Source organism: Mauremys mutica, chromosome 14, assembly GCF_020497125.1.
Source record: "Mauremys mutica isolate MM-2020 ecotype Southern chromosome 14, ASM2049712v1, whole genome shotgun sequence".
Classification (NCBI taxonomy): Eukaryota; Metazoa; Chordata; order Testudines; family Geoemydidae; genus Mauremys; species Mauremys mutica.
Window position 1 is genome coordinate 23826123 of NC_059085.1, and position 144179 is coordinate 23970301.

General features: G+C 41.8%; 1 protein-coding gene and 4 long non-coding RNA genes across 8 annotated transcripts; 3 read left to right on the plus strand and 2 right to left on the minus strand.

Annotated features, from left to right (window-relative positions):
• Positions 1–16883: 16883 nt before the first annotated feature.
• Positions 16884–50291, minus strand: LOC123349237. Of its 3 annotated transcripts, none has more exons than XR_006573430.1 (5): positions 50199–50291; positions 43315–43376; positions 38925–39086; positions 37571–37708; positions 16884–16935 (listed from the first exon to the last, which is right to left on the minus strand). It is a non-coding gene; the product is annotated as an uncharacterized LOC123349237 (long non-coding RNA). The 3 variants fall into 3 exon arrangements; XR_006573429.1 differs by lacking the exon at positions 16884–16935 and adding an exon at positions 37032–37429 and having other exon boundaries at positions 37571–37705; XR_006573428.1 differs by lacking the exon at positions 16884–16935 and adding an exon at positions 37032–37429.
• On the plus strand, positions 20993–31588 carry LOC123349239. Its single transcript, XR_006573432.1, has 3 exons — positions 20993–21145; positions 29276–29455; positions 31172–31588. It is a non-coding gene; the product is annotated as an uncharacterized LOC123349239 (long non-coding RNA).
• LOC123349240 lies at positions 49306–71340 on the plus strand. Its single transcript, XR_006573433.1, has 3 exons — positions 49306–49536; positions 64516–64633; positions 71062–71340. It is a non-coding gene; the product is annotated as an uncharacterized LOC123349240 (long non-coding RNA).
• A 5148-nt stretch (positions 71341–76488) lies between these two features.
• Positions 76489–80102, minus strand: LOC123349235 (cytochrome b-c1 complex subunit Rieske, mitochondrial). Its single transcript, XM_044987132.1, has 2 exons — positions 79811–80102; positions 76489–77267 (listed from the first exon to the last, which is right to left on the minus strand). Exons 1-2 carry the CDS (start codon positions 80019–80021, stop codon positions 76657–76659), a joined length of 822 nt encoding a protein of 273 aa, XP_044843067.1. The 5' UTR covers positions 80022–80102; the 3' UTR covers positions 76489–76656.
• A 1623-nt stretch (positions 80103–81725) lies between these two features.
• LOC123349228 lies at positions 81726–117405 on the plus strand. 2 transcript variants are annotated; one of them, XR_006573422.1, is made up of 5 exons: positions 81726–81838; positions 82307–82506; positions 84880–84951; positions 85456–85617; positions 116821–117405. It is a non-coding gene; the product is annotated as an uncharacterized LOC123349228 (long non-coding RNA). The 2 variants fall into 2 exon arrangements; XR_006573421.1 differs by lacking the exon at positions 116821–117405 and having other exon boundaries at positions 85456–86104.
• The last annotated feature ends 26774 nt before the right edge of the window (positions 117406–144179 follow it).

Sequence of the window (144179 nt, forward strand, 5' to 3'; positions counted from 1 at the left end):
TGACAACTACCTAAATTATTAACATATTATATCTGTGCAGAAACGAACATAGATATAAATATTTAATGTCAAGTAAAGCGTTCACTTCTGTTGTCTAAGTATATAAATCAGGGTATCAAATATACCAAATTCAGTTTAGAAATAAAGGAATATAACTATGCAAATTTTAGTCTTATAAATGCAGCTGAAAATGACTTAAAAACGTTTTCCACCAAAATAGCAGTTTAACCTGTAAGCCTTCGTGTGATTCAAAAGTCTCTTAGTCCATGCATCAATGGTGAGCCCCTGGTGTAATTTACCTATAAGGCTCAGTTGTATGATTTCTGATTAGAACTGAAAAAATGCTACAGAAATGTTTCACTACTTCATTTTTTCCCCACTTGATTGTCAGGGATTTCACTCTTTGCTCCTCTCTTTCTTCCCCTCTCCCTCCCCAATATAATTTTCTGCTGTTCATTTTCTGAGTTATTTTTATGTACTCACCTAACACAGATGAGAATAAAATACTGACTTTTCATCGTTCTGCTCAGCCCGTCTTTGTTTTCACTCCAAGTATTTGCATATGAAAACTGAGCTTTTCACAAGTCTGATCCATGAATAGTATATATCCAGTTGTACCAACTTGGTTTAATGTATGTTGGGTCATATTGAAGGCCATGGGGTTTCATAGATTTAAATGAGGGAAGAATCTAATCCCTTGTTAAGAAAACACTATTTTTACTCAGTTATGGGCTTATGTGAAATATTGCAATAATGCCAATGAGTAAAATGCAGATGTCTTAAGTAGCACCTCATGATGTTTAACATACAAACTACCTAAAGTCCCCACCTTTTAAATCATTAAGGATGGAAGAAAATCAAGCACAGTTACTTCACTTCTTCTGGGCGGCTATTGGAATGACAGAAAAATAATCAGTAACTAACAATGGTCATAAGTAAAACACAGGATAGCCCAAACATTCAGGATTTAAACCTCAAAGCCCTGTGATATAGGTAAGTGTTGTTATCCCCATTTTATAGATAAGGACATTGAGGTATGGAAAGGTTATGAGAAATGACCCCAAATCACTTAATAGGGCAGTGGCAGAAGTGGGACTAGAATCTAGGGGTACGTCCAGACTACCCGCCCTATCGGCGGGTAGCAATCGATTTATCGGGGATCGATATATCGCGTCTCATCTAGACATGATATATCGATCCCCGAACGCGCTCCCCATCGACTCCGGAACTCCACCAGAGCGAGCGGTGGTAGCGGAGTCAACGGGGGAGCCGCAGACATCGATCCCGCGCTGTGAGGACCTGAGGTAAATCGATCTAAGATACTTCGATTTCAGCTACGCTATTCACGTAGCTGAAGTTGCGTATCTTAGCTCGACACCAATGTAATGTCTGAACCTCTCAAATGCCAGATTCATCCACACCTGTTTTGTTGAAGTAGTTGTATTATATGGATAGTATTATAAAAATCCTAATTTTAAAAAAAATATTAAGGTTGCAAAATCAAGCACTCAAAACCTAGGAAATGCCAGAATTGAGGTTGTAATTTTAATTCAGTCCCCTTGTCGTATGCATTGTATTTCATTACAGGATCACACACTGTTTGTCCAGTCCTATTTCATACTGTTGTTTTTATTTTTGCTCCTGTCCCAGCTGCCAGACTCTACTGGGCATGTGTAAACTGGGGGTTTTTGGAAGCTCAGAACTTGACCAGATTTAGGAGAATTTTCATGAAGATGGCAAAAGGCACTTCCCTGACACCAGGGCAATTCCTCTGCTAAATTTTAAGTCTCTGCTCAAAAGCTTGGAGAAATTAGAGCTTCTCAACAAAATGGTTTATGAATTTTTTAACAGGCAAAACAAAGGGTTTTTTCTAGGGTTGCCAGGTGTCCATTTTTTTTTACTGGAATGCCTGGTTGAAAGGGACCTTGGCAGCTCCAGTCAGTGCAGCTGACCGGGCCACTAAAATTTCGGTTGGCTGCAGCAGAGCAGGCAGGCTCCATGCCTGGCTCTGCGTGGCTCCCGGGAAGTGGCCGGCATGTCTCTCCAGCTCCTAAGTGGCGGGGTGGTCGGGGGGGGGAGGGCTCCGCGTGCTGCCCCTGCCAACAGGAGCCTCCCTGAGTGCCAGCTCCGCAGCTCCCATTGGCCAGGAACCAATGGGAACTGTGGGGGTGGTGCCTGCAGTTGGGGGCAGTGTGCAGAGCCCCTTTGCTATACCTCCACCTAGGAGCTGGAGTGACATGCTGCCACTCCCTGGGAGCCGCATGGACTTCCTCCGTCCCCAGGAAATGCCATGGCCACCTGAGGTCAGCGCCTCCTGGAGCCAGCACCTCACACCCTTATCTCTGGCCCCACCCCAGAGCCTGCACCCCCAGATGGAGCCCTCACTTCCCCACACCACCAACCCCCTGTCCCTGTCCAGAGTCCCCTTGCACACTCCAAACCCCTCAGCCCCATCCCAGAGCCTCCTCCTGCACCTCAAACCCCTCATCCCCTCCCATAACCCAATCCCCTGCTACAGCCCAGAGCCCCCTCCTGTACCCTGAACCCCTCATTTCTGGTCTCTGGAGCCTGCACCCCCTGCCCCGAGCCATACCCGCCCCCCAACACTCCAAGCCGCTGCCCCAGCCCGGAGCCCGAGTTTCAACCTGAATAGTTAGTTTTGCAAAGTTATAAGCAACCAAAAACAGGATCAGATGATGGAAAGTGTTGGGCAATCTTAAGTATAGGTGGTACTGCCTGCCACCCCCACCTGTATTTAGTATGAAATATATTTCTGCTCTGCAAACAAAAGATCTAGTTATATAAAATATTTACACATATGTTTTCAGCAACAACACAGCTCTAAGGTCGAGGCCATTTAATTTTTCAAATACACCATGTCTGGATGACAGTTAGAAGCTTCAGATGCCAACCTGTGGGAGATACTTTCCTAACAAAGGCATCTGGCTCATTTGCAGATTCCTCAGGCAGTTATGTTGGCAGCTTGGATTTGCCTCCAGGTTATTAATGTGGCTAGGTTGCTAATAGACTTTCTGGGCTGTCTTAGTCTCCTGGCACCATTTTTAGCACGTTTTGGACTCTGAAGAACCTGTTTGTTTTAATTTTGTTTGTGTATGAGGTCTTGCATAAATTCCCCGATGAGACTTCTACATAAATCTTCTTCTGGATTTAAAAACACTATTTTCTGTTGTTTCTGAGATATCTTTTCAGAGTACTGATACATGGTCAGATACTCCTCTTAAAGTCCCCCATGTTCAAAGTCATTGCATTTATCTTTGACCCCAAAGAAATGAGCATAGACAGAGCTCTTCATTTCAAATGGTACATTTTTATACGAGTCATCCACTAGTCAAAAAGGTCCTAAAGATGTAAACATCATACAATAGTATATGAAAATATATTTAGTATCTTTTTCCTTTATCCCCTTTTTATACTTTTCCCTTTATTGTTTAGCTCTCTTAGTTGTCAACAGCCCAGTTCTCTACTTTATAGTTGGGGAGCTCAGTTTTTAAGCTTCTATGTACAAATCATGTTCTGTAGATATTTTACTTGTCATTTAAAGAGCAGATTCTACACAGGAATTCTGGGGAAATATTATAGATTTGCCAGGTGTTTAAGTGCTTCGAGATCTTTCCTCTGAATCCTCCTCATTTTTATCCTCCTTCCCATCTCCATAATGGCAACTTTATTATTTGATGAAAAGGATGTTCACCTTGCATCATCAAGAGGGAGACTTCAAGTACAAAAGCACGGTCCTGTACCATTTGAGTTAAAGAAGCACCTCAGCTAGCAGCAGTATTAGATTCTTCCTCTGTAAGTGGACCAACCACTAGAGGGGGACTTGACAGACACTGCCTGAGTGTTATACTTGCACTGTCACAGACCTTCATGTCATTACAATGAAGCTGCTTAGTAGCACCTCCTCCAGCTGTCTTCAATGTCCACGGAAAAGCTGTAAAACCAGCTCTGTTCTAGTTTAATAATTTTAATTAAATTCAGTAAGCACTACTTGAAAATGCTGCCTAGGAAGGCTTGTCAGATGACTGCCGTATAAATAAAATTTAGGATTATTATTCCACAAGCAATCAATTACTTTAATATGTGCAAGCTGTACTGTATAGTGTGTGTGTGTGTGATAATTACTTCCATGTTAAGTCATTCTGTAGTATTTCAAAACTTGATGCAAAATGATTTCTCCGTTTCAGACATCATTGTTTCTTGGTTTAATTACAGGATGTATAATAATCAGTTCTAAAATGACTAACACTCATATTATTGCTAATGTGAAGGGGTGAGTATTGGTTTGAGATAAAGGATTTGCACTTGGAGATCTAGGTCTTATTATTAGCTCTGCCTTTATGTGCCTCAATTTACCTTTCTTTTCAGAGATGTTGGGAGCAAGGGTTCAGAGATGTTTTTCCATCAGAACGGGTGTTTTTGTTCTGAAACAAAAACAAATGTTTGAAATGTCAGAATTTCCCATGGAATGGCAGCACCTCTGGTTGGAGGCTTAATTCATTAATTTTTATGAAAGCACTTTGGGCTTCTCAGATGGAAGGAGCTGAGTAAATGTAAAATATTATTAATTATTATTATAATACAGGGATTATTAGAATCTTAGTAGGTTTTTCACCACTTAGTATATACTCTGCACACCTACCACCTTGGTTCATACAAAGAAGCACAATCTACCCTAACTACCCCAATTCCCCTTCCAATGAGCTCTGCTTTACCAGGTCGATCCTGTGCCAGGTCTATCCCAGTGGAATGAAATCATGAACCTTCTTAACTGAAATAAATATGCTTTTATTTACAATAAATGTTCTTAAGGACAGATGCTAATTGTAATAGGGACAACCTATCCTCAATGCTCAGTTACTGAGGCACAATCTACACTCATTCCTATATTTGCTTTCCACAACCAACTCTCTGTACAACTTTTCATGAGTGATGTACCCAAGTATTTGGATTCTAATATCTAAACTGTATCGTTAAATTTATTTACCTAAATTTGGGTTGTTGTATGCACTAATGTATCTTATGACTTTTAAACCAGATTTTGTTCTTTTGGATAATCTAAGCACTACATCCAGATGTACAGACACTTTTTGCTTAACCTGTGTATTATATAATTTTTAACATTAGCTTTGAGCAAACGAGGAATCAAGGAGGCATGACTGAGCTGCCCCAACAGCATGCAAATATAGAATAACCAGATAAAAAGCATAAATAACAATGAAAAATTACATCATTAGGACTATTTTCTCCAATAAATCATGAATATTCATAAGTCTGCATGAACTATGGGCTCAGCATCCATGCTGGGACACTAAAAAACCTGACGTTATTTACCACCTGCTTCGCTTTTGTGGTAATATTAAAGGAGTTTTATCTTAAATATCTGAAGTGTAATTTTGCTTCCTCATGCATATGCTAATGAGTTATGTATTGTACACCTGTTGGAACAGACTTTTACCTGTTGATATGTGAGATTACAAAATGTTTCATACAGTCCAGTGACTATGAGCCAGCCATTATACCTTTCATAGCACTCCCACACAAATACTATCTGCGACAGTGGTCAGCCATTATATGGCTTAACTTTTGAAAAGTTCCAAAACATTTTTTGTGGCACTATAATTTGCCAAATATAGTGTTTTGCCTCCTACTCGGTCTAGGTTAGGGATTACAATTATAATAAATCTTCTAGTTCTGTACAATTAAACATTTCAGATTTTTTAGACTAGGTTACGTGTCACTTCTGCACATGGAATTCCTATTGACATCAATAGGATTTTGTCTGCATGCCACTACCTGATCAGGCCTCTAAGGTACAAACTGTGCTCCCTTTACAGCATCCTTTATGGAATCCTTTACAGCCTCCAGGCAGTTTCCTGGAACTAGTACATCTCTGTAAAAGTGTTAGCAGAAATGGTTGATATGATAGTGGTCAGAACCCTCCCAATTAAAATGTGAAGGTGTCACCAGTGAGGTGTGAGAAATCTGTAATCCTGACAAACATCTGCCCCAAAGACAGGTCTGCCCTTACATATGAAGCAGAAGCTAAAGTCACAGAGGAACATGATCACTTGTATGATGATTCTGTTTGTTTATTTTTAATCTGCGGTGCCCAGATTTTGGGTTGTTTTTTGTCTATCTGGTCACCAGAATATTCCAGTTGTCTGAATCCACCCAAATGCAAGCAGGGATAACACATCTGAGCAGAATCCAATGCACAGGGTGGTGATGATGAAGTGTAACTGCACTTGCTGAATCAACAGCAGACCAGAAAAAGTAGGTTTAAAAAGTAGCATTTGGAAAAGCAGTTTCCACTTTAGACAAACTAAATGTGTGTTAAGACACATGTTCAGCAACACCTGAAAGTGCTAACTGCCAAGCTGCGGTCTGCTTGCGCTTCCAGATCCATTTGAAAAATGTAGTGCAAACTAACACACATGGAAGATGATGGGTGCAAATTAACAAAATAGCACCTGCTATCTTGGAAAGGGGGGAGAAGACCCTGATGAATTTAGCCTTGCTGCACATGCGTGTTTGATTGTTGCAAAGTTACAGAGCTCCAGTAATGTAACAGTTCAAGTGGGTACACCAACAAAGGGAATGTAAGACAATTTGCATACTCAGTACATCCCTTCTCCTCCCGCTAGTCATTACAGCAGTGCATATTTTTCACATAATTGTCCATATAAAATCTACTTTTATTCTGTGGTGTCAAAAGCAAAGACATTTTTATAGAAACTCTGTCATTACAGCCTGAATTGTAATAAGTCATATGGATCTAGTCATTAAAGTTGCTGTAAACTACCCAACTTTGTTGTATCATGCTCAGTTTCTTGTTCCTAGGAAAAGTTACTGTGGTGATTTGTTCACATGATTGCTGTGTGGAGCCATACTCTTGGGTGATATCGTCCCTCCGTACATGAGTTCAGAACTTTCCAGCTAAGAGTGTCTGTTTCTATCTAAGATATTCATATGTCCCCCGGTATCATAAGATCAAAGCACCCCACAGTCTTTAATGTGTTTCTCCTTACAACAGCCATCCAAGGTAGAAAAATGCTCTTATCCCTATTTCACAGCTGGAGGACTGAGGCACAGTTCTAAGCTTAGTGCCCTAATCATTGGCCCATCATTAATCTTTATGGTCTGTTGATTGTACTCAGAAGTTGACTTAAAACACTGGCATTACAAAGCTCACTTGGCTGCCTTTATTTTTCATGATTGGGAAATATGAGAATATTCTAAAACACAAATCTGTCAGGTCTTGAGTTGTAAGCCCACACCATAACGTGAAAGAGGTTATCTCCAGGCTCAGATAAATCCAACATTGAGACACTAGAGATGTCTAGACTAGCTTGTCTACCATTCTAAACTTCCAGCTTCTGACCATGCAAAAAAAAAAAAAAAGTCTTGCTCTTACTGTAATTACCCATTGAAATGTATTAAGGATCCAGTATCTGTTAGTATCATGCTATATCCAGCAAAGGATGTTTCTCCAGAGAATCAGACATTTAAAACAATCATCAGCTTGACACTTTTCCTTTACTTTGGCACCGTTATTGTAATTATTTTGGGGGGAATTAATGCAAACAGAGATTTAAAGTTACTCTTAAAAAAAGCCCCAACGTTATTTGATCTACAGCTCAAATATTCTGTTCCAGGGGTCGGCAACCTTTCAGAAGTGGTGTGCCGAGTCTTCATTTATTCACTCTGATTTAAGGTTTCGCGTGCCAGTCATACATGTCAACGTTTTTAGAAGGTCTCTTTCTATCAGAGCCGGCTCCAGGCCCCAGCACGCCAAGCACGTGTTGGGGCGGCATGCCGCGGGAGGCGCTCTGCTGGTCACCGGGAGTGCGGCAGGCAGCTCCGGTGGACCTCCCGCAGGTGTGCCTGCGGAGGGTCTGCTGGTCCCGCAGCTCCGGTGGACCTCCCGCAGGCATGCCCCAGGAGGTCCACCAAAGCCGTGGGACCAGCGGACCCTCTGCAGGCACGTCTGCAGGAGGTCCACCGGAGCCGCGGGACCAGCAACTGCCAGAGCGCCCCCCGCGGTGTGCCGCCGTGCTTGGGGCGGCGAAATTGCTAGAGCCACCCCTGCTTTCTAAAAGTCTATAATATATAACTAAACTATTGTTGTATGTAAGTAAATAAGGTTTTTAAAATGTTTAAGAAGCTTCATTTAAAATTAAATTAAAATGCAGAGCCCCCAGGACCGGTGGCTAGGACCCGGGTGTGTGAGTGCCTCTGAAAATCAGCTCGTGTGCCGCCTTCGGCACTTGTGCCATAGGTTGCCTACCCCTGCTCTGTTCTGATGGAAACAGGAAGCAAAGAACGGTGGGGGAAAAGGTGGTGCTGAAAAAGAAGAGTGCTTAAGTAAAGGGAACACAATAACTTTTTCTCACTCTACCAGCAACTCCTATCCCTCCTTTACAATGTGACTTGAATATGATATAGCTATAGTGGACTCTCCATTCTTAAAGTGGTGTTTTCCAATTTGATGCTGAAGTACTTTCACTATGGATATATTAAAATAACATGAGGTGCTGTAGTGTGAAAGCCATGTATACGGAACAACGTAGGAGAAACCTGATTTTTGCTCTTGACTCTGTCCTTGTATGAGGAAGAGATGAGGAGAAAGGCTATTTGGATTTGTATGCTTGTATAGTGATCCAGTAGATGGTATATGTGAAGTCTGAATTTCATACGCATATGGGGTTTGATTTTGTACTCATGTGCACCACTATAAGTCTAGAATAATTCGATGGAGTTCAGTGGAACTATATCAGGGTAGAACAGAGTCAGGTGCACTGAAGTCAGTCTGGAGGGTCTCATTGTATTTGGCAGTGTACATTAGTAGATTTACATTGTTGATTTGTTTGTGTGTTAATAAATGTCAAGCCAGGGCCAAATAATGGTATGAGTTTGTTTCAGGTTGCTTTCTTTCTTTGGATATGTCCACCATTAATCCCATGCAGCTTCCAGTGTTACTGTCTTTCTTCTCACTGTCTCCATCAGTTTTCTCTCTCCTTTTCTGGACTGGTTATGATGATAGTCCAGTGGATCAGACATCAACCTGTTTTGAAATATTTGTACCAAAGGAAGAGACATTATTGGTTAATTAGTCAAATCATGCCATGGTAGTTCCATGTTTAATCCAGTTTGCATTTTAAAAGCTGTCTTATCTAATTGCAATTATATGAATTATTGGTTTGAGTTAGCTTCAGAGATTGGCTGGTCATGGATATTTTTACCCCTTATAATTAGAATGGGGCTTAAAGCAAAACCTCAGTCCCACTCTGTAGGTAACAGTTCTGAAGAGCTTATTGATTCCTCAACTAAAGAGCAGTCTACAACCATATGATCTGATCTGAATCTGACCATGTGTACTCATTGTTCACGATCATTCCCTTCCCAGCAGTCCTGGTGATTGAGTAGTTCTCTCAGAATGCCATCTTACTCCTGAAGAATATTGGGGGCTCAGATGTTGCTGTCTCTTTTCTTGCTCCCCCCAAAATTGTTATGAGTCCAAGACAAATAGGTATCATGCAGCTAATTAGAACTAAAACTTTGCAGCAGATGGTACCACAGGTCAAATAGTAGTCCAAAAAGTCTGCTACTCAACTGTGGAGAAGTGAATATAACTACATGTTTATTCCAAGCTGGAAGAGAAGGGTAATGCAAGTGTAACATCTTTGAAGCATCCATTAGCTCTATTGTACAGGATTAATCATTAATATTTTATTATTCTATGTATTATTAGTGTTGGTAGACATGGACAATTCTCTTTCAAGAGAATATTAATAGATATCCCAAAAATCTGTTTGCTATCTGATTAGACACTTTCCTGCCAGACTGTTGTAGTGGGATTTGTTCCAGGGCTGATCTATATTGAACACAGCTCATGCTAATCAACACAGAGGGCTGGGAAGCGGATCCTTAGCAGGAAAATAATTGTCTTATAACTTTGCCTTTTGTTCTCTCCTATCTCTGTTCCGCTCCATTATTTTTCACATTTACCTTTTGTCTATTGCAAATGTATTTTGAGAGCCCTTTGCTGTTATCTGAAATAATCTCTATATATTTACTTGTTTAGTTTTTCACTTCTCTATATCTGAACAACTTGGCTCTGCATACGGTTGCAGTGTTGAAATCCTCGTCCTTATTAGATTGCTTTAATATTTATGTATTTTTAATTTTTGCTTTCTCTGTTGCTTATAATATTCTTTAGGGGGTGAAATTCACCCATGGCAGAAGCCCAAGGCCTGTGTACTATTAAATCCTGAAAATAGGGCTTTTTTAGCCATCTCTCTACATAGAAGAGAATTTCAACATGCACTTTTACTTTGCCAAGTGGGCCTTAAACTGACATCCTTAGTCTGACTTTACTGATTTAAATTTTTCCTTCAAACTTACTAATCGTTTCTTAAATATGTTATTTTCTGGTTTCCTTAAAGTGATTTCCCACATGCTACAAAATTCCAGCCAAGCTGCCTGAGGTGTTTTTTGCGTTCCTCAAAGTCCGATTGCCTAAAGTCAAAAACTTTTGCATGGCTTCCTGTAGTACTTACCCTCATAAGTATATGAGATCAAATAATATTATGCTTAGTGGACGATGTATTCTCCTTAACTTTAACACTACCACCTGATAACAGCCAGTTCCATGACCAGTTGTGGTTGCTGCTCCTGATTGGCTAGAAACTGTGCACACAGCTAGTTTGTGCTGAACCATCTTATTATTTTTGCCACTTCCCCACCCCCTCCAATGCCCCGTTCACTTATTTGTTTTAGCCCCCTTGTACATCCTGTCTTTTAGCTGTTAAGCTCTTGGGGCATGGACAGTCTCTGATTATGTTTGTACAGTGCCTAGCACAATGGGTCCCAATCTGATGGGGCTCTCCAGGCACTACCACTCTAAACAGATTTAAAACGATCGGATGTTCCTAGACACGGTTCTTTCCTCAAATTTAAAGTAAAAAAAAATTAATTTGCCTGTTAAAATCTGGAAACATGTTCTACAATTACAGTCAGATTGTTACTGTGGATTAGGATTTAAAACAATAGACTTTACTGCTTCTTGCAGTTCATGCTTTTATAAAACTCAGTAATACCCATAGGACTAGGTCACACCCAGTTGTTTAACACCTGTGTAGTTTTGAAAATCATTGTCATTCTGCCTCTAAAGTCTAGCCTTTCAATATGTTGCAGCGTTTTCCTCTGCAGCATCTTTTCTGTGTTAGCCTTCAGCAAATGGCAGATACTGCTAGGGGTAGTGCTGAATTTTAATTACTTCGCTGGTCAGTGATGATTTGCTGGCTTTGCTAAATAGCCTCAAAAGGGTAGACTGCTCAGTGGGCCATATATCACAGAGATGAAAGTCTGAGGAAAAACTTGAAACCATTTTGTCTCTTGCCTTTGGCTTAGGATTTTACTACCTCTCCTTGTGAATGGACTAAGCCAGGATAGAAATCTGTTCTCTCATATTCAAGTCACATTCCCCTTTTCTGTAAAAGAGACCATTGGGATATGTTGAAAAAATTATCTGGTTTAACTAGGATTAACCTGAATAAACCATTTTCCTCATTTTGATTTACCACTGAGATTTTGTCAGACTGATTATTTCATGTAAATTATGATCAGTGCTCCTGTACAGTCTTGTATTTAATTAATTAACATGGTTTGTCTATAATTGCTGTCTGTAACCTAGACAGTTAGCCAGTATTTAAGGCACCATGGATCTGATTCTCAAAAGGCTTTGCAAGTGCCACAAAAGAGTCCAAGGCCTGTTCTTGAAAAAATTTACAGAACTTTGGCATTCTCCATAGAATTCTACAAGAATTGTGATGAACAACTGCATTGTAATTGGTTATCAATTATGGAAACAAAAAGTGGATTTCAGAGAGAGACATTTAAATGTGATTTTGTTTTGCTGTTTGAAACAAATATTTTTATACATAATAATCCCTTAGCAAGTATCCCTACTCTCTGGGTTCTATTCTTGATGTGAAACAAATTTTGAAGGACCATATTCCCAGGCCAAAAAACAAACAAAAACTGGATTAAGTCTATCACTTCAGCTCAAAATCTCTTCAGAAAACTGTGCAGTTTTCTCCATCTTAACTTCACTGCCTTCCCCGTCCATCTGGGTTCAATGGAGTTGCAGAGGGATTAATTCGTTTCTGAATCTTAACTTTATCCATCCGTCACACAGGGGCTGCATGTTGGAAAGGCCATGATTTCTAATGTCTTTGTTTTTTGAGAGCCTGTCATTGTGGTCTGAACAGTTCATTGGTTGGAGTGAGTGATAGATGTTTCCAGCTTTAACTCCAGGATTAAGCTGATTTTAGCGGAGGAATCTCCTTACATTTGAGGGGGGGAAAAAAGTGTAAGAATTGCTCAGCTGCAGGGCCTTGCAAGTCACACAGAGATGGACAACATTTGTCCTCAAACTGTAACTTCCTCTGCCATTCTCTATACCAGATCTCTTGTCATCTCACTCCAGGTAGCTTTCCCATTTCTGCACCTTCCAGACTGAACCTACCTGCCCCAATGAACCCCTGTGGTACTCTGTCACCTGTTGCCTGCACTTGGTTATCTGCATCTGGGCTATGTCTATATTACAATGTGTTTCTGACCCCATGAACACTTGACAAAGCATACATCAAAATGGAATTTGCATAGAATGTATACATCCAAATAGTATTTGTAAATAATACAGATGTATGCTGGTAAGTGCATACTAACCATTTTGGTTAATTACTTGATTAAAAAAAAACTTTTAATATCTAAATCACTTCTAGATGCACTGCCTAAAAACTGGTGAGAAGCACTTCTACTTGTTAAATTATTCAGGAGAAGAGAAGTTCAGAGTTTACACATAAGCTTGTTTTAGAGAGTTGAGAAGCAAAAAAACCCCAACAAAACAAAACAGAAATCTTTGAAAATTAAACAAGATTTTTTGGAAATCTCAGATCTCTGCATTCCTTGGAGTGATTTGCCTCAAACCTTCCAGGACAACTTTACCTTGGAATGAGATGTGGCATGTAAAGTTTAAGGCATGTTGGTTTGGTTTTGACCAATTTAGGAAATGGGGTAGAAAATGTGGTTTAGAATGGGAAAACTAGCTTCAGACTTAATTCCTGAGAAAGTAGTACCCCTGCATAATTACACAGTTGGTAATTGTTGCATCCTTCCTTGCTGAATGTCTCTAAAGGTTTTCAAGAAGTAGTTATTTGTTATAAATGACTAGTACAGGATCCTGAGATCTTCAGAGGGATTCAGTCTCTCCAAACTGACCTTATTCGGAGCCTGATGCAAAATCCAAAATGGCAATACTGCAAAAGAGGAGAGAGAGAGAGCTACACACTCTCAATTCACTTCTTTCTGGGAACATTAGAAAGTGAAATGCAGACACTTATCTCAAAGAAAAGGGTGATTCTTCAAGCTTGCAGGGCCACAGACATGAGGGAGTGCTGCTGACCCATTCAACTTCCTTGAAATCTGACAGGAGGAAAAAAACCAGCAATAAAACCTGCAGGAAAATCAGTCTGAAAAGCTGATTGTCTTCTGAGTTTCCTGCCTCCCTATTTACCAAGCTAGATGTTCAAAACTGGCCCCTTGGGAATAAGGTCCGTGAGTCCGATCAAAATGTTCTATATCAGTTGAACCTGGAATCACCGCCAAACTTGCATGCTTCAGTCTCTGACATGTACATTTATATTACTTGAATACTCGGGAGCATTTTACAACATTATTCACAACAGGCCCTGCAGTCATGCTACGCTGCAGTATATTCTGAAGTGTTTCCAGGGAAACATATTTTTCTAGCTGAATTACTGGGTCAGGAAAGATGGAAAATTGCTGTTTTAAACGACACAAAAATAAAATTTAATGGTGGAAGAAATATGGTGTTTTGAAAATGTGAAAATAAACATCCTGCAAACTCTGGATATGAAGTTGCTGAGAGCAGTTTATGAAAGCAGCTTTGTCAGTGAATAAGAAGTAAAGCCTAATAATTTTTAATAAGACCGTAAATTCCCTTGTGATATTCAGCAACTGTAAACACTTTTTTCCATATTTTTCCAAGTATTTATGTAGTGTCGTTAAATGTGATTAAGGAGAGATGATTTTATTGATAACTCTCTCACTCTGAAGGAGTTGCCAACTCACTCTCACCAGAGGCTGGGGGGCAGGGGGAATAAACTTCTGAGAAAAAGCATAGAGAAGCCTTTGAGGAATGTTAAGTAATTTTTGTGAAGACCAAGGATAACCCACCCAAGTCATATGCATTAGTTCATGACTGCATGGGAGGAATTCAGGGCGTACAGAGAGGGGGGAAGTGAAAGAGAGCCAGATCCTCTGATTATGTTTGTACAGATCCTCAGCTAGTTTTAAATCGGCTTAAGTCTGTTGAAGTCAATGGACCTATGCCAGTTTCCACTAGCTGGAGATATGGCCCACATCTTCCAAAAGTACTTTATAAAACAAAGTAATTGTCATGGACTAGATGTGTGTTAACAGACTCAAGCATGGTTACAGACTCAGCATTCCTTGGGCTACCAGAATGTTGAAAGCCCAAGGGTATATGAGATGTATCCGTTTCAGAGAGAATGAAAAGTCACTAGTGCTGCTCCAGTTAGGCATAAGAAACGAAGGTGCTTAGGATGGAGGGGTTTGTTTAATTGCTGAACTGTTGCAGATGTGCAAAACTGTAACAATGGCCCTGTGGGAGGAAGAAGAACAAGGAGGAAGAGGATGTTAAGATCTACAACACTATGGAAGGTGGGAGGGAGAAATCTCACTAACAGGAAACTCACTAAACCCAAAGATGTGTGTGCTGAGGTGCTGCCTCAGGCCTGATCCAAGGCCCATTGAAATTAATAGAAAGACTCCCATTTACTTCATCAGGCCTTGGATTGGGCCCTAAAAGCTGTTTCAAAGGGATAGTAATATACAGAAATGAGGCTTTAAGCTCCAGAAACTATAGGAAGTATCAAAAACTGTAGAAAAGTAATTAAGCATTAAAAATCCCATTTTTGTCAGCTCTTTTCACCATTTTGGAGAGTTAATCCCAGCTCAATTAATTTCTTTTTGTTTTCTGAGAATAACCAGGCTCACAAAATCTACCTTCTGTGATGAAAGAGCTAAAATAGAAAGTGTTTGCTCCTGCATGCAGGATGTCATTGTTATTGTCCCAAGCTTTGATTGTAACCGCATTCACAAAGCTGTACAGGGATTCAAGACTGAGGCAGAAAATGTCTATATGCTTTGCTGCACTAACATGGGCAGAATCTTGGGAGCAGGATGGGGAATAGAATGAGATGAGGGGAGCAGCATTGATTCCGCTGCATTCTCCCCTTCCTCGAATCTGACAGGAGTCTTATGTCTGGAGGCGTGAGGCTACATGCATTGGGAAGGGTGAGGCTAAGGAAGGAGCTATTCTCCTTGGCATGCTCCCCTCTGGGCTAGGCACTATGCATGCAGGGATGTCTCATAAGAGCAGAGTTTCTGGTGACTTTTGCACAGCTGCTTGTCTTCAGTTGTGGAAGGAGAGCATTTGGGAGTATTTCCATTTCCTTGTCTTGATCCAGCTGAAACCTAGTAGCACAGAGAGCATGAAAATATAGCAAAACCAACTAAACAAAGTTTGCTGTTGGGTTTTTTCCCAACTCTTAAATCAGGGTTGAGTTTGGTGCAATTTAATGGATGTGGATATGTTTAGATTAGGTCTTATATTATCCAAACTCCTCTGTCTCTCTTTAACAATAGTCTGTACTTTACACTCTGCTATTGAACTAAGAGATGCAAGTGGGTCAAAAATGCTTATGGAACTTAGGTTTGTAGCAGAGATGGCACTGATCTAGAACACAAACGGTGGGCTTACCAAAGATGTAATTTGCATGAAATGCATTCTCTCTTAGGGATTTTCTGGTAATGATCTAATGGGAATACCGGTTATAAGCAAGGAATTCTTTTTTATACCTGTAGAAAGAATCAGACAGTGCATGTTTTGGGGCCTGAACAATGCTGGTTCTAAGGTTAGTTTAAATTTCATGGACTTTAGAGATGGATAGAAAACAAGGAATGCGGAAATTTACAACAGAAAACAAGCTCTTTAGGGAGTAGTAGAAAATGGTTAAAATAGTAAAGGGATTTTTCTAATTGTGTAGGAGACAGTTGTTCTAGTTTCATCCGTTTGAAAAAGCAAATTGTTGTTGCTTTGGTTATTTATTAGGAGGCATTGTGACCAAAAAGTCTGGACCAGACAGAGCCTGGGCTTGAATCACATTTGTGTATTAATTCCTTCAATTATTTTATTATTTTTAAATCTAAAGATTAATATTAATCACAAATTTTGTAGAGTAACATCTTTATTCTTCATGATCCCACAGTGCTTTGCAAACAATATAAGTAATTGGGCTACATCCCATAGAAATGCAGCTGTCACTTGCTGGGGAGGGTGACCACCAGGTGGAAAATTGGCCAAAAACACACTGTACCTTGAGATGGGGCCAAGAGCCACGGGATAAACCTTTACTCTTGCAAAAAGCATCAAGTATAGGGCCAAGTTACTGGCAGCTAAATTATCTCTGCAGAAATCGAGAACTGAAATGTTGCTCACATAATACCTGCATTTGTCTGGCATCTGCATTTACAGCCAGGAACTCTAACATTCATCCAGATTTGGGTGTGAGCATGTCCATGCCCACTGGGTGGCTTTAGAATGTGCGAGTGAGGGTGAAATTAGCCCCTATGTACAAGGCCTTTAGTGGGGCTTAAATTATGACATTGCTTTGAGCCTGCCCTTCTGCATAAGGGTGAATTTCACACACATTTTTGTAGGCACCGTTTAGTCACCATTACCTGAATATTTGGCCCTCTGTGTCCATGCAGGACAAGGATTTTCATGTTCATCTGAAAGAAATTCTGAAATCAAAAACAGGGGCATAAATTACATTCTGAGCTTCTGTTAGCAAACTCATGACTTACGTTAAGATAACTAAAGCCATATGCAAACCTTGAATTATACTGTACATGTTCCTTTCTCTTCAGGTTGTTAACGGAAACAATTAATCAGATCAATTGGAGAAGCTTATGGTGGAGAAAAGTGGAGATTAGTCTTATTCCATTAAATGGAGTTCCAGTCCTCCCTTGCCAACTTAAGAAAAGAGCTGTGAATGGTAAGTGAATTTTATATGCACTTTTTGAGGGAAAATGGCATTAATGTTGCAAAAGTTATTTACACACTTCCTGAACAACTTATAATTGTAGATGAGCCTCTTGCTGCTGAAATGTTTGGAACTAAACATAAATAGCAGGAGACAAGTGCCACTCACATGAGAACTTTAAACACAAATTGTGATTCGGACAAGAAGGGATCTAGGACAAGATTTCGAAAATCTAAATTAATAACAATAATAATGGCAAACATTTTAGTTTAAAAAACCAACTGAGTGGCTTTCTCTGTGGAAAATAAAATAACTAGTATATTTGGGTACAAACCAAAGCCCAAAGTAGTAGCAACCTCACATTTGGGGTGTATTTGAAATGCAAAGCAAGAACCAGTCTTCTAAATGTTGCTATCTTTACATCCAAAACCCCAGGAGTGAAATTCTGGCCCTAGCACTGGGGTGTTCAAAATCTAGATCTAAATGTTGCAGCTTAGTCCATCTCTGAAAATTGTTTGCAAATGTAGCTATTTTCATAGTTTCAGAAATAGAATTTTAAAATACAGTCCATGGTCATTTATCCAAATAACCTAGGGACCATCCAAAAGTTCTGGATAATGGGGCATTTGGATAAACCAAATTGCTAACCCAGGACTGAAATGAGAGGGACACTGTGTATTTGGATAACTAGGATTTTCAGATAAAGGGAATTCAGATAACTAGAATTTTACTGTATCTAAACCCAAACAAATCTCAGTGTGGAAGAGAATCTAATCCTATATATGAAAATCAGGCTCTTTATCATTTATACAGCAAATCTCCCTTAAATGTAATAATGTATTAAAATGTATCTACTTTACCCTGCCACACATGGCGTAAGTCACATAAACTCTGTTTTTAAACCGTTGCCAAATTTACTACTGTCTGTCTATCTTTATATATCATGTCCAACACCATTCTCTGTTGCAGTTTTACTTGGCCATCAGGGGTACAGTGAAAGCACTACACTCCTGAGAAATCAGCTGCACCTGTATCACTTCTCACACATACAATCACCACTCATTAAAGAAGTAAGCTTTGTAAAGATGATAGAGCTGTTCAGGAAAAAGAAAACCCATCCTTAAAACGAAAATCAGTCCTCTCAGCAAGTTCTGGCCTGAATGAAAAATTCCCTTTTTGTCTTTTACATAGCTGCTTTTACCAGCCAGGCCTGCTTTTCAACTAACCAAATCCAAACGTGTGCCTCAGCCTGCAGGTACGGGGAGCTTAAGGACCACAATGAATTTCTGCTTGTTACATCACTGGTCCCTACTTCTCAAAGCATTGCTCGAGGTGGGAGCCAGGAGGTGCTGCTGAGGTCAGTGTGTCACACTGCTAGGCATTATAGACTGCTTTGACCCATGACTTAGTCTTGGTGTTTATAGTCACTAAATACAGTGGAGGGGAAGAAGATAGGCCCCCACTCCTAGTCAGTGGGAGTACTAGCCTTAGGGTACCCACCTCATTTATCACACATGCTAGAACAAACAAATTCCAAACCCCTGCCCATTGTGTTGGTTTATGACTTGGCTACGTAGCTACATATTACATTCTTTAGGCTGCTGCATAGCACAGCTGTTGTACTGTACATTGTGCATTCTCTTCTCTAAGAATTGCTTTTTTCACTGTTGTTCCCCGCCCCTCGCCCCCAACAAGTAGCCCAGAAATGAAAGTAGCAGCATTTTCTAACACTGAGGAGATCCTGCTCCTGCTGAAGCCAATGGCAAATCTTTAGTTAGTGACTTCAATGGGTCCTAGTGGAGCCCATTATTCAAATTGCGTGACAATTCTGCCACCTTTACTCACATTGCTCAGCACGTCTCTTGATTTGGTGGGAGGGGAGATATGAGGGAATTTGATTTTTTGTTGTTGTTTTTTAATATTTTGAGCTTTTTTGCATTTCCAATCTGATTTGCTTCCGGTTTGGTAAAATATCGCAAAATATACTAACTCTGCACACTAATATGGCAGCTGCAAGATTTCTGCAGAACAACCATTTCAGTTGAATTTGAAAGCCTAATAATTATTAAAAGACATACTGGCCCTTAATTAGATCTACACTGGAGGGTTTTGATAGAATTAATGATATACCTAAAAATGTCAGTAATGAATAAGGAATCAACAGTTTGCTACTGAGTGGTGCTGAAACGGAAGGCAAACCAAACAGGGAAAGCACCAGGAGTTGAGTACACAGCATTTCACAGGATCATTTCCTATGTCAGAGTATGGCCCTATAGCTTTCTAGAGAAATAGGAACTCTTAGATCACATTTTGTCTCATCTTTTACTGTCCTTAGTGTCATTACTGATCTAATTTAAAAAAAAGTTGCATTTGAAGGATGTAGCAACCCACATATGGGTAATCTTAACTCTTAGACCAACAGCTCAAACCAATAACAAATGGACAGTCAATGACATTTTGAAAGAAAACTGATAACAGGAAACACTTTAGTACACAGTTAGCCTGTGGATGCCATTGCTACATAGCTGAAGGCAAGAGTGTAGTACAATCCACAAGGGGATTACATATCTGTGAACATTACCAGAATATCCAGAGTTGTAATAGTAAATATTAAAACTACCCAACACAATTGAGCTTGATATAAACCCTCATGCTTCAGGGTTTGAGCCAGCCTCTCTAACTACAGAAGGTTAGAGACAAATTTTCCCTGGGGGCACATTATCCTACAGCTTTCCACTGCAGGGCTTCTTGTACCATCCTCTAAAGGTAGAAATGGCTATTATAGAAGACAGGATAATAGACTACATGGACAACTGGTCTGATCCAGTATGACAATCCCTACATTTCCTATGTAAAAGATCTTTGGTAAGTACAATAAGCCATTTTGAATAATTCTAGCACAGGGATCAGCAACCTTTCAGAAGTGGTGTGCCGAGTCTTCATTTATTCACTCTAATTTAAGGCTTTGCATGCCAGTAATACATTTTAATGTTTTTAGAAGGTCTCTTTCTAGAAGTCTATAATATTTAACTAAACTATTGTTGCATGTAAAGTAAATAAGGTTTTTAAAACATTTAAGAAGCTTCATTTAAAATTAAATTAAAATGCAGAGCCCCCCGGACTGGTGGCCAGCACCCGGGCAGTGTGAGTGCCACTGAAAATCAGCTATCATGCCGCCTTTGGCATGCGTGCCATAGGTTGCCTACCCCTGTTCTAGCAGATTGTGCTATTTGATTTTTTGTTGCTTTATTTTCTTCTGAAATTCATTTCAGCCACAAATACACTGGTAAACAGATGAAAATTAATTGAGTTATCTAAGGAAGCTCTGGGGCTGCATCTATCATAGTAAATGTAAAAACAAGCTTCATGCAAATGCCTTACTATATCAGAGAGGATTATCTACTTATTGTCAACCTTCCTGAAGAGTCTGTTTACTTACAGCTGATACTTACAGTATCATGGCTCATTATTATAGGGAAGAATCAGTTTATTAACTTTTTAGGCTGTGGCTTGGAGCAATATAATATTTACTTTGTATGCTGTGTAAAACTCTTATTTAAAGCTGCCTTATGCAAATACTTAGCAGGTTAAAAGTTTTTTTTTTTAGATCTTTATTACAAAATATGTTGATACTTTAACATAAAGGCAAATTAGAAACCTAGAGTAAATATTATATGAATGCACTAAATTAATTTGCCTTCTATGCATGATAATGACCAGGGTTGCAGTTTTTCAACATTCTAGTTAATATATTTGTCACATCAGAACCTGTGTATATCTGTTTTCCAGATTAGCTAATCAGTTTTACACACCAGTCCAAAGAAGTAGAGATGATACGATGAACATGATCCAATATTACCTCACTTTCACCTCCCTGCACCAGCTTCACATCTATTTGTGACCAGGAAGGCTGGCAAAATGTTATCCTGCGGCACCCCAGTTCCCAGGCAAGAAAACCTTGAAGGCGGGTGAGTAATCACCATCTTTTTAGTCTTCTAAGCAAGACAGTAAATGAAATGAGGAAACTATGTGGACAGCACCTTGTGTATAACAATAGCAAAGGCAGCAAAGAGATCTAAAAGATACAGAATGAACACTTTGGTCCTTACTGACTATGCAAGAGAAGTCACTGACACTCTAGTCTCTGAACTGTATCAAGACTGAGGTCAAGGAAATCTGAGAGTGCTGGATATTGGCAAGGTTAATTAGACACCACCTTCTCTGTTATAACCTTCCCTAAAAGGAAGGTTACAGACCAAACAGTAATTGGCAAGACCATTAATAACTTTTCTTAAGCTTAATGACCACTCATTTTCACCTAATAGGAGGAGCATGGGTCAAGCTCATGGTGACCTGAAGCACCTCCCAGATTCCCCACATCTTTAGTGAATGTCACCGGCATAAACTCATAGAGAGGCCACTCTGTAGTTATCCCCTCCAGAACTGGCCATGGAAACCAAGAGCTGCTCCTCACGTTCTTCAACCTTCATCAGGCTAGACTGGGCATCAATTTAGCCTTAGCCCAGGGCCTCAGAAGTGGTTAATCTACCTCTGGTTGGGAGTGCTAAATAGGGGGGAAATGCATGGATTCAGTCAACTAATAATTATATTTGCCTTCCCCATATTTTAGGAAGCCTTCTCTTACCACAGTCTCATAAACAGAAGGCTGAAAACACCATATAGATAAGTTAACACCTTATGCTTCCCTCTGATACAAATAGTGCAACATACTGTCAAAAAGTAGGGTAGCTCCTGCAGCCAGAAGAGAATTTAAGCTAGGAAACTTGGCATTTGAAACTCCATGTCAGAGGAAGCTCGGATTCAGAAATGGACAGAGCAGCAAATGAGAGAAACAATAGTTGAGGTAATATCATTTATTGGACCAACTTCTGCAGGTGGAATGCACAAATGAGTGACCTGAAAAGAGCTCTGTGTAGTTCAAAAGCTCCTGGAAGTAACACGTCTACAAAACACCATAAACAGCTATGGAAGAGTAGCAAATGGCAGTGTAGAGTGCACAGACTGCTAGAGACAGCTATATGCTAGGGTGGGAGACGCGGTCTTGCTTGGGAGAAAGATTTAGATAGCGGGGAAGCATTCACTATACCGGAGAAAGCTGGATTGAGAAAAAGTGTGTGTTAGTGACTGAACTTTTGGTGGATACATGCTCAACTTAGTCTTTATTCCATCCTGCCTCCAGAGTTGAAAAATGCCTAGTTAGTGCAATTAATACTGCTGTGTCTTCCAACAAGCCTTTTAATATAATCATACTGCTTTTAGCTGGAAAGGAATGACAAGAAAAATGAAGTAACATCAAAATACTCAACTTCACACAGTGAAGTCTTTTCATATGTACTTGTGGCGTGCCCAATACAACAAGGCTTTTGGGCACTACCAAACTACAAATAATAATTAACAATAATATAATAACCAATAATTAAAGGGATACTAAATAAAAACTTACAATAAATTAAACAGAAATTAAACAAGAAATTAAAAGGTACAGTGACTAGAGTGAAATCCCTGCAAGCTGCAAGGACGCTTTTCAAAGACACCATAATAGAGGCCCAACTTAAATGTATACCCCAAATTAAAAAACACAGTAAAAGAACTAAAAAAGAGCCACCGTGGCTTAACAACCATGTAAAATAAACAGTGAGAGATAAAAAGGCATCTTTTAAAAAGTGGAAGTCAAATCCTAGCGAGGTAAATAGAAAGGAGCATAAACACTGCCAAATTAAGTGTAAAAATGTAATAAGAAAAGCCAAAAAGGAGTTTGAAGAACAGCTAACCAAAAACTCAGAAGGTAATAACAAAATGTTTTTTAAGTACATCAGAAGCAGGAAGCCTGCTAAACAACCAGTGGGGCCCCTGGACGATCAAGATACAAAAGGAGCACTTAAAGACGATAAAGTAATTGCAGAGAAACTAAATGAATTCTTTGCTTCAGTCTTCACAACTGAGGATGTTAGGGAGATTCCCAAACCTGAGCCGTCCTTTGTAGGTGACAAATCTGAGGAATTGTCACATACTGAAGTGTCACTAGAGGAGGTTTTGGAATTAATTGATAAACTTAACTGTAACAAGTCACGGGGACCAGATGGCATTCACCCAAGAGTTCTGAAAGAACTCAAATGTGAAATTGCGGAACTATTAACTATGGTTTGTAACCTGTCCTCAGGGGCGGCTCTAGGATTTCCGCCGCCCCAAGCAGGGCAGCATGCCGCGGGGGGCGCTCTAGCGGTCGCCGGTCCCGCGGCTCCGGTGGACCTCCCACAGACGTGCCTGTGGAGGGTCTGCTGGCCCCGTGGCTCTGGTGAACCTCCCGCAGGCATGCCTGCAGATGCTCCACCGGAGCCGCGGGACCAGCGGCCCCTCCGCAGGCATGCCTGCGGGAGGTCCGCCGGAGCCGCCTGCCGCCCTCCCGCTGGGATGCCGCCCCAAGCGTGCGCTTGGCGCGCTGGGGTCTGGAGCCAGCCCTGCCTGTCCTTTAAATCAGCTTCTGTACCCAATGACTGGAAGATAGCTAATGTAATGCCAGTATTTAAAAAGGTCTCTAGAGGTGATCCCGGAAATTACAGACCGGTAAGTCTAACGTCAGTACTGAGCAAATTAGTTGAAACAACAGTAAAGAATAAAATTGTCAGACACACAGAAGAATATAAATTGTTGAGCAATAGTCAACCTGGTTTCTGTAAAGGGAAATCATGTCTTACTAATCTATTAGAGTTCTTTGAAGGGGTCAACAAACATGTGGACAAGGGGGATTCAATGGACATAGTGTACTTAGATTTCCAGAAAGCCTTTGACAAGGTCCCTCACCAAAGGCTTTCACGTAAATTAAGTTGTCATGGAATAAGAGGGAAGATCCTTTCATGGATTGAGAACTGGTTAAAAAAGACAGGGAACAAAGAGTAGGAATTAATAGTAAATTCTCAGAATGGAGAGGGGTAACTAGTGGTGTTCCCCAAGGGTCAGTCCTAGGACCAATTCCATACAACTCATTCATAAATGATCTGGAGAAAGGGGTAAACGGTGAGGTGGCAAAGTTTGCAAATGATACTAAACTGCTCAAGATAGTTAAGACCAAAGCAGACTGTGAAGAGCTACAAAAAGATCTCACAAAACTAAGTGATTGGGCAACAAAATGGCAAATGCAATTTAATGTGGATAAATGTAAAGTAATGGACATTGGAAAAAATAACCCCAACTATACATACAATATGATGGGGGCTAATGTAGCTACAACTAATCAGGAAAGAGATCTTGGAGTCATCGTAGATAATTCTCTGAAGACGTCCACGCAGTGTGCAGCAGCAGTCAAAAAAGCAAAAAGAACAGGAGTTCTTGTGGCACCGTAGAGACTAACAAATTTATTTAAGCATAAGCTTTCGTGGGCTACAGCCCACTTCATCAGATGCATGCAGTGGAAAATATAGTAGGAATATATATATATATATATACACACGCAGAGAACATGAAACAATGGGTGTTACCATACACACACTAATGAGAATGATCAATTAAGATGAGCTATTACCAGCAGGAGAGAAAAATCTTTTTCTAGTGGTAATCAAAATGGTCCATTTGGTCTGACCCAGTATGGCCATTCTTATGTTAAGCCATTCTCTTTGGGATCAAGTCTGCAAGCTGAGAGAGAGCGCATGTGACTTTCTCTCTTTGAACCCTTTAGGCCAGAGGTGGACAAACTACATCTGGCCTGCGGGACCCTCCTGCCCGGCCCCTGAGCTCCTAGCCCAGGAGGCTACCCCCAGCCGCTCCTCTGCTGTTCCCCCTCCCCCGCAGCCTCAGCTCACTGCACCACCGACGCAATGCTCTGGGCAGCAGGGCTGCGAGCTCTTGCTGGGCAGTGCAGCTGCATAGCCGTGGCCTGTCCTGGTGCTCTGTGCTGGGCGGTGGTGTGGCTGGCTCCAGCCGGGCTGCGCGGCTGCCTGTCCTGGTGCTCTGAGCGGTATGGCTGTAGTGCCACCAGCCACCAGTGCTCCAGGCAGTGTGGTAAGGGGGCAGAGAGCAGGGGGGTTGGATAGAGGGCAGGGGAGTTTGGGGTGGTGGTCAGGGGGCAGGGGTATGGATAGGGGTCAGGGCGGTCAGAGGGTGGGGAACAGTGGGGTTGAATGGGGGCAGGGGTTCCAAGGGGGCAGTCAGAAATGAGAGGAGGGGTTGGATGGGGTGGTGGAGGGCAGTCAGGGGACAGGGAGGAGTGGCTGGGGCAGGGGTCCCGGGGGGCCGTCAGGGGACAGGGAATGGAGGGGTTGGATGGGGCAGGAGTCCTGGGGGGGGCTGTCAGGGGTGAGAAGCAGGGGGAGTCAGCTAGGGGCAGGGACCGGGCCACATCTGGCTGTTTGGGGAGGCACAGCCTCCCCTATCCAGCCCTCATACAATTTTGGAAACCCGATGTGGCCCTCAGGCCAAAAAGTTTGCCCACCCCTGCTTTAGGCCTATGTTTCCTGTTTAAGTGAGTTTGTCTGTTTCACTAGTTTAAAATAGAAGGATCCTCCCTTTCCATGCTGGGTGCATTTTAATTAGATTTGGAAGCATTTTCTCCACTCTTGCTGAGAATCCAAAAACCTCCTTTGTTTGCAAACTGCATTGTGAGCTCTTCAGTAAATCAATCTCCATTATTATCATTACTTACTTATTATATTTACTGCAGTGGCACCCAAAGGATCTAATCAGGATCCCATTGTGTTAGGCACTGTGCAAACATATAGAAATTCAGAGTGCTTGCCTTAAACAACTTAAATTTTGTGCTAATCTGAGGCTTGGTCTACACTTGAAAGTTTTGCCAGCGCAGCTATATCAGTTATGAGTGTGAAAAAAACCCCCACATAGATCTTGAGGGAAAAGTCCTGGTGTAAGCACAGTTATACTGACAAAGTCCTTTTGCCAGTATAGCTTACTGCATTCAGTTAACTGGTATAAGCCAAAAGTACTTGTCTTGCTTATCTATTTTAGACACCACAAATCCTGCATCTTGGCAGGGGGTTAAACTAGATGATTTGTGGTCCCTTCTATCCCTGTGGTTCTATGATTCTATGGGATAAGCAGTGTCTTCATAAGGAGGATTTGCCTGTATATTTACACCAGCAAACCCTTGCTACTTGCAGATGATACCCGACTTTCATGCCAATTGTCTGAATTTAAATAGTTCACATGCCAAGATTTGAACCATTATACCTCAGTCAGTCAGAGCTTAACCCATCCTTTCAAGTTTTCCAAACTCAAAAGGATTACTTTTATGCAAAATATTTGCAGAGAAATCTTAGATACTGATCCTGCAATAAGCTCTGAGCACGAGCAGGCAGAAAAATCAGGGTAATCTAATGGTGCTCTCCCGGAGCCTAGGGCGTTCTCCTGCATGGTGCTTATTGCTGGATCAGGCCCTTGTTCTGTCACTCCATTCTGTGTTCAGTGACTGTTTAAGAGGCGCATTACTGGTCATGAACAGTGCGACTTCCTACACTCCTTTATTACACATGTTTTGGTGGAGGTTGGCTTCACCTGCACTGACCTGTACCGCCACTTGGAACTTTTTTCTCAAATCAATTTTCCATTTTTGATTTTTTTCATGAAATTGTGTTGATTGCAACAAAATTTCCTATGGAAAAAAATTGAAATGATATATCATATAAAAACAAAACTCAATAAACTAATATACAATTTGACTGCTATGTCATAATATGACACATCAATAGTAGTATTAATGCATAGTATGACTTACCACGATGATGGGATATCATATTATGCACTAGCACTGAGATGTCATAACTTGATGTAAAAATAATATACAATGAAAAGAACAGAATAAAATACATTTCAAAACAAAAGTTATGTTTTGAAATGAAATGTCATTTTTTCTGAAACAATATTTTCAAAATATTTTGTTTTGAATTTCCATTTTTCAGGAGATTTTAAAAAATATTTGTTTTTGACATGTCAAAATTTTTCACAAAATGAAAATTCCAATTTTTGACCAACTTTATTGATTGGTACAAAATGGGGAGAATGCAGCCTGTAAGAGCCAAATGTCTTTTAGTACTTCAGAGATACAAATTATGTGAGGTAATACCTTTTATGGGACCAATTTTTTGCTGGTGAGAGATACAAACTTTTGAGCTTACACAGATATTACCTCACTCGCTTGTCTCTCTAATATCCTGGGACCAACACTGCATACATTTATGTCCTTCAGTCATTAACATCAATCTTTGTTCATCCCAACTATTCATGCTGTAATAGAGAAGCAAACCCAGTTCTGTAATATCTTTTTGTATAATTTAGGCCAGTATAAGGCATTAAGTAATTTTTAGCTCATTGATTGATATGCAAACAGGTAAAATTCTTTCTGAAGCTGACATCAAAGGTAAAGCTAGATCAAAAATGTTTAAAGGAAAAAACCCACAGATAAGCTACTAAAAAATGCAACAAAGTGGCCAGTAAGTGGTTGAGAAAGTTAAAGGATAGATAACATTGGTATGCTAATGTAAAGTTGTTTACTTGAGGAAATACAAACACATCAAATTGTCTGAAGATGCTATTAAAGCTCATGAATTCCTTTCTCAGATGAGAAACAGATTTCTATTGGAATGTAAATATATATTCATGAGAGGACTCAGTTTGTGAGAAGAATTTTGCCATTAATAACATTGTTTGCATTCGAGATATAATAGGCTGGCACCCCTACAATGAAATAAAGGTTGGTTTCCATCATGTGAGGAGGTGAATATTCATAGCTCTCTTTTCAGAGGTATATTTATCTTAACAGTTCAACAAAGACATTCCTTATCTCTGTCTGTTTGTAAAAAATCAGAGATGTTCCATAATCCATTTTTGTCTTTCCTTGGAGCCAAGAACAAAGAGCATCTCAATTATTATTTTCTATCGGCATAGATTTCATCTGCGGTTGGAGGCAAAGGAAAGTTTTCACAAAACTAAGATACATAGTATTTATCTAACACCTAAAGAGTTGAAAAAACATTTTTTCAGGAAAAGAAAAGTGGGGGCTCTGGGCACAGGCTTCCTGCAGAGAATAATGTCTCATGTGAACAGAGTATCAGGTATGAAAAGGAACATCATGTCCTGAGCTGCCTAAAGAGAACTCTGGCTCCCTTATTTTAATTTTTAATAAGTTTTGGAATACCAGTGAATATTAGACAATATTCAAAAAGGGCATGCAAAGTGACTCAGGTAACTACATGCCAGTTAGCCTAACATCAGTTCTGGGCAAAATAATGGAAATTCTCATATGGGATTCAATTGATAACAAATTCATTAACATAGAACATTATAAAACATTAAATAGATTAAGAAGTCGACTACTTTTGGGGGTCTGTCAGATAGCAACAATCAGGAATCATCATCAAATGGGAATGTTTCTAGTGGGGTTTCAGAGGGATTGTTATGGGTTTTTAGGCCTGGCATTATTCAATGTTTTCACCAGTAATCTGAAAGTAAATATAAAATCACTGCTGATAAAATTTTCAAATGACACAAATATTGCTGGAGTGGTAAATAACGATGATGACAGGGCATTCAGACAGAGCGATGTGGATCTCTTGGTAGCCTGGGCCCATTCATACAGGATGTGTTTTGATACAGACAAATGCAAAGTTGTACATACAGGAACAAGGAAGGCAGGCCATACCTACAGAATGGGGGGCTGTGTCCTGGACACCAGTGACTCTGAAAAAGATTTAAGGGTCATAGCAAATCAGCAACTCAACATAAACTCCCAATGCGATGCTGTGGCAAAGAGGTTAAAGAAATCCTGGGATGTATAAACAAAGGAGTAGTGAGTTGGAATAGGGAGGTTATTTTATCTTTGTAGATGGTACTGGTGAGAGTAATATTGGAATACTGTTTACAATTCTGGTGTTCATGTTTTTAAAAAGATGTTAGAAATTGGGAAGGGTGTAGAAAAGAGCCACAAAAATGATTCAAGGGCTGAATAACATGCCTTGCAGTGAGAGATTTAAAGAGCGTAATCTGTTCAGTTTATCAAAAAGTAGAGTAACGGGTGACTTGATTACTGTTCCCTGGGGAGAGAATACTGGGTACTAAAGGGCTCTTTGTTTTAGCAGAGAAAAGCGTAACAAGAACTAAGGGCTGAAAGCTGAAGCCAGACAAATTCAAATTAGAAATTAGACAACACATTTCTAACAGTGAGGATGATTAACCATTGGAACAAACAACCAAGGGAACTGTGGATTTTCCATTTCCTGATGTCTTCAAATCAAGCCTGGATCCCCATGTTTAAGGTAAGCTTTTGTCAAACACAAGTCATTGGGCTCAGTATAGAGATAATGGGGTAAAATTGAATGCCCTGTGATATACTTTAGGTCAGAATAAATTAGGTAAACTCTGTGAACCTATGAAGATGATGACACTTTGTGATGAGGTGTCCACCCCACATTGGCCAGTGACAGATTAGTAGAGCCCTTGGGAGCCTACATGAAAAGCAGCCAATAGGAGAGAGGCTGTGAGGAGCAGCCAGTCAGGGCCCAGCAGGCCCATATAAGAAGTGCCTCAGATTAGAGCAGGGTCAGTAGCTGCCTGGAGCTTGAGGATGGAGGGTTGTGCCTGGAGTTGGCTGCAACCCTGTAGCACCTTGGACAGGGCAGCGTAGGCAGGAACATGGAGAGAAAAGGAGCTCCGGACAGGCTGCTGAGACTGAGGAGGGTGTTGTGGCCATGGGGAAGTGGCCCGGGGAAATGCAGAGATAGTAGAGGCAAAGGAGCGCAATAAGTGACTGTGGTTTGGAGGGTGCCTAGGCCAGGACCCAGAGTAGTGAGCAGGCCTGCATCCCTCCCCCACCACTTGTCACTGGGGAAGTAGCAGGAGTAGGAGCTAAACTCCCCTGGAAGGGGGGAACACAGATAGTGACACGGCTGGAGGGCTGAGCCACGAAGAAGACACTGGTTCCTGACACTATGAGAGTGGTTGCAGTTGGACTGTGGATAAGGAGTGATGGGGTGCAGACCACAGTCAGAGGGTGTCAGCCTCAAGCTAATCCCCAGAACTGCCAGAAGGAGGCACAAGTTTGGCAGTGAATGACATGCTCTGTTACACATTTCTGTTGATGGGAGAACTTGAAGCATGCATTAAATAATATGGGGTGAAGTAAATAAGCATTCATGTAACTGCTAAATATTTTCCTGGATTGGGAAATCTGAAATATATCACTTGATGGAATTGTTTTTGAAAATGGAATGACATAAGCAAAATGTCTGCTAAAGAAAGGATGGCTGTTTCTTGTAGATAGCAATTATCATGGTCTATTATCTGACAAATGGAAAAATGGTATCAACTTTGGGCATGCCCAGTTATCACACTGCTGACTGACATGGCCATCAGTCCATGCAGGTGAAGGTTCTGCCTTTAGGGCACTCAGACCCACTGGAGGTGGTATGGAGAGGCTGGAGCCCCATTAGCCAAAATTCCTCCTGGGTGCTCCACAGTTGCTCGTACTGGAGTGGTAAAACCAGAGGTGCTGACTTTCTAATGCGCCGGGGAGTTGCTTGATCCCCACTGTGTCCCAGCCCCCGCACACTCCACCCCTTCCCCCAAGGCCCCGGCCCTGCCCCGCCTCTTCCTGCTTCATTCTGCCCCCTCCCCTGTGCATGCTGCACTCTTGCTCCTCCCCAGCACCTCCTGCACACTGCGGAACAGCTGATTGTGGCGGGTGGGAGGTGCTGGGAGGGAGGTGCTGATTGGCTGGGCCCTCCAGCAGGAGGGAGGCGTTGGGCGGGGGAAGGGAGACCTGATGGGGCGCTGCTGGTGGGTGCTCAACACCCACCATTTTTTCCTGTGGGTGCTCCAGCCCCAGAGTCAGCACCTATAGGCAGAACTGTTAGTTTGGGGGATGGTGGAGCTTGATCCTTGTTTTGTACCCAGCCAGTTCTGTGGGCCAATGTATGTGGAGGTGTGATAAACAGAACCAGCACTATGCACTCACCTTGCTTCTCCCTTGCCAGATAGCCGATACCCAGAGGAGTGCTAGGAGGAGGGCCAAGGGGATTTTGGTCGGCCCCAGTGAGGTGAGTGCCTTGCTCTTTTCTTTCTCTCAACTCCATGGCAAAAGCCAACTAGCATCTAGCCAAGGTCTCTATTACAGACACAATTATAAAACTACTTCTGCCCCAATACAATTCCTGTAGAATTGAAAAAGAACTAGAAACCAATACTACAGGAGTGGGTAATAGATATCCAGTGAGAGAGCAGAGCAATTTCCTCTGATCAGACAGAAAGAGAAACTAGATGAATACTTTTGAAACTAAATATTGTGCACAGATTTCACTGGACTCGCTCCAGGCTTTTCAATAAGAGACTGCTGCCGAATGACCAATGTTCAGGCTACACCGTAGAAGGAGCAGCAGGACAATATGCACATGTATGGTCCTGTAACAAGTTTGCTAACTTTTAGCAGTAAATGTCTTAATAGTGTCTGATATTCTGAGGCAGAATATGGCATGAGCATTACAGATAGCAATTTGAATGATTTGGCGGGGAGAATGGCTGCCTCCAATCCCAATTCTAAATAGCTAATTAATTACTGTGCTGCAAGTGCTTGATTCACAAGAGTGGAAATGTGCAGTCACCTGTGGTGGTTGATTTTTATTCCAGAGACAGCAGCTTTTCAGCCAAATATTGATTCCCCTTTGCAAAAGACTACCAGGGTTGCACTTAAATCCTATTTCGAGGACTTCAGTGGTATGGACAAGCAGTGGCACAGGTGTAAATTTCATCCTGACATGTAACATGGTTACAAGGGGCTTGTAAGCCCCAGTGGGCTCTGTAAACAGGCTCTGCACCAGGCTTGGCGGTTCCTGAAGATAACGGGGCCCAGTGTAATCAACTATGGGAAGCATCTCTGTTTCTACTGGGTTAATATATTGCTCTTTTAAGCTGCTTTCACTGGTTGTTTAACCCTGAAACAAGCATTTTCATACTTTTCCCTGTGCTGCTCCTTATGCTTGGGAGGAGCTACCACTAAACACTTGCAAAACTTACTCACTGTCCTCCTTCAAATTCCTTCTTAAAAGCCTCCTTTCCCACAATGCCAACAAAAAAACTGACAACAGTTGCTGGTGTGCTAAGACCACTCCACGTAAAACTGACCAGTGTTGTCTTATTTTTGACTTGTGCTTCCTTCTCCATCTCCACCTGTTCTGTCTTGTCTTATACTTAGATTGTAAATTCTTTGGGGGCAAGGACTTTTTGTTTTGTGTTTGTACAGCACTTAGCACAATGCTCCATGCTGGAACTTCTAGGTACTACTGCATATAAAAAATAATAATATAATTCTGCAGGTTGGGTCATTCTCAGGGAGTGTCTTTGATCTATGGGAGGTGCTGGTGGGCCTGATAGCCACCTTCCATTCAGGCTAAATGAGGAGCATGTAAATGCCCCGTTGTTTAGTAATAGCTGAAACAATAAAAGTCACCGCCCAAATCACAGACCAGCAGTAGGAGTTGAGCGATGTGATCTAAGGAAGTTTCCCTGTGGTCTGAATGCAAATAGAGGGACTTGGGTATTTTTTGGTGGAGCTGTGTGTGTCTGTGTGTCAGAAGTGGCAGAAAGGACACCGGAGAAAGCCAAAGAGACAGCAAGAGAAACAATTGCAGCATTACCCTGACAGAAAGCCGAGAGATATTTTTGGACAGAGTACTCTCTGAATAGAGGCATGGCAATGTAAGCAAAGAAACTGTGTCCTGTTGTTACCTTCTGTGTTCAAGGAAATAGGACTTGGTGTACATTCTTTGTAAATACATAGGATTTGGATCAAAGAAATAACTGACTTCATCATCAATTTCTCATCCTAAGAGAAACCACCCATAAGACCTTGAATATTGGCTATCAGCTAGGGCTAAAAAGGGGTAGTAATAACAGAGAATTGAGGTTGTTATGTTGGAAACTAGCCTTGAAATAACTAGCTTCTTTTATTCTGAGTAAAGGATACTTCATTTGTTTTGGACTCCAAACTCCCTCGTTCTGAGGAAAAGCCTCAAGTTTAATATATTATTATTAGAGACAACTAAAGGTTTGTTCATATTTGCTAGAAGCACATGTTGTTAATCTGGTTGATTTTTTTTTTAATGGAAACAAATATTTTGAAGTGATTAATTTACAGGGAAGGAACATAATTCAGCATGTTTCTGAGATTCCCAAAGTAAATAAAACAGACCTAGTAAAGGCCAGCACTGTCATATTAATAATTGATGTTTGGCTGCCTCCTATCTATTCATTGTGCTTTCTAAAAGTCCAATTAGAGCTGACTTACAGTGGTCAATAAAGCAGTAACATTTAGATCCAAAGAAGACAAACACAGGCATATTTTGTAAAGAGGATGCTTTTGGTGCATGTGACAAACTAACCTAATCAAAGGAAATTTTAAATCAGGGCAGTAGGGATTAGTCTAAACATGAGATAACGATTTCAAACAGATTATCTTTTTAACCAAGGCCATGGCTTAACAGTTTCCACTCTAGTGAAAGCATCAGTGGCAGTTCTCTGACCCTTCCTCCAAAGCAGCTGAGCATGCCGTAGTGAATGGATGGAAAAGTAGTGTGGGTGGAATGAAGAGTAGTCATCATCGGAAAGTTGGGAGGCAGATTTGGCCTCGGGGTTTTAGAGACGAGCAAATGAGATTTGTCAGCTTAGAGCAGAAGGATGGAAAGAAGTGTCCTTGTGTCCCATCTGCAGAGAAAGTGGAGTCTGGTATAGAAAAGGGATCCTGACAGAGTGTTAAGAATCAGAGTCATAGAGTTTTACAGCCAGAAGGGACCATCAGATCCTCTAATTTGACCTCCTGTATATCACAAGCCACCAACACCACCCAGCATCCTCACACTAACCCTAACAGTCAAATTTAGGCCAAAGTATTATGCCCTTAGGGGACTAGACTAGGTGTGACAGGCAGAGATTAGGAGGGACCAAGGCTAACCAAATGTCTCGCTCTGAAGAGAGATGGCCTGACTGCAGATACAGAAATAAGACTAAAGAGTGGATAGAGAGAAACATTGGTTATACTCAGATTTTGGTGTGAGGGGAGAGAGGAGGAAGTAGAAAGGGAAAGACCTAGCAAGTACATAAGGTACTGTCTACACTTAAATCACTACAGCAGTGTGGCCACTACCTACCCTGATGGAACGGGTTCTCCCATCAGCGTAGGTAATTCAACTCCCTCAGAAGCAGTAGCTAGGTTGATGGAAGAATTCTCCTGTTGACCTACAGTCTAAAAGAGGACTTAAGTCATCTTAACAACAATGCTCAGGAGTGGGGATTTTTCACACCCCTGAGTGACATAGTTAAATTAGTCTAATTTTCTAGTGTAGACCAGACCTAAGTAAGACCTTCAAGCAGCAAAGGAGATCAAATAGTCAAAGCACTGTAAAGAGACTGAACCCTGGGAGCACAAAGTATAGTACTGTGAAATACATGACCTACAACTTGCTATGGCTTGCGTAGAAATATTTCTTGGAGTCTGTCAATGTTCTCTCAGGTATACAATACATCTGAAGCTAGTGCCTTAGGGATTTTCATATAAGAGGACAAAGCAGGTCATCCGTTATTAGAACGGATTCTGTCTCTTTTGCCTTCACTGGATGTTATACCTTCTTTTACTCTAATCCATATGTGTAGAACAACCTCCCCCTCCATGTTCACCAGGCCCCTTTCTTGTTCGTAAATGTCTGAAAACCCACCTATCCTCTCATGCCACCTGTCATTAAGCTCTGTACTGGTTCTTTCTACATTGCTCTGCACTGGCTCAAGCCCTCCGATCACATCCCCTCTGGGTTTTGTTACTCGGTATTTGTTTTGCACAGCTCTTCTAGGGTGAAAAGGGCTGAAGTGCTGCATGCGCCTTGTACTGGTCTTCTGCATAGGGCTGAATTTCACCCTGCATACTTAGGGTCAAATCCAGCCTCTGCCTCTGCCTCCTAAGCTGTGGAGGCTCCCCTGGCAGCAATTCCATGGCACAGTGGAAGGAAGGAGAATAGGATTTCATGGTGTACACCTCTGTGTGACACGGGAGTTCAGCTGCACAGGAGCTGCTTCAGCAGCAGCCTGCAGGAAGCAGGAGGGTCTGGGATATAGCTGTATCCTGCACTGATTCTCCCCCATTGTGGAGGGAAGAGGCCATGTAGCTTGCTCCACCCAGTGACTTCAGAGGGACAATAGAGAGCATGTTGGGGGGTGGGGGGGTGTTGCAGTTTCAGTCCCAGGGTTTGTGAGCCTGATCCCAGGCCCAGTCAGTGGGAGTCTTTCAGCATATATGTACTGCTCTATATTTAAGTGACTACTGTTATTACTAGTATTAATAATAATTATATCCCATTTCTCCAGTGTGTTGTGACGTATGAGGTGAAGCCAAGTGCTTTCAATCACCCAGGAGATGTGTAATGGCTCAGTAATGCATTCCCAGTTGCATCTTTCAGTTTTTATGCAATGGCAATAAAAATATAAAATGTGTTTAATTAAAGAGAGAGGCTTGTTTTAGTGAGAAAATGTACTGAATAAATAAACCAATTGTAGCATTCAAAGTAGGAGGTTTTTTTACTTTATTATAGCAATGGAATTTAAAAACAAACAATTTTTAAATCAATGCAGCTATTTTTAATTTTCATGAGTATTAAATTATGAGTTTCTCAGAGACATGACAGCATATGTGAACTGTCAAATGAGTTGTAAGGAACGTACCTTTTAAAATTAAGGGGGAGAAACCATCATTCTTTCCACTAGGATTTACTGTATTTAAAAAATAAACAAGGAAATTTAACATTGAAAGCAACGTTAAAATAATCTCTTTGCCTGGGAAGCCTTAGCTAATCATTGTTTTCTTGCATTCATTGCTGGGCATGTCTGTTTTAACATTTATTTTTGATTTACTGCATGATGAATCCCCCCCTTGTAATGTAATGTCTATTGTCTTTTAATGTACAATGCACAATAAAGAGTCTATCTTTGAGATTGTCTTGAAATACCAACTGGCTGTTGGAAAGCAGAATATACTGTAATCATTTCCCTTTACTTTCATAATGTAATGCACATTGGATTCATATGCAGCTAGTATTACACAGTCTGCTTTCATACAGTATTGTAATGCTTATTGGTTTTTTTATCAACATAATGAAATGATCCCCTTTCACATCATCCAGTAGCATAATGCCTATTGATTTTATTGCTGTAACTATTTAGACGCTTACCAGAAAAGTGCCCTCTTTGTATATTAGCACAGTCCCTGGGGTGCCTCTAGTAATAGCATAAGATAGGAGATGCACAAAGGTGAAAATATAAGACAGAGAGTTTACAGAGTTTAATTATTTTACTTATGTGCTATAGAGGACCCCACTTACCTGAGACCATACAGTACTTTCAGGCCACAACCTTCTTCTATACTAGAGAAAACTCTCTCTCTCTCTCTCTCTCTCTCTCTGTGTGACCCCTTTCCTTACAGCTGTCTGCCTATCTTTGCACTGTGTGGGAGTTTATGAAGTGCAGCAGCCTAATTTTCTACCCCTGCTCCCTCATCCTCCCCGGGCCTACAGGTAACTCCTGTTGACCTGAAGCAAGCATAAGTCCATGGTAATTACTTATATCCTGTTGAGGTAGAATCAGACCCTGGATTTTGGTGCCAGATGGGAGAAATCACTAGACATCCCATTAATTTATGAGTGGGAAGGCTTGTCTGTTGCGGCCCACCTACATCCCTCTGCATGTATAATGTCGAAAAAATATTTAAGCACAGAAGAAGCAAATCAACAATCAAGTTATTCTTAGAATACATATATTTTATTGAACTCAAGCACAAGGCTATAGGTTACAGAGGAATGAATAAACCGATGATAATAACAGAAGCTGATTACATTGTGATGGGTAATAGCAGCAAATAGGCCTTTTCTTGCAAAGTGAAATAGAAACTCACGCCAAGGAAATAAGGCTAGATTCCCAGAGAGAGCATTTTATGCAATTTACGAGCAATGACCCTCAACGTTGTGTATGCAAAAACAATACATTATTTTCAGAAGTGCAGCCGAAGCCCCTAGTGCAACCAAAAATTATTTGCGTTGCCCAATTGCACATGCAGCCTATCATCAGATTTACATCCAACTGAGAAATGTTTGAGCTCACAAGTGGATGCTGTGCAGGAGCTCTTTCCTCATTAGCACACATGCTGTCATGCTCTCATTTTGACTCTCTTTTCCCCCCTCTTCATTCAAATGAATAGTAACCTTTAAAACCAAGGAGAAATAGTGTGTGTGAGAGAGAACCCTCCATAGCAGATGAAAGCTTATTTTAATGACTTCAGGTCCAATCTGTAAGGACTCAGACAAGTAGTCAGCACTCCCATTAGATTCGATGGGACTACTCACCTGAGAAAGGTCACTTGCACGAGTCTGGTTTGCAGGAGATTGGAGACCATTTTGTTATTGGGCTGGAAGAATCAAATTTTCAGACACAGTCTCTGAATTGTTATGCACGAAGCCTGATTGTGCCTGCACAAATTCCTGCTAGTGGAAAAAAATGAGGTTTGGCAAGTGCAAATGATTGTGTATAAAACATTTAAAGATCAAGGTAATGCCAGCTAACATTTGGCCTAGAGTATGAACAATTTTCTCTCCACGTCCCCATAAATCAGTTTAGAACCTCATTCAACATAGCACTTAATCATGTGTGTCTGTCCATCCCTACTGAGCAATACCCTTGAGTTTTAAGCATATCCTGAAGTCCCATCCTACATGTTAATGATTAGCTATTCGAATTTGGTTAGATAGCCCCGTTGGCTCCAATGGGACTGAAAGTGAAGCATATGCTGAATGAGGGCCTAAAGCAGTGGTGGCACACAGCCTGTCAGGGTAGTCTGCTGGCGGGCCACCAGACAGTTTGTTTCCATTTGCACAGCCACCTGCAGCTCCCAGTGGCCGCGGTTCGCCGTTTCCGGCCAATGGGAGCTACGGGAAGTGGTGGCCAGCATGTCCCTGTGAACCGCAGCTACTGGGAGCTGCGGGTGCCCATGCAAATGTAAACAAACCATCTGACAGCCCACCAGTGGATTACCCTGATGGGCTGCATGCACCACTGGCCTAAAGTTTATCACAGTACTGATGTATTTGTTCCTACAAAAAAAATTTTAAATGAATCTTTTGGCTGTATAGCCTATTAAACAGTTTCAAATGTCTTTGTTCCATTTTCTCCCCAACAATCAAGTTATTATTTAACAATATTTTATTTATTTATTTACTTACTTACTTTCCTTTAACAATATTTGATCTATCTATTAAGGATCTATTAATCTAATCTATTTTGTGATAGTGTGTAGGAGCCCCAGTCTTGGAAGGACCCCATTGTGCTAGGTGCTATACAATCACTGAACAAAAGACAGCCCCTGTCCCAAAGAACTTACAATTTATTGCAGTCACCTGAGTGGCTTTAGGTGCTACACCACAAAAAAGAAAGTGAAAATAACTGAAATTTTAAGTGTCCAGCAAATTCTTACTTAAAGAAAGCAAACCAGAGTCTGGGAGAATATGATATGAAAAAAGACATCACAAGTAGGGTCAGATCCTGTCCCCCATTCCACTGGCTTTGCACTACTCCACAATGTAAAACGGGCAGAAAGCCTATTTCACCAGATAGTTGGGGATTCCCCCAGCATAGAGAATCACCAGGTGGCATAGAGCTGACACATCCACTAGCTGAGGTCGACTTACTGCGGTGTCAACTTACCTTATTCTTCTTGTTCTAGTGGTGTATCAGAGTTGACAGGAGAGCGATCTGTGGTTGATTTAGAGGGTCTTCACTAGACCCATTAAATTGACCCCTGGTATATCAATCACCACAGCGTCGATTCCCAGTAAGTGTAGACATGCCCTGAGTTTTCAGTTTTCTCTAGAAAGAAGTACATGGGTTAAATCCTGTCCAGTTTACTCAGATTAGTTTGAATGGTTCTGACAGAGGGAGTTTTTAGAAAATGGTATATATTTGGGGTGAAATCCTGGCCTCAGTGACTCACATTGGCTTCAGTGGGGCTAGGAAGATGCCCTTTATTCCTTGGCTAGAGAAGATTTAGTAACTTTTAGGAAATGTTTCAGTAACTGGGAGCTCACTAATTCCCATCAAGTTTAACTTCACGATTATAGTTTCAAGCTATTCCTTCCTCTCCCCCATTATTTTCTTCACATATCTCTGTGGCAGTAGAAACGGCTTCATATTGTGTTTTTTACCTGCTCCTTCCATGAAATGTGCTTCTTTCATTCACCAGTCGTCCATCATCAATGTGTTTCTTTCGGTTTCCCCACAAACAATAGATCATTTTTGGTAGATTAGTGGTTGGTTGGTTTGTTTGTTTGTTTGTTTTGGCTGCTTTCTGGCTGTCTTTTCCTGAGCAAGCTTTAAGGGTTTTTATTTAACTGATCTATATTTGTGTGTGTAAGACACATGCTTTCCTCCATTTCCTTCTAACACTAGCATTTTCAACTGTCTTTTCCTATAAAGTAAAACCCAAACATTGCCTGTATTAGATATAGTCTTTGTGCTGAGTTGCAAAGTCATTTTAGTTCTTGTGTGTATCTTGGGAACATTCATGTTCACCTGTTGATATTTGGAAATCATTTACAACAAACTCATTATATGCTAAAGTCATTGAGTGATATCATTTTTAGTAACTCAATAAGATCCTTAGATGAAAGGCTCATATTGTTGTTGTTTTTCCAAACTATGTCCCAGGTGTACTGTAGTATGTAATCCTGAATGACATTTTGCTTTGAAGTATTTAAGCTAAACAAGAAAGTCGCGGCTTACAACTGATTGTAGTTTTTGATAAAAATCTTCCTACTCCTTTCCATCTGCTCACTCTGTGGGAATATAAGTCTTGGTGATCTTCATTATTCTTGATTCATATTTTATTTAGGACAATATTGGCTTGTCATTCACTTGTCTCAAGTCACTGGCTGCCCTGGCAATGCCCTTCAGTGTAACCACAGCAACCCTGCATACATGGTATAATGTATTTCAACTGATCTATGCAGTGATCTTTGATGTTTTCTTTACTGCAAACATGTCCAACTCACTTCATTCATTCCTTATATTTAGATGTGGATGTTTTAATCAAAACAGATGAAAAAATAATTTTTCTGTCAGCTATGTTCTTCTACTCCCATACCAGTGAATTGGTACTAACCATTTAACTATGGCTCTCGGGACTAGAAAGGTTATGTCATAGGGAAGAAAAGGGTTCCTGATTACTCTAACCACAGGAGAGAGACTGTCTAGCAGGAACTGTCATGCTCATTTGGGATGTAATTAAAATCATTGATGAACAACACAGTTTACTGGGACAATTTGGGCCAAATTCAGAAGTTTACATATGTTTATAGGAGATCTAAATTGTTCTTCTGTCCGGTTCATATTCATAAGTTATGGAAGGGGATATTCCCTATTGATGCCTTGTAGATTCACACACATTTACCAATGTGTAGCTTACCCACTAGACCCCTGAATGTGACCCATTGAGTCTAAATGCATTTATGGAAGTGTAAGTAAATCAAAACCAATGTATCTCACATACTGAGAAACAAGAAGACAGGAATATAGCAAGAAAGTTAATTAACAGGAAGCTGTAATAATATGTAAACTAAAAATAGGTCACATCTTACTTTAGCCTCTCACTTAAAATGCTTAGATTTCTTTCTGGTCTTTCAACTTGAAAATTATTGCAGTTTAGACTTCCCTCCAGGCATAAGTTGTGTCAGTTTGTTTGAGGGAATCAAATCAAGTATTGTATGAAGTGATTGTGCATAAGGGAATCTAACTTGTATCACTGAACACATTACCTCAGAATATGGCCTTATGAATGTGCCACTCATACTCTGACTCATTGTAGGATATAACTATTATGATGGAATTACCTCTACCAATTTAAGTAAACTAAATGGTGGGTCATTTTCTGAATTCAGTATGAAAACTGTCATCATAATATCGATTCTAGTCAGCTACCTGTTAAAGATTAATCTCATTGATTTAACACCATATAATTTATTTGAAGATTTCTTAGCCCTGCTGTTCTTGAGTATATTTATTTCCCTTTCTGAGGATGCTCTTTGGAGCAGCTCCAAAGGCAACAAAAGAAAGGGTGAGGCGAGCATGAGTGGGGAGGAGGCACAGAGAAAAGCTCAGCACTGCTGGCAGTTTTTGATAAATTTGAGCAGTCAGCCTTGATTTCCATATTATCTGTGGTGAAGCAATAGACTCCTGTGGACTTATTTTGAGTTCTTTGGATGAAGCACTCTGTACATGGCAGGTGTCAGTTACTGGTGGTGGTGTTATTTTAAAGAAGATTTCAATGGAAATCTTTACAGAGCCTGATTTCACATTGTACCCATGTAGTATAATATACCCAACTATAAAGAAGACAGCTATATTTCAGTAAGGTACCGTTGATCAAGGAGCTAGAATTGCAATCATAATGGTTCCTTTACAGCTAAGCAGAGCGACTATATAGCTCACATTCTTATCTCCAAGATGAGACAGGAAGAGGCCAGTAAGAACATTTTTCATAAGCAAAAAGGTTTAAACCTTGAATATAAACGTTTTAAATTTGCATATATTTCAGGTTATTTGTACTTGGCTGCTCTGTAGTGAAAGCTGTGGTCAATAAATATCCCAGGGCAAGAGTAGACTGATTTCAGGTAAGAAGAAGGCCAGACAGCCAGGACAAAATCATCTATGCGAGGAGTATTACTTTGGTATGCACCAATTCTTCACTCCTTCTACATTCTTTGGACCAGATTCTGATCTCAATTTATTCAGGGTAAATCCAGGGCAATTCCAATGATTTCATTGGAGATGCACCCGATTTTCACTGTTGTAACTGAGATCAGCTTCTGTCCTTCATGGTTCAGTTTAATCCTTTAATTGTTTTTTTTTATTGATATAATCACAAATATACCTGTGACAATCAGGGTCCAGACACCCCAAAGAGAGAACAGAAGCATTAAATTTGCAAAAGAAAAGCAGTTACATCAATTGACTGTATACAACAATGTTACTGTACTGTAAAAATATATCAGGTCTTTTATGAAAGCTTGTAATGTTCTAACCTTAATAATCACTATGAGGTACGTATACAAACTATGCTTATGAATTTGTGTACATAGACAAGAGTGCTTCTAAACTTCAGCTCTACCTCATAGCAGGGCAGTGATCAATCAGACAGGGAGAGGCACCTCCCAAGCCAGGTGTTTATCCAAAACTGGACTCAACAAAGGGTCAATAGTACAACCCAGGAAAAGACAATGATGACTATTGGAGTTAACAGAAAGACATTGAGACAACTGAAGATTTTCCCACTTTGAGTATCTATAGTAATTGAAGAAAAAAAAACACCCTATAAACTCTTTGTAACATGTAAGCGGTTTGAAATGAAAGAATCCAGAAACTGAGGGACAGCCTGGAGGCAGGAAGCTGTCTATGAAAAAAATTCTTCCATTCTTCCCTAGGAGACACTGAGGAACTGATCAAAAGCAATAGGTAACTTGCTTGCAAAAAGGGATTTTATCTAACATGGAAGTGTAAAGCCCGAGGTTGCATCTTTGTTTATTTACTGTGTAACTTGTATATATTTGCTTTCCCTTACTATTTCATCTTGGAATCTGTAGTTTTTCTATTAAATACACTTTTTGTTTGTTTTTATCCCAGTCAGGTCCCCGGTATGCAATCTGCATGGAGTGTATGTGTCAGTCAACTGATAACTGACATGGTGGTTTCACACCTTCGGGGGTTAAGAACCACAGGGTAATGGTCCAGCTGTCTGGTACAACTCCAGGAAGATGGATTTGGGGAGATTTGGGCCTGGAAGGGCTGTTGGCATCACACAGCCAGGAGTAACTAAGCTGGTGAAACCCAGGGGAAACCTTGTGCTTGTGGGCAGGTTACCACTGTTAGGGTTCTGAGCTATAGCAGCATGGCACCAAGCCCTCCCCGCCTCCCCCCAAAGTTACAGGGTTGGGTGGCAGAATCCCTTTACTGGTCTGGGTGGTCCCCCAAATGTCGCAATACTCTTTAATCAAACAAGCTAGGAAATCATTTGCAGATTTTGCTTAATAGCTGCGGAACTTACCTAGTTCTATAAATGAACCATTGCATTTATCTGATCCAGTTGACTTTTCAGTCACAAACCCTCTGAGAGAAGACAAAGGGCAGTTAGGCTGATAAAGTAAACAATTCAGTTTAAGGAAACTGTTTAATTATCTGTTTATTTAAAACGTCCAGTTAGTTATTAGTTATTGAAATTATTATTTTTTTAAAAATGTGGTTATCTGTCTCCTGTAAATAAAGTATTAACTGAAATTTACATTATACAAAATAATTAGCTATGAACAGTAACATTGCATTATCAAATAATTCCTCAAAATACCCTCTAATTGTAATTCCAAAGCTTAAATTATTTTTGAAACTAGTATTGGCTTTAGACAGATTATAATAAAAGCAAATGATTGTACATTTTAAATAAGTTCTTGAAGAAAGAAGGTCTAACACCAGACTGATGACTAACCACAATATATAATTCCTCATAAACGCTAATTGACAATTGCGTTTCTTAAATGCCATAAGAATTAATCATGATTAACATCATTACAATGAAATCCAAAGGAATTAAAAATGATTTACCACTAACTGAACATTTTTGCAAATATTATGACTACTGAAGGCGGTACTAAAATAGGTTAATAATTCAACAGCCTAGAATTCCCTATTTTATAAACATAGCACATGTAAATTGTACAGTAGTAGCTGAAAGGTACATAGCCTGTTCATGAATTTGACATGGCTTATGTATGAAGTAACAATTTGGTTCTCTTACTAATGAAACGTCATCAACATGCTCAGCACTGAGACTATGACATACTTTATGTAAATTTTTAAACAGATTTACCCTCATGCCAGGTATCAATAGAAAATGATTTAAAATGAAGGAAGAGATACAATTATGGGGGAGAAACACATTCAAATAATATGTAACCCTTCTGCCAGGTGGAGCCGGCAGCAACCAGGGCTGGTTTCAATATCTAGGGGTTCCTTTTCAATAATACCACACAGAACTGTCTCAAGCCCCCACTCAGTAACCTAGGGAAACTACACATCACCCCTGGGTGCCTCTGAGGGCCAGTACTTCCCCACTCACAAGCACAGGGTCTGAGTGTAGAAAAGAAACTTTGAATGAAAGGAGAGAAGTCACCCAACATTAATTAGGGAAAATGCCACAAGCAGGATTCATAAACATAAAACTGTGAGCAGGACACCCACCCCAGAGTGCGTGGTTCAGTGTCTTCTGCCTCAGGTTCTTGAGTTCTATAACCAAAAGTTCCTTTACTGTGTCTCCCTCTGCTCCCTCACCATACCCCACTCAGAGTGGTTGTCCTTGGTCAGAGATGACCCAGGGTTCAGAGGTGCATCTGTGTGAGTTCACCTCCCACCCAGGGAAGAAGGCACTTTGCTTGCTCTGCCATCTGAGCCCTTGCTCTGTCTGGTCGCCCCGCCAGCTGCCTTTTTTCCTGCTGGCTGACTGGTCGCCACTCTCGCCAGCCACCTGTCAGTCACCTTCCGCTGCCACCTGCCTCTCTGCTGTGACCTCTGTAGGTAGGTCTCTTGGTGACTTTTAGCTCAGAGCAGGCTGGGCAGAAACACTGCCCCACTACAAGTGATATCAGATTGTATTGAGTACTTCAAATAACAAAGAGCTAAATAGGATTCATTAGGAGCCTTATCTTTGAACAGTGAGGAGGAACAGGTTAAACCAGACGGGGGACCCTTAGGGAGAGTCCACACCTCCTGGCTGGGACTCCTATCCCCACCCTGCTTATTTTAATAGGGGTCTGGCATTTGAGCCCCTAGCTTAATGAGGTCCTTTCAGCTGAGGATGTCCCCCTCATTTGGGACAGGTTAAGCAGTTTTGCTCCCCTTTATTCATACAATAAAGACAACACCACTGATAACATTTAACTATCCCTGCATTCAGTACTACAGTACTAATTTGTAACACAACACCGCTCTATCTGCTGGATATCTTGGCAGAGTAGGTGTATTCATGTAAATATGGTTTGCTCCTGAAGTCTCTCCCCAGCTAGCTGCCAGGGAAGAACTCATTCAGACCCTGCTTACATATAGATATGAAGATAATTTTCAGGGGTGTCATAAACAGATAGTTAAGGGTTAAGGTCTCTTTTACCTGTAAAGGGTTAACATGCAGTACCTGATGACCACCTGACCAGAGGACCAATCAGAGACAAGATAATTTCAAATCTCTGTGGAGGGAAGCCTTTGTCTGTGTTCTTTGTTAGAGAGTCCTCTTTTTGGATCTAAGAGAGGCCAGACATGTCTCCAAGTTCTCCTGGAGTAGTTCCTACTATTCAATAGTAAGTATTAATTAGAACGGCGGATTAGTCTTATAATTTGATTTCTACATTTGCAATTGTGTGTTTGCAGAAGGAAATTCTTTATTCCTGTTTGCTGTTACTTTGCTTTTACTGAGAAAGAAAGGAGGGGGGATTCTCTTCAGAGATTGATAAGTTTAGACCCTGTATATTGTTCCATCTTGGTTACAGAGACAGTGACTTTCTTTTATTTTTTAATAAATCTTTTCTGTAAAGGACTTGGTTAATCTTTCTTTGGGTGGATTCTCAGGGAAAGGGGAGGGGGATGCATCCCTCTGTAGTTAGATCCCGGTATCTCTCCTAGGAAAAGGGAGGGGGGAGGAAGCAGGGGGGAATGGTTTATTTCTCCTGGGTGTAAGAACTCCATAGATTTGGGGCTCTTGGGATCCCCAAGGATTTTGGGGAAGGACTGTGTCCCAATCCACGTACCTGATTGGGAGGTGGCAGCTTTTACCAGATCTAAACTAGGATTTTTAGTTTAGAGGGAAACCAGTGCAGGTCCCCATTTTGGAACCCAACAGCTCTAAGTGGGGGTGAGACCTATGACATGGTGGCAGTATGACAAGGGGTAATAAACTTTCCCATCCTATTTGAAATAAAAGAAGAAAAGTGGTGGTGATGATGATGATGATGATTACACACTAATGTGTGCTCAGACCTTTAAGTACTAATAAAAAAGACAATCCCTGCCCTGAAGACCTTGCAGCCTAGGGGCCTTATCCTGCAGTGACATCTTATTGGCAAGTATCAGAGAGGTAGCCGTGTTAGTCTGGTTCTGTAAAAGCAGCAAAGAATCCTGTGGCACCTTATAGACTAACAGACGTTTTGCAGCATGAGCTTTCGTGGGTGAATGCCCACTTCGTCTCTTGCATCCGACGAAGTGGGCATTCACCCACGAAAGCTCATGCTGCAAAACGTCTGTTAGTCTATAAGGTGCCACAGGATTCTTTGCATCTTATTGGCAGACTCTTATGACCATACAGAGCCAACAATTCGCTCACATATGTCATTACAAGATTGTGGCCCAGATAAAGCCTGAGACAATGAGGAGGGATGGAATAAAGTAAATAAGGTCAAAGGTTACTATCGTAAGATCAGATGATTATTCAAGCTTGTTATGTACACTCTTAGGGAAAAATTCCCTGCTGTGCCTCTAAAAGGTGCAGCACAGAATTCATAGTCTGGGGATCGGAGCTGTTAAAGTGGCTTTAAGCCACCTTTTCACCTTTCTGATCCTGGGCTGCTTCCAAGCCTGGAGAGACTTCCAGTGTATCTTAGACAGCCCGTGTCCTACCCAAAGCTCTTGGTAGCTCATTTTAAATCTTTCTCTGAATTTAAGTAAAATGTTTTTGCATTCCTTCCTTTACATGTCCATTTCATCCCCTGCTACTGCCAAGCCAATTTATCTTCCGTAATGCCAGATTCTCTGTATTTTTGGACTATAACTAAATAAAAAATAGGATGCTAGTCCTACACCTAACCAGATTTGCTCAAAAAAATAAGAATCAAATGTGATGTTTCTACCATTTTCACCAGAACATGGAAACAGAGCAAAGCTGAGTCAGATACAATGGTAAGATTTGGAAATCGCTCTTTTAATTTAATATGGATATACTAGATGAAAGAAGAGTCCAACATTAGGTGGAGGGTATTTAAATCTCTCTCCTTCTCAGTGTATTTACTAGAGGTTTTACCATTTAGAAGCAAATAAATTATACAGATGCACTGCTGGCTAGATTAATATATAGGCAACAGAAGAGAAAATAATTTGGATTAATTTACTACCTTTGATATTTTGGGTACTCCGAAGCACTGGTCATGCAGAGAAATCCAGCAATCAGATGTGCTCAGCCACAGCTCACATAGAGTTGGATGACACAATCTATTTAATTATGGGGGAAACTTCATCCAGACAGACAGGTTTACCTCTGTGGTCATTTCAAAAGTGCCATGGAAGTTTTAATGATTTCCTGTGCAATTACCAGCAATGTCCAGAAGTTGCTTTGGTGTTAATATCTCACCCAAATGTTGGCAACTCTAATATAAATAACTCCACCTCTCACATACCCCAGTCTACCTACCTTTGCATTAGTCTAATCCCAGAGCCAAAATTATCTTGGCCCTTAATTACTATAACCTCCATCTCATTTATTCTCAACTCTTCCTCCAGTCTACCCACAATGCCACTACAAAAGTCCTCTTCTTGTCCTGTTTACCTCATTCCCTTCTATAAATTCCTCCATTGATTTCTCTTCTCCAACAGCATACCGTGAGCACTTCTTGTTCTCAGATACAAGGATTTACGGAATCTTGCCCCATTTCCTATATTCCTCTACTTGTATTTCCTTCTCCTCCTGCCACACTCCTTATGCTCTTCCTAATCGTTTCACCACCCTGCTTCCTTAAGGCTTAGTTCTATAATCTGGACAAAGCCCTCTGCAGGGGCTGTGCTGGAGTGCAGTGAGACATTGAGAGATGCTGTGCCTTGGAAGGCTGTTTGGAGGGAGGAATCCATCACAATTAATACATATTATTTCACCATCTCTTCATAATACAATCACGTTCCACATTATTATGTACAAACACATCAGACAATACATTATGGACGAGGACATAACATGCATAACAAGCAGTAACCCAATTCCATTTTTAAGATCTGATAAAACAATGGTTTTAAAAGAAAGTAATTATTCAGCAAGACCAATCTCAATGTGTGATTTTGAAATAGCAGATGAAACCCATATCAGAAAGAACACTGTTATGTGTGAAAAGGAAGTCTGCTAGAAAACAAGACTGTAAGGGTATTTGAAATATAAAGACAACACTTATAAAACAAATAAAAAGAAGTACTTTTTAAATAAACACAATACAGACATTAGCTATGGAATTCACTGCCAGAAGCTAGTAGTGAGACATACACATGAATTTGGAGTGAGTTTAACAAATGCATTGAATAAGAATAGTGTGTATTGTTACAGTAGATATTACAAGGGCCATCAAGTGCCATGCTTCAAGACCTTAGCTGACCAGGTCAAGTCAAGAGGACACTGCTTCTCTTTGTATTCCACTGTACCATAAAATAGATTATGCCACTTTTACACTTCCCTCAAACTCCCAGCACTGATCACTGTGGGAGACAAGAAACCAAACTATCTGGAACTCCTTTGATCATGTTCCCCACCCCCTCACCCTAGGTAGCATCTCCTATATTCCTGTGTTTTAACTGAAACAGAGATGCTGAGGAAAATGTGTGATTAATGGCTATTTAAAGGGCTTCATTTTCAAAACCTGACAAGTCCGGGTCATGTTTGCTTGTCTGCCTAACTGAAGATATATTATATATACACATACACAGACATGAATAAGCAATTTAACAAAATAGTCATTTGTGCATAAGCCATGTTGTATTAGCATGGCACTACATGCAGATGCAAACATGGAAGTCTCATCTGGGTACACAATCGAGGGAACTGCATAAATGTTTTTTGTATGCAGATTTCTAACTTGTTGAAAAATCAGGCTGTAGCGAGGCGGCCTGACTCCCAGCTGCGCCTGAGAGGGTCGAGCCCTTGCAGATGCCGAAGTGGGCGGAGCCACCGCCACCTGTTCCCGCCCCCTGGAAGTCAAGGGGCGGGGCAGGAAGTATAAAAGCCCGGCCCCAGCGCTCAGTTGGCTGCTCGCTGCCGGAGAGGACAGACACTAGTGCCCTAGCTCCCGCTGGGCCGAGCCTGCCCCATGCTCACTACCCTGAGGAGGACTGGCTGAGCCTGCCCCATGCTCGCTATCCAGAGGAGCTGCCTGAACTTCCCCTCGCCCAGTACCCTGAGGAGCAGCCCGGCTTACCCAGCGCTCAGTACCCTGAGGAGCCCATGGTGTGGGACACTGCGGAAGATGCTGGGGATACACAGGTACCAATGGATGGGGAGATTGGAAGTGGCCCGGGGGTAGCCGACTCTAGTCTGGCTGCAGCAGACCCCGAGCCAATGTCAGTGTGTTGAGGCCAGGATCCCCACTGACGCAGCAGCAGCAGATGGCCTGCCGCTGTTAGGGCCCCGGGCTGGGATGCAGTGGAGTGGGTGGGCCTGCGTCCCCCCTGCCACCGCCACTCACGGGTGGCAGTCTCCCCCTCACCCCAATGCTCAGGCATAGGAGCCTGGACTTACCTCAGTGTCTGTTCAGCCCCTGCCTAAGGGTCTGAGCCCTGAGCTGCTTGCTGCCCCGCCCTGATCCAGGGCCTGGGCTTACATACTGTTGGTTTGCTCAGTCCCTGCCTAAGGGTCTGAGCCCTAAACTGTAGTACCTACTGCCCTGCCTTGCCCTAGGGCTCAAGCCAAAGTACGGACTGTTTGCTCAGCCCCTGCCTGAGAGCTTGAACTCTGACTTACAGGGGTTTGCTGCCCCACCCTAACTGAGGGCCTGGGTTTAGATACTGAACTGATTGTTTGCTCAGCCCTACCTGAGGGTCTGAGCCTTGAACTGTAGGGCTGTCGCCCGCCCTGAGTTAGGGCCTGGGCTAATTAGATTGGTTGTTCCCTCAGCCCCCGGCCTGTGGGCCTGAGCCCTACCTTACCGTTGGTGCCCTGCCTGGAGCTAGGGCCCGGGCTAAAGAGACTGATTTCTGGCTCAGCCCGCCTGAGGGCCTGAGCCCCCTGACTGTTCTTTGCCCTCTCAGACTACGCCACCAATAGCAGATGCGTGTAGCGAGGCGGCCTGGCTCCCAGCCACGCCTGAGAGGGTCGAGCCCCAACACCGGACCCTTACACAGGCCCAGCATGTCACATGAATCACATATGTGACAACTGTCTGTATTCCATTTTCACACTTATATTTTGTTTTCATTGTTTTTTGTAGTTTTTCTTCTGGCTATAATTAATCACATTTCAAAGCAATAGGATAATTATCTGCCCATCAAATTAGCTATTTTTGAATGAAAGACCATTGCTACTTAATTTTCCCCTTCCTTATAGTGGAGCACTGATCCCAGATCTTTTATATCATTTCTCTGTGAACATCAGGATCAGGTTACAATAAGCGACTTTTTGAACCACTGCTTAAATGCAATTTATTTTACATAGATTTGCACAATAAAATGGCATTTTAGATAACTCATTCAAAGGGCAGATAGCAAATCTCTGCAGACTTCATTAAATTATTCTTTTCATGTTAAATTAATGTCAAGTTAATTTTAGAATAAACAAACCAAGATATATAATTGCTTTGTTTGTGATAAATATGCCCTACTTTATGATTTTATCAAGTGGCTTTGTATTTCAAATCTATCTATATACCATCAAACACATCTTTGCGAGATTTCACTTTATTGTGATAATCATTTTGTACTGTGCAGTTCGTTGTGCTTGGCACTGTACAAACACATAGTAAAAGACCATCCACGCTCTGAAGAGCTTGCAGTCTAAACAGATAAGGCAAACAAGTGATGAGTAAAATGAAGGATTATTTCTATTTACAGAAGAGAAACTGAGGTACAGAGAGTGACCTGCCCAAGCATATGCAGGAAGTTTGTGATAGAGCTGAAAACAATCCATTTTTCCTGAGTCCCAGCTCAATGCCTTAAGCCACAAGATCATTGTTCCTCTTTTTTCTTAATTGAAACCAGAAGTCCACACAAGAAATCGAGCACTTTAACCATGAAATATAATGGTTGTAAAATTACTGAACAGTGCTAGATCATGTGTGAGAGTTTCAGGAAGAGGTCAGCTCTTAATTCCAAGAAGTCAAATCAGAATGTAACACAACCTCTATTTATTCAAATCCCAATTTTTAAGAGCCACAAGACATTTTATGTAATTATTCCATCTCTTTCCACTGTATCATATTTCAGTGGGTACCATCAAGTAGACAAAGCCAATGCATCAAGATTTGTGATTAGATAGATAAAAAGGTACTGCAGCACAGTATTCCATGCACCAGCTTTACAAGTAAAGCTTATTAAAACTGCTTCTCAGAAGTATTTCTTCTGAACAAGCTGCTGGTTCATCACCAACGATTGACTGGAGACTAATAACAAGGAGAAACATGTAAATTGGGATTTGAGAGTTTCAAGGCACCTTTTGCAACCATCACTAATTGTGGTTGTTGTTGTTGTTGTTATTATTATTATTATTGCTGTAACAAGCAGAACCTTCAAGAGATGCCATGGGTAAGGTATTAACATCCAACAGACAGTTCAGTACATATTTTTATACTTTCTTTGCAATAATATTTCATATTACAGGTAGGATGTGTGAAAATGCATTATAAAGATCAATTATTCACGGTGATTTATGAGAGCATAATGTTGGAATTAGTGCTCTTTGATGTTTTCTTTTGATAGGGTTGTAAAACACTCTTAGGACTTATTTCAATCATATTTTTAATATCATTTTTAAGAAATTAGAATCATACTATGCTGGAAGAAATTATTAAATTTCTTCAGTTACCAATAAATTAGTAACAATAACCTCCTCATTTTAAGCAATTTTTAAAATATGTGAGGCAAACTGAGACGATAATGCACAAGTAGATCTGTTAGGTTATTTGCCATTTTTATTATTATTTTTTAATTAATAAATGATTTCAATAAGTTGAATCTGAGAAAGAAATAAAACTCATCTAGGGAGCAAGCTAAATTTGGGGTATTGGGTGTGGCAATCTATGTATGTATTGGATTATTTTTCTTGCTTCTGAGTGTGAAGTTCTGACCAGTTGCTGGATTCAGGTTTTGTGGGGGCAGAATTTATGAAAGTTTCCCTTCCTTTGTAGCAAGCCTTTTTCCCCAGTCATGACCATTTCCAACCATAGTTTGGTAATGGATACAAGATTTCCAGTCAGAGTGCACTGATATGCAATGAACACATTGAACAAACAGGTGATGCTTAAGAACACAAATCTAGTATGTACCTCAGGCTAGTGGAGAAAAAATCATTTACGTCAAAACTTTTCAATAAACATTTTTGGGTTTTGGTAAAATATTTTGGTTTTTGGTTTCTGAAAACTGAACATTTTTATTAAAACCTGAACATTTTTGCCAAAAACAGTTTTCAAAAAACTAAAATGTTTTGGTTTTCAGTTTGGGGTTGGTTGAGTTTTTTTGTTTATTTATTCCTTTTGTTTTAATTAAAAACAAAAAATATTGCTGCCAACAATTGCCAAACAGTGCTAAGTAAGATATTTCAGGTCTTTTCCTATGTGTAGGATAGGAGATAACTACTGTATATGAAATAACAGTTAATATGTTGAAGTATCTTAATTCCCCCATGGAAAAAACACACTAGTTTTGGACAGTACTATCCACTGGCTGACCTCTGTGGATTTAAAATCTTCCCCACCTTGTACAATTGTTTAAGGTAGGGTGAGGTCTAGAAGGTCATACACTGAATCTCCTAGATGGGGGCCTAGTTGGCTTTACAAGGGGCCTCAGATATGGCTAATCTTAATCTGTTCCTATGCAAAGGCTTTGACTGAGGAAATAGTTGAGGCTCAGTTTCATAAATGCCTAGTTCATTGGCTCTTGTGACCCTGATCTAGCAAGGGTTAACAAGCTGCTGAGGGCCCACTCAGCTTTGCCCCACTATACCTGCACTTGCTGTCAGGTAATGAAGGGGTAGTTAACAAGAGAAGAGGCTAGCTCACTGGTGGGCTGATCAAGGAAGAGACTAAATGTCCTGTCTACTGCTTCTGGAGGAAGGGACCAGTCCTGAACCTCTGCAGAGACTATTGACTGCTGACTGCCAGAGCCCCTCCAGAGGAAGGTAGGTCTGGCACAGGCCTGCTGAGTGTGGTTTGGGGACTATTTCTTTGCTTTAATTACAAAAAAGACTATTGGGCTGTCTCTGCTGCCTAGGATAGGCCTGAGGAGTCTAAATGAGACTGTTGCAGGGGACCACTGCCAGAGGGGAGCTGTCTCAATAAACTCCATGGACTTTTGAGCCCTAATTGAGTCTGCTCTGTAGCTTGTCTTGGACCCTGAGAAGTGCAATCAGAGTTCTTTATGGGATTCAGTTCTTCCAGGCAAGTGAAAGAAACTACTTCAGTGAAAAGAGCAGAATTTTTAACTGTTTACTTAATATTAATTTTTTGCTTAATACTTTGATTTACTGGGGACTCTTCCCATCTACGTAATTCACTGCTTGCATTTTACCTCAGTCTGAAGCATGAGACTGAGGTGAAGGGCCCCAGGTTTACATCTGCTCTAAGAGCCCAGGAACTCCTGGTGTCACTCATATCAATGACAGAAGTTAATGAATTGGATCTCTATCACTGAATGGATGACCTATTGAAATAATTGAATGTATATTTGCCTGGGAAATAAAGTGGATTGAAAGGGTAGAAGTGAGAACAAAGTTAGAAGACAAATAGCACTGGCAGCAGTGACCTATATGACCCCAATAAAGCAATCTGGAGATGACAAGAAATCCACACTGAAAGAGGTTGATGATTTATATGCTCATATGTCAAAATGGCTCATTCCTATGGATATGATTAATAAGCAAAGGCAAATTAGATACCAAAGAGGTAACTGTCTTAAAAAAACAAATGTTTTTAAAGAATGACTGACACAAGGTGAGAAGACCTTTGTCAGATTCACTGAAATGAAATAATCAAGAACAACTCTTCCATTAGCCTCATAAAGAGCAGTGGTCCAGACAAACTGTGGGAAAGAGTGTTATTACAGATTAAGGGATGCATAGGATGGACACCCACTTGACCAAAAGCTGCTCAAAAAAATACCCTAAATGAGGATTAAATGACTGCATTCAGGAGTGACAAATCATGCTGTTTTTCTGTTATCATGTATGTTGGTACAATATTGAAGTATCTTTCATTTTTTGAACATTCTGACCCAACTGTTGTCGGTGTGACAATTTGAAGAATCTGTCTGTGTACAACTTACAAATTCTGGTTGGTACTAGGAAGTCGTTTATAAAATTGTTGTATCAGGGAATGCTTTTAGATGGATGTGGAATCCACCAGTTGCAGACATGGTTTGCATGATCCAGACCAGGGACAATGTAGAGTTATTACCTGTAACAACTGTGTTCTGGACTGAACAGTGGGGATGCTAAGGAGGTTGGCTGGAGCTGGGAGAAGCTACTTCCTCCAACTTGTCTGCAAGGAGCAGGGGTTGGGAGTGGAGAGTGGAACACCCCCAAACAGAGTAAAGAGAAAGAGGTGGCAAAGCAGGGGGTTAAAAAGGATTCCCAGGAGGAACAAAAGTGGGGAAAGGCTTTTTGAAGGACAGGAAGCTTTGGGAAGAAAAGGGGAAGAGAAGGGCAAGCTTTTGTACCAGTAGAGGGGGTGGGTGGGTCTGATTTAACTGCAGGACCAACCATGCTCAGAGAAAGCTAGCTGGGCTGGAAAGGCTCCATGTCTGAAGAGAAATCATGTGCTCCAGGGAAGAATCCTGGATACTGCAGAGGACTCTGCCTAACCCCAAAGAATGGTCTGGAATGGTGAGGAACCTGAGGAAGCAAATGCGCATTTTATGTAGATATTGCCACTTCTTGTGGCAATAAGTAAAAAGCAGTGGTGTTTATGGAACCCACACTCCTCCTGGGTGTGGAGTTCTGTCCCATCTAGTGAGAGAGAGAGAGACACACACACACACACACACACACACACACACACACACACACAATAAGTCTGCTCTACAGCCTTAGCTAACAGCCAGTGGGCTTTTAGCTCATACAGTAGAGGCTCATGCACTAAGCTCCAGAGGCCCCAAGTTCCATCCCACCCATCAACAGACCATATTACATTTAGAATCCTGTGCAGTCTGTCTGTGTCAGTGCCCCTGAAGAGGAAAACTGTAAATCAGAAGGCTCACACCTTTAGGATACTGGGGATTGTGCAAGAGCTGCTGGGGAGGCATGGTGGAGATGGCACTAACTTCAGGGCCTAGGCATTTGGGCTGTAGAAGTCCCCACTGCCAACAGAAGGTCTATACCTGGTGTGTGTGCCTAGCAGGGCCACCCAGAGGATTCCGGGGGCCTGGGGTCTTCGGCGGCGGGGGGCCCTTCCGTTCCGGGACCCGCCGCTGAAGTGCCCCGAAGACCCGCGGCGGGGTCCCCCCCCGCCGCCGAATTACCACCGAAGCCGGACCCGCCGCCGAAGTGCAGCCCGGTCTTTGGCGGTAATTCGGCGGAGGGGGGCCCCCGCCGCGGGTCTTCAGGGCACTTCGGCGGCGGGTCCCGTAAGGGAAGGGCCCCCCGCCGCCAAATTACCGCCGAAGACCGAGCTGAACTTCGGCGGCGGGTCCTGCTCCGTCTTCGGCGGTAATTCGCCAGTGGGGGGTCCTTCCGCCCCGGAGTGGAAGGACCCCCCCGCCGGCGAAGACCAGGAGCAGAAGAAGCTCCTGCGCCCGGCCCTGCAAGAGTTTTCCAGGCCCCCCGGAGTGAGTGAAGGACCCCGCTCCAGGGGCCCCGAAAAACTCTGGTGGGGGCCTCTGTGGGGCTCGGGGCCTGGGGCAAATTGCCCCTCTTGCCCCCCCCTCTGGGCGGCCCTGGTGCCTAGAGGTCCATAGCCAGGAAGAGTGCCTAACCTCTGCTCAGCCCCAGCAAGCTAAGACCTTCAGTGTTTGGATCACCTCAGAGCAAGTCTGAGTGTCCAACAGGGGGAGCTCAACCAAGTCTGTGACAGTTTGTCTAAAGATACATAGATATGTGCTGAAGGGCTAATTTTTCTGTTTTATTGGCTGGAAGTAACATGATGCAGCTTCTGTGCCATCAATGTGTGTGTAAAGTATAGAACCCTGTTTTTTTTTTTTTTCATTTCTTTAACGACTGTGAAACATAGGGATTAGTTGCTGGACAGGTCTCTACATTTTGTACTGCAAAGTAGAAGAAACACAGAACAATAAGAAAGCAGCTTCTACTTATTAAACTATTAAGGGCCAAATACAGATGTGATGTAAGCAGGAGCACTCCCTGTTCACCAAAGATATTGACTTTTAAACGTGACAGCACTTAACATTGAGGAATTGTTTCTATCTTCTTATGATATATTATAAACTTACTTCATCACCACAGGATCTGGGCACCTTACAGCTCTATAAATAAAATGACTTTGGCCCAAATGCGTAGCTATTTTATCAAATAGCCAAAATAGATATTGTGCAAAGTGGCCAAAAAAAAAAAAAAAAAGGTTCAGCAGACCAGAGCTTGTGACTATATTAATAATACCAGTACACTTAGTGGGAAATGTAAAAGCCAAACTTATTTAGTTCTCATTCAAGCAAAACTCCCATTGACTTCAGTCCTCTGGGATCATGTGTCTTGTTCAACCCTAGGCAAGCTTCCAGGAAAGTCACTGAAACTGCAGATACTTTTGGTACCCATTTCAAAACTAGTGAATTTTGAGTTTTGAAACCAAAGACAGAGGAAAGCTTATCTAGAATCTGCAACAATAATCTGGTCCTGTCCATAGAGTTGTAAATGTTTTAAGGTTGAAACTGCCAGCTAATGTCTTGGATACAGTTTGATTAAGGCTCTCTGGACCCAAATGGAGAGTGATTTTTCTCTCACCTTCATCCCGCCCTTCCCCCAGACAATTATGCTAGCTACATGGTGTTACAGACAATCTGCTATACTATGCTAAAGACAATAAACATAACTACAAGATAAATCACACCTACCCTTTGGGAACCAGGACTAGAATCCCTAGCCTTCAAAAACCCAGGCCTCTAACACATGAGGTAAAACTGATTCCATGATGTTGGTATTAGCCGTTCCCTTATTTTCTCTGTGGGTCAGTCATGAGAGGGCAACATAACACCCACATATTCACACAACAAGACAGCTTCTTTTAACAACAAAATCCTCAAAACAAAAACAAAAAAATAACCTGCCCATGCTTGTTAGGGAAACTGTGCAGTTATGGAAAATGTCATTTAAGTACAATGTATGGCATGGAAACATTTTCAGGATAAAAAGAGTACTTGCTATTGCAAAAAAATGTTTTAAAGATTTCTATGCTATGTTCTGAGGTCTTGAATTTTTTTGTTTTATTCACCAGTTTGGCTTTTTGTGTCTATTTCAACAATAACATTCATTATGACATGGCAAAAAATACTGTTTAGCTACATTTTCCATCGCAACCTGTAATTATCTACAAGAGTTTAGTGAATAATACAATAGCTTTCAATTATTTTTTTAAAAAAGCTTTTAAATAGTCACTGCAAAGGTGATGTCATAATTAATGTTAGAATGGTTATTTAAATGATTATGCTAAATAGTTCTTAAAGAAAATGTATCACATTTGTGACATAAACCAGTTACTAATTGTACTGAGATAATTAATGGCAACAATTCTGTGCATGCTTTTATCAAGCTGAGTTATAAACTACCCAATATCTCTCTCTCTCTCTCAGGTTTATTTAGCTGTTAGTAAAGCTTGAAATACGAGAATTGATTTGTAAGGGTAAAAAAGTGATCAATTAAAAATGTTACGAAGCAGACTTGTTCTACTTCTAGTTGAAATAGAGCGAAGTCATAGAATTAAGAAGTGTAAAAACTGAGTGTATGCCTCAGTTGGTTGAAAGAAATCAAGAGCTACATTTTCAATATTAACTAAGCACAATTGTTCACCCAAATCACCATTTAGATATTACTGATCATTTGTGGCCATTGTGCTTTGTAAATTAGGGGCACAAATGCTCTAAATTCCATCAGCTTGTAACAGTACCCCAGGGGCCATTATACTGCCAAGCAATCACTGAAACTCAGCCATGCCCCAACCCCAGCATGAACTTTCTGGCAGGCAGTTTGAGAAGAGGTGGTTTGTCGCTTGGTTATACCATCTCTGTGCCATCTAAGGATTCCATGCCAGGGAATTCTCAGTTGCACCATTAGAAGAACTTTATGTCCCTCTTGTGCCAATGGACTGGTGCAAGGAAGCCCAAGCCTGGCCCAGTGCATTTACGAAAACACATCCCTGTTCTCCTTTTGATGTAGTATCATGTGCTACCCACTCTTTCACTTCAAAGAGTTCAGCTGCTTATCCAGGTAAACCAATGAGGAAAGGGAAAAGAGAAATAAACCTCCCTTTAAAAAAGTGGTTTGCAATTTGTAACAATGTTTAGCCCTATCAGCTTCTAAATTATACTAGAAATCTGCAGTGGCAGGCAAATAATACTGCATAGCCATCTACCCCATTCTTTCACATCATAGTCCTTCTCTGGAGAGACACACTTTAATCCTCGACTTCCTCTGTCCCTTGATTATGATTGGTGAGGGAATGTAGCTCTCACAAATAGCACTGACATGAATCAGACATAACTGCTGTTTATAGTCTTGCCCACCCTGTTCAGCTATATAACAGGTTTATGCTACCTGTATGCCTGTGGATGCTCCACCGGAGCCGTGGGACCAGCGGACCCTCCGCAGGCATGTCTGCAGGAGGTCCACGGGAGCCGCGGGACTGGTGACTGCCAGAGCGCCCCCCGCAGCGTGCCGCCGTGCTTGGGGCGGCAAAATTGCTAGAGCCGCCCCTGCTGTATGTACAACAAAGCAGCACTGGGAGAAGTCCACCATGCTAATTTTCTTCCATGATACACATGGTAGTTACACAAGAGAATTAGTGTCAGCTGGATCCACAAATTCAGCATCAAGTAGGAATGGGCTAGACACATTTGGTCTGATCCATATCTGACTTAGATTAGTGTAAATCAGGAGTGACGCTGTTGAAGTTAATGCAGTTACACCAGTGTAAAACTGCTGTGAGATCAGAATAATTCCCAATATATCCACGATTTGTTAGGTAGAATTGTTGTGGAATGTCAGTATTTCCAGTAGGATGGAAATTCCATTTCTGGCCAACCTTATTACTGACCTAGCCTGTATTCAAGTGACCTATAGGTGAAAGGTTCTATGTTTCATTGTGTATCCAATGTACCATTCATTCCTTTCAGCATCATCTACGTCCATACTGGATAAATCTATATAAACTCTATGTAAGAGAGTCTTTTCAAAATTCTGAATTCAACTGTACACTAATTTCTGTGAACAAATTAGGTGTATGGTGATTGTGATACCATTTTCAGAGCCTGTTAAATATATGTGACATACACCATCGTGAGTCAGTAGTGGTTTATACATAACTCTTCAGAGTTAAATATGTCCAGATTCTTCTCTGCCTTCCGGCTATGGAAGTGAAGGGTTAACCCAAGTTCATCTCCTGGCTTACAACTGAGAAAGTATCTCTAAATGCAATTAAATGACATCGCATAGGCTACAGACTGAGTCTAGGAGAAAAACAAGCTCCCAGGATGGCAAAATCACTGAGCAAGCTCCCAGTGTGAGAAGAAACAAAAGACAAGGTAGACAGGCTCTTGTTAGGGTTTTGTTAACCTTAGCAATCATGACAGGTATTCTTCTTGGCGATCTTTCGACTGTCAATAGTGGGTTTGCTCAGGACCTTTATGCTGCTTATGGCTCACTAAAAAATAACAACTAAATTACAACCATTCTAATAAAGCTGACATATATTAAAACCTGCATGAAACCAGCAGCCACAAAACCTTTGTGAATTCAAGGCAATTAATCCCATATTATTGGTTCTGACATACTGTGTGAAGAATTTTCCAAGACTCACTATGCTGTATGCATACTACTAGTATTACACCTCTACCCCAATATAACGTTGTCCTCGGAAGCCAAAAAAATCTTACTGCGTTATAGGTGAAACCGTATTATATCGAACTTGCTTTGCGCAGCCGCCCCCCCCCCTCACCCCCCGAGCGCTGCTTTACCACATTATATCCGAACTCACGTTATATTGGGGTAGAGGTGTATATAGAAATACTTCGGTCTTTCATCCATGAAGTGTGTTGTAACAAGCTTCTTGTAACCTAGCAAACAGTAGCCATAGTAAGGCCATTGTAATGGAGTGGGAGTGTGTCAAAGCAGAAGAGTTCAAACACCCACAGAATCTTTGGGAAGACAAGGTGTTTGAGCCCAGAAATTCATTGTTTCTTAGGAATGGAATGAAAGAGCCAACTAATGTTGTTGTTTAGATTATACAGAAAAGTAAAAATATTTCATCCACCATGTGTGTCATGGCCATGAAAACAATATAACCACCAATCCTGTGGACCTTAGAAATCCGAGTTGGCAGCGCTGGTCAATATTTCTGCTCAATTGAATTTCAGCCCACCAGTTAATTGCAGTGTTTGCTTGGCACTGGTGTGCAGCACTATATGGGGACAACTGGATATATCCTTCATTTGGGAGTTTCTCTCCTGCAGTTCTTGGTCACAGAGGTAGTTGAAAACTTTCTTACAAATTGTGGAGCAATGTTTGGAGGCGTGCAGTCACTAAATTCCTTTCTACCTTGTAGTACTTCATTGCAGCTCAGCTTCCAGAAGACCTTGGTTTTTACTTAGGGTTGTACATTAATGCCATTATACATGCTTTCTGTGTGGTGATGGAAAGTTCAAAGTTGGTAATTGAAAGGACGGCTGTGATTGTCAGACATCCATTTGCTGAGAAATCAATACCTGAGCCTTGCTGAATGCTGAACCCTGAAAAGAAAAAGGGGATGGTTTCCCTCTCATGTTATAATAAAATTTGCTGCTTTGTTCAGAAATGTATGCAGTGTCAGGAAACTGCCTTATTTTTATTCATAAGGTTTTGCAATTAAGACAAATGTGATGTAATTTACTTAGTAGCTTCATTAGAACCCAAATGAGGTCTTGTTGTTTTATTCTACTCGATAGAGCAGGGGTTAAGAAACAGGACTTCTGGATTCAATCCTCTATTCTTCAATGGACTTTGTAAGTAACTTTTGGAAGACAAATTAACCTTTTCTGTATCCCGGTATCACAACTATAAAATGGGTATAAAACATAGGTGTTTTGAGACTTGTTTGGTTAATGATTGTTAAGTAGTTTGAGATTCTAGCTATAGTGTAGACATTCTGTATGTGATCATGCACCAGATTCATTTTTGAGCAAACAAAATGCTAAATAGACGTATCTTGTCCATGTGCACATGTAAATCCCCAACTTATAGGCACACAGTTTTGGATGCCCAAATACCAACATGTTATGTACTGAAAATTAGAACCTTGTTAATTTGTAGTGACTAATTTGATAGGCAAAATAATAAGCTGAGCAGGGAATAGTTTCACATCCCAGGAAAATTTTCAAGATTTCCAAAACTTTTCCCTTCCCGAGTCTGGATGAAAAGTCAAAATCTCTAAAACATTTACAAACCAATCAGCTGAAAACAATTTTGGTTTGGCTCAGCTGAAAATTTAGTTTCATTTATGACATTTCTATTTTTGTTATAGTAAAAAAAATGTTTTTCAAAACAGTCATTTTGAACTAAATCAGTTTTTTCCCCTATTTTGAAAATGTTGAAATTGGATGTTTTGCCAATTTCAAACCTTTTTTTAAAAAAATTGACACAGGAAATTTGCCAAAAAAAATTCCCTGTCTCATGAATAGTTTGTTTTGAATTTGGCATTTTTCAACAGAAAAATACTTTGTAAAAAATTCCAAACCATCTTTACAAAATATTCTCCTCATGTGTTCCTGGCTAATGAAGCTAGAGAGGTTGTATGGATAAAATTAGCAGAGGATCCCAATTATGAACTTAACACTCCCCCCATCCTGCCCCCAAAAAATCAGTGGCATAAATATATATAAAATAACTCACCATGTGGTTGGACCTCCTTCATACTTTCCAAAATAGCCATTCTGGCCTATCCTGGATAACTCTGTAGTTGGGGAGTTCTTATGTGTATATTGTGAGGTAGCATGGTAGTCACTGATGAGGCATCTAACTCACTTGACATCACCAGGAATGGACAGGAGGAAGCTGTGCCACTGATCATGGGGACTGAAGAAACATCAGTTCTGTAACACCTTGAACACCCAGACTTCTGAGACCAAAAATCCCTTTCCCCAAAGTGGAGAAAAGATCTTTAACATCTCAATCTGCCCAGGATCAGAAGTGTATGTGAGCCAATAAGTACTCTGTTTTTCTTCAAATCTTATAAGGCAAAATTACTTTTATAGAGACTTTCTCTGAAAAGAGAATGTGGTGAATGACATCAGAAATCAAGCTAAGAGCAAAGGAAGAGATGAAACTAGTGGAAGAGGCTAGAGGAACTGGCAGTGAGTACTCTTGCAGATACTGTTGGATAACACTCAAAAGTTATTTCCTGATGCCAATAAAAGGAAAAGAGAAGTCAGCAAAACAGTGGCATAGCCCATCTTCTTAAGGAGAAAGGTGGAGTTAGCTCCTAAGATGGCAAATACAATTCAGCAAGTTCTCAATGTGAGAAGAAATAACAACCAGCGACGTGGGCATGTTCTTTTAGGGGTTACATTAGCGTTAACAGTTCTGGCAGGTGTCCTGTGTGGTCATTACTGGAGCAGCAGCAGTGAATCTGCACAGGATATACATGTTCCTCATGGTCTTAGGAACAATAGCCACAAGGAGGCCATTCTAAAGAAGCTAAAGCATGTGAAAATAGTATGGGTCAAACAGCCACAAAATCTTTGGGAATACAAAGCAGTTAACCTCAGAAAACTGCTTTTTCAGATGAGCTGGGCGAGAATGTACCCAAGGCTCACTATGCTATATTTGTATTTCTTTGAATATACAGAAACATTTCTACCTTTCATCCACTCTGTGTGTCCTGACCATGCAGAGGATGTGACCACCAAATCCTTGGACCTGAAGGATCCCACTAGGCAACAGTGGGCAACATTTCTGCTGAAGTGCATCTTAGCCCATCAGTTAATTGCAGAGTTTGCCTGGCACGGGCGTGCAGCACATTACTGGACAACAGTCTTTATTATCATTCAAGCTCTGAATTTATCTGCTCTGGAGTTAATATGCTTCTGGAGCTTTTGGTCCAAGAGAGAATGGAAAGCGTTACCTTTTTGCCTGTGGGGCCACGTTAATGCAATATTACTTTATGGAAATTTTACTTTCCTTTATTATTGCATTTCACCTGATTTTCTCCTCAACTTTGATTTTTACTGGATGTTGTATGTTGAGCCTCTTAATAGTATAGAATCTGTAGTGAGGATAGCACAAAGTCTGTAGGTAAAGAATGGACTGACCTTGCAACTTCTGCATTTCTGTTGAAATCAATCCCTGAGTCTTCCTGAACTCTGACATTTGGAAAGAAAAAACAAAACAAAAAACCAAACTTGATTGCCACCTTATCTCACAATAAAAGTTGCTTTGTTCAGAAATGTATTAATTGTCAGGTGTTTTATTTATGTTTGAAAGATTTTGGCCGTAAATCAAAATCAATCCAGGTTGAGCAGCCTGAAGGTTGCTCTAACTGGTACCTGATGGTAATAGACTTGAGAGACATTATGGCACCTGGATATCCCTGATCATCATGGTGATTCCCTAGTCATAATCCATTATGCCACCCACACTTTCAGTACTGGCTTCACGGAGAGGAGTGACACAGAGCAGAGCAGGGGCTCCTATCTCTTATTCAGAAGGAATCCTACAGTGGCCAACTAAATGAGCTTTAGGGCAGTTTTGTGTTGGGGAAACATCACAAAGTTGACCTATTGCAGCCAGGATCTGGCCCATGGTTTCAGTCCATTCTGTGCTCTTCTGCAAATGAAGATTGAGATGACAGCCTCAAAATCTCTATGTAAATACTGTAAGTATAATTATAATTATTTAGTCTGGTGAGGTGTATATAGTGTAGCTGGATGATGAAAAACTGCCCATGACAATTATACTGTTTAGTTTCTTGTTAACGCAGAAGTATTTTTTCATTTAATTTATGATTTTGGACATATTATGCAAATTGCTTTGATACCTTCTGAACAAGTCAAATATTGTAATACCAGTTGTTTCATTTTGTAACGGTCTTTATTGCTGCTGTTTTGTTTTTCATTTCTCTTTCAGAAATATCCCAGAGGGTGGTATTAAGCAACTGCTCTTCTACCCCAAGGTAGCTCTCATGTGCGGTTCCATCTTGCCCACCCCTTAAGGAGAAAGACACATCACGAAAACCATTAAACCAGTAAGATAAAAACTTAAACCAAATATCCTTTGCCATTGCCCCCACTCAATACTTATTATGTTAGATCCTGATTTTGCCAGGTGCTGAATAGTTGGAAGGAAACTGCATGGTGTTCAAATAATACACTGATGGTGGATATAAAATACTACATAGATAGAAGGATGGAGATCCATGTTTTTGTCAAAGAACTCAGAGTAGGATCTTACTCTACAAACAACCTTTTCCAGTGTCAGTCAAACATCTTAGATCCTCTTCCCTTCCTTTTATTGACTGAATTGATCTTTCCTCCAATAATGAACATTACTAGTCCTAGCTACTAAGAACATAAAAACGGCCATATTGGGTCAGACCAAAGGTCCATCCATCCAACAGTGGCCAATGCCAGGTGCCCCAGAGGGAATGAACAGAACAGGTAATCATCAAGTGATCCATTCCCTGTTGCTCATTCCCAACTTCTGGCAAACAGAGGCTAGGGACACCATCCCTGCCTATCCTGGCTAATAGCCATTGATGGACCTATCCTCCATGAATGTATCTAGTTCTTTTTTTAACCCTGTTATAGAATCATAGACTTTAAGGTCAGAAGGGACCATTATGATCATCTAGTCTGACCTCCTGCACAACACAGTCCACAGAATCTCACCCACCCACTCCTGTATCAAACCTGTGTCTGAGCCATTGAAGTCCTCAAATCATGGTTTAAAGACTTCAAGGTGCAGAGAATCTTCCAGCAAATGACCCATGCTCCACGCTGCAGAGGAAGGCAAAACCCCCCCAGGGCCTCTGCCAATCTGCCCTGGAGGAAAATTCCTTCCTGACGCCAAATATGGCGATCAGCTAAACTCTGAGCATGTGGGCAAGACTCACCAGCCAGACACCCAGGAAAGAATTCTCTGTAGTAACTCAGATCCCACCCCATCTAACATCTCATCAGAGGCCATTGGGCATATTTACCGCTAATAGTCAAAGATCAATTAATTGCCAAAATTAGGCTATCCCATCATACCATCGCCTCCATAAACTTATCAAGCTTAGTCTTGAAGCCAGATATGTCTTTTGCCCCCACTACTCCCCTTGGAAGGCTGTTCCAGAACTTCACTCCTCTAAAAGTTAGAAACCTTCGTCTAATTTCAAGTCTAAACTTCCTGATGGTCAGTTTATATCCATTTGTTCTTGTGTCCACATTGGTACTGAGCTTTAATAATTCCTCTTCCTCCCTGGTATTTATTCCTCTGATATATTTATAGAGGGCAATCATATCTCCCCTCAGCCTTCTTTTGGTTAGGCTAAACAAGCCAAACTCTTTGAGTCTCCGTTCATAAGACAGGTTTTCCATTCCTTGGATCATCCTAGTAGCCCTTCTCTGTACCTGTTCCAGTTCGAATTCATCCTTCTTAAACATGGGAGACCAGAACTGCACACAGTATTCCAGATGAGGTCTCACCAGTGCTTTGTATAATGGTACCAACACCTCCTTATCTCTACTGGAAATACCTCGCCCGATGCATCCCAAGACTGCATTAGCTTTTTTCATGGCCATATCACATTGGCAGCTCATAGTCATCCTGTGATCAACTAATACTCCGAGGTCCTTCTCCTCCTCTGTTACTTCTAACTGATGCGTCCCCAGCTTATAACAATAATTCTTATTAAACCCTAAATGCATGACCCTGCACTTTTCAGTATTAAATTTCATCCTATTACTATTACTCCAGTTTACAAAGTCATCCAGATCTTCCTGTATGATATCCCGGTCCTTCTCTGTATTGGCAATACCTCCCAGCTTTGTGTCATCCGCAAACTTTATTAGCACATTCCCACTTTTTGTGCCAAGGTCAGTAATAACAAGATTAAATAAGATTGGTCCCAAAACCAATCCCTGAGAAACTCCACTAGTAACTTCCCTCCAGCCTGACAGTTCACCTTTCAGTACAGCCCCTTGTAGTCTCCCCTTTAACCAGTTCCTTATCCACCTTTCAATTTTCATATTGATCCCCATCTTTTCCAATTTAGCTAATAATTCCCCATGTGGAATCCCCATATCAAATGCCTTACTGAAATTGAGATAAATTAGATCCACTGCATTTCCTTTGTCTAAAAAATCTGTTACCTTCTCAAAGAAGGAGATCAGGTTGGTTTGGCACAATCTACCTTTTGTAAAACCATGTTGTATTTTGTCCCAGTTACCATTGTCCTTAACTACTTTCTCTTTCAAAATTTTTTCCAAGACCTTGCATACTACAGATGTCAAACTAACAGGCCTGTTTCCTTGGCCTTCACAACATCGTCTGTCAAAGAGTTCCACAGGCTGACTGTGCATTGTGTGAAGAAATATTTTCTTTTGTTTGTTTGTTTTAAACCTGTTGCCTATTAATTTCATTTGGTGACCCCTAGTTCTTGTGTTATGAGAATGAGTAAATAACACTTTCTTATTTACTTTCTCCACACGCAGTATTCAAGATGTGGGCATACCATGGATTTATATAGAGGCACTATGATATTTTCTATCATCTTATCTATCCCTTTCTTAATGATGCCCAACATTCTGTTCACTTTTTGGACTGCTGCTGCACACTGAGTGGATAGTTTCAGAGAACTATCCACAATGACTGCAAGATCTCTTTCTTGAGTGGTAGCAGCTAATTTACCTACTAATAATGAACCTGTGATATGTTTGGCTTTTACATAAGTCAAAACTAAGTTTTGTCTAGATCAGGGGTCCCCAACCTTTTTAGGTCAAGGGACCGGTTTCGTTTGCCGGAAGCTGCAGCTGAGCCCCGGGAGCAGCGGACCTCCCGCAGGCACGACTGCGGAGGGAGCGCTCGTCCCGCGGCTCAGCTGGACCTCCCGCAGGCATGCCTGCGGAAGCTGCACTGGGTCGGTTTGCGGCCCGGTTTCTAAGAGGCCGCGGACCGGTACCGGGCCGCGGACCGGGGGTTGGGGACCCCTGGTCTAGATAACAAACTTGCAGGTGGAGAGAACTTCGTGTATCCCTAATGTCCTCATGGTGTTTGGCCACCACTCTCCAGACATTTCAAACAGTTCCAGATAACATACATGAAGACATCAGTCTCGATCTTACACATTTATCACTACTCTTTGTGCCTGTTTTTATTGATTCTTTCAGGGTTTATACACTCTGTGAATAAAATTTAATAGTCTGAATCTTTGATACTTCAAAGGGCCATTACCATCTTCTCTTTCAACTCTCTCTACAAAATTAATCTCTGTCATGACATCTGTCAGAAATCAACTGATCAGTGATAGCTAGGTTGAGGAATTGATGAAGACAGCATTTCATTTATCTATGTCTAATAAGAAAAGTATGCAAATCACATCTGATTGTGTCCTCCTCCTCATGGCCTTTTGACTTCTTAAACCCCAATCTTGCAATGACTTGTGCATTCATGTATGGATTATTCATGTCTAGGTCTCTGTATGAGGGTCTAGAAGGTAAAGTTTTCATGGCTTTGAATTCATATGTAATTATACAGAACCTAGCACAATAGGGCTATTGTCCTGACTGGCACCACTAGGTTAAAAAATATAAATATTGAAATAAACTCTAAAATGAAGCTACATCTTGAATTACTTTAGTGCTTTAGCATGTTGACTTACTAAAGGAATTGAATTTTAAACCATTTACATGCAGAATAAAATTTGTGCTTAAGTCTTAAATTTTAAGACATTGAGCCAAATCTTGGCCCCCCTGTTCTGTCTGCACCAAGCTGCCAGAAGGCCATCTTAACAGGATAGGAAATTCCTAAATGGATCAGAACCCTGTTGGAGCTCTACAGTCTCTTTCCTGACACTTGGGAGAAATGGAGTATGGCTGAAGTTATCCCAATCTACCAGAATGACATGAGGGGGCCCTGTGCAGCTGGATATAAATTAGAGCAGCCCACAGCCTATTATAAATTGTGCCAGGAATAAGAGAGATCTCTAGTCAGCCCCAGGATCTAGGAATAGCAAAGGTGGTTTAAAACCATCTCCAGTCCAGCACGGAGCACAGTTCAGTCAGCATGGGAGGCTCACGCCCATAACTTTGAATTAGTTTAGTGCTTGTGAAATGGACAGGATTGATAGGCATGGAGAACGGTATAGGTATAGCACAAACAGAAGCAGTTGCAACCTTCTCCACCTTTATTTGACAAACCCTCATCTAGATAAACAAGCTTTAGGTAAGACAGTTCAGCCTCTGACTATTCAATCTGTGGCCTCTGAAAGGAGAACATCAACAATGGTGTCCATAAGTGTCAACTGTGGTGAATTTTTTTTCATTATGGAACTGAGCCAAGACCAAAAAATGCATTTGCTAGATTCAACCAGAGACCTGTTAGTGGGCATATAATCAGAAGTAGAATCTTTCAAGGAACCATTGAGTCCTCTCAGATGTTGCATGCACAGATATGGTTGAAGTCCTACACAATATTCATACAGAGGCTCAGGATTAGTTTTTCAAAACTCCTCATTTTTAATTGCATATCTATAATTTGCCTGTGTCATTATCGTGACATCAGCTGTGAATTGTCATTTACATGCATGTAACAAATGCTCCATCTCTCCCAGTGTGTCCTAAGTAACTGTTCAGAGCTCAGCATGTCCTTTTCTGTAAAGAGAAATTAACTTGGAGGCCTATGATTTCACAGGAGGCTCGTTTACAGTGATAACATCTCCTTGGTAGCTATGTAATAGTGAGTTTCAAAGGAATACATTGTGTGGTTGCATGGTTGATATGGATGATGTGTGGCTAACTTGCCACCAGAGAGTTGGAAGGGGGAAAGAGTGTATGGATGTCTAAGAACATGGTGTAGCATCAGTTACTTGGCATTCAATATCAAGACTTGAGAGAGGAGAAATCATCCTCCAAAATAGGACCAATACCCTTACAGGAATATCAGTTATTTCAGTTTCTGTAGGACCACCGAGATTAAACCAGAGTTAAAGGACTGGTCGTTACTTTCACTCCTTTATGGCACAATTATAGCTGCAAACAATTTCCCTAAAGAGAGAGAGTGGTGGGGGGGGAGGGAGGAGGGGAGATTAATTTAAGGCAAAACAGAATAAGGTAAAACCTACACACTGATTTAAAATGGCAGAAGACTACCACACTGATGTCTAAACACTTCTTCATTTCTGCTATTGAGTTTTCTTGCTGTCACAGCTGCAGGTTTGAGATTCTGTTTAATCTCAAAGTTTAGAACAGTTGGCTCATGGGTTCTGTGTGAGGTGTCCTGACAGAAAGCAAGTTATCCAAAAGGCAGAGAACAATCTGAAGGGTCCTCTAAGTAAGTTCAGCATTTTCTGGCTTGCAACTATTTCATGATGCAATAAAACAGACTAGAGAAGGCATTCAGCAGAACAATAGCATAGGCGGAAAGTAAAAGAAAAAAACAAGCTCCCAACATGGCAAAGAGAATTCAGCAAGCTCAAAGTGCTAAAAGAAATAAAAGGCAAGGTGGGCAGGCTATTGTTGGGGTTCTGTTGATCTTAGCAATTCTGGCAAGTGTTCTGCTTGGCCATCTTTGGACTGTTAGTAGTGAGTTTGATCAGTATCTTCATGCGCCTTATGGCGCATTAAAGAAAAACAGCTACATTAAGACCATTCTAAAGGAGTTGAAGTTTAATAAAACAGTGTGGGGCCAAGAGCCACAAAAATGTTGGGAACACAAGGCAATTAACCCCATATCATTGGTGCTGATGGTCTGTGTGAGGGATTTACCTTGGCTCTCTATTCTGTATGCATAGTACTTTGATTATAGAGACATCTTTCTACCTTTCATCCACAAAGTGTATCCTACCTATGCAGAGGATAACTGCACCAAACTTTTAGACCACAATGATCCTTTTTGGAAACAGTGGACAATATTTCTGCTCAAGTGCATCTTAGCACATCAGTTAATTACTGAGTTTGCTTGGCATTGGCAGGAAGACCAATAATGGACAATAAGATTTATCATTGTTCAGACTGCATGTTTCTCTCTTCTGGAGTTATAGACTTTCAGAAGTCTCTGGTCAAAGAGGGAATGGAAAAGTACTCCTTACAAAATGTGGAAACTTTTTTTGGACAGCTCTAATTGACATAGCATTTGAACTCATTAGTTTTTCCATTTCACCTTATTTAATCCTGAACATTTTTCTTTACAATGTATTGTATTTTAGCGCCATTTTACATATTTATTTACTGGTGAGAGAAGTTCAGTGCATGAAAACGACAGGGCTGCTTTGACTAACGTTGATATCTATTCCTTCATTAAGAAATGAATTATTGAGTCTTCATAAAGTCTTCAATAATAAATAAAAAAGCACTTTCATGTTCATATATTCATGTTCACTGTTTTACTATTTTTGTTCACTAAATTGTAAGCAGTTTAAGTAGTGGGTTAATTCCTAAATTAGGATGTGTTTTCTCATATATTATACCTTAGGGAGAAGGTGTGAGAACCAAATCTTATGGATTTTATTCACAATTCTACTACAGACTTACTCAAAGTCACATGGCAAATCAGTTTATTTCTCTGTGTCTCACTTGCTCCATCTGTCATGTGGATAAAATACTTTCCTACCTCCATAAAGATGCGGAGAGATTTCAGTAATTAGATTCTTACCCTACAAACACTTTTATACTTAACTTTAAACATGTGAGTTGTCCCAATGAGCTAAGTGTTTGCATGATTGGGGCCCTAATGTTTATAAAATGTTTTACTTTAAGGGTCATAAAGTGCACCTGGATGGGTAAGGCTGCACCTGGGAATTATACTGTTCAGTTTTTTAAATTAATATAATCTGCATAATTTTTTAAAATCAATAAAATTGTAAAAGTTAGTTAAGATTTTGTTGCTTTAGCTAAGGTGTTGGCATTCAATACTTGATTACAAATGAAAATGCACTAAGTACTATCTGTTTATAATTATCTAATCTTCAACAGTAGTATAAGATGCTGCTTTGATGTTAAGACACTATTCTCCCCCTCTTATATACCATTACAGAGACTTTCTTAAAGAGAAAGGTGCGGGAAATTCCCAAGATGGCATATGGGTATGTAATTCAGTGAGTTCACAATAAAGAAATAACTGGAAATGTAGACACATTATTGGAGTTGTGTTGCTGTTAGCAGTACTGGCAGGTGTTCTGCTTGGTCATCACTGGAGCAGCAGCAGTTAATCTGCACAGACCTTCATTTTCATTATAGGCTAATGAAGAAAGTCAAAATAGAGACATTCTAATGGAGTATGTCAAAACAGCAGGTCACTTGGCCATTAAATCTTTAGGAATACATGCAAGTTAATGCCACTAAGTCTTTTTGGTACACGGAATTGGATACCATCCAAGCGAGTATGCTGTGTGATTAGCAGTTTAATTACACAGGAACATTTCTACTTTTCATTCACACAGTGTATCCTCACCATGAGTAGTACAGTACCACCAAACCTTTAATGCTCAACCATCCTAAATGGAAAATATTTCTGCTCAAGTGTATCTTAGTCCATCTGTTAATTACTAAATTTGCTTGGCATGGGCAGGAGACACAATATAGAACAATGGGATTTATCACTTTTCATGTCATAATTTCCTGTATCTGGGAAATACTGAACTGCTGGAATCACTAATCAACAAGGAAACAAGGAAACCCTTTTGTCAAAGGGTGAAGGCACTTTTGTAGCATAAGAATTTTATTAAGACTTCTTTTCATTTTGATGCCTTATTTACTGCCATTTTTCTCGACAACTGGCCTTAACTGCGTTTTATACATTGACCCCATTTTAAATATTTGTCATTTCTCATAAAAGATCTGTTGTTTGAAAATGGGAACACTGCTCTGACTTGAAAAATGTTATAGCTCTATTCCTTTTTAAAGAAATCAGTATCTGAATTTTCCAAAAGCCTGAGCTCTGGAGGGTTTAAGGTTAAAACAAAACTGAAAATATTCCACTCAGACAATAAACTTGCACTTCATTCAAAAACATCTCAGTGTTAATGTGTTACAAAATCTTGCCAAAGAAATTAATATAAGGTGAATTTAATCCAACTGAAGCATCATATTCAGTAACTTGACTGGGCTTTGAAGGCATGCTTCTAGTGGTTAGACTTGGGGCATGGGAAGCAGGGTTCTGTTCCTGGTTCAGTTACTGACCTGGTGTATGATGACTGTGCAAAAGTCACAACTTCCGTGCATGTCAGTTTATCCTTCATTAAAATGTATTTTGAGAATGGCATGAAATTAATATTTTGGAAAAGTCATTAGCACTTATACTGCTAAATTTCAAATTAACTTCTTCACTTAATCTTATACGTGTGAAAGTTGTCTAAGGCTGCACTGTTAAGAATCAATACCCTGGTACAACTTCAGGTCTGGGGCATCTCATGAGGGTCACTGGGTCGTGACAGGCCCTCAAGGTTTACAAATGGGTCCTAAACCCCAAAAGGCTTAGAACTACTAATCTAATCTGACCTCCTGCATACTACAGGCCAGAAAATTAAGAGAGATGAAAACCTTCCATTCAGTAAATCATTCAATTTCCTTGGGGTAAAAGAGTAACAGAAAAGAGGGATTAACTATAACAGGAGACTGTCAACTTGAAACTTGTCAGTTCCTAACAGTAGAATTAAAAACATTAGGAGCTAAGTGTGTCTGCAAATTTCTGTAGTTTTACATCTGCATCCTTTTTTTTATTTTTCTCCCCCCATTCTTGTAAGAAGGACTCACTAAACAGAAATTGACTATGGCAGGGAAACAACATATAATACACAAATTACTGTCTGGGGAATGGTCCTGCTTTGAGAAGTGGGGTGGGCTAGATGACCTCCTGAGGCCCCACTTCCAACCCTGATAGTCTATGTACAAAGTAAAGAAACTGTAAATAGATTTTTTTTCTTTGATCTTTATTACAGGATTCTAATCTATACTTGTAAAAAAAAATGTAGTTAATATCACATACAAGAAGTGTGATTTAAATGGACAGTGCCCCTAAAAGGAGTAGCAGGTGAAACTGGTTTATATATTACTTTTGTATGGCAGGGCTTTGCATGCTTGCAAAGCAGTCTAGGATTTTATACATGCACAAACATGACTGAACTTGTTAAAATATTCAGTGTTTTTGAAGAATCATATGGCTTGTTATAATTGTGATGAATGTTTAAAACAAGAGAATTGCTGGGGATTTTAACTATTCTTTAATAGGCTAACTATTTGCTGTTACACAATGGAAGATGTTCATATAAATTCAAGGTTCAGCTTGGGAGCTCAGCCTCTCCTAAAAATGGGGGGGGGAGGGGAAGGGAGGAGCTAAAGGTCTTAACTTGTCTGATTCTACTTGCCCAACAACTTGCAAGATTCCCCCCCCCCTCCCCCCAATAAGTTGAAACCAACAAATGTTCTTGAACAATGCAATTTAGGAATACGGAGAAAGGCTTATTACCAGGCACTTAAAGAGCTGTAGCAGAAACTAAGCAGGTCAAAGTATAATGATTACATATACACTGATAAATTTGGAGAACTCATGAAATTCACTAATTAATTCAAGGTGCCCCATATAGATCAGTTCCCAAATATTGAGGAAAATCAGTGCATATGTGTAAGCAAAAGGCCTTTATTTCAGGGTTTTTTGTTTTTAAATAGACACTTGTCTCACATGTCAGACTACAAGGCTTGAAAACTAGAGCCAACACTTTCAAATGTTAGGCTCCTAAATAGAAACAGACTGGTTCACAGAACTTCTGAACAGCAGAATCTCACTAAATAGCAGATGCAGCCCTTATTTAGACCTACATATTTAACATTGTAAAATGAATATATTAAGAGAAATTGGAATGGATTTTTTTATACTCATTTTGATACTTCATCATGCATATGTAAAATCTTTCAGGTTTCACTTATGGATCATGAGTAAAATGCTGTGGGTTCAGAATAATTATGTTCTGCAGATTCAAGGGGACCTGGGAAGCCTCGAGAGCATAACTTCCAAGGCTCCCATCTCAGCTAGGTGTTCCAGTTTCTCCAGCAGCCCTCCAGGTAGAATTTAGTTTAAAGTTATAGAAATTAAATATTCGGATTTGTTTAAAAAAAAAACTTTTGGATTCTGTTTCAAAGAATTTTGGCTGTTCAAAATTTCAATAATAATTTCAAAATCCTCCATGAAACAGAATTATCATCCCTTGCCCAGCGTTAATTCTTACAACATTGACTGAAGCATCTGGTTCTGACTAGTATCTGACATGAAAGACTAGACTGCATCAACTGCTGTTCTGAATATCACAATTCTTATGAATATGGTGATTTACCTAGCTCACAGGGGAGTTATGGATTAGCAAGTGTTCATAAAGTAGAAAGTTATTTTCTTTACCTCCTCCTTTTCCCTCAATATAAATTGACGATAACACTGCGTTATTGCTAGTGAACTTAAATAAGTAATTTGTTTTCAACTGTCAAGGAAAATCCAAGCAAATATGCTTGTATATATGTAAATTAGGCACACTCAGATTCATGGCTTGCTGCCAGTGCAGGCTTTTGGCATCAAGTGAACCTACCTAGATTCTGTGAATATCCATTATAAAACAAGGTGTTATCACAAAAATGATAAACCGTTAATTCTACGAATATGAGCCCATACTGCTGTAATACTCAACTAGTCTTGCTTTCTCTCCCCAAAGCCAGCTGAGGTAGGGCAGAGACTGACAAGAAAGTGACTTGATAAGACTGGATGCAATTTAGGAATGTTCGTTATTAAAAAAATGTAAAATTAATAGAATGGGATCCATGCAATATAGGTAGAGGAAGCAGTTTTTAAAAACGCCAGCTTAGAGGTATTCAGCTTAATGCCAGACAAATATTGCAAAGTGAAGTAAATATTTTATGTTAATACTTTATGGTTTCATAGAGGTTGAAAAGAGTTGCAGAATTTAACAGCTGTTATGAGGTTACACAAGTCATACATGGAAGAATTATGCTACTCAGATATGGCAGTCTGTTCTTAAAGCCACGAGCATAGATTTCCAGTTTTCCTAGTTGTGCATATATTATATAAAACCCACCATTGGAAACCATCTCCTTTTGTGGCAATGTTAAAATGAGGACACTTTCAGATTTAAGCGACAGACTAACCCTTTCAAAATACATATGCTTTAAAAAGGAAAGGATTATGGCTCTCTCTCACATTATAATGATTCATCTAACTTTCTGGACTGATAAAAGTGTGTGAAAGCATAAATATAAATATTAGCAGTGCTAAAGCATGAATAGATGAATATTATCATGCTTCCTCGTCAGACTTTGCCTATTTGATTTTTGGGGGGGAGAGGGGTGGATTTAGAAAGTTGAGTTCCCATCAGTAAACTATTTTGTTTGCCAGTTAACTGCTTCTATTTAAGAAGTTAATGAGATTAGAACTTGACTTTTCTGGCATACAACCACATACAGAAGTCTCACTACACTTGAATTACTTGTTTTTACTTTTAAATCAGCAGTTTAATCAGTTTTTAATCTCCATCTACCATCAAAGTCATAACCGATGTAGACTGCTGTAGAAAGCAAGATATTTCAAACTAAAATAACATGTCTAACTATGAGTAGGGATTTTTTTTTTTTAAGTTTGCCTCTTAAAGATTAGTTTTTATCTGTTCCCTAAAACAACTGAGTTGTTCCCAGGTCAGATTTTTCCTCTTCTATATGCAAGGGTTTTCTGGAGAGTGGCTAGGATTAAATATGGAAAATTCTATCTTAAGCTTTCTATTCCAACGCTACATCAACCCATACCTATTACAGGGCATCCATAACTTTTTTATTAGGTACTGCCATCAAGATTTCTTCAGTAATTAGACACTAACAGCATTTTATAACAGCAAGTAAATGACATCACTCAGTTTGATTCTTTATTGAGAAGCATTTAAGCATACTTCTTGGTAAGAATGACTTTAGACAATTAGGTACATTTTTAGGATCATTTAGTTTTATACCACACCCGAACATTAACCCCTTTTCACAATGTTCATGCAGCAAAAGATGAAGCAGACAAATGTCCAGCTATTTAACCAACAATAAGTAAGTCATCAGAAACAAATTCATAATTTGGAACCTCAAGGTTGGCTGGAGCAGGACCTTTTCTAATTCTGCCAGACGCATCATAGTGCGACCCATGGCAAGGACAATAATAACCACCAAAATCTCCAGCATTTGCAATGGGTACACAACCAAGATGAGTACAAACACCTACCAGTATAACCCATTCTGGTTTTTTTACTCTGTCTAAATCATGCTGTGGATCTCTTAGTTCAGTCAATGGTACTTCAGCTTCCTGATTAATCTCCTTCTGGGTTCTGTGACGCACAAAAAGGGGTTTCCCTCTCCACTTGAAAGCCATATTCTTGCCTTCTGGAATTTCAGACAATTTGATCTCAATTTTTGACAGTGCCAACACATCAGCAGAAGCACTCATGCTGGAAACAAACTGGGTGACAACATTCTTAGCAGCATAGGCAGTGGCTACACATGTTGTTGCGGTTAGAAAATAGGAAAACCCTTTCCTAGCATCGCTGCTCTCTTGAGAAGATTTTGTTTTATCTAACACTTCTGGGCGACGGTAGTCAGAGAAGTCAGGTACTGTGACATCATTGTGGATGTACCGAATACTAGCTGGAGCTGCAACAAAAAGGTAAATACTATTAACTGCAAGCATCTTCATAATAAAAACCTAGTACTATATTGACTATGAAGCGTTTTGTTTCCAGGAATTCAAGGTGAAATTGGAAAGAGGTCCATAATACTTTCTGTGAACAGTAAATCTGATAACTGCATATTGTTAGAAAGTAACAGCTACCACCCTGTTGTGGTAGTATAAAACCATTTGGGAAACCTAACCAGTTTCTATCATGTGACCTCCACCACCCCCACCAGTATCTGACACTATATTCACAACTGAGCTATGTAAAGATTTAAAGAGCCCTGGCACTATTTAAAATACAGCAACGTTAAAGAACATTTTAAAATTCTATAACCTCTTAAAAGCTTGAAATCTGTTTCCTTGCTAAATCTTCCCTTCCATACTTTTCTTATTGAAAGACTGCTTATGAGCAATGGTTTACCCAAAACTTAAAAATCAATTTTTATTCATTTATATATTTTTTGGAGACAGTACTAGGTTAAATGGTGGCCTATTATACATGTTAATGTTCTACACTGAACCTGAAGAATACCATAGGTAGGAGGGAGGGAAGACTATGACAAATTCTTAAATTGAGATTTTTTTTCATTTTAAAGTTTCCCCGGAAACACTGGGATTAAGAAACATGGATTTAAAAAAGCATTTAGGCCATGAACCTGCAAATATTTATACATATACTTTACTCTGACTTCAATGGAACCACTTAAGTATTAGTCAAATTAATGTCAGGATGTGCATTTTATAGCAGAATGTCAGCCTCAAATATTTGTGTAATTGTAATCACTACAAAAGCATCTTTCCACAAGGAATAGTAGTTTCCAACATCTGTGTAAACTGAGACCACACAGTGAAAACTATTACTACATGCCACTGAACTGGAAGATTTTGATGACTTCTGTACAACGTAGCAGCACACAAGACAGTTTGAATTAAGGATTTTAAAGTGGGGTTCTGATGCTGGAATGTGACTGAAAATTGTCATGCAGAGTTCTATGTATCTCAATTATGTCAGATAAAGGCCAAAATTTTCAGAAGCAGCTGCTAATTCTAAGTGCAATGTCTGGTCCCAAAAACTGAGACTGAGGTTGATTTGCATCCAAGAGGAGGTGCAGGTACTCTGCTCCTCTGAAAATCAAGCCAAAACAGTCTCAAGTTGATCACTCAGAACTTGAGACTCTCCCTCCCCCCAACACATACATTCAGTGACCACTTTAGGTGCAGCTGCAACTTTTCCATTTACAATAAAAAAATGTTATTAACTAAATCAAACAAGGGCAATCTGGAAGCTGAGAGAAACTATTCTGTCCATTTTGTGCAGGCTTATACCCTCATTGCCTTGCCGTCTCTAGAAACTAGGTTAATGCTTGGACCTTAAGAAATGTCCTCAACCTGATTTTAAACAAGACTTGCGTCAATGTAGACAAGGCCAAGTGGCATTTCACATTTCAGTTGGTGAACACTTGTGCCTCCATATTTATGCACTAATGTGTAAGCCCATTTTTTTTAAAAATAAGAAAATAGAATAAATACATCCAGTTTTAAAAACTGGCACATGGACAGTGTTATTGGAAAAGGGGTTATACTGAAGTTTTGCATGGGAAGTTTTCATGGAGAGCTGACTTTGCTAAGTTTGAAAATTAAGTTCTGTAAAGTCATCCACTATACAAACAGTCTATTAAAAGGAACTACTCTGTCAGTACTATTGCACATACAATTGCAAAACACTGCATGAATTGGACAATAGTGAGGCTGATGGCATGAGTCGCCTTGCAAGATTAAAACTTGTTTTTGTAACTATAAAGAACCCCCTCACTTTTGGTCTCAGATGGAGTCCTTCACTCCTGGTTAAAACAATTCAGTACCACTGACGTGCTACATGCAGTGTTTTCTTTTCTCTCCCCATTCTGGAGCGGGGAAGTGAAATCCTGCCCGGAGGACCTACCAAGGGGTCAAGCACACAAACTCTTGTTTAAAATCACTGCTTGTGATCACACAGTTTACCCTGGATTAGATTCAATTACTTCCTCACGTATGGAAAACGCTCAACCTGTTCACGTTTCCCAGTCTCCCTCAGTCCCGCACAGCGGGGAGATTTACAGCCCCCCTGCACCAGGGCCTACGTGGGCTGAAGAGATTCCCTGCGCTGGGGCCAGACACAAACACTTCCTGGGGCGCAGACCAGAGTCAGCAGCTCACAGCTGAGCTGCAGAAGAAACCCGAGCACGAGACGTGCAGCCCCAGCCTCCAAGGTCACCCCCAAGGCCTCGCCAACGCTGACGTGCGGATGCAGAGGGCCTGACGCTGGCCTGGCCCATGCCCCTCGCCCACAGTGACCCGAGGCTGGGGCCGCTGGTGGTGCGAGTCTCCTCCCGGGCCGGCTCCCGACCCCCACCCCGCCGGGCCGCAGTGACCCGAGCGCTGCTGCCCATGGCAGCAAGGCCCACAGGCCCCAGCAACACTCCCGTCCCTGCGGCCCCATCTCAGCGCCCGTCCCCAGGCTGCCCCCACCCCTGTCCCGCACCGTTGAGGCTGGCGGTGGCGACGAGGCCTCCGCGGGGCGCTCGGCCGCTCAGCGATTCCCGGCACAGCACAGGCCCCTTCGGGTCCAGCAGCAGCTTCTCGGCCTGCGGCACCAGCCCCGGCACCAGCGGCTTCAGCGGGCCCGGCACGGCGTGCGCCGCGGCCGACAGGTACGGAGCCAAGGGGCCGGCGCGGGCGGCCACGGACAACATGGCGGCGACTGCGTCTCGAGCGGATCACCTCAGCCCCTCCCGGCCGCAACCCGCCGGTGGCCGTGGCGCCGCGCAGACAACGTGCCCCGCCTCCTGCACGTACGTACGTGCGCACGCCCCGCCCCCCTCGGCTGGGCGGTGGCCTGTCAGACTGAGCTTGCCGATGGACACTGCGTGACGTCAGCCAGGCATCGGGCTCAGTGCGCAGGCCCGGCTCTGTCTCCCACAGCGCGTCACCTTGGCACTGCCAGTGTAGCACGGTGATGTCATTCAGAACGCCGTTGCGTAGCAGTGACATCATGGTACGCAATGCGTGAGGTCACATGGGGCCTTATAAAAATGAGATATGCGCCAAAAATGACGTCACCTCACCATGCCAGAATCACAGAAATGTAGTGTTGGCTGTTGGCAGGGCCCCCCCATGGTCAGCTAGTCCACTGGTTCTCAATCCAGGGGCCGCCAGCAGGTTTCAGGGGGTCTGCCAAGCAGGGCTGGCATTAGACTTGTTGGGGCCAAAGGCAGAAAGTCAAAGCCCCACCACCTGAGGCTGAAGCCCGGTGATCCAAACCCCACTACCTATGGCTGAAGCCAGAGCCTGAGCAACTTAGCCTTGCAGGGTCTCCTGTGGTACGGGGCCCCGGAGACTGCCCTGCTTGCTACCCCCTAACGCTGGCCCTGGCTCTTATATACAAAAAAATAGTAGTTGTGGGTCGTGGAGTTTTTATTGCATGTTGTGGGGCCTCAGAAAGAAAAAGGTTGAGAACCCCTGATCTAGGCCATTCATCTCATCTGGCAAAATTAAGTCTACCTGTTTAGAATGTGTATGTTGTATCATAACATTGTGCCTTATATAAATGGCATATTGTGCCCTAATGACAAACTCACATGAAACCATCATCCCATGTACCAAAACACCCTAATTCTGCAACACAGATATTGAAGTACCAAACTGCTTCAGATAAACACCATCAGATCAGTGCAAAATGCTATCACAGCACAGAATCATCAGGTCATAGTGAAGTGCTGTCATACAGCAACAAAATGTCATAGCCCAAGTCACTGTCTTGCCATTACAACTTGTAAAAGATTATAGCACTGTCACATCATAGCCATGTGATCATGCTTGCCAATAGGTCATCATAGTCATAACAACTTTGTACTGTTGCTACACAGTGTCGTTATGTTACATCAGATTGCTATTTAAGCAGATCCAAAACTGCAATCACATAAACATGTCACATAAAAACACTATCCTGTCACTCCAGAACATCATCACATCATCCCTGCCTCCGCATGATGACAGTTCACTGTTGTGTTTTTGGAATGCTCTTTTTGATTCTATCTGATCTTTAGCCATTTATATTACACTCATGGTCTTGGTAGCAAGCCACAATCCTACAAACACTTACATATGTGCTAAATTTTATTACCATACTCAGGGTCAGCCCTAAAGTTCTGTACAGGCAGACACTGACATCTGTACAACTAAAATTATATCTATGATACAATATGAGCCACAAGGACATATACAACTTTTTTATTTTATTTGGGCAGGTGTGGAGGGACATGCCGTTACACTGACAGGTGACTAACGAGCTCCTCTGGGCCTTTTCAAGGAGACACACCTGCAAGCTTTGTTCTGCCCAGCGGGAGGAGGAGTTTAAAAGGGAAAACCTGCCATGTCCTGGGGGGTGAATGAGTAGCTGAGACAAGCTTGGGAAGAAGGAGCTAGCAGTAAGCCTTACAGGAGGACCTGAACTACAGCCCTCGTAGACTAAGCCCAAAGGGCTACTGCAGGAAGACTGCCTGAGTTTCAGGTCAGTTTTGTTTCTTTTTGATTTCCCATAGATGTTTCTTTTCCAGAGGGGAGAGGACTTGTCTTGTCTTCATTACAAGTGGAATGGACCTGAAGCAGAGGCTGGAGGGGACTCCTGATCCCTGAGAGTGCTAGAGTTTAAAAAAAAAAAAGGCTGTTGAATATTCTTTTTACACTACTCACTTATTGTAGTAGGGGCAGTCCCCCTGATAATTCAGTTTGTCCTTATCAGCCCAAGAGGGGTACAGACCTCAGATGGACTTGGTTGTTTGAAGTTCCTCTCATTGCCCTGGGGGATTAACTGGTATTTGGTAGCAGGGCTGGGATGAAAGTTGCTACTGCACCAAGTTCTAGCTCCTTTCTTTCCTAGCAGGGAAATGGCTCAGCAAACACTTCTTCTTGAGAAGGCACCTTTCTGTGCCTCAGTGAGGCTCCTCACCAGTCTATGCTTTTCCTGCTCTTTCTATAGGCAAGCTGGCTGTTTGCTTCTCACAAAGGCTACTATCTTTTTTTTCTCCTCCTGTGCCTGAGGACTCTGATCTCCTCTCCCTAAGGAGACCCACTATCAGCCCAGCCAGCTACAGCTCCTCAGGATCAGGCTGCCCAGAACATCATGACTGGTTCTCCCATAGGTCAGGGAGCTTAGGAAGCCACCCATGCCCCTTTGAAGTAAGTAAATGGACATTACTGGTGGATTTTTCTACTCTTGTGGTTGTCAGTCCAGAGATGTAGTTTGCTGGGGAGTGAGAGGGTGCTTATGGTGTGCATGTGTGGTTGTGTGTATTGAATGTGTAACTAGCAATGCATGTGTCATAGCTGGCACACAGGCCCCTCTGTGCATGCACAGCATGCAGTGTTCTGGGCTCTCACCTGCTGAAACCACAGTGGCCCCTTTCAGCCCTGGGGACCAACTGAGAAGGATGGACTGGTCACCCAAGGGCAAATCTTACTCCTCCTTGTTGGCAAGCCAAGGAGCGGGGTTGGGGTGGGAGAGGCTCTTGGGAGGGTAAGGTAGGGGAGTCCCTGGAGAGCTGAGATGCCTGGGTGATAGTGGCCGTAGGGGCCAGAGGGGGCACAGTTGCTGGTGGAGGAGAGCCATAGTGGGGAGGAGAATGGCCAGATGTGTGGGGGGCAAATCTATGGTCTCCCCACTTTTAAGTGGCACTCCACAGCCCCTGGGCGCTTCTCTTTTCTTCCCCTTCTGCACAAGTTCCATGTGGCCTTTTTGCACAGGGAGGGGGAAGCTAGACATTATGGAGCTTGTGATCCTTTGGCTATGCTTTTGGAGACTCTGGCACGCCAGCGTGATGAGACCCGTGTCTAACGCAGGATGGGCAAACTTTTTGGCCTGAGGGCCACATTGGGTTTCTGAAATTGTATGGAGGGCTAGTGAGAGGAGGCTGTGCCTCCCCAAACAGCCACGTGTGGCCTGACCCCCACCCCTCCTGCTTCTCACCCCTGACAGCCCCCACCCCCGGGACCCCTGCCCCATCCAACCACCCCTTCTCTGCTCCCTGTCCCCTGACTGCCCCCCCGCTGCCCCATCCAACCACCCCTCTCCTTCCTGATTGCCCCTGACACCCCACCCCCATTCAAACCCTGTTCCCTGACCACCACCCCAACTCCTCTGCCATCTATCCAACCCCCCCCCCCCACCTACCTGCCCCCTTACTGTGCTGCCTGGAGCGCAGGTGGCTGGTGGTGCTACAGCCGCGCAGTTCAGAGCACCAGGACAGGCAGCTGTGCTGCCCGGCTGGAGCCAGCACAGAGCACCAGGTCAGACCATGGCTCTGCAGCATTGCGCTGGCTGGCGGCACAGTGAGCCGAGGCTGCAGGGGAGGGAGAACAGCAGGGAAGGAGCCCGGGCCTAGCCTCCCAGGCCAGGAACTCAGGGGCCGGGCAGGAGGGTTCTGTGGCCTGGAGTTTGCCCACCTCTGGTCTAAGGCCTTGCAGCTTCTACCTTATTTGTAGTCCTTATCAGAGTCTCTGGGTGAGAGAAACCTAGGGGGTTACATAAGCAAAACATTCAGGAAGACAACTAGGGTGGCTCAAAGAAGAGAGGCTATGAGTTAGTTGAAGAGTTTACATGTGGAAATGGGGAACTGGTTGGGGTGTTAACAGTGTGTAAGATGCCTGTGTGTTAATGAATCTGAAGCAGTTCTACAAACTACTGACCTGAACTCTTGGTTAATAGACAGACCCAAGGGAGATGTGTGTGTGTGTGTGTGTGGTGGGAAAATGCACTGCTGCTTTTGCTGACAGCTGGTCTGGATGTGAGACGGCACAGAGGGGAGTGGTCCATGCCTGGGACCCAGGAGGAGAAGGGGATGCTCTGCATAGAGGGGAAGTGGGTAAACCCAAGTGAGGCAGGGCAGCAGCACCAAGCTGACCACAAAGAAAGATTTCAAGGAGCTGAAGTGCGGCACCTGTCAGGGAGTGGGACACAAATATTCAAACTGCCTGGTGAACGTATGCCAAGGAGTTGGCTGTGCCTCCCAGCAGATTAACTTTGTGGCAGCCTGGCCAGAGTGGAACTAGAGTGCTGTGCCACAGATGCAGCAGGTTAACCAAGTGACAGCAAACAGGATGTACAATGTGCCTGTGACTGAATTTACACCCCCACCCTTCTGTACATATGTCTTGTGTACCTAGAGAGTCGTGTACAGTCACATCCCCAATGGGACCTTGAGGTGTGAATCAATGGGGAGGCATTTGAAGGGTGGTGGGACACAGGAACTGCATGCACTATAGTCAAACCACATGTGGGGCTGGCAGGCAATCAGATGTGGGTGAAGGGCCCTGTGATGAACCGCATTGCCCTGCTAGTGGCCTGAGTCATTGTGGACAGCAAAAAGATTCTAAAGTGCTGATTATGGGGATATTTCTTATGATACATAATTTCCAAACAGAGCAAGGTTAAACCCAGGGGGCTCAGATGCACACACACCTAGGTCAGACCCACAAGCCATTGGGGCAAGATCTCAGTCTACCCTTGCTGGGGAAACAGTCAGTGCTGACTGTCTGTGCTCCAAACTTCTGCAGGAAGTGAGGAAACTGGGGCATGGCTGAACAGTACTGAGAGTTGGAACACCTCTGAGAGAACGGGAAACTGAGGTTAGTAATGAGTAGTGCCCACCAGAAGGTGGGAAAAGTCCCAACAAATGTAAAGTGACTGCTTGAGGCAACACACAGAAAAGGGTGGGGGTGTTAATCCTTGGTTAATCCTTGCTTCAGTTTAGTCAGTTGAGATGTAATCAAATGTGAGAGGGATGATAGAAAGTGGGAAGGCGAAGATTTTAGGCTTGGCTTCGGGGGTGAGAGGAAGTGGGGAAGATTTTTTTTTTAACCTCACCCTGGGACAGGGTCTGCTGATCTGAGGCATTGCAGGCTAAGACCTGCTCTGCAGGGAGCCTGGCCAAAATGGCCCTAAGAAGCTAATCAGAAGTATTTTGGTGATGAGCTTAGGGGGTCCCATGAACTCTGCTGCCATGTACCCTTCCCATGCAATACCGAGGGAGAAGACTTGTACAATGTGGAGGGAAACTGACCTGTATTGTGGATGTTTCTTATTTAATGAATGTATGAGGAAGTAATAGCAGATACTTTGGCTCCAATCAGAACTTCTTTGACTGTGGGTCCAGCCAAGGTCAAAGGAAGCTCTCTGGAGGAGAGACAGAGCAGACTCCACACCCCAGAGAAGAAACCATGAAAAGAGGTTTAGGAGAAAGGCCTTAGAATCCTGAAAAGATACTGACCCAAATCCTGAAACACTCCAAAGTGGTAAGGAAACTGAGGCTGGGAATGGTGTATCATTTTATTTTGTCTAGATCTGTATATTGTGCTTTTTAAAGTAAACAGTGATTGATGTTGGAACCTTTTGTAAAACCTGTGTTATGCTTTCAACTATTACTTGTCCCTCTGGGGTGAGTATGTTCATGTTGGGAGGCTGTTTATACTTGTGAGAATCTGGTCAATTGTTTTGTACCTGAAACAGCCAACAGCTTTCATCTTCGTTGAGATGAAAATGACCAATGAAACCTTGTGAATGGGGCTGTAATGGGTTGTCACTCCCAGGGTGACGTCTGGGAGTTATGGGAACCTCTTTGCCCCCTAACCATACTGCTGGGCTGGTGATTCAGCCAGCTGCCCTGTTATCACCCAACATGCCAGCAGGTGGTGCCACACCCAACTGAGCTACCTGAGTGCTTTACCTAGGCCACTCAAGGACAGACAGAAGACAACATCCAATTTCCCAGCTCCCCCTGCCTTGCACCCTTGCTGGAGTATAAACCCACAGGGCGGAAAAATAGTGGGTGCTCAGCACCCACTGGCAGCCCTGAGGATCAGTGCCTCTCCCCAGCACCTCCTGTCCACAACTGTTCAGAGGTGTTTAGGAGGTGCTGGGGCTTGGGAGAAGGGGAGAGTGGGGGCAGGGCCTAGGATGGAACAGGGATTGAGCAACCCCCAGGATCTGAGTAAGTCGCACCTATGCCAGAGAGGCCAAAGAAACTGTTCTGGAACCTACCCAGGCCAAGGGAAGCTTGAGCCCATGGATCTAGTGTGATGGGACCTAAACATAACAGCCAGCCTGTCAAGTGTCCCGCAGGGGATGCTTGACTGGATATGCTACAGTGTTTGGAACCTTTTCAGATTTGTAATGAGGAATTTTGTACTACAACTAAACTTGTCCACTTTTAATAAATGAGCTGCTGCTCCAAACTCAATGTTTCCTTTACTTCCCCCACAACCCTATCTCCATGAAGGAGGCAGTGTGGTATAGCAGATGTCACTGGGCTGGGGGTCAGGAGAATTTGTTGCATTTCCTGCTCTTCCATTGACCTACTGTGTTACATTGGACGAGTCACTTCACCTTTCTGTGCCTCTTTCTTCTCCACCTTTCGTTTATCTAGCTTATTTAGACTGTTAGCTCTTCAGGACAAACTGGCTCTCACTATGATTGTACAGTGCCTACTGATGGGGGGGCCTCTAGACATTACTGTAATACAAATTAATACAAAAACAAAACACATTCCTTACACACAAAGTCCCAGAAACTGGCTCCAAAAATGTCAAACTCTCTTTAATGTAGTATTACTGATGTTATTTTGATCATCCCTTGCATTAGTTTGACTTTTCCAGCAGGAGAAAAGTCAAACAGGATACGATTAGTACCACTCCCAGATCTTTTGCATTCCTCTTGCTCTTGTTGAGTTTATCCTGAGCCCTGCAAACCAGCTGAGCATTATTCACCAGTCCCCAATCATTTCTGGAGTCCCACTTTGAAATGTCATCACTCTTTTTTACTTCTAATTTTTTAGAACAATGCAGTAATAGAGGCCCACCTGCACTGAGGTCATTGCAGGATTGGGGCCTACCTATCTATCATCTCAGTATCATTTTTACATGTTGTATCTTTAAGAATTACTGTATTGACCCTTACAAAAAATGTAAATAAAACATGAGGAACATTTCAAAGGGGGACTCAAAAAGAAGAGAAAATTAGACTTTTTGTGAATAGTCCTGAGCTCTCTTGCAGGACACAGGTTCACGCTAACAAAAGCGGGATAGAAATTTTATCCTGATTGACGTCTCTCATGACACTGTCTGGGGTTATTGAAGAAACATCTCTAAACATTACCTTAAGAAAAATTAAGGGTTTTTTTTTTTTGAGCCAAGTTGTATGTTCTTCCTGTGTGTGCAACTTAGGGTTTTTTCCTTCAGTCTGTTCCCTCCCGCCCCTTAAGCTGATCCAATTAATTTTTGTCCCATTTTTCTAGTCGTTACTTCAGTTGCAAGGGAGGGGAGGGAACAGTGACTAATCTTGCAATTTATCTCTGGAAATTTGTGGGTTGTAAATTTTACATCCTGTTTGAAAAATGTAAAGCATGTTTTTTACCACACGCTTATTTTTATCACCACACTTCTGTGACCAGTCTCCAGTTTCTACAGCTTCAGTCTCTTACATTGCTTACCGTCAGCACGTTCTGTCTGGAACTCAGACTCCTGTGGAAGTCAAACAGTTCCCCAGAAACTCATTCTCATCATCCCTGATTAGCAGGGTGAAGGAACACAGCAGCTGTAGTTATCACCAGAAGTGTATATTCTCTCATTTTAGGACCACAAATTATCCCTATACCATAGGCTCAGCTGCACACATTTGGGGCCCCATTCTTCACTCCATTACATCAGTTTTACATTAGTATAGAAGAGTGGAGAGTACGGCCATTTATTTACATTTTGGCTGATTTATTACTGCAGCACCTGTATTACAGGAATTTTACCTACACAATGCAAATTTGATTTTTATACTCATTGTTTTCAGTGCTGTTTCTCTTGGTTTATGCCTAGGTGAGTGAGGAGACTCTGGCCCTGTATCAGCAGCTTTGATAAGCAAACGGATGTGTTCTTGTTTTCCTCTAGTAGAACTTTTAAGAGTCGCCTGCCTTTTTGTTTATTATAAACCCAACCTAAAGGACAGCAATGAAACTGACTTCATCTGTCAGACCATTCTAAAACATAGGGTGACCTCAGTTTGCATGCCACTGTGGAGCTTTTCAGATGAGTGTGTCTGATCTAACTTTGGAGAAACTTTTATTTATTTATATATAATATAGATATGCAAAGCCATTAAAGACCAAAACTGCTCAGTTGCTATTTAGATTTATAAGACTCAGAGATGCTTGTCTCAATCTCTTGGCACTTTGGGCATGTAATTAAAAATGCAATAGAAGTAGCCACCCCAAGGCAGAACAATAACTGAATAAACACCCTCCAGATAAATTACAAAGAAATGCACTTCCCCCATCCTTTAAATATTACCCTTCAAGCAAACTTTCCCTCCCTCAAAGATCCCTTTAAAAGTTGAGCTTTGCAGTGTGCCTTGAGGGCCAGCAGAGGTGGGTTGTTTCAGACCGAGTGTGGGGAGTACATTTGGAAGGTGCCTAATGTACACACCTTTCAAATGTGAAGGAGAAGGCCTTATCAGCTCCCTTTTTTTTTCTTTTACAACAAGGGTCTAACGTCAGTGCTTCCATATATCTCAGCTGCAGCATCATAGTAGAGGCAGCAGCTGCCCAGGTAAGTCTATCCTATAGTCTATACCAACATTGCAAATTCCAGCTGAAAATACTAGCCCAGCTCTTGGAGGAATTTATTCCTTTGGGCAGCACTCTGAGCTCTTCTGTTTCTTAGGCCTGGTCTACATTATGGGGTTAGGTTGAATTTAGCCGCGTTAGGTCTATTTTAAAAATGACCGTGTCCACACAACCAACCCCATTCTGTTGACCTAAAGGGCTCTTAGAATCGACTTCTGTACTCATCTCTGAGGGGAGTAGTGCTAAAATCAACCTTGCTGGGTCGAATTTGGGATAGTGCAGATGCAAATAGACAGTATTGGCCTCCGGGAGCTATCCCAGAGTGCTCCATTGTGACCACTCTGGACAGCACTTTGAACTCCCATGGACTAGCCAGATTCCCAGGGCTTTTCCTGTGTACTTTTGAATTTCATTTCCTGTTTGGTCAGCGTGGCGAACTTGGCAGCACAAGCGTCTGTCCCTGAGGTTATCGTAGATTTAGAAGGCAAAAAAACCACACTCGCGATGACATGTTTTTCTGAACTCATGCAGTCCTCCCACACTGATGGGGCACAGCTTAATGCATGGAGGCATTCAGTGGCAGAGGCCAGGAAAGAGTTAAGTGAGCGTGAAGAGCTGAGGCAGGACGCAATGCTGAGGCTAATGGGGGAGCAAATGGACATGATGAAGCATCTGTTGGAGCTGCAGGAAAGCCAGCAAGAGTACAGACCCCCGCTGCATCTACTGTATAATCACCTACCCTCTTCCCCATGTTCCATAGCTTCCTCACCCAGATGCCCAAGAATGTGGGAGGAGGCTCTGGGCACCCAGCCACTCCACTGCAGAGGATGGCCCAAGCAACAGAAGGCTGTCATTCAAACAGTTTGATTTTTAGTGTGGCTACAATAAGCAATGTGGCCTTGTCCTTCCCTCTGTGACGTTATTGATATAAATTGGGGCCATATAGAACATGGATTGCAACCAAGGTCCTGCAGTGGCACCAAATCTTAGATAAAGGGGGTCATCTAAGGTGTCTAAGACCAGATTATGGGTTGCTGGTTATAATTATGCTGTCTGTATGTCTGTATCATTTTTAGTTGAAGTTATGAATGTTGGCTCTATGCTGTCTGTATTTCAAGTTTGTGCTGTGCTTCTGGGGGAAGCCTCCCAGACAAGCTGGTGTTGGCTCTGCTTAGCCTGCTTGATGGCCCATTAAGGACCATCAGCTACACAATTGACCCATGGAGAGAAGGCAGACATGCCTTGTGACTCAGCAAGGTATGCAGAGACTTGTCCATGTGACTGCAGACTCCATTTTGCTGTGATTTTCCACAGTGAGAAAAAAGATTCTTACACCTGGAAAAGCCTATATAAGGCTGATGCTTCATCTCCATCTTGTCTTCAATCCTGCTTCTTACCTCTGGAGGGACTTTGCTACAAACTGAAGCTCTGCACAAAGGACTGAATGACCCATCCCAGTGGGGGATGTTCCAGAGACTTAATTTGAACCTGCAGTTTATGCCATCACTGCTGCAAGCCTGAACTAAGAACTTTGCCATTACTGTATGTAATTGATTCCATTTAACCAATCCTACTTCTCATCTCTACCTTTTTTCCTTTTATGAATAAACCTTTAGATTTTAGATTCTAAAGGATTGGCAACAGCGTGATTTGTGGGTAAGATCTGATGTGTATATTGACCTGGGTCTGGGGCTTGGTCCTTTGGGATCGAGAGAACCTTTTTTCTTTTATTGGGGTGTTGGTTTTCATAACCATTCATCCCCAAGACGAATGCACTGGTGGTGATACTAGGAGACTGGAGTGTCTAAGGAAATTGCTTGTGTGACTTGTGGTTAGCCAGTGGGGTGAGACTGAAGTCCTCGTGGTCTGGCTGGTTTGGTTTGCCTTAGAGGTGGAAAAACCCCAGCCTAGGGCTGTGACTGCCCTGTTTGAGCAATTGATCCTGAATTGGCACTCTCAGTTGGGTCCCGCCAGAACCGCATCGTCACACCCTCCTCTCCCACCTCACCCGGACTACCTTGTGCATTATTTTTTTATTTTAAAAAAATGCATGGTTTCAAAGCAATAGTTACTTTATTTCAAAGTGGGGCAGGTGGTTGGCTTAGCAGGAGGAAAAACCAAACCAAATTCCACCCTCAGTTTGAGGGGAGTCTTTGCCAGAATTGCAGGGATTGATTTCCTGGAGCTATTCAACGTGTATTATGACAGGTACCAGTCCTACTGCACCCTATGCTGCGAAGGCAAGGAAGTGCTGCTGTATAGCAATGCCAGCTGCTGCAGGTGCTTCTGTGTCAAATGCTTGGTGGCCCTGGAAGGGCAAGGTACCTCGGCCAAGGCAAAAGAGCAAGAGCCCTGGAGCTGTTACATGTGTCAACAACAGAAGTGCTATGGGGTGTTCCAGTGCTGACCGGACTGGAATGTACGGCTGCAAGATGACTTCACCAGCAACAAAGGACTGGAATATGATGCACCTAAAATCTAAAAAGGCCTGCACATTTTGCAGAGTCACTACCCTTGATAACAGAATGTCGATGATTGCATTGGCTACTTGGATCACAGCAGCCCCCAACAGTAGACTTTCCCACAACAGCAGTGGCTACGGTGAGCTGAGCGGGCTCCATGCTTGCCATGGTATGGCGTCTGCACGGGTAACCCAGAAAAAAGGCACAGAACAATTGTCTGCCGTTGCTTTCACGGAGGCAGGGGCAACTGTTGACCTGTACCCAAAACCACCTGTGACTGTTTTTGCCCCATCAGGCATTGAGAGCTTAACCCAGAATTCCAATGGGCAGTGGAGACTGCAGGAACTCTGGGATAGCTACCCACAGTGCACCGCTCCATAAGTCGATGCTAGCCATGGTAGTGAGGACACACTCTGCTGACTTAATTTGCTTAATATGCAATCAACTGTATAAAATCAATTTCTAAAAATGGACTTCTATAAAATTGACTTAATTCCATAGTGTAGACATACCCTTAAGTTTCTTTTCAAAACTTGCACTAAAGGTTCATGGGATTTGGGAAGGGGAGGAGAATAACAGTAATTTCAGATTAAAAATTTCAAGAAACTAGAAGATCCATCTCTCTTCAAATGATTGTGCAAATAAAGTTTTGCATTTTACATTGTATAGCATCACTCTCACTACTTGACTTTGTCAATGCATCTAAAATAACATCTCGTATACAATACTGAGCAGATGTATGTATTAAAGAATTTAAGTCTGGTTCTAGTTAAGCTCCACCTGCCAGATCAAACTCTTGACACTTCCCAGAACATAGGATAAATCTAGTATAGCGGTGTTAGCAGTTCAGATCAACTATCTTGTTTTCTACAATTACAGCTCAAGCCACCTCTCCAATTGCAGTTCATCAGGCAATCAACCCATCCCGTTCACAAATAAGTGTGAAGGATTGCTACTCATTTTAGCTGTATAAGAAGCTAGTGGTTTGAATTCTAGCAGTTTCCAGTGTTGTCATTAGTAAATTATTTTAAGATTGTCTACTGAGAAAAGACACCCATTGGGCAATGCAAATTATACCAATTTGGGGCCCAATCCTGGTAAAACTTATTCATGTAAGTAATTTTATTCATGGGAGTAATTTAATAGGCATTCCCACCCCCCCCTGAAACTAATTATCATGAATAAAGTTGTTCATGTGCATAAATCTTTAGAGGAACCTTTGACTATAATAGCCAAACATCTCATTTTTGCTTTTACAGTATACATTACAAAGCACAATAGCAAAAACCAAACTATCTGTACAATCCAAACTTTACCTGTAAGTACAAAAAATTTTTATTTTTGAAATGAACAAGTTTTTATTAATGATACTGAAGCTGTATTTTGTGGAGATAGTTAATGTTTATTTGAAGAACATTGTCAGTCTTGACAAAGCCCTGGCTGGGATAATTTAGTTGGGGATTGGCCCTGCTTTGAGCAGGGGGTTGGACTAGATGACCTCCTGAGGTCCTTTCCAACCCTGATATTCGATGAACCCTTCTAGTTTCTACTCTTTATCTGCTATAACATTTGTTTCCAGATTCTTCTTCTAAAGGATATTATTTATAATTTACTCCAAACACACAATAGAATAATAAAATATTGTTTGTTAGCTTACTTCATAGAGTCTTAATTGAACTTTTGCTCTGAGCAGAAGGCTGCAATAATTAAACAATATATTCCCATAAGGAGATTTGCTGATTAATAAATTATTTGATTACTAAGTATAATTGTGCCTCCAATCAATACAATCACCTAAAAGCTCCAAATTAGAAATAGTGTAATAAAATTTAAATGAAATGTACTGGGATTTGGTAATTTTAATTACAGGGAATGATTAATTGATCCTTCAGCTAGTATTGATCTACAACTTATTTAATTCTTAGCAATTTAATTTGTCAGACCTGAGCTCTGATAACTAACAATTTGCCTAATTAATGTTAAACCTGGAGCACTGAAGTAATTGTAGTTAGGAGTGAAGCTAGATATCAAAGTCCTCTGTTTGAAAAGGGAAGGCATATGCTCTGTGAACTATTGACTTTATGAATCCACATCAAGTCAAGAACCAATACGATGCTGTTGCAAAAAAAGTAAATGCAATTTTAAGTTCTATTACGAGACATAGAATGCAAATGATGGGAAGTGATAGTACTGCTCTGCTTGGTGCTGGTTAGGCCTCAGCTGGAGTATTGGGTCCAGCTTTGGTCACCACTGTATAGAAAGGATGCAGAGAAACTGGAAAAATCTAGAGGTGAGTGACAAAGATGTCCAAAGAGATGGAATTCAAGCCACAGGAGTAAAGGCTGAAAGAAGTGGGTATGCTTTAGTTTGGAAAAGAGGAGATTAAGAGGGGGCAGGATAGCTTTCAGATATTTGACAGAGAAGTTGTTCTCTCTTGCCACAAGGAACAGGACAAGAGACAATGGGTTCAAACTACAGTACAGCAGATCTAGATTAAATGTCAGGAAAAACTTCCTAAGTGTAAGACCAGTAGAATAATGGAACGGATGCCTTGGGAGGTTGTGGAAGCACCTTCACTGGAGGTTTTCAAAAGGAGGCTGGAGCCATCTGTCTTGGATAGTTCAGACTCAACAAATCCTGCATCTTGCCAGGGGGTTGGGGCTTATCTATGCTGGCACTTTACAGCACTATTTCTCTCTCAGGTGTGTGTGGGGGGGGGGGGAACACCCCCCCCCCCCCCCCCGAGCACAGCAAGTTTCAGTGCTGTAAAGCGCCAGTGTGTAGACAGTGGAGCTGCCTCCCAGTGCTGGTAGCTATGCCCCTTGTGAGGATGGGTTTTTTAGCTTTAGCATTGCCAGTGTAGACTAGACCTTAGACTACATGACCTTTGTGGCCCCTTTAACACTATGATTCTATAAAATAATATGGACAGATAATATAGTGATGATGCACAGATACTTGAATGCTGATGTCTGTGTCACTTTTATTGTTGCACATGATGTAACTGACTAAAGTGAAAGTTTAAAAAATATATTATGCAGGGAGGGAGGGGAAGAGCTGTGAAGATCTGCATGTCTCTGTATTTTTTTGATGGCACAAGCCCCCCCCAAAAGAGTTTGACTAAACATAGGCAGATTTAGCAGTTTAAAGGAGCAACAGCAAAATGCTATTTCTGTATTATCTGATGCAGACAATGTTATGCATAGTTTCCTGATCTAATTGAAATAAAACAGCTCCTTTATGTGGTATGGGGCTGGGGATCTATGCTGGGATCACCGGATGATTATTGGCTTGTTGAAGTAATTTTTTTCCCATTACCTTTAAAGGGAGGATTTAAATTCTGACAGCTGTGAGAATCCTGGACAGGCTTCTGCAGCTGAGCTGAGTTGGGAACAGGACTAGAGAAAAAGGAACAAAGGTGTTTTACGTCCTCTTTGTGGCTTCCTGATCCTTGGGTTATCCAGGCGCTGAGCTAGCTTATTCCAGGATTTCCTGTCGTCTGGTCCTGTGCTCATGCCACTAGATCACATCTTGCTACACAGTCTAGTTTGGCTAAATGAGGTCCTTTTGATTTTTTGAAAATTTGTATCTTAATACATTAGATACATACCAATATTTTCATCAAAATACAGAAAGGATTAGGACTTAGAAATGGATTTTAAAACATTTTCCCCTGCTCGAAGAATACAAAAAAATTTGTTTCAGTGCTTCAACTTTCTTATCTGTAGCAGTCAGAATAGACCACTATAATTATTGTCGCGCCTTTTTTATGGAGAGTCGGTTCAAATTGCTCAATTAGTCTGTCATTTAAAGTGAGTTAAAAGGTAATTTACATTAATACAAATAACATGAGATGTCACTGCTGCAGCATTATGAATTAGCTGCAATATGTTGTAATGAGTTTAGCATGTGCAACTGTGCCAGATTCTTTCCTTACCGCATGTTATTGTTGAGTTGCACCTTTTCAAATATGAACTGCAGAACATGTGTTTTTTAAAAGGCTAATTGTCCCAGACAAATTGATCTTACCCCAGGGCCATGTTGTTGTTTGAGCTGTTTGCTATCTTGAATTATTTGTATGCTCTGAAAAGTCAGTGTTGCTAAACTTGAGACTGTAGGGATTCTGGTTGGTTTTGATCTCTGCATTAATGTTTTCTTTGAATATTCTAATTTAGGGAAAAACTGAAGAAAGAGTCCCTCTCAATCAGCAGGATAGTTGTAAGCAGTTGTCTTTCTCCCACACTCAGGAAGGAGGGGCATGTCACACTGCACAGGTGGGACAGGGTTTAGATTAGTAGTTGATCAATATAGCTGATACCACATGGCCCAACGGTCTCCAGCTGTGTCACTTCTCTATAGTCACTCCACATGATTTGATTTCTATAGTACATAAGCATGTCATTCTGGCTAAAGTGCAGTTGCTGTAGCACAGCCAGTCAATATGCAAGGAACACACATAGTTTAAATGCTGGCCTGCAACTGAATGAAGAATAAAAAAGGAAAATCTCCCATTTAGGAGAAAAACAATCTTAAGATTTTTTGAAACCCCCATAAGATGATCATCCAGCTTTCTGCTTATTCTCTGCTGCAAAGTGGGTTCATAGGGGAAGCCCACCATGGGTGTATTCACTGAAGAGACCCTTAATATCCCAATCTAGGTATATGAAAGTCCCCCCTGCTCATCAGGAATAATGGTTGGTGAAAGCAATGTGGAACAGTCTACTGCTTCCTCTTCACTGAGCAGCCACTCTCCTTTAAAACCCACTTCTAATAAGACTCCTTCCTACCATGTTTTCTTAAACAATGTTTCAGGGGAAGACTATTGGATCAGTCTTGTCTCTAGTCTGTAATCTCTTCAGTGCAGATGTATGTCTTTAATCATGTATATCACTTTCTACAGCCTCTGGATATTTCTTGAGGATCTTCCATTCAACTGCTGCTGAGGTGTAAGAATGCTTAGCCTGAGAGAATGGTTAGGACCATTGTGTAGGTGGCATAATTGCAGGCCAGTATGGTCCTAGATGTTGATATGATGACTAGATAAAAAAATTCACTTGCAGAATTAACATTGATAATTAGGGCTCTGGTTTATACTCTAAATATAGCAGAAAACTGAAATGACTAAATGTAAACTAGAGTTGTGTACAAAAGGGCAAGTGCAAGAAAATTAATAGTGAATTCCTGCAAGCCTTCTATTTACACACAGTGGGCCACACTTGTTGGTGTAGCAGAATTTGGCCCAATACCTTGAACCCTGGGTCACAATATGTAATTAGACATGACAGTGTAGAAACAATGAGGACCAAAAACAGACACACACAAGATGAGGAAAAGATGATTGTACTCTGCCAGCCTCAAATCAGTCAAACCCCAAAAGAGTCTAAAATATAGGACCCCGGTTTGTACATCTCTGCAAAAAAGATAATTAAACCTAATTGCAGAATTCTCAGTCAATAAAATTATAGATAAAAATATAAAGGCAGAAAATCAGCTGGCAGCATGATTATGATTTTGACTCTTTGGGGGGAGCCAGATTTCACTCTGCCTCCCACATGAATCCACATGAGCCACACTACAGATCAAACACTTACATGGATGTTGAGGTGGACAAAAGGAGTCAAATACACTAAGATCACACAAAGATCAGGAACAGCAGCAAAAACTATGGCCAACAAAGCAAAAGCCAGAGACTAGATGATCATTGCTCAGAGCTGCATCAAAGGCTACTCAACCAGGCAAAAACCAAAGGCTCAATAAAGTTGTCTGGAGAAGCATCAAAGGCAGCCTAAACAAATATCGGGGGGGGGGGAGGAAAATCCCCCCACACCCACCCCTTCTGAAAAAGGAAGGTCTGACTTCAGATTGAGTCTATTATAATCTAATGCTTTTAAAAAATAATTTGAGAAACAATACCGCATCTATTGTGTATCCGCCATGGCTCACATGTGGTTATACTCCTGCTTTTAATTAGACCTGCAGATGGAAACAAAATATATAATTGTATTTAAACATGTCACCACATTAAGATGAGCATGCAAGAGCCATGCAGTAGGAAATCTAAGTATTTTGGGCTTTCCTGTGTGCTGATAAATCAACCCCTTTGGGGACTACTGTCTGAGGCCTAAGCAGATAATGAAAAACATCATTGTTTGCCACTCAAGCATCTTTAAAAGGAGGTTGGGGTTAAATCACCTCTTCTGCAACTTCCTTTTATCCTGCATTAATGTGGTTCCTGCTGGCCAATTAGTAGGTTGTTCTGCTCCCGCTTTTAGCTTCAATACTGAAATTGCAGCCATTACTTACTACTGCTACCACGTCCTTCACAGACTTCAAATACAATATGGGGTTTCTTGGTCTTCATCCCTTCTGTGCCCAAGGCTACAAGGTTTGTGTGGCGCTCATCATGTCATATACAAATTACATAGACCACAAAGGCATATAACATACAGACGTGCAGATGGCGCAATGGAAGATGGATTTTGAACATTCACTGAGTTTAAGAGGTTTAGAAAGTTTGTTTTAGACGAACCATGCTTCCTATACAGCTCTATTGTCTGAGTGTAAGTAATAGCAGAAGCTGTGAACTGTGACTGCAGCTGGGAACAAATCAAAAGACAGTGATGTCTGTTCACAGACATCTTTATGGCAACAGAAAACAGGCTCAGCAAAGACAGTAGGGTACCTTAGGGATGCAAAATGCCATTTAAACTCTACCCGTTATGGCTCTGCAGAGGCAAAACACATCTTGCACTAAGAAGGAGGAGCAGGACAGACAAAATGAGGTTAACTTTGTACATTGTATGACTGGGAAAATCAGATGTTGGTCATTAAGCTCTGCTATAGACCTTTCTCTGATGAAAGGTTACAGGACTTTAGCTACTAACAAGATTAAAACCAATTTGACACACACAATGGCAAAATGTGAGCTCTTCCTGACACTCAGAGTGGCTGGTTCCCAAGAATCATGCCATTGAGATATAATGTAATGTGCAAAAATCTCATTTGTTCCTTAAAATAAACAGATCGGGCCTGTTCCTGCAGTCCTTTCTCAGGTGAGTGGATTGCCTGAAGTCAAAGGAGCTGATTCTGGTCTAAATTAACACCAGTTTTACACCAAATGAAGTTCTGTTGACTTCAGTGGAGTTACTCCAGATCTATGCTGGTGTAAGCAAGAGCAGCATCTGATCTGATGAAGAATCTAATTTATCTGTATGATGCTGTGAGGAGCCCTGATACCAACTATTGATCCACTTTATGCTTGGGAAAGTGGGGCTTGATGGCTCTTAAAATTTGCTTCAAACTGATCTAATTGCAGATTATATTCTTACTCCTGTACATCCTCCTCCTCCTATTACTAAGCAATTTTTCAATAATAACCTGTAGAAATCAATGCATTACACAGAGTATTTGATATTATCATTTGGTTGCATTTTAATTTGATGTCTTTACCATTTCTACATTGGATACATTATAGGAAAATAAATGAGGTTCTGACTGACCACCTTCTATGCAAGGCCTAAAACAATAATCCTCTTGTTGAGACTTATCATATCAGTGTATGTCACAGGCCCAGTCCTTCAGCCCCTTCTCATGGGAATAGTCCCTTTGAGTCTGATTCTGCTCCCCATCACATGAGTGTAAATGTTGATTTCAACATTGTTTAGTAAAAGTTAACACAGCATATTTATATGGCTAAGAATATAGATCCTGATTGAAGGCCCATTTAAGTCAATGGAACGACTCCCAAGTTTTGGCAAGGTCCATTGACCTCAGCAGAACTAGGATTTTACCTTAGGCCTTTATTTAAAAATGGGAAAAGCCTTGGGCCCCAATAACTACAGACTCTTACGTATGTAAGTAGCTTTATGCTGTGTAATCAGTCTGTTATCACCATTGGTAGAAATAGTCTAATTTAGACTGAAATCTGAGTCCTTGTGAAAATTAAACTAATGGCACTAACTGGAACCTAATGTAGTACGGAGAAGCAGAATGCATACTTCTACTCTTCATTAGTTCTGCTTTCTCTACAAACTACACCCAGTCTTTCTAGTACCAGGCCTCGCATAATTAGGTACTGCAATTGTACTGAATAGTGGCAAATTGTGTGGTAGCTGTGTGATAGAATCAAATGCCTTCTATAGGTAGGTGGAATTTTCACTTGTGGCTTAAGGTAGTTGTGAATTTGTCTTAAAAGACAAAGTAGTGGAATACATAGTCCACTGAGCCACTTCACCTCCAAAATATCTTTTAGAGAGGCAAATTAGTACTCCTATATTCTGTCCTCATCCAGAAAAATAGTATTGACCTTCTCAAAAAAGACCACTTTGAAGTGGGCCTGCCATGCAAAAGGGTTTAGAGAATCTGGAGGAGACATGGGTCAATCTCTCATTAACCTAGGCTAAAGAAAAGAGTTGCCAACTAGTCAAGAATCCTCTAACTTGTGGATGGAACAGACCATGACATCTTTCCAACTGGATATAATACTGCCAGTCTTGAAAGACAGATTATAAAGAGATGGCAGAGGGAGCAGCTGAAAGACTGGCAGACTTGTTAGCTTTAACCATAGACTGCTATCAGCTTCACTAATCCAAAAGTGATTGGTCTCTTGTGCCCTCATTAATTTAGGTAGGGCACCTTTATCACAGATCTTATGTAAACTTTTCATAGAATAAATATATGCCCATTTTTAACATCAGGAAGAGGGTAAAACACAACTATTGTTTAGTACATTATGAACAACCATACATTTAAAACAAATAATTTGAAACAAAATTTCTTCCTGGCTTGTATTCTGTGAGGAACATTTTAGCAAATACGTTGCCAGAAACATTTTAATTTTGTAGGATCTTCACTGTCATCTTTCTTTATTTTTGTAATGTAATGAAGTTATTCATCACTGCAAGTTTTCTCTCCTTAGACATTTAAGTACTTCAGTCTGTTTGAATAGCATACTGCACTGAGGTTTTTACCACTATATTTCTAAGCACTTCAGCAGTAATTCCAAAGATGTTAGCAGCTCCTTTTTTTTTCTTCTTCACTTTACTGCTGTGCCTATTCCGTCTCCTTTAAAATCATCTCCATCTTTGTCTTTCTTGCTAGTCCACTCAGCATTGCAGTTTTATTTACTGAGGCATCTTCTGGAGATTTGTTTGCAAAAAGTAGAGGGCCTGATTCTCCACTGCATGACTCCAGTTTTACACCAATGTGGTAATAGTGACTTAAGGCCAGAATGTCCAAACTGTGGGAAAAACCATGAAGACTAAGGTGCTTTCTGACCCAATAGCATATGTAGGATTTCCATCTGGGGAGAAAAGCAGAAGATTCTGGAAAACATACTTTTTAAAACAGACTCAAAAGAACACATGCATTTGACCACACTAAGGACAACTGTAGAAAAGACCATCCAACAATATCAGTCACAAGACACACTCGTGTACACTGATGGTTCATCAGACAAATCCTTCAAGAATGGTGGTTGTGGTATCTTCATCCAGTGGCATAATAGAGGGAATATAAGGAAGAGCACTAGATGAGGATATATCAGCTCAAACTGAAAGCTATTCTCAGTGCACCTCAAGAAATAAACAGCAGAAATAGAGGTGGATGTTGTGATGTTTGTTTGACTCTCAGGTGGCAATTCTTGGTTCCTTTTGAAGAAACCAGAACGCTAGCAACAACGCAATTCATAATGAGTCTCATAAAGTGCAGCAATATATTGACTTTTCAGTGGATTCCATCATGTGTTTTGTGTATATGGGAGTGAGGTAGATGATGACCTGGCCAAAACTGGAAGACTGGAAACATAGGTTGGAATGACAACAGCTGAGAATGTTGATATCCTATTGAGGGAAATAAATAAGTTGAAATAAATAGTCAAAAGTTGAAAGATTCTCTGATATCGAAGCTTCTTGGAAAATAACATCCACTATGATGAGATTGTGAATGGCGCACACTGTAGAAATGAAAATCAGTAGAGATGGGACCAAGCTATATCCACTTTACAAGATGTGTTAGGAGCAGGCTTTAACATCTGCCCATGCTTTTATTGTGAGTAACATGCAGCTTTTTGCAAGGGCTTGATCCAAGGCATCCAATCCAAAGGACCTTTTATGTGTTGCCAAATTCATTCTCAAATTCCATGGCCTGATAGCATTATTGTGGGACAAGATGATGATGACAACAACAGAAGGACTTAATTTTCAATTGTGATTCATTCTACTATTCTTGTATTGCTTATAGAAACGGGCTATGTATCTTTTCTGCTGAGTTCATTCTGAATTAGAGTGTTCTACAGGATTGCAATAGTTGTAGTATTGCTTCCAAATTTGCTTTCCCAAATGCACAATAAAAAAGACAAAACTAATAGTATTAGTTGGAGTTAAAAACATACTTTTATGTCCTATATAAAGCATAGCGAGTACAAGATAATTGAATTACATTTGCAAAGTCATTCTATTCTGTCTCTCTTTCAGTATGCTGCTTCTGAGCAGAAGAGAAAATAAATCTTTCTGTTGATTCTGAATTATATATAGAAGGAATTTTATATACAGTCAATAAAAAGTGTTCTCCCATAGCTGATGCACGTTTTTTCACATTAATTAAATACAAATACTATAGATGAGTGAGCCCTTGTTTTCTTTAGGCTTCATCTTGCATTTACTGAATTCAGTGGGGGTATTGTCATTTACTTCAATGGATGCAGGAGCCTACCCTTTTGGGAATAAAATAAATAATTTTTTGAGAGGCAGATTGTCCAGTGATTAGGGCACTAGCCTAGAAGACAGGAGACCTGGGTCCAGTTCCCTGCCTCCTGTATGACTTTGCCCAAGTCACTTAGTCCCTCTGTGCCTGAGTTTCCCAGTTGTAAACTGGGGATAATAATACTACCTTTAAAGGGGTGCTGTGAGAATAAATATATTAAAGATTGTGAGAATCTCAGATACTACAGTAATGGGAGCCAGAGAAATACCTTAGATGGAAACTTTTTCTGCATTGGGCTAATCAGAAGAATTTTTAATTTACCTCCCTTGACCTTTCTCTTTCTAGGAGGAAAAAAAACGATCCTTTTTTAAAATCCCTAAATCAACACGATAAACACAAGCATACTGAGGAACAGCATCAAGACCTAAAGAGATAACCAAAACTAAATTGGCCACTTCCAACAAAGATGATAATTTTCAGAAACAGTTGTATCCACAGCTTGAAGTAGAAAGGAAATATATAGAAGTAAAAATACTTATCTTCATTAGAAGGGGGGAGGGAAGGACCCTATCAAATAAATCATGTAACTAAATCACTGCCAATAAAGATTAAAGCGGGAAAAAGCTGTTCTAAAAATGGTATAAAACAAAACCTGAAATGTTCAAATAAGTTTTTTTTAAAGATTTATCTGAATCAGCATGTTGGAATTCCTGATGCTGGCAGGAGAGTGTCTGTTTACAAAGCAGACAAATGAAAATTCTCTGCATGGAATAAAGAGGACAGTCTTGTGTTCCTCATGCATCAAAACCTCCTGTTGAATTCAATAGGAGTTTTGGGAGTGCCAGGAATGCAGTAATATTTCTCTGGTGTCTTATGAGATGGTGTGTCCTTCCTTAATTCTTACTAAGGTTTCGGCTGAAACCAGCATTCTTTTCCCGTGTTAAGTGTTATTGCCATGTGCATTTAAGGTCTGACCCACCTCCTACCGAAGTCAATGGGAGTCTTTCCTTTGACTTTAACGGCAGTGGGCCCGGGCCATTCAACAATTGCTGTGTTCCAGATGCTGGGTTCAGCCTCAGGACTACAGTCAGTTGGCGAATGAAGGGGCTACTGGTCCTGACAGAGAGAAGGAATAGTCTCTGTCTCCCCTCCTTAACGCCCAGTGCATTAGTCTAAGGGAGAAATGCTGGAAAAATGTAAGTCAGTGGACCCAGGATTTCATGGCAAGTTTCGCTGAAGTAAGAGAGCCTGTGAACAAGCCATATGGATTTTTCTCCTCTGAATCAATGAGAGGATTCTTTGGACTACTGGATAACTTCTTATGTCTTCCCAAGAAAGAGAGAGCTGGATGTGAAGTGTTGCACTCCGTACCAGACTCAGATCCATGCTCCAGCAAACTAACGTATTGTTCCTTATTTGGTCCATGCAGACCCTATTGATTAGTGGTAAAGGTGCTAAAGTGCACTAGGGAATAGTACTGTTTCAAACAGCACTGCATCAATGCACACCAGCAGGGCTTACACGGTGTGAACAACATATTATTGCACTTTTATAAATCACATCCTGATAGGGCTCATAACCCCACCATGTAGACAAGGCCAATCTTGATTATTCTGATTGTTAATTTTGAGTAAAGAGGCTTTTCTTTTCAACTGCTTCTTAGAAACACTTCTTTCCTTGTGACCAGTTGGTTCTCTGACATGGCAAACACACACCGAGGAGGAAAAAAATGTTCTATTGCTGTGAATTAGAGTCATCCAGGGCAATATGACAGAAATGTTTTTCTAAAATTGTTTTATGGTAGTAATTTGGTCAATTATTTATCTGATCACAAATCCATCTGTCAAAACAAGGCACAGAAACTGAGGTAAGCTCTTAAGAGACCTAACAGATCACATGCATCATAATATCCAGGAAAATTTGGCACAAATACTGAAGGCAATATATGACACTTAGTAACTTGCTTCATCTTCCACTACCACATAACACTGCTTGTACCATTTTAGAGAGCGAGATTGGAGATTAGTCAAAGATAGCTGCCAATTAAATTTCCTCAATATGTATTTTGAAGGTTTCTTTACAGTGGTTCCCCAAATGTTCTTTACTTTCTGAAATTGATTCATGAGCAGAGATCAATCAGCAAAACGTAGCAATAATGAGTTCTTTTTAATAGGAAAGAGCTCATTATCATGCTGATGGCTTGTAGGAATCTTTTTGTTGGCTAAAAACCTGTTTTATGCAAAGTTCTTTCACCTGCTATGGGGGGGGGATTCTAATTAAAACAAAAAATGAAATAAGGGGAAGTCATTTTTCGGTGAGTTTGTTTCAGAAGGAGTGAGCACTCTTTTCCTCTCTGTGTAACTCCTTGTAAACCAGGAGAGCTGCCCTCAAAGCAGTTTGGTAAAAAGGAAAAGCTCTCCACAAACATTCTCACTTTTTCACATACGAAAACGAGAACTCCCTTCTGCCATGCCCTCCATGTCTGGGTGAAATCCTGACACCCACCCCTCCCTCCATTTAAGTTAATTGTATTTTTGTCACTGACTTCGGTGGGTCCAGGATGTCTTAGTATTTCAGAATGTTTTGGGCTGCAGAAAACTGTATCCCACGCTTCTCATTGCCCGGGGATGGAATCTGTGGCTTCACATGGCTTTGATTGCAACTGGATTCTTGAGAATTCTATCAGGGGCTTCAGTATGCTGAGCAAAATCTGCCAATGTCCTAACACATGGTGACTTCTCTTCCACAGGTGACTAAGGGCGGGTCGACACTTAAAACGGCATCGGTGTGTCGCTCTAGCACTTATGTGGAGATGCTCCTATGCCAATGGGAGAGTTTCTCGTGTCCGTGTAGTTAATCCAACTCCCCTAGAGGTAGTAGCCAAGTCGATGGGAAAAACCCTCCTCTTCCTATCGACATAGATCTGTCTACATGGGGGATAGGTCAGTATAACTGTGTCGCTCAGGGGTGTGGTCTGTCGTGTAGGACTGGCCTGTGCTAGGAAGGGGCTTAAAAAGACCACAGAGAAAATGTACTGGGCTTTGGGCTGTAAATGAGAGGAAGGATGACCCAGTAGATAGGGCCCTAGCCTAGATTTCATTCCTTGCCCTGCCACAGACTTCCTGTGTGACCTTGGGCAAGTTACTTACCTTATCTTTTTTCATAAAATGGGGATACCAGTACTTCCCTACCTCACAGGAGTGTTGTGAGGTGCTCCAGTAATATGGCATTGGGGTGCCGCAGAAGTGCCTAAGATGGATAGACAGCTTTGTTGCAGAAGTCAGCCAAGGAAAGCAAGAGAGAAAAGGACCTTACAGTCTGAAAGGTATGTGTATGGGGGGGATAATAAGAGCCCCAGACACATGAATCCCTATTGTTCTCCGGTGATCTGGGCAGGCGATGCACTCTATAGGAGGCTTCCTGGCAAGTTGGCATTTTCTCTGTGTCAAGCCCTTTTTATAGTTATTCTTGGCCAAGTGGGAAGGTCTATTGACCATACAGATCAGAATCCATAAATGAGGCTTTTAGAGGTGAAGGCAGTTGCATGGTGGTAGGAAATGGAACATTTCACCAGTTCATATTCCACCCAGGACAGTAGTGACTAAACAATATTACCAACCATTCAGTGGCTCAGTTTAAATGTGTGGATGGTCTCAATATCGATCCTAGTGGACAGGTCTTTTTTCAGAGACTACCATTACAACTGGCACCCTTCAGCAAAGGACAAGGATTGAGCTAACATACCTTTTTGCTCATAAAAGTGGTGTCTTCATAACTAAGGCATGTTCTTGGGAGGTGAGGGGAAGCTGGTACTGCTATTACCCATCTTGTGTCCATTCTCTGACTAAAGAGACTAATCCAGTTTCCAGTGCTGCAAAACTGGCATTTTTTATAAGCATTAAATTCCCTTAGAATGTAAAACCCATTCTTCTTTCTTCTCTTCTCAATAGGAAGATAGACTATTGCTTTTTTGGCTGAATAATTTAATTTTGGGGGGAAATAATTTTTTTAAGTTAAATAAAGTGAAACTCCCAATGGATTATGATTATTTTATTTTACTGGACTAAATTGTTCTGATATCAGGCACAGAACACTAATGTATTATGGTACAAAAATGGGTGAGAATGGTGTTACAGTACATTTTATTTAGTTCATTCCTCCTGCAGGTACTAATTTAATTTATTTTCATTGGTTAACGGAATGTCTTTGGGCTCAGAATATTACGCTCAAAAGCACCAGCAGAACACACAATGAGATTGCACCTGCAGTTCAGAATGAAAAGATAAAAGGAAAAGACACTGCTACTTCCTGAGGAGAATTAAAAAGGGGAGGGGAAAATCCCTTTTTAATAATGGTTCATTTTCTTCCTCTTTAGTACAAAGTGATAAAAGGAAATAGATTCATGTTCCAAAGCTTAGACGTAGCAAAAGGGTCATTATATAAGGATGTTATCTTCATGGGGGGGAAAAAAACTTTGTCAGAAGTTGTTAATGTTGAAAGCATGAAAAGTGGATTACAATATCTCAAGAAAAAAATTGTCAAGATGACAGAATAAACCTGTATACTTATTTTCCAATTTTCATCTCAACATGAAACCACAGCACAGTATTAAGTTTCTGTACAAAAGAATAGAATATACCGGTCAGTGGCTTGGTGGAAGGGGAATCGGATTTATAAAGCATATATTGGGTTTGGTAAAAACAGAAACATGTTCCCAAATTAACAGCAGTGTTCTTTTGCTAGAACAATACGTGGAGTCCAATTTTTCCTTCCTGCCAGATGAAAAGTGCTGGAAATAATTCTTCCATAAACATGACACTAGGATGATATCCGGGCATTGGGAATTTTTTGTATCTGTTAGGAATAGGGTTCTCAGGCGTCCACTTTTCGACCAGAATGCCTGGTCACAAAGGGACGCTGGTGGCTCCAATCAGCTCCCATTGGCCTAGGAGCTGGAGGGACATGTCACTGCTTCCCAAGAGCTGCCTGAGGTCAGCACTGCCCACAGCCCACACCCCAAACTCCCCACCACCCCAGCCCCCTGTCCCAGCTTGGAACCCCCTCCAGCACTCAAATTCCATCCCAAAGCCTGCACCCCCTGTCCCAGCCCTGAGCCCCCCCACACTCCAAACCCCTTGGCCCTATCCCACAGCCTGCACTCCCAGCCAGAGCCCTCACCCCCTGCACCCCAACCCCCTGCCCCAACCTGGAGCCCCCTCCCTCATCCTGAACCTCTCATTTCTGGCCCCATCCTGCAGTCCACAGCCCCATCCCAGAGCCCATACCCCTCCCACACTCCAAACCCCTCAGCCTCACCCCAGAGCCCCCTCCTGCACCCCAAACCTCTCATGAGGTCCCACCCCAGAGCCTGCACCATCAGCCCAGAGCCCATACCCCCTCCTACCACCCAACTCCCTGCCACAGCCTGGAGCTCCCTCCCACACTCCGAACCCCTCAGCCCTGCCCCCCACCCCCAGCTGGAGCCCAGTGAAAATGAGTGAGGGTGGGGGAGAGCAAGTGATAGGGACGGGGGATGGAGAGAGTGGGGTCGGGAGCCCAGGGAAGGGGTGGACGGGGGGAGCAAGGATGTTCAGTGTTCTGCAATCAGAAAGTTGGTAACCCTAGTTGGGAAGATAGTGTAGACAAAAACAATAGGGGCCACAGAGTGGCTAACCAAGGAGAGACAGCTCTCTGCACAGTAAAGAGGAGAAAATTGACCCAGTTCACGAAAACCCAACTTACAAAATGGTTTGAAAAGCTGTGTGGGAAAGAGATGCCACCAGGCAACTTTAATGAGGTGAGGCATAGATAATTCTTCCTCCTCTGTGTTAAAAGCATGGTTCTAGTCTAAAAAGTGAATGTAAAAATGGCACCTGATTACTCCATGGAGCTGCTCCCTGTTTATATCCTGAATCTGAGCTGCAGACTATATTGGCAACAGTAAGTTTGCGCTGTTTTTCACTCTTGTTAGCCCTGCAGCGTCAACATGGCTAAGAGAGAGGGAGCTGCATTCTATTTCTTGCAAGTATCGTATCAGAATTGTTTATTAAGTTTAGTCATTTACATTTGGGCAACCTCACTGAAGGCCCCGAGATTACATGGGAGTCATTGAGGGCGTGGTTTCCAGATAATGTTGTTTTGTGGGTATAACCAAGGGCTTAATTTGGCATTCAGAATGTCTATTTGTGCTGCTGATTGCAATAAAGAAAAAGTCCAGTTTGGTTTTCACGTCTCAGGGTGGGTTTGCAAGGCTGGCAAATAGAGTGGAAAAATCTTTTTACTTGTAAAGTGAGCACATTTACTAAAGAAACCCAGAGAGACTGTAAACACCGAACCCCACAATATCATTTTGAGTCCCCTTTCACAGTAGAATTACATTTAAATTATTTTTGCCAGTAGTTGTGCAAAAAAAGTAAATTAATATGAACCTTCACCTGCAGCCAATATTTCAATTATCTGTAATTAAGTCCAATTTGTCTCTTGGTTTTAGTTTTATCATAAAAATTATTTTTTAAGATTTCCATTAAAATGTCATCACTTTCCTCTGCTCTTACACTGACTACCAGTCTGTTGACTTTCCTATCATTTTACCTTTCAAGTGGGTGGCAGTAGAGTTTTTTTTCTTTTTTCTTCATTGAAGGAAGAGCACCTTGAATACCAGTACACCTGTACCCCAATATAACAGGAGGGATAGCTCAGTGGTTTGAGCATTGGCCTGCTAAACCCAGGGTTGTGAGTTCAATCCTTGAGGGGGCCACTTAGGGATCTAGGGCAAAAATCAGTAGTTGGTCCTGTTAGTGAAGGCAGGGGGCTGGACTCGATGACCTTTCAAGGTCCCTTCCAGTTCTAGGAGATTGGTATATCTCCAATTATAAAATAAAATAATGCCATCCTCGGGAGACAAAAAAATCTCACCACGTTATATCAAACTTGCTTCCTCTCCCCCTGTTCCTTGTTCCCTGACCGCCCCCTCCAGAGACCCCCCATCCCTAATCACCCCCAGGACCCCATCCCCTAACTGTTCCAACCCCTATCCACCCCACCCTCTGACAGACACTCAGCGGCGGGAAGCGGAGCACCCTGGCCCCAGCCCGCTCCACTCCGCCACCTCCCAGCCATGGCGTTCCACTTCCCACTGCTGGTGTGTGCGGGGAGGTTGGGAAAAGGATGCCCCCCGCACTCACCTATGTTGGGAAGCGGAGCGACGTGGCCCCAGCCTGCTCTGCTTTCCTTGCCCAGGCCCCAGCCGTGTCACTGCGGGGCAGCTGGGGAAAGGTCCTGCACTCACCTGCGGCAGGAAGCAGAGTGACACGGCCCCAGCCCACTCCACTCTGCCATCTCCCAGCCAGGACGCTCTGCTTCCCGCCACAGGTGAGCGCAGGGAGGTGGGGGAAAGGATTCCCCCCCCACCCATACTCATCCTTGGCGGGAAGCGGAGCGCTGCAGCTGGCGAAGTGGAGTGGGCTGGGGCCGGGCTGCTCTGCTTTCGCCGCTGCTGGTGAGTGTGGGGGGGGGGATCCCTTCCCCCAAGCCTCCTCCCCCGAGCAACACGGCCAGGGCGAGGGAAGCAGATTGGGCTGCTCCCAGCCCCCTGCTAATCCCCCAGGCCACTCTGGGACTGTGGAGCCCCCAAAAATGCCCTCCCACAGCTCCTGCACCCCTCAGACCCTGGGCGGGAGCCCTTGACCACCCCCGAGACCCTCTGCCCCTTATCGAACCCCTCGGCTCAGAGCAGCATGTCAGAGCTTTACCTCCTTGTATGCGAACCCGCCTTATATCGGGTCGTGTTATATTGGGGTAGAGGTGTACATCTTCTTACTAAATATTTCCATGAGCTCTTGAAGAGATGCTGAGTAGTTCTGAGCCAGTGGGTTAACCTGGAAGTTCAGTGCACTGAAAAGTAGAGAGGTTTGAGGCTGGACATTACATATTTAAAAATAAATTCATGCTTTTACTAGTAATATAATGCTATGCGGTCAAACCATCTTTCATATAAGGATTTCAAAGCATTTGACCAACTTTAACCATTTCTCACAGTACTCCTATCTGGTTGGTAACTATGCAGGTTCCTCTTGGTTTTGGAAATATTTCTCTGAATACCTGTCCACACTAGAGGCATAGTACTTTAGTTGTGTGATAGTACAAAACTGATGTCATAGAATATTGGGGTTAGAAGAGACCTCAGGAAGTCATCTAGTCCTATCCCCTGCTCAAAGCAGGACCAACACCCACTAAATCATCCCAGCCAGGGCTTTGTCAAGCTGGGCCTTAAAAATCTCTAAGGATGGAGATTGCACCACCTCCCTAGGTAATCCATTCCAGTGCTTCACCACCCTCCTAGTGAAAATAGAAACCTTTTGCTTTTCCATTATAATGTTTTGAATATCTCCAGAAGCACAGCTTGGTAGCAGACTCTGGTCTGTATTCCCATTGCAGGTTTTTTCTCCTGTTTCCCCCCCCTTAACATTCTTCCCTTTGTACCATTTTCTTCTTTCTTTCCACAAAACCTTGATCAAAAAAGAAGTGGGGAATTGTAACAGGTGGCATATGACTTAGGGGCTGGAAGTCCACCCTGATTACTAAAGAGACACACCTGGGTTGGATCAGGTAATTCCCTATAAAGGGCAGCAGATGGCTGTATCATAAGAGGGAAGTGCTGGAAAGTCCTGATTTTGGTCTTTTTCTTATATAGGCTCCTATTACTCCCTGTCTTGATTTTTCACATTTGCTGTCTGGTCACCCTAGTTAGAAATATTAGTCTCTAGCCACGTAGGGAGTGGCTTGCCAAAGCAGAAAAGACCAGAGGCCTGGGCTAGGGTGTTGCTGATAGTAGAAGGAAACCAGGGCCAGAGAGTTGAGCTCCTGCTCCAAAGGACTGGGACTGGTAGCTTTGGGTGAAGCAGACTGGCCTGGAGGAAGAGCTCCCTGTGTGGGGGAAGAACCTAGGGTGAGTATGAACTCTTGTATTATTATTTTGGATTTTATTGTAGGGATAGTATTGATTGTTTGGATCACTTTTGTTGTTAAACCTGCCCCAGGTGGGGGCGGCATTAGCCATGAGAGAGCCGGTGTGGAGCTTTTAAGGGGCTGATAAAAGGGGGCCAACAAGGACAGGGTGCTTTCAAAGCGATCTTTGGCTATGATGGGGTGTTCAGCAAACTGCAACCTGGCTACAAGACTGTTGAAATGGGAGACCAGAGAACTACTTGCTGCATAAGACCTCTGAAACATGCTTGCATTAGTGTTTCCTTTCTTTGTCACTAGTAGTGATTGCTAGTTCCTAAAGCCATGTGATTAATGCTCTCTTCTGCTCAGAGAAGAGTGTTTCCTCTATACTATGTTTTTTTTGCCTTTGTATAATTGGCTGCTCTAAATGTTCTTGTAAAAGGAAAACTTGTTAAATGCCCTGTCTCTCCATCCATCCAGGCATAGTCCTTATTACCACAGTACCAGGAAGAAAAGGAGTACTTGTGGCACCTTAAAGACTAACAGATTTATTTTAGCATGAGCTTTCGTGAGCTACAGCTCACTTCTTCGGATGCATAGAATGGAACATACAGACAGGAGATATTTATACATACAGAGAACATGAAAAGGTGGAAGTATGCATACCAACAGGCAGAGTCTAATCAATTGAGATGAGCTATCATCAGCAGGAGGAAAAAAAACTTTTTGAAGTGATAATTAAGATGGCCCATAGAAGGTGTGAGGAGAACTTAACATAGGGAAATAGTACCAGGGTGGCTGTACAACGTAACCCTTCTCTACGTATGTACATTCACAGCCATTTGCTTAAGAGAGCTTTGTTGGATTAAATGTATCTGTTCGGTAAACACACACAATAATTCCTATAAAGAGACCTTTTTTCCTAAACTCTCACCTTTCGGTGCTCTGGAATCAGTAGGCTGACTTGTTCTTTTATTGGATATTTACTTAAGCTATATTCTGCTCTTGCATATGTTTAATGCTTTATTTGGGGCATGATGCGAAAATGTGTTTTGGCAGCTGAGCTAATGTGTAACTTCTGTTAATTGGTCTGTATCCTGGGTTAACTAATTAGTTTCAAAGCATTATCATTTTCACACCACTTCACCTCTGTGGAAAGATCTTGGGATACTCCTGGAAGAACTTTAATAGAGTGGTCTGCTCTTATGAGGCAGCTTGAGTTCCCTTGGCTTAGAAGGGTGGGTAATGCTGGCCAAATATATTGCCATGAGAGCCTTTCGTCTCTGAAATTTACTGTCTCATCCCCTTGATCCAGCATAGCTCAAATGTGTTGACCTTCAGCGTCTTTCTGAACAGAGGACTTGAAGAGGATTAAAATAGAAAAGGATGGGGAATTTGGGGGGGGGGGCTGTTTTGATATGTCTTGTTGCCTTGTGTTTGTATGCATGGAGGTGCGGCAATGTGCTTTGGTGGTTTGGATTCTGTAATGATTTTTTTAACAAAATCTTATTTCTCACTGATGGCAGGAGTGTCTGGGATAGCAGTGTTTGTTTCAATCCAAATAAATAAGGTATCACTTTCTATCGGTTCCAAGAGCTATAAATCAAACTCCTCATTTCTGTGCTGATGAAAGGAGGCAGAATCGCTGTAAAGGAAGGGGAATATATTTTAAATAGTATCCTGGGGAGCAGTAAAGCACAATATTTCCAGTGTCTTGAAATCCTATGGAGATGTTTATTTAAATGAGGTCTGCTCCAGACCTCACTGAAATCAATGGGAGTTTTGTGGCATTGATGTATCTTGGGTTGCCAGGCATCTGGTTTTTCGATCAGAACGCCTGGTTGAAAAGGGACCCTGGCAGCTCCAGTTAGCAGTGCTGACTGGGCTGTTAAAAGTCCAGTCAGCAGCACAGGAGGGCTAAGGCAGGCTCCTTCCATGCCCCGGTTCTGCATGGCTCCTGGAAGCAGGTGGCAAGTCTGGCTCCTAGGCCTGAAGTATCTAGGCCTCCTGAACCCTGAACCTTTCATTTCTGGCTTCACCCCAGAGCCTGCACCTCCAGTCGGAGCCCTCACCCACTCCCACCCCCAGCCCAGTGACAATGAGCATGGGTGGGGGGAATGGAATGGAGGGGGGAAGGGCCTTGGAGAAGAGATGAGCAAGGGTGGGGAAATCAAAAAGTTAGCAACCCTAGTCAACTATATGTGAATTTAATGACAGTATTTGGCACTTGGGTACTATGGCGATGAGCACCGTAATAATTCCCAAGATAAATGGACAGATTCCAATAAAAGCGGGATAATGGCCACATTTTGCAGCCATTTAAAATTACATATGTCTGTTCTCCCCCCCCCCCCTTTTGCCTGTACTTTTTTCCCACAGAGGCGAATTTGCACACTGGAATGATGGACGTGTTCTGTAGTTTTTGTTCTGTTTTGTAATAGCTTTCTATTTGTTTCCTTCTGCTATCACAAATGTGTTTTTTGCAGACTTTGACAGATAACCAATTTAAATAGTGAATATCTGATAGAAAAGGTTTTATGAATACAAAGCACTGCAAATCTCCACAAAAGGTGAACAGGCTTTAGTAGAGTGAGAGTCTCCTTTTTCTACATCTTTCTTTAGTGCCATCACATCATTACTTTCCATTTGCGTCTTAATGTAATAGTATATTCTGTAAATATTGTTGCTGCTGACAAGAACATCAATTCCTGTTATTCATGAGGACTGCTCAGTATTCTAGCAATAAATAGCAAGCTGGAAGAACAATCACTTGAATGTTTATTTCTTTACAGATATGCCCTCTTGCAAAAGAGACAGATGCAACTGATGTTTACCACATAATGCTTTTGGGAAAAGGTCTGACTTTAGCAGAGAATTCGTATGCAAGAGAAAGAGACCTTTTAAAAATATATTTTATTTATGCATTAGCCCTTGTAAACATTTGCCTAAGGGGAAAAATGGTTGGGCACATGGGAATTGCTTTTTTTTCTTTTAAATTATGAAGTTTAGTGGTTGAGGGGAACAGTCGTGATGAGGACGTTATGGTTCCTGGAGTGAGGCAGGTCCACAGGGTGAGAGGAGGATAAGGGGCACTACCTGCAGAACTAATCTCCAGGACAGCCAGCGGGAGGCGCCACTGTGATGAGTGGAACCTCCGATAACACCTATGCATGTGCACCACTTAAAGCATGCAAGTAGTTCAATGCAAGTCAACTGAACAGCTCAGTTTGACCCACATAAGTGGTTGCAGAGTCAGCGTCTTAGTCAACATATTCATTAATTGGCATAAACAGCACATTCGTATTCTCAACTTTTCTTTATTATTTTCTGTATTATTTTCTGTAATATTGCCGGCAAGTTTCATTAGTGAAGACAGAGACTGTCCAAAGAGCTGCAGGGGTATTAGAAGTATGGGCAGCAAATAGAAAAATGAGTTTCTTCATTTATCTGTGGGGAAACAATCTGGAACTGGAGCAGGAGAAGCTTGGGAAGCAGTAATGCTACGAGAGCCCTAAGAATAACTCTAATTCTGTAATGCTATGTGGTGGTCGCCCTCCCCTCCCCCAAAAAAAAAAATCTAAACAAAAGAAGCCAGTCTTTGGAGTGGATGCAAAGAGACTGCATACAGAAGGAAGGTAACTTTCTCCATGTGGCTCTGGTGAGAGCTCACTCAGAATAATGCACTTGCTTCTGGGCATCTCGGTATCAGAAAGACACTGACAAAATGGAGGGAGCACAGAAAAAAACCCATAAATATCAACAAAGATAAAGAGCATAAGACATCTGCTCTGCACAGAACCCTGTAATGGGATACAACCGTGTATCCTGTGAACACCCAGGGGCATTCTTTTTCCCGGAGGCAGAATGCCTTCTGGTACTTCCCTTGGCACGGTGCAGCTCTAAGCTGCCTCTTGCTGCAGGCCTACAAGGCACCATTGAGCGCTACATAAGCAGCTTGATATCTGAGCATTCCTGGAAGGCAGAGCACAAGGTTATGCCTGCTGCAGCACTCTCAGAGACAATGCTGCGTACAAGCCTATGTGTCTCACACGCTCCTTGCCCTGCCACACCCACTCACCCCATTATTCACCTGGCTCTGGACCTAGCCAGAATGTGGCCCAGAACAAATTACTGTTCATAAGGGCTTCTCTCTGGGGAGCAAAAAACCTCTCAGAAGGCTAGTACATGTTGCTGAGAAATTGATGAAAAGAAAGTAAACCCATCTCCGGGCCCAATCCCAAGAGCTGCTGAGCACCCCCAAGTCAGATTAAAATCTTTGGCAGTTGCAGGTGCTTGTTACTTTTTAGGATTTGATCCAAGTCAATAAAGGATACGTGGTCACCCTAGTCTGAGTATCACTGATCTAACTAATCCAAGCTAATCTGAGTAGCAGTAGTAGTGAGGCTGTGGCAGCATGAGCTGTGGCCCTGGAGAATGTATCCAGGGTCCTGGACTAGTGGTGCTAGCCCATGCAGCCACGTGTGCTGCCACGGCTTTGTTACTGCTCAAGCAACCTTGATCTTCAAATCAAAGCTAGCTTGGATATGTCTACATGTGCTGCAACCCCATATGCTCAGTAGAAGGCATTGAGGGTACGGAGCATTGCTGTCATGGGTGAGGAGGCTTGCTGCAGCACACTCATCAGAGGCAGGCTAGCTGGGGAATGCAGAAGGACCTCTGTGTGCCATGGAGGGAACTGCTCCCTGCTTAGTTGCTCTGGAATTTGTAGGGGTGTGGACTGCTTTATGGGAGGCTTTTAGTGTTTTGCTGGGTTTCCATCTCCACCTCTTAAAATTGGCCTAAAATCCCTTCCTCCCTTTGTTTCCAGCAGACTCTGTCCCTCTCCTGCTATTTCTCCCACCCTCATAGCCAGTGAGGACCTGGGGGGTGGTCGTTATTGACAAGTTTCAGCTAAGTGGAGTGTGGTGATTTTACAATAGTAACAACATAATGCAAAGATGTGTAACCCTGGTACGAAAGCAGCTGCACAGAAGGTTTCTTCAGGGAGGCTTGCAGAGTGGGGGCACAGGATTCTATGCTGGAATTTGTGGCCAGCCCCTGCCTGCCTGTTTGGCAGGGAGAAAAGTTTCTTTTGAACTGAGGGAGAGGAGGACGTGAATGGGCTGACTAGAGCTGGAATGATCATCTAGAGCTCAGAAGAAACCTTAGGTGAACTGTCCAGGCTCCAGGGACTGTGACACCACCGCACAGTCAGGGAAACTGACAAGCAACATAGATGGTACTCAAACAACCCTGTTAAAGCTGCTGAGGCCTCTTGTTTTCCTTGTCGGATGTCGGCACACCCTGGCAATACTGGTGGAATGCGATATACCTTTTAGCAAATCTGGATTTTTGCAATTTGGAAAAATTCACTCTCAAGGCAAAAGTGTGTGTGTGTGGGGGTGTGTTTTTTTTTTTTTTTTTTTTAAATCAAATATGAAAACTGCTTAGTCCACTCTAATACAATGGCTAATTGGACTGCAGCAAAGAAAAGAGAAGCTAGAGGAAACTTTTTGCTAGATTGTCATAGAAATGTAAATCAGGGTCCACATACTCCAAGGGGAGAAGACGGGGTCTGAACCCCAAAGAATATGCAATTGAATCAGTCTGTATACAATGGTATACTGTGTAAGTATGCCAAGTAAGGTCTCATGAAAACTTGTAATGTTCTGAACCTGATGGTTATTATGAGACATATACACACCCAGTGGTTATAAATTTATGTATGTTTATATAAAATCAGGCTCTTAATTTGTGCTGCTTTCTTCACTTCCCTGTAGCAATCAGGCTGGGAGGGGTCACTTCCCCAACTAGACAATGAAGCTAGCTCCAAGTACCTATCATTGCACAACCCAGGCAAAGACAATGATGGGCCACTAATGTTAATGGAAAAACATCAAAACAACCTGGAACTGAAAAGAGAACCCGAGTCATGGAAAACTAAGAGAGGAGGACACTTTCCCACTCTGAATAACCATGAGTCACCATGCCAAGTGGTGGGAGACTTAAAAACAGGCTCTTCAGCACCTATAAACTTTAAATCCCTATCTTGAGGAAAGCTCCAAAACTTGATGTGGTAGATCCAGAATACAAAAAATTTACTAATTTTATTTGTTCATTTGCTCAATATTAATTATGAAATTGATATTTTGTCATAATTTACTTGTGTTTAAAATTGCTGCTTTGGTGTCATCCTCACAAATTGAAAGAAACAGGTACTACTACAAAACCTTGACAGAAATTATCCTGTTGGCTGTGATAAATGAATCTCCTCTGAGAGGAGATGAAGATGGCATAACCTTCAAGGACTTAGAGCTTATGCTGAACAACTCATCAGGAGTTTTCATCAGCTTACTTAAGTTTACTGCCAGACAAGATCCAAAATTCAAGGATGTTCTGGAAACCATTCTGAAAAATGTGAAGTACACTACTGCTGAAATTCTTCAATTAGATATTGAGAAGGTGAAAGTTGAAATGGCTGTATTTAAGTCACTGATAAGAGAAATTGCAAAGAATTGGAAGAAGCTCTAGGTCCTGCCAAAGAATTAAAGGAGGCTTTCCCATGTAGGTTTGGAATGTTCTGTGGTCTTGTTCCTTGGAGCGTCAATTGCAGCTTTGGGAATTCCTTTTCTTGTTTGAAAAGAATCCGGTCACACCCAGTGATGAGCTGCCAAAATCTTAACAACGGGTTCCCTATAAAAAGTTCTGATTTAAGGGATGTGCGACAGCATGTTCTTTTTGTACCAATAGGGTTACCATACGTCCATATTTTCCCAGGAGGTGATTAAGAACCGAAAAGCCTGACATGTCCAGGAAAATACAGATGTATTTTAACCCTACCTACAGTTCTTTTTTAAAAAGATGGGGCTGAACTAGAAATGAGCTCCGTTTCACATGTGTGGGTGGTGATCAGGGACAGTCTCAATTTTTGGGTCTTTTTCTTATATAGGCTCCTATTACCCCTCACCCCCGTCCCGATTTTTCACACTTGCTGTCTGGTCACTCTAGGGTGTGCACATGTGTGGGTCCCAGCTGCTCCCTGCCCCCCCCCTCATTAAAGCAGGTGTGCAGGTTTATTGCCCTGGGAACTGCAGGGCACCAGTGGATGTGGGGCTGGCTGCAGATAGGGGCGTGGGGCAGGGCTAGCTGGAGGCAGGGAGTGACATGGGCTGGCTGTGGGCAGGTGATGCAGACGGGCGGGCTGCGGGTGGCTGTGGGCAGGGGGTGGCTGCGGGCGGCTGTGGGCAGGGGCTGGCTGTGGGCAGGGGCTGGCTGCGGGCAGGGGCTGGCAGGGGGCGGCTGCGGGCAGGGGCTGGCAGGGGGCGGCTGTGGGCAGGGGGCGGCTGGGGGGCAGGGGCTGGCTGCGGGTGGCTGGGGGGCAGGGGGTGGGGCAGGGGGCTGGCTGGGGCTGGCTGGGGGGCAGGGAAGGCGGGGGAGGGGCGCAGATACTCACCCGGGGGGGGGCTGGGAGCAGCAGGACGCAGCCGGGGACTCACCAGGCAGCAGCCGGGGACTCACCAGGGCCAGAGCTCCAAAGAGCAGGAGCAGCAACAGGGCCAGGAGGCAGCTCACATGGCTCCCGCAGCACAGCGCAGCGCCCCCCGGCGGCCGGGAGGAGGAATTACAGGCTTCCCAGGCAGAGCCCATCAAAGCTTCCCTTGCAGGGAAGCTAGTTAACAAGCGGTTCTAAAACCGTTTCTAAATTTAACAACGGGTTTGCGCAAACCAGCTCCAGCTCACCCCTGGTCACACCTGAAAGATAAGCCTGGCCCATTTGGGGGGAGGAGGAGAGAGTAAGAAACTTAATTCTTCTGTCCTTTCACTTGACTTCAGAACAAATGCTAGTAATAATAATAGGGCTCAGCTTTTCCTAGACGTGATAGCTGATGAATTCCTTCATCAAGTAGTTACTGAACCGACGAGGGGGGGATGCCATTTTAGATTTGGTTTTGGTGAGTAGTGAGGACCTTGTTGAAGAAATGGTTGTAGGGGACAACCTTGGCTCGAGTGATCATGAGCTAATTCGGTTCAGAATAAATGGAAGGATAAACACAATTGCATCTGAGACTAAGGTTTACAATTTCAAAAGGGCTAACTTTACAAAATTAAGGCAACTAGTTAGGGAAGTGGATTGGACTAACATATTTAGGGATCTAAAGGCGGAAGACGCCTGGGATTATTTCAGGTTGAAGTTGCAGGAGCTGTCAGAGGCCTGTATCCCGAGAAAGGGAAAACGGTTCGTAGGTAGCAGTTTTAGACCGAGCTGGATGAGCAAGCGTCTCAGAGGGGTGATTAAGAAAAAACAGCGTACAAGGAGTGGAAGATGGGAAGGATCAGCAAAGAAACCTACCTTATTGAGGTCAGGGGGTGTAGGGATGCAGTGAGAAAAGCCAAAAGCCGGGTAGAAATGGACCTTGCGATGGGAATTAATACCAATAGTAAAAGGTTTTTTAGCCATATAAATAGGAAGAAAACTAAGAAAGAAGAAGTGGGACCGCTTAAAACTGTAAACGGAGTGGAGATCAAAGATAAGCTAGGCATGGCACAATATCTAAACGAATATTTTGCCTCGGTCTTTAATAAGGATAATGAAGGGCTTGGAAATAGTGGCAGAGTGACTGATGGGAATGAAGGTACGGGGTTGGAAATTACAGTATCTGAGGTAGAAGCCAAACTTGAACAGCTTAACGGTAGTAAATCAGGCGGCCCGGATAATCTTCATCCTAGAATATTAAAGGAATTGGCGAGTGAAATTGCAAGCCCGTTAGCAATAATTTTTAATGAATCTCTGAACTCGGGGGTTGTACCGTTTGACTGGAGATTAGCTAATATAGTTCCTATTTTCAAGAAGGGGAAAAACAGTGACCCGGGTAACTACAGGCCTGTTAGTTTAACATCTGTAGTATGCAAAGTCATGGAAAAAATATTAAAGGAGAGAGTAGTTACGGACCTTGAGGTCAATGGCAATTGGGACAAATTACAACATGGTTTTATGAAAGGTAGATCGTGCCAAACCAACCTGATCTCCTTCTTTGAGACAGTAACAGACTTTTTAGACAAGGGAAATGTGGTGGATCTAATATATCTTGATTTCAGTAAGGCGATTGATACGGTACCGCATGAAGAATTACTGGTTAAATTGGAAAAGATGGGGATTGAAATGAAAATCCAGAGGTGGATAAGGAACTGGTTAAAGGGGAGACTGCAGCGGGTCATATTGAAAGGTGATCTGTCGGGTTGGAGGGAGGTTACCAGTGGAGTTCCTCAAGGTTCGGTTTTGGGTCCGATCTTATTCAATCTATTTATCATTGACCTCGGAACCAAAAGTAGGAGTGGGCTGATAAAGTTTGCGGATGACACGAAGTTGGGAGGTATTGCCAATTCAGAGAAGGATCGGGATATCCTCCAGGGAGATTTGGATGACCTTGTAAACTGGAGTATTAGTAATAGGATGAAATTCAATAGTGAGAAGTGTAAGGTTATGCATTTAGGGATGACTAACAGGAATTTTAGTTATAAGCTGGGGACGCACCAGTTGGAAGTAACGGAAGAGGAGAAGGACCTCGGAGTCCTGGTTGATCGCAGGATGACTATGAGTCGGCAACGTTAAAAAAGCTAATGCGGTCTTGGGATGCATTAGGTGAGGTATTTCTAGTAGAGATAAGGAGGTGCTAGTCCCGTTATACAAGGTGTTGGCGAGACCTCATTTGGAGTACTGTGTGCAGTTTTGGTCTCCCATGTTTAAGAAGGATGAACTCAAACTGGAACGGGTACAAAGAAGGGCCACTAGAATGATCCGAGGAATGGAAAGCCTGTCGTATGAAAAGAGACTTGAGGAGCTCGGTTTGTTTTCCTTAACCAAAAGAAGGTTGAGAGGAGATATGATTGCTCTCTTTAAATATATCAGAGGGATAAATACCAGGGAGGGAGAGGAATTATTTCAGCTCAGTACTAATGTGGACATGAGAACAAATGGATATAAATTGGCAGTCGGGAAGTTTAGGCTTGAAATTAGACGAAGGTTTCTAACCACCCGGGGAGTGAAATTCTGGAACAGCCTACCGAGGGAAACAGTGGGGGCGAAGGACCTCTCTGGTTTTAAGTTTAAGCTTGATAAGTTTATGGAGGGAATGGTTTGATAGGATAACACTATTTAGTCAATAGGTCAATAACGTGCCACCACTGGTAATTAGTACCGAGGGTCAATGTTGGGATATGGAAAGTCTTTTTCCCGAGTGTCTGGCTGGAGAGTCTTGCCCGCATGCTCGGGGTTCAGCTGATCGCCATATTTGGGGTCGGGAAGGAATTTTCCTCCAGGGTAGATTGGCAGTGGCCCTGGAGGTTTTTCGTCTTCCTCCGTAGCGTGGGGCAGGGGTCGCTTGCTGGACGATTACCTGCTACTTGAAGTCTTTAAACCAGGATTTGGGGACTGCAACAGCTGAGTCAAGGGAGAGAATTATTTCAAGAGTGGGTGGGTCAGCTTTTGTGGCCTGCATTTTGCGGGAGGTCAGACTAGATGATCATAATGGTCCCTTCTGATCTTAAGTTCTATGATTCTATGAACTGCACCTGGACGTCTTTGAGGAAGAACTTGAATGCCATTATCCAAGAAGACTTCAGCTTTAGCTGCATGAACAGTATTTAAATTAAAAACACTCATGTTAAGATCTGTACTTCTATTTCGGAATCTTTCAATTTTTCGAATACTTGAATATTCTACTGAACAATCTCAAACTTAAATTTTGTTTTTTAAAAAAGGCTTGTGACCTGAGACTGTTTCACTAAGTTCATGCAGTTTTTCTTCCCACACCCTCTTGTCAGTGTCTTAGCTACAGGGCATCTGCTCCTGAGAAGTGCTGAGCTCCTTTGACTCCTCCACCCTAGGGAACCAAGCATATCTCCTGCAGGGAGCTGGCCAGCATCAGAGCTGATTTAGAAGCAGAAACATTTTGAATGTCAAAGACAGGCAGAATGAACAACTTTTAAGTTTGGTACATGTTGCTTGATGAGTAATGGCCAGGAGCACTAATCAGGATGAATAAATATTCTTATGGGGCTGTTTGCAGTGATGCTGCAAGTTTTCCATTAGCAACAGAGGCTGTAAAAGATGAGTAGCAGAGATAAGCAGACAGTGAAACACTCCTCTCCATGAAGCGTTCCCTACCATTCAGCACTGCTGTTCTGGCTGATGTGTCTCTACTGATTTTATTCTGCTATTCAATCTTTAAAGGATGCCAGGTATTCAAAAATACTTTCTGCAAGACATTTGTTTCATGCTGCATCTACTGCATGGATTTTCTGGCTGAAGTGGGATTGAGCAGTGGATGATCTTGCAAGTCAGTATTTTAGTTAGAAAATGAAAATAGCTGCCATTCTACCAATGGTCAGGTGAAGAAAAAATTGTGAATAACTGCACTACTAACATTACTAGCATTACTGCTTCCCAAGCTTCTCCTGCTCCAATTTCAGATCGTTTCCCCACAGATAAATGAAGTTTGCATTCCGCTCCCAAAGAAGAAACTCATTTTGCTATTTTCTGCACTAACTACTGCCTTTATATCACAGGTCCTGTCTTGTTTAGTATGTCAAATGTGTTGTTGTTTTTGTTGTTCCCTCTCTGTAATATAGGGTATGTATACACTACAGGATTATTCCGATTTTACATAAACCGGTTTTGTAAAACAGATTGTACAAAGTCAAGTGCACGCAGCCACACTAAGCACATTAATTCGGCGGTGTGCGTCCATTACCGAGGCTAGTGTCGATTTCCAGAGCGTTGCACTGTGGGTAGCTATCCCATAGTTCCTGCAGTCTCCCCCGCCCATTGGAATTCTAGGTTGAGATCCTAATGCAAAAACAGTGTCGCAGGTGATTCTGGGTAAATGTCGTCACTCAATCCTTCCTCCGTGAAAGCAACAGCAGACAATCATTTTGTGTCCTTTTTCCCTGGATTGCCCTGGCAGACGCCATAGCATGGCAACCATGGAGCCCGTTTTGCCTTGTCACTGTCACCATATGTGTACTGGATGCTGCTGACAGAGGCGGTACTGCAGTGCTACACAGCAGCATCCATTTGCCTTTGCAAGGTAGCAGAGACAGTTACCATCCCTATTGCACCGTCTGCCATTGTAAATTGGCAATGAGATGATGGTTATCAGTCGTTGTGTACCGTCTGCTGCTGTCATGGGTGCTCCTGGCTGGCCTCACTGAGGTCGGCCGGGGGCGCATGGAAAAAAATGGGAATGACTCCCCGGGTCATTCCCTTCTTTGTTTTGTCTAAAAATAGTCAGTCCTGCCTAGAATATGGGGCAAGTGTACTAGAGAACCAGAGAGCACAGCCGCTCCATGTCAGAGCCCCAGAGATCCCGCAGAAATGATGAGCTGCATGCCATTCTAGGGGGTGCACCTGCAACAACCCCACCCATTGCTTCCCTCCTCCCCCAAGCCTCCTGGGCTACTGTGGCAGTGTCCCCCCCCCATTTGTGTGATGAAGTAATAAAGAATGCAGGAATAAGAAACACTGACTTTTTAGAGAGATAAAATGAGGGGGAGGAAGCCTCCAACTGCTATGATAGTCCAGGCAGGACGTTAAAGGGTGCGGGGGAGAGAGGAGCACAGCCTCCCGCTGCTATGATAGTCCAGGCAGTACAGAATCTTTTCTTTAGACATGAAGGACGGGGACTGATAGAGCTCAGCCTCCAGTTGCTATGATGAGGACGGTTACCAAGCTTTCTGTACCATCTGCCGGGAATGACCAGGAATCATTCCCATTTTTACCCAGGTGCCCCCGGCTGACCTCACCGAGGTCAGCCAGGAGCACTCACAGGCGGCTGATGATGATGGATAGCAGTTATATTGTACCATCTGCCACCAGGAAGGGGATGCTGGTGTTCAGCCTTGCAGCACCCCGTCTACCAGCAGCATGCAGTAGACATAGGGTCACATTGAAAAAAGGCGAGAAACTTTTTTTTTCCCTTTTCGGGGGTGGGGGGAGGGTGTAAATTGACACCATATACCCTGAAACACCCGGGAAAATGTTTTTGACCCTTCAGGCATTGGGAGCTCAGCCAAGAATGCAAATGCTTTTCGGAGATTGTGGGGACTGTGGGATAGCTGGAGTCCTCAGTACCCCCTCCCTCCCTCCATGAGCGTCCATTTGATTCTTTGGCTTTCTGTTACGCTTGTCACACAGCACTGTACTGTGGACTCTGTATCATAGCCTGGAGATTTTTTTCAAATGCTTTGGCATTTCGTCTTCTGTAATGGAGCTCTGATACAACAGATTTGTCTCCCCATACAGCGACCAGATCCCGTATCTCCCGTACGGTCCATGCTGGAGCTCTTTTTGGATTTGGGACTGCATCGCTGTGTTATACCAATATAATAAAAACCAGCAGGATCTTATTAAGAGGGATAAGGCAAAGATGCCACATTTATTGTAAATACCATAACAAAACAAAAGACAATGTTTTTCTACTTATTTCTATCACTACTTATTCCTTATACACACAGACACATACACACACACACACACACACACACACACACACACACACACACACATATTCATTCACACAATCATTCATTCAGGTTCTGTATAGATGTTATAGTTACCAGCCTAGATGTTGCTCATGCCAAGTTACTGGCCAGGTATCTTGGTCATGAGGATGGAGCCGAGTCTGTGTCAGATGCATCTGATGCTCCTGGAGGTTGATATCAGAACCATAGACTCAAAGTCCTCAGTCTTTAGAGTCCAGTTTTATAGGGATTTTTCCCTATGTTAGTTCATAGGAGTTGCCTCATTCTGCTGTTGCTAAATCAATCAGCAGATGGCTGGCTCCATTCTGTCAGATGCTTGTTTTTCCTTCCTTTAAGGTGTGGTGGGTCATCTGGTTGATCCCACTTGACACCTTCTTCAGCCAACACTGAATTCTTCAGACTGGTAACTCCCTAACCATTCAGTCACATACATTCTCTATCTTAATCACATCTATTTCACTGTTTCTTTACTTTTTGGGGTGTTACCAATTTATGTGAGACTCCCTGTCTTTTAACAATCAAAGATAAAGTGAGATGAAAACTTACAGAGGGTGGGGGTCTCTATTTATACACTATAACAGCTACTGTTTTGGCTTACTTAGAGTTAATTAATGTTTAACAAGTTTTATACAAAGTATTTCTTTGAGCAGGCTTCACACAGACACAGCTGGTGGCTTGCAGGTTAGAATCACAAATTTACTTTTAACATAAACCTTAAGTTATAAAGTATTAATTAACAATAAATCAATAAATCATTTCTCATATAAACCATGTTTAATATAAACCTTCTTTAATATCCCTACAGCTGCCCATGCTGATCAGAGCTCCATGCTGGGCAAACAGGAAATGAAATTCAAAAGTTCGCGGAGCTTTTCCTGTCTACCTGGCCAGTTCATCCGAGTTCAGATCACTTTCCAGAGCGGTCACAATGGTGCACTGTGGGATACCGCCCGGAGGCCAATACCGTTGATTTGCAGCCACACTAACCCTAATCTGACATGGCAATACCGATTTCAGCGCTACTCCCCTCGTCGAGGAGGAGTACAGAAATTGGTTTAAAGAGCCCTTTATATTGATATAAAGGGCTTCGTTGTTGTGGACGGGTGCAGAGTTAAATTGGTTTAACGCTGCTAAATTCGCTTTAAACGCGTAGTGTAGACCAGGCCATAGTTATGCATCACAGAATTGGTACCTGAGTTATGTTGAGCAGCACCTTCCTCAGGTGACTAGTCCCATATATTTTGATGGGGCTATGCAAGTAAATATGATGCTATTCATCGAGGGAGGGGGAAATGGTGGCAAATCCATGCTGTTGGCAGTGTCATCCTCCAAATTCTACACCATCACAGTGAATGTTTGCATAACTTCCATTTGCTTGGGTTTTTTCATTGTACCATTATGTCATTCCAGGTGGACAGTGGGCTGGCCACCCCTCAGATCCTTAACCAGGGCTGCTGTGTGCGTTTGGTGGTTTTTTTAACCTTTTTCCACAGCTAGGAAGATGGAAGGGTGCACGCTGAGAAGTGTAAATGTTCATGAGCTGTGAATTCCTCAAGGAAATGCTTATCCTTTGTTTTAAGGAAGCGTGAATTTATTCTACTTATCAGACAGATTTTGCAAGCATAAGATCTCATTAGCAGAACAAAAATGGTATCCCAAGGCATCTGGTGGTATTGAGGCATCCTCTCTCTACCATGTCTTCTGTGACATGCACTGTAGTTATGTTTTAAGTATAAGGGGAAAATTTCCTTATGGAAATAGCACTATTCATTCATTAAGATGAATTTTATAGATGGGCTAGGAAAACCCTGTTAACTGTAAAATTGACATTTTTTTTTCTTGAACTCTGTGCCAGAAAGACTTCTTCTTTCAGGCATTTGGGGTCCTTATGGGTGGCAGGCCAGTAACAGTTGTTCAGAAGAGTGCTTCTTAATGATACACAGCAGAGCACTTTTCATGAGCTGCAATAAGTAAGATACATCACTCAGTATTTTTATTGAGGATCTATATCTTTGACAAGTAAACTCGTTCACCACTTTTTAAATTTTTTTTTTTATGTGAAGGTTGCAGTAGTGGGATGCTTAAAGACGTAAACATTTTCAAATTTGTTTTAAAAAAAACAACCTGTAAAAATTAAAAATCTGGCAACTACTCAAGTAGTGGGTACTTTCTGGAAATAAGTAGGAGTATGAAAGGCCTGCAGTTTACATGGGGCCACGGCACATAAGATGCATAAGTAAAAACAGCAGAGGAAGAATGAAAATGTTAGATTTCTTCTCTGGGCCAACAGAATAGTTTTAATGGCCCAATACCAATTTTAATTTTAGGTTTGTTTTCTGCAGTCCAAGGCTCAATTTGAGTGGAGTGGGCCGCCTTGCAAATATTTTGCAGACTACTCTTGGCCAGTCTGATGAAGGACCTCTTTCTGATCTGGCCAAACTGGACACGATTGCCTTTGTCCCTTAGCTGCTCAACAAGGTTTGCTATTGAGCAAGACAAAGGACTTTCTCTTCAACTTTCCTGTTCTGTAGATCAGTGAGTACAAGCAACCAGTGCTGGGGATTGAAACTGGTTGTCATATGGCAATCCAGATCATCATGAAGATATTTATAAACTATAACTTGAATTCTTGCAATATTCAGAGCAAGAGAATAAATATATTTTTGTAGGGTTAGATCAAGAACACTGAATTTACAGCTTAAAGTTGTGTAATTCTTTACATCCCAGGTTCTGGGTGGAATCATCTACTCATTCCTACCATAAAGAACAATAGTTATGATATAAGCACAGAGACTTATTCAGCCATATTTATTCAAAACCATCCTCACCACTGGCTAGCAGTGTAATTCACTTTTACATCACTCCACTTCAGAATTAAATAAAAATAACACTCATGATTTTCAGTAGACATATACAAAGTTTACATTAGCTAACATTTAACTGTTTTAATGACGGTATGAAAATATAGATGTATTTATTTGAATTAAATGCCTTTCTGCTTGTAGTAACTGTAATGCCATATAATAAACAAAACACACACATTCTCTCTAAGGAGTCTGTTTATGGGGTTCTCCTAATATTTGTTTAGCTATTTGTGGCCTGCCACATGCAGCTTCTGCTTTCACTGGCTTGCAGATTACTCCTTTTAATGAATTCTTGTTCATCTAGTAATATAGCGCTTCCACCGGATTCCTTAATTTTGTCCCTTTGGTTGTCATTGTCTTCAGCTGACAAATTCAATGCAGCTGCAGTTTTTTTCATTGCAGAGTGGATATTTTAATGGCGAATATCCAACAGTCTCATGTTGCTCTGATTCTAACTAATGCATGTGAATAACTATTTCTTTGTTTTAAATTCTCTGCTATTTGCTATGTGCTTAACTGTAGCTGGCTTCTGTCTGCCAACTGAGCTTTGGAAACAGTGACTTGCTTAGCTTAAGAATTTCAGCAGATGTATCCATAATGCAACTCTTGATTCTTTTGGTCTGCTTGCTCAATCTTCATTTCTAAATTCTAAATTAGTCTTGAGTATCTGGCATTAGAAGCTGTGGTGTGTGGTTTTTAATTCTCCTCTAAATGAATCCCATTGTTCTTTATAAACTCTAGTAACTGATGGTTAACACTACATACGGAGGAACAATTTTACTCTTAAAGTAATTAACTTCAATGGTGAAATGTAATAACTGATGATGAAAAGCTGAAACTAGACCAAATTACAAGGGTCCATTCTTATCTACCTGTTCTACTCAGGAGAAGAATATCACCAGGGCTTCATACAGTTTATTATCTTCACAATCAATAGCCGATCCAATTCAAGGTCCTGATTAAAACTCTGAAAAAGACAGGGTCCATCTCCTTCAAGGAGAACATGATGCAGAGGTGGGTCCAAGAATATTGCAGGCCATACCCAAGATAAAGTTTGTCAGAACTAGGGCCAGTGCATTCTTGACTGTAGAACTCTCTGACAAAGGTTGAATTAGCACTAACTTTTGCTTAATAGTTGAGGTGGCACGCTGGAGAGCTTGCTTCCCCCAAGCAGATATCCCTCATGCCCTTGAAAGATAAATAACCTAAAAAATTGGACTCCACCAAAACTTGAGCAGGGAATTTTTTTTAAGCTAGAAAAATGCTGGAACTTAGACCATTGAGGGTGTTATCTAATATATGCATACTACAAATGCAAAGTCCTATGTGCCAATATAACAAAGTATGCCAGATATGTCCTAAAATACAGGAGGAGTTTAGGGTGGTAGGATGTAACCCTCAAATCAGAACTGTGAGAAGACTGCCAACGTTTAGCACTCTTAACTTGTATTAAAAAATCCCAGGGATCTTTAAAGATTGTAAGTGAACAGAACTTCAATTTTATGTTCTATCTGAAAGCCAACAACTCAATAATAACTAATACAATAGCGAGACATTAGTTCACAACTGAAGGTAAGCATACTATCTGCTGAAACACCATTACCAAATCAGCTAGGCTGCCCACTGAAGACTCCAATTTAAATAGTAACCATGGTCTGGCCCTGCTTAGCTTAGTAAAATGAGGCCTGATTTAAACTTGTTCAAGTCAGTGGGTGGCTTTCTATTGACGTCAGTGGGCATTAGGTAAGACTGCAGCTGAAGACTGTCATTTAAGGTACTAGGATAGCTTAGATTTGGATTTAATAGGCCTACACACACTTATAACCAAACTTTCAGAAGTTGCTGCTGATATTGGGTACTTAGTTTTTTGGATGCTTCAAGCTGGGTTCCAAAAATTAACCCAACTTAATGGCCACTTTTGGAAAATTTTGGCCTGGGCCCATATCCTATTTTTCTATATGCAGTCATCTGTTTGGCATCAATGGGAGTTGTAAATAAAACTCTGGCATGGCCCTTTGTCATGGTCCGTTTACCTTTCTTTTCCAATATGTCTACCATCATAGTATCTCAGTACTAATGTGCCTATATAATCCTGAGATACTGCAATATGTATTATTTCCTTCACTCTCTCTTTCTCCACAAACATTTTAGTTGTCTGTAGAGAGATGTTGACCACATACATTTAGGGTCATGGTATGATGGAAATGAATTCAAATTCTTCAAACCATTGACAATCCTGAATAATTATTGCTAATCTCCTTTTTGGGGAGTTTCATCTCTTTAGCTACTATCTTCAGCAAATTGCTAGGATGGATTTTAGGACTGTAGGATGACCTCATATGCTATGGTCCATCCAATCCAGTATCCTCTCTGAGAGTGACCAATTCTGTATCAGGACTTCACAAGAAAGTGCAAGAAACCTAATAGTGGCTAATAATGGAGAACTTCTCAATATGAGAAGTGTCTTCTGAACCACTGTAAGTTGTTGGATGGCTTGTGCTCTGACATATGAGGGTTTATCACTCTTTGTAACTTTTTTAATGAACATTTATAATGTACTTTTGATATTAAAAACTAATGTAGTTGATAAGAATCTTTCTTTAATCCTACTAAGATCTTGGCCTAAATATTTTACCACATTGGGTTCCTTAAGTCTAATACATGATGTATCTTTAAAAAAAAAAATTGCATTCTCAGTTTCAATTTTTTTGACTGATAAAAATGTGGCTTTTGATATCCTGGAGTTTTGCTCTTTGTAGTAACTAGACTAATGAACCCATAAAAGAACCCATGTAATCCTCAACCAAATGCTTAACTGAACCTAGGAAGGCTTTTGGTGATTTGAGCTTGACATCCTATTACACACAAGAGGGCACTAATGCTGACATACCTATATTGTTTAGAATTGAACTTTCAGTGGTTCTTTCTGCTAGTTAAGCAGCTCCGCAAGTATGAGTTGAAACAGCACCAAGAGCATTCTTACTTTGATGCTTGTCAACTTCATTTGCAAGAAACCATTCAAAATGTGTTTTTTAAATGATTTTTGTCAAATTATTACAAGAGATAATGAATGCTTAAATCACAGCACAGTTGTAAAATAAACAGGAGATTGCCTTTTAATATTCTATAGCAGTACAGAGAGTATTTGATTTGTGGCCAATTTATTCTTATTGTTTAATCCTATATTATTTGCTGCACTTTATTTGCTGGAAGCTGAGATTGGCTATCTGTGCATTTTGGTTTTCATTATCAATCTAGTCTTCATTCCAGTATAAATAAAGGGCATGGTACTAAGAGAGGCAACAATTCAGCTATCTTCTCTATTCCTCCTTTGGTCTAGAAATTGTTCAGTTTAGATGAAAAAAGAAGAATAAATAATTCAAATCTTTAATGTTTTAATTTCATAAACTTTTAAAGATGTGTGACTGACTTTGCATTTAGTCATTTGTGCTCAACTGTAGTCAGCTGTACAGGTGGTCTTTGGTTCATTTCATTTGTCATGTTCAGTTTCTTAGTGGGAACAATTGGCGATAAAAGTACTTTGGGCACAATGAAAAATTGCTATCCTTGAAGAATCTTAAAGGGAACTCAAGGCTGTCAAGGTATTATGTTCTCCACATACCTCAAAAGCTATAGCATGTTTTCTGAAAAATCTGTGTTATACATGTTGTGAATATCTTGCCCTAAGATGTTTCCTGTTGAGATGAAGCATTATGATCCTTGACAATAATGTATTGAATCTTTTAAAACTTTTCTATCAGAATTACTGATTCAGCACATTTTAATCATTTTGGTTTATTTGATGTTCAGGAAGTTTCATCTGTAATAATTAAAGCTGACCTCCAGAAGCCATTCTGATAAGCATATTAATGCTGCTTTTAGTGGCCTGACAGTGTACAGTACACAGCATGACGGGAAAACAAATGACTTAAATTGGAACAGTGGACACTGACAGACCCATGCTAATTAATAATCTTGTCAATGACGCTCCTGACAGAGCCCACTGAAGTCTGGTGGGGAACCTGATAGCTTTAGTAATAGCACTGTGTTCATATATTGAATTTCACTGTAAATCAATTAAATGTTTTTGCTAACACCTAATTAATTAAATGTTTGGCTATTGACCTCATCCCTCCTCCTCCTGACTATATCAGCGCTACATGGCCAATAAAACTTCACTTGTTTTAAATGAAATACGGGGTTACCAATTAGACAGTATAAATCAGTCTGCTTTCAGCTTCCAGTTATCGCATTAGTAACTGGTTGGTTGGAATGAGTATTGGAATACAGAATGGATAAATGCAGGAATTAGATTGTTTTACAAATTTGAATGGGAATCTATGGAATACTTTTCTGATTTGGATTATTTCATACCTATCCTAAGATTTAGAAATTGTCCTGAACCTGAACTCTCCAGAATGTTGAGCAACTCTGGAGCTGAGCTCTTCAGCTTGAGCACTTCTCTGCTAGCATCACATACATTAGGGAATCAGAGGTTTGGCAAATCTTCTCAGCTATATTTTTGTAGGGGCAGCAAAGGGACTTGTTTGAGTTTACAAATCCTTTTTCTTGTAAAATAAGCAGAGATGGGCAAACTCAATCTCACTGGGTTCACATTTGGGGCAGGGGTGGGGCTGTGCCAGAAAACATTACACAACTCAAGTCAGTTCCCAAGACACAATTTCTGTTGACTTCAGTGGTGCAGAATCAGAGTGACAAACAGAGCAGAGGGGTGAGAGTTTAGTTGAGGGAGAATATGAACGTGCTTTTTGGCACACCGTTGCAACACACTGCTGCACATACCTAGAGTTGTGAGCCGCTGTTACCTCCCTAGCTCAGCAAGAGTGAGCTTTGCTGGAAATTAGACTGAACATCAGCTCCCTGCCACACCAGTCTGTCTGTCTTACCAGCAACCACCTCAGGACACTACAGGTAACAATCAGTGAACTCAGCCCCTGAGCTCCTCAAAGATATGGCTCTCTAACACACTGTACTTACCACCATGTGTTCACAGAAGATATTAAGTTTTCTGCTCTTTTTTTAGTCAATACATTACAGCTTATTAACTTGATTGAGTGAGTAAACACAGCACTGAGTTCATTTATAGTAAAAATTAAACAAGTCTATTAACCTCTGTTCTTTTGTTAAATGATACCGAGTAGAAGGAATAAAGATAGAAATGGTTACAAAAAATAAAAGTAACCATAGGTTTTATCCATTAGAAAACACAACTTTACAAATTGCAGACTTTGGTGAGGAAACGTCCTTGAGAAATCTTTGCTTTCCAGCAATAGCTGGCTCATTCTTAGTGAGCATACACAGAGATTCCAAGGTGTGGAATCACTTCTCTCTTCAACTGAAGGATAACTTAGTCTTTACATGTCCTTGTGTCTCAAGGTCTGCCTTTGTTTCCAGCATCAGCTTGATTCCCCAGGAGAGGACAGGAGACTATCTTGATTAAGATTTGACCACTACTGGTTTGAGGTGTTGGCCTTCTTTCATTTATCTGGAGAAAACCTGTTTAAACCAGGCATGTCCGGGGGAGTTGATAAACACCTTTTTCTCACTGATAGTATGCTTTAAAATCTGAGACTATCATAATTCCATGTACGGCATTTTCACCTACATTTCACAATGATATTGACAGGTGTGGTTAGTTTTCAAAGGATGCCTTGCAAAGCATATTTAGTACAGCTAACACTTCAGGAGTATGAGCATAGGTGTGCTTAGGGTTACAGCCATCCATAGATCAATTACCTCTGCCAGCCTGGTTTAAGGGGACAGTTCTCATTCAGATTGCAAAGGCTTCTCTCCGTCCAGAGAAACATATGTAGCTTTTGTTCTCTATGCTGGCAGTTCTATGCCTGGAACTGCTCTAAGACTGAAATTCCAGGAGCTACCTTGGACCCACCTCTTTTGGTTCCAGCTACTTCCACTACTCTGGCTGCTATTATCTACTCTCCCTTTAACTCAGACTTTGTCACTGTGTATGTGGTCCTATGCAGATGTAAGGCGTTATCTGTCACTGGCCATTATGGGCCTGTGTGTACACAGTATCATGGGTTTTTAAATGTCATTAGAATTTTTCTTAGGGGATTCTCTGCTTCTTTTTTCACCCCCCTTTCATAGTTCCTCCTAAGAAAAGCTGTTGGATTAATGTTTTAAGTGCCTTTGAAACAAGTCATAATGGATTCACTTTTTCCTATTCCCATACTACTAATTCCTAATCCATGCTGCTAATGATCTGAGATTTATAGACCAGCAAAGCTCTCTAACATTTAGAGAACTCGTGTGTGTGAGAGGATGCACTGCCATTTCTGCTGCTGCAATAATACATGTCAATTGTCATCTCTAGTGAAGAAATAAGACTAGTGAATGACATAAAAGCTTACAAGGAGGGGTAGATGTATCTCAGAATCCTAAATGTAGGTTATTACAAAATACATAATTTGCTCATTCATAAGGCACTTTGAAGTAATTTATTTTCAGTGTCTTGTTGAATCTCTATTTGACTAGCAGCATGACAATTCAAAGATGTCTATTTAAGCTCATTAAGTATCCTAGTAAGGTTTGATGTTAAAAAAAATTGGAAAGTTACATACATTATTGCAAAGTCACTGAGGGCCAACTTCTGCCACCTTTTACTTATCCAGTAGGTATTACTTAATGTGCATAAGGGCGACAGAATCTGGCCCAGACTTCTTAGAGCTAGAAGGCACCCTGCAGTAGATCATCTAATCCAACACTCTCTGCTTCTTTATCCAAGAACCACTGTCACTTTAGAAAGTTTATGTGTATAAGTTGCAGGTGAATTAGTTCTACCAGGCCTACGGGAGTTTGTTCAGTCCCTGTTTGCTCTTGTTGTTTGGAGGCATTCATAGCGCCATGTGGAAACAAGGAGAAAACTGGGTCAAGTCCTATACAGAGGACAGGACCCCCCTGGCCTCCAGACTCTCTGATTAGCCTGCCCGCCCTGTCAATCAGGCTGACCTGGAGCATTGTCCTCTCCCATTGTTCCTGGGTACTGTCAGTCTCAGGGTCCTGATTTCCCATCTACCCTTCCCCTTTCTTTTGGTACTGGGAGCTAGCCAACCAAAGCACCCCCACTGAGTTTTAGTAAGGGGACAAGAGGCCTCTTACATGTGCTTATGTGGATACAGTGGCACAAACACATCATCCAAATGGTATAGAGAAAATGTGAATTGTACTACAAATTTGAGTAGTGGGTGCTAGTAACCTGATCTGCAGCCCTGCTTCCTGGCTCTGCTCTAGGCATGGCTTTTGCATCTACCTGCATTTTTTAAGTCTGATTGCTTGGATTTAATGAGAGAGAAATAATTTCACCCTTACTGATTACAGCTGCATCGCTCCAAAGAAAGAGTGTTTGCCACTTGTGGTCTTCTGAACCCCACCCCCAGCACTACATAGCCTAATATAGATAGTCAAATTAAGAACTATTCTGACCTAGTTTAATCAGTGCTGTTTGTAGGAGGTGGTGATGGGTGATTACCCAACTGCTGGCTATAGAAATTTTCATTTTGAAGCACTAATGTAGTTTCGTGCATTATCAATGTATTGCCTCTTGTTTGCAGTGTTGTATGCAGGAGTGATGCATCCTTTGAGCTTCTTTAGAGAAACACATGTTGCATGATTTTTGTATCTCAGCCAGGGTGATAACAGAGGTTTCACAGTCATCCATGAGATGGTCTTTAGGCCATCCCAGTATAGTGGCCAACCATCTCCAGCAGGTACGTTCAATGCAGACTCATCTAGAGACACCTGCAGAATAGTCATTCAATAGAAAGACCAATGCAGGGCATGAACAGTAAGGTGTAAATATCTTTTTCTACTACAGTATTTCAGGTAAAGGGTCTGATTTTTCTCTCACTTACAGCAAATGTTGTAACTGTAGCAACTCCTCTGACCTCAGTCAAAGTACTCCTGTTTTACAATGAGGAGGGGAGGGTCAGGCCCCCAAAATGCTTAAGAGGTTAATCATTCAAAGGGCGACAAATCCAAGACATGAAATGCTTTGGGAGAGATTGCAATGAATTTGTGGGTTTCAGATCAGATTTTGGAATTTTTGGAAGCTTAGCATTTTTTATTTTTATTTATAGTGTTGCTTCTCTATTCATGACACTAAAAAAAGTTTGAAATATATATATAATATTTATTTTTTTTAAATCCTATTGAGTCTTGTAGGCCAGGGAAAGACAGGTAAGGAAAACTGAACATAGACTGATCGTACGATCTGTTTTTCCGTGCATTCTAAATCTAGATGGCTAATTTCTTTAATTTGATTATACCAAAAATCCTATGTAGAGTCAATAATTCTTTTTTTGTTCAGTGCAAACACATGCTGTAAATATGACTAATTACAGTAGTACATCATCATAATTATGCTGCTGATAAAAGAAATTTTCTGCCCTGGGATCCTTACACCTTGTTTGGTGCCTATAGAAGATGGTATAAACTGAGGATAACTCAGGACCCAATTTTGTAAATTAACATAGTGCTAAAATAGATACAGTACCAGCCAAATCTGGGTGGCCTTGCTGGGCTGGCTTAGTGCAACTTGATTTTGTAAACCACTCTCCAGGCACGTACCGCTGTTCTCTGAATGGAACACCCTTGTACGGTGAAATATTGAGAGATGAAGTAGTGATTAAAGAGATCCTGCAAACAGCATGCCTGCCTCAGGCAGAAGTCATTTTCCTGTCAGTGTTCTTAGGTTAAAACAGAGCAATCTTGGAAAATACTCTTAGGGCTTGGCTACACTTGCAAGTTGCAGCGCTGGTAGAGGCTTTCCAGCGTTGCAATTAGTAACCGTCCACACCTGCAAGGCACATCCAGCGCTGCAACTCCCTGGCTGCAGCGCTGGCTGTACACCTGGCCAGGTTGGGGTGTAGCGATTGCAGCGCTGGTGATCCAGCGCTGCTCATCAAGTGTGGACACACACCAGCGCTTTTATTGGCCTCCAGGGAATAAGGAGATATCCCAGAATGCTTTTAACTAAATTACTCCCTTTGTTTTGTTATGCAGCCTCTCTTTGTTTTGTTGTGAACCTCCGGAGCTCCGTTTCTACCGGAGCTGCTTATCAGCTCCTGTTTGCTGTGATCAATCTGTGAACAATCAAATGAGATCCTCCTCCCTGTTGTGAACGAGCTCTGTGGAGCTCCTCCGCTGCTGCTATCTAAAAAACAAACAGAGCTCCTGTTTGCTGTGATCATCTGTACCTGGCTGTAAACAATCAAATGAGAGGCAGGCAGGGAAACAGCGGGGAGTCGTGTTGCCTGCAGGTTGTTTGCAATTAAGAGTTCCGACTAAGGGGTCGGAAAAACGTTCTGATTTTTCAAGTCAAGAAGCTAACACACAGTGTTGGCTCCAAAAATCCACTCTCTCTCTCTCTCTCTCCCCCCCGCTCCCTGTCACACTAGACCCCACTCCACCCCCCTCTTTTGAAAAGCACGTTGCGGCCACTTGAATGCTGGGATAGCTGCCCATAATGCATCACTCCCAACAGCACTGGAAATGCTGCAAATGTGGCCACACACCAGCGCTGGTAGCTGTGAGTGTGGCCACACACCAGCGCTGCTCCTACACAGCTGGATGACCAGCGCTGCAAACTACCAGCGCTGCAAACCGTAAGTGTAGCCAAGCCCTTAGCTATTTCCTGCTCCCTGGAGCATGGAGCATGAGCCGCCTCTTTTCTTAATCCTTTCATCTGTGTCGTACAGTGAGGTTGGACACATTAAAACGATGATTCTTGTGATTTTGCAATTCAATAAGTAGCATGGTGGTGTAATGGAAAAGTATTTGCCTTGTGTGCAAGTGGCTACCGGTTAAGGTCCCACCTAATCTCTTGTAGGATTGACAAAAATTATGTAACTTTTTTTTAGTTTTCAGAGGAAGGATTATCCAGTGGTTAAGGCACTAACCAGAGACTTGGGTTCAATTCCCTGCTCCAACATTAACTTCCTGTGTGACCTGGGCTTAAGTGACTTACCAACAATCCTTCAAAAGCATTTACGCATCTAACTTGAAATCAATGGAAGTTAGCAGGAACCTAAAATCTTTGAAGATCTGGGTCTTAGTTTCTGTGCCTCAATTTCCCATCTATAAAATGAGTGTAATAACTTTTTTAAACTCACAGATAAACTCTATACATACAGTTGTAAAGATTGTGTGGTACTGACACACTATAGGACCTTTTAGAAAACACACAAAAACAAATCAGTTACTTTTAGCTTGCAAATTCCTGTTCGCTTTCATTAAGAGACAGTTTTGGTTTTGTGTTTTCAGTGCATAAGAGTGGCACAAATCTTTGAGAGCCGGGCAAAATCTGACCTTAAGAGGGCATTCCTTTGCATTAATTGTGCATTGCTATACAGCAGGGATTCTCAAACTGACCTCGGGGGGGGGGGGGGGTCACGAGGTTATTACATCGGAGATGGCAAGCTGTCAGCCTCCACCCCAAACCCCACTTTGCCTTCAGCATTTATAATGATGTTAAATATATGTGTTTTTAGTTTATAAGGGTGGGGGTCGCACACAGAGGCTTGCTATGAGAAAGGGGTCACCACTGCCACTGTGGTGCTAAGGTACTTAAATGTTTGGGACTAGGGAGGGGAGAAAAGGGGTGAAGGGTCATGGTCTTGCCTTTGCCAATGCGGAGAAAGAGAAGAGCATGGGAGGGGTGTAAGAGTGGTCATGGTAAACGACACAATGGAATCTTTAAATAACTCTTGAATTGTAGCTATGTGAGACAGTGAAATGTACTGCTACCTGAGGGAGGGGTCAGTACACCTAGACTAAACATATTTGAAGGGTGTGATCCCCAGATAGGGGGAGGAATGTAGTGTGGTATGTGGGAGTATACTTAAGAGTATCAGGACCAAATTAAGAAAAGAGGAAAAAGGGGCTGGATATCAGGAAAACCACAGGTTAGATGACTTGGCCTATGGACTAGTTTCCATAGTGGAAGTCCTGTTACCTGGGATTTTCCAAATTAGAAAATGTAGCTGTAAGTCACAATCTTACACTGTAAAGGGGGGAGCTGAGTCTTTTCATCTTTTAAGATCTGAAAGTCTGTGACCAATGAGGCATTCTCTGGATGGCCATGAACAGTTGATTAGCTGGTATATTTACTGCTTTCTACTAACGATCAATGGAAACAAAATAAATATTTCTTTCTTGGCTCACAGTGCAGTGTGTGCTCCTTATTTGCAGCAGCTAAATGAGCTTCTAGAAGGAATGTCCCCTGTCTCTGGCAGAGATATGGAATCCCTCGGTGGCCTCCAGCCTCCTCCCTCACTCACACCATGTGTCTTTCAGTCTTAAGAGAGAGAGAGTGGCGATATCCACTGAACATGCATGGGGAATTTTCCAAATGTCCCCCTGGTAAGGGTGCATAATTCACTGAATGACATCTCACCAACTGTAAGAGCCAGGGGATGACTTTCCCTGAGTAAAATCACTATTCCTGAGGTCATTTACACCATCTAAAGGAAGCATAGAGTGGAAAAGTAGAATGATGATGGGGGAGAGGCAAAAATGTGTATATACTTCATTGAAGCCACCCGGTTTTTACTAGCCTCACAGTTGAGTGGCTGGGGCATGTTGTCCTAATCTTAAGACTTCCCTCTAGCTATGAAACTTATTTAGTTTGTTTGTTTATTGAATTGCACCTCTACCCCGATAGAACGCTGTCCTCGGGAACCAAAAAATCTTACCACGTTTATACGTGAAACCGCGTTATATCAAACTTGCTTTGATTTGCCAGAGCGTGCAGCCCTACCTGACCCCCCTCCCCCCTCCCTGGAGCGCTGCTTTACTGCATTATATCCAAATTCATGTTATATCGGGTCACATATCAGGGTAGAGGTGTACTTCTCTGGGGAAGAGGCATGGTGAAATTACTTTTGAATAAATTTGTGGGGAAAGAGTTCAAATGACCAGAAAGCATGTTTAATGATCTCAAACTAGTGTGGAGAATCCTGCAACCCCCAGAAAAATCCATGGGGTTCACTCACCCTCAGGACTCGATCCTTAACCCTTTACTCCTAGATAATTCCAGTGAAGTCAGTGGGATTACTCCCATGAAAGGAAACTAGTTTTGAGTACAAGGATTTGAAAGACTGCACACAGCCCCGCTCCCTTTTTAATCCTATCAAAATGTGTATTCTACCCAGGTACTAGCTCTGTGAATTTTTTTTAACCAGGCTTTAGGAGATAGAAATTCTTGCCAATGCTTAACCGCTGCCTCTAGATAATAAATCAGTACATCCTCATAATTAAAAGCACAAGTCCCTCTACATCACAGGTAATCTGAGTGATGCACAACTTTACCAGTACTTGGAATCAACCCAAGAAAAAAGCTTCTTAGATTGGCAGAGCAAAAGGTTTTCTGAACAACAATTAAAAAAAACACTGGTGTAAACACTCCTCCTCCTCCTCCTCCTCCCCCCCTCCCCCGGAACATAGTTTGTTTGGAATTATTTAAACCACACTTTCACACAATGTGGCATGTGCTCTTCTTACCATATAGTTAATTTTATCCTAGGCACATAAGCTAACATAGGAATCACACAAAATTAAGATCACTGTGTGATTGGGTCATTGTTTTTATTAATTTTTTTTTTTAGGGAAATCATTATTTGCATGAATTTCTATTGTTCCTACACAACTTCTAGGGTTGCTGTAATTGTCAGAATATAGTTTCACCAACTTCCCAGTTTTATTTTACAAGTACCCCCAACAGCTTACTTGCCAGTAGAGTAGTTGCATTGTTCTGGACACGCATTTTATTGTAGGAATGAAGAGGGCTTATCTTCCTCTTTAAGGAACATATTGGGTTACTTTGACCTCTTTATTTATTTATACTTATGTAATTTTGGTAGAACATATTTGCTTTTATGCATTTAAGCCTCTGATCTGTGATTCCATCATTGCAAATGGCTTTTTAATTGCAAGTGCGCAAATAATGACAGACATGGCAAATTGCCAAGTGAGACCTTTTTTGGGCATACATAAACAGTTTTCCTGTGCCTCTGTTAATATGCCTTAATCTCTGTGCAAAGCAGAAGATGTTTCAGCAGTAGGAGAAGTTCTAAGAAGCCATGGATGCATGAACTGGGAAAGACAATCTATCTATAATGCTTCTGTTTGAATAAATGAACCATCCTAGATTCCTGTGATCTATGTTACACTCTGGGCAGCTGGACAGTAATGAAAAGGCAAAGCCATTCCCTTCTTGTCAGCCAGAATATACTTTATGCCATGTTGGTACTGGTTAAAGGGTAACAAAAAGGTTGTACAAATGAATCCGCCATCTGTTTATAGATAGCATCCAGGGATTGCATAAGGTATCTTAAAACACACTGAGACGGTCTGTGAGACTTCTGTTACTGATAATAACAGTTAAGGAAAGTGCTTGGATATTATAAAGCTGAGGGCTAAATGAGTAGAGCCTGGTGGAATACTGCTTTCCCATCCTGGGTAAGTTATCAGGATGGAAAACTGAAACTTCTGAAATTTTTTGGATCATCAGTTAATGAAAATTTGGTCAATTGAAATGTTTCAGTGTCAACCTTTAAAATTTTTTTTTAAATACTGTAAATTAACTTAAATTTTGAAATATCTTTGCAAACTGAAACAATGACATTCCTTACTTTTTTAAAATCAAAATGGGACACTGGCAAATTTAAAACTTTTTCCCAAAATAGGAATTGTTGAAACTGACTTTTTTCCTGGGAAAAGTGTTTTGGTTTCTACTAATTAAGTGTTTTTCTGTCAAAAATGCCAATCAAAGTCTCCTGACGCTTGTGCTCTCTTTCTAAAGTACCGAAGTGGATAGATAGGAAAGCCGTTATTCTAAGCTGCGCCTCTCAGGAAATGCAATTCAGGAGGCATAGACTAGGATGAGAGTGGGACAAGGTGGTTTTGCACCTCTTGGTTTCTGCAAATTGCTGGGTATTGGAGCAGTCCCTGTTGTGTACTATAGAACAATCACAGGGTTGCTGTAAATTACACTGCCTGTAATGGCTTCTTATGGAAGCATCCCCCAGTCCAGAATAACTGCAGAGCTGTGCACACTAGTCATACCTCCTTCCTCCCCTGGCCCTACACAACTGTTCCCCAGAGAATATTAAGAGACAGTGAGGGCCATTCCACCAGCCTTGTGCCACTCTAGGAAAGCCCTTACTTGGGAGAGGGGATTCCTCTGGGTAGAGTGAGGTGATCCACTGGTTTTGCAGCCCCTGTACGAACACAGGTTATAGGGGCCACAGGAGAGCCTGGAATCGGGGCCCTACTATCTGTCTCGTATCTGGCTTCCAAAATGATACAAGTATACTTCTGTTCCCATTCTGACACGAGCAGATGAGAGCGATGCATTGGGAGAGACGTCACTTCCACAGTTAAAATAGCTAGCCTGTGATGCTGGTGATACAGTATTTCTGTTACCACCAATCAAGTGTGCGATATTGAGTTTGACAGTTTTCAGATGTCCGCTGTAATCTAGATTCCCTAACAAAAAAGTCTTTTGTTAAGAGGCATTAAGTTGAAGTGAATATTTTTCTGGAGTCCAGCTAATACCTTCCCTGCCCACCTGCACCCTCCTGGTTTCTTACTCTACATTTCTTAAAGTATCTCAATAGTGCCCTGTCTCTGGAAGAGATGGACAAGGTGAGTGAGGGTAATATCTTTGGTTGGAACAACTTCTGCTGGTCTCTCTCACCAACAGAAGTTGGTCCAACCAAAGATATTACCTCCCCCACCTTGTCTTTCTAACATCCTGGGACTGACACAACTACAATTGCACTACATACATGTCTGGAATATGGTTAAGGAATCAGCCAGTGCCCTGCTACTGTACAATCCTTCCTCTCTCCCCACCCAATTTATACCATCCACCAAACTTAACTTTGCTAAATACAGAAATGACAAATGAACAAGCTGCTTCTTATACTTTTGCCTGAACTCCTCAACCTTGGGAGAAAAATATCTATTGACCTTCTGAGTGAATTCATCTGTCTGCTGATTGGGCTTAATAGTTTTGCACACTCCTGGGATTTTTTTTAAATTTTCATCTGTACTGCTTCCAAAAGCACCCTCTTTACCAGTGGATATTGCATCTTCTAATCCAGAAGATTGTATGGGAGGCACAGGGTGGGGAAGAGGGGGGCATAACATTTTAACTGGGGGAGCAGCAGAAATGTGTGGTGGTTTTTTAATTTATATTAAGTAACTATGTTCATGGTAGCCTTATGGTTGCAGACAAGATAATGTGCACGTGCTTAGTGAGGAGCTTGTGACCTTGCAGTTGCTATGGAGGAGTGGTACAGTCAGTGCTGATGGCTAGAATGCTGACCACTACTGTAACTTTGGAGGAGGATGTGAGTGTGTATCCTCCTGCGAACAAGCTTCTCTTGTTCTTCCCCACTCACCTAGCGGTAATGGACAGGAGGGGTGGAGCCATATCTCCAACAACAAGGAGTGTGTCAGGGCTGGGTAGGGGAAGACCCCTTCCAGACGTAAGCAGACTGAAAGGGTGCTCCTCCAAGCAGCAGCAGATGCAAATTTTTTCTGCTGAAATTTTATGATAGAGCCCATTTTGCAGTAGAAGAGACCACAGGCTTCTTGTTGGCATATAATGGCAGTTCAGTGGCCTATGTGAGATTATTCTGAGGGGTTCTCAGTGCAATGCCTAATGGACACATGTCAGTAGAGAAGCTTAGGTTCACATGGGCCTTGGAAACTGAGCTAACCCCTTTCCTTAGAAGTGTTTCCTCTAGGTCAGTGATGACAGTCAATTGAGGACAGTTTGGGGAACCTTTGCACTGCTGTAGCCAATGTTTTCCAGAACATGTAGTGGACTTGTAACGGGAGAAACAAATTCTTGAAGATTCAAGATTTGGAGAATTCCCATTGTTCATATGCTGCAGTGGGTGGGTAGTAGGAGGGGTGTGAATCACAAATATGCTAACTCACTTAAAAATTGACAGGGAGAGAGAGAGAGGAAAAGCCTATGAAGAAACTGGTAAGCCTTGAATTGTAATTGAATGAAAGAGACTTGCAAGTTCCCACAAAGGTCCAACCCCCCCCACCCCAGTACCCTCAATAGCATTCTTGCCGATTGAGGGCTCACAGTGATATTTGGTGGTGTATCTCTTGATAGCAGTGCCCTCAATGTGTGGTATTAGTGCACTTCAATTGGGGAGTGTAACAATTCTCTTATGTAGGTGTAGTGAACTGAGCCCCACTCAATGCTGGCAGTGCAGTGAAAATAAAATGTATCTTATTTAAAATATAATAGTCAAGAATGGCCTTACAGTACTAAACTGCAGATATACTCTCTATCAGATTTTTGGGTATTGTGACTAGTTAAAATGAATTATTCAGAGAAAACTATACATTAAATGTGTTGACTGTTTCTACTTTAACTATTAATGAGAGATTGCCAACATCAAGAAAGGAGGAATATATTCTTCTGTTAATAATCAAATTGCCAGTGATGGTTTTCTTCATATTTATTGGTATTCGGTTGGGAGCGATTAGAGATGCTTGCACAGCAGATTACTGGAGATGAGGGTATAAGACCTTTTGAAAGAGGAGGTTGTTTGCTGTGTCCTGATTCCTACTTCTAAGCAGATAGTTACACTCAATGTAAATTAGTGTGCATGTTCTTAAATCTGATTGTGTGACACTGATTTGAACTTTGAGCGTTATCTTTAGAG

Bases quoted from the DNA above. Each gene is read 5' to 3' on its own strand.
- LOC123349235 (XM_044987132.1), bottom strand. From the start codon at position 80,021: ATGTTGTCCGTGGCCGCCCGCGCCGGCCCCTTGGCTCCGTACCTGTCG. The intron at 77,268-79,810 runs GTGCGGGACAGG...TTTTTGTTGCAG, and splicing joins CGCCACCGCCAGCCTCAACG to CTCCAGCTAGTATTCGGTAC.